At 40.2% G+C, this 144,179-nt stretch overlaps 5 protein-coding genes and 2 long non-coding RNA genes across 8 annotated transcripts; 1 reads left to right on the top strand and 6 right to left on the bottom strand.

The window, feature by feature from the left end:
• Window positions 1-8,036: 8,036 nt before the first annotated feature.
• Window positions 8,037-9,979, bottom strand: LOC122995126 (NLR family CARD domain-containing protein 3-like; the record flags this gene model as incomplete). The annotated part of the gene is made up of 2 exons (XM_044370152.1): window positions 9,943-9,979; window positions 8,037-9,772 (listed from the first exon to the last, which is right to left on the bottom strand). Coding segments are annotated over exons 1-2 (1,773 nt in total), but the record flags the coding sequence as incomplete, so codon positions are not given.
• A 399-nt stretch (window positions 9,980-10,378) lies between these two features.
• On the bottom strand, window positions 10,379-12,793 carry LOC122995155. Its single transcript, XR_006406737.1, has 3 exons — window positions 12,716-12,793; window positions 12,513-12,632; window positions 10,379-10,408 (listed from the first exon to the last, which is right to left on the bottom strand). It is a non-coding gene; the product is annotated as an uncharacterized LOC122995155 (long non-coding RNA).
• Window positions 12,794-25,187: 12,394 nt separating this feature from the next.
• On the bottom strand, window positions 25,188-57,052 carry LOC122995881 (NLR family CARD domain-containing protein 3-like). Its single transcript, XM_044371265.1, has 13 exons — window positions 56,850-57,052; window positions 56,483-56,576; window positions 56,219-56,364; window positions 56,016-56,135; window positions 53,821-53,899; window positions 53,434-53,659; window positions 51,470-53,270; window positions 51,174-51,347; window positions 31,106-31,279; window positions 29,982-30,155; window positions 26,268-26,320; window positions 25,562-26,141; window positions 25,188-25,254 (listed from the first exon to the last, which is right to left on the bottom strand). Exons 2-13 carry the CDS (start codon window positions 56,561-56,563, stop codon window positions 25,188-25,190), a joined length of 3,675 nt encoding a protein of 1,224 aa, XP_044227200.1. The 5' UTR covers window positions 56,564-56,576; window positions 56,850-57,052.
• Window positions 57,053-67,282: 10,230 nt separating this feature from the next.
• LOC122995156 lies at window positions 67,283-75,237 on the bottom strand. Its single transcript, XR_006406738.1, has 2 exons — window positions 75,168-75,237; window positions 67,283-67,376 (listed from the first exon to the last, which is right to left on the bottom strand). It is a non-coding gene; the product is annotated as an uncharacterized LOC122995156 (long non-coding RNA).
• Window positions 75,238-77,559: 2,322 nt separating this feature from the next.
• On the bottom strand, window positions 77,560-90,865 carry LOC122995116 (NLR family CARD domain-containing protein 3-like). Its single transcript, XM_044370135.1, has 9 exons — window positions 90,768-90,865; window positions 90,565-90,684; window positions 88,370-88,448; window positions 88,042-88,258; window positions 86,063-87,872; window positions 85,755-85,928; window positions 84,796-84,969; window positions 78,303-78,349; window positions 77,560-78,170 (listed from the first exon to the last, which is right to left on the bottom strand). Exons 1-9 carry the CDS (start codon window positions 90,830-90,832, stop codon window positions 77,608-77,610), a joined length of 3,249 nt encoding a protein of 1,082 aa, XP_044226070.1. The 5' UTR covers window positions 90,833-90,865; the 3' UTR covers window positions 77,560-77,607.
• A 10,184-nt stretch (window positions 90,866-101,049) lies between these two features.
• On the bottom strand, window positions 101,050-104,308 carry rps14 (ribosomal protein S14). Of its 2 annotated transcripts, none has more exons than XM_044370174.1 (5): window positions 104,205-104,308; window positions 102,744-102,895; window positions 102,493-102,654; window positions 101,785-101,861; window positions 101,050-101,158 (listed from the first exon to the last, which is right to left on the bottom strand). In XM_044370174.1, the coding sequence occupies exons 2-5, from the start codon at window positions 102,890-102,892 to the stop codon at window positions 101,091-101,093; spliced, it is 456 nt and encodes a 151-aa protein (XP_044226109.1). In that variant the 5' UTR covers window positions 102,893-102,895; window positions 104,205-104,308; the 3' UTR covers window positions 101,050-101,090. The 2 variants fall into 2 exon arrangements, with proteins under 2 accessions (XP_044226109.1, XP_044226110.1); XM_044370175.1 differs by lacking the exon at window positions 104,205-104,308 and adding an exon at window positions 104,159-104,197.
• A 4,973-nt stretch (window positions 104,309-109,281) lies between these two features.
• Window positions 109,282-141,408, top strand: camk2a (calcium/calmodulin-dependent protein kinase II alpha). Its single transcript, XM_044370146.1, has 18 exons — window positions 109,282-109,463; window positions 110,923-111,017; window positions 120,391-120,450; window positions 124,943-124,997; window positions 125,661-125,726; window positions 129,157-129,229; window positions 129,339-129,441; window positions 129,851-129,934; window positions 130,234-130,328; window positions 130,447-130,569; window positions 130,658-130,741; window positions 131,274-131,316; window positions 134,088-134,128; window positions 134,286-134,334; window positions 134,487-134,562; window positions 134,644-134,738; window positions 134,851-135,079; window positions 137,164-141,408. Exons 1-18 carry the CDS (start codon window positions 109,402-109,404, stop codon window positions 137,165-137,167), a joined length of 1,437 nt encoding a protein of 478 aa, XP_044226081.1. The 5' UTR covers window positions 109,282-109,401; the 3' UTR covers window positions 137,168-141,408.
• The last annotated feature ends 2,771 nt before the right edge of the window (window positions 141,409-144,179 follow it).

Here is a 144,179-nt window from a genome sequence, read left to right as displayed (position 1 = left end):
CCGGCCCGGGTCCATTTTACAGATCTGGCCCAGAACTTATGGAAGCTCTGGGCCGGATCCAGTACAGAACTGAACCGGATCTGGCCTACCTTCGGACAAATTACTACAAAATAATCTCATCCGTTCTGGAGCTGGCCCAGTGCCAGCCCAGAAGCGAAAAAACGGATCCGCACCGTTATTGGCCCGTTGTGCCAAAGGACACCGGCCCGGGTCCATTTTACAGATCTGGCCCACAACTTATGGAGGCTCTGGGCCGGATCTGGGCCATATAATTTTTGCTATCTGGGAAACATCTCCCAACACATCCCAGCAGGTTTACAGACTGGAGTTACTGGGATAAACTGGCCACATGTTGGAATCTACATGTTACTTTCTCTCCTGAAAACATTTAAAATTAATAAAGTGACATATTAACATCAACAGCTTTTAGCCTGACTCAAAGTCTCCGCCATCGCTGCCGGTTGGTGTGAAATGCATTCTGGGATACTTGGATGCTTTTCATTACGCTAACGTGTCTCCTGGTTTCTCTCACTCGCGTCTCTTCTCCCAGCGAGGATGAGAGAGAGACGTGAGGACGGAGGAATTTAATTTATCAAACGGGACGTCGTCGCTCACTCCAGCATCATTTTGAGGAGACAAGTTGTCATGACGCACTTCACCCTAAATGTCAAATATGAATAAGTCAGCAATAGAAATGACTAAGTAACAGTTTAAACTCTAAAGTTTGCATTTAAAATTCATGTACAATGAATGAAGACTTTACACTGTTACTTAATCATTTCTACATATTGATAGCTGGAAGGAAAACAGCTGATAACTGCTCCAGTGTTTAATCATTTGATTATAGATCTATAGCAGCGTCTGTCTGTCACAGAATGAGACAAAAACAGACAATTTAAACCTGTTAATTACTGAAAGAACAGAACCCACATAAAGGAACAATAGAAACAGCTGCAGCCTGCAGAATATGTTTAAATAAAATGTTGCTTATTTAGTTTGTGAAAGTCTGACGTGCTTTTCAGGCTCAGGATGGTTTTATAGGAGACGCAGCTGTGTGACGTCATGTTTTCCTGAAGGAGCTGAGACGCTCTGAATCACAGAAGAAGAAAGGAGAAGCCTTTTGCCTCATGAAGAGAAATAGTAGAAAGTTTTAATGATTGATTCATGATTCAGTCATCTTTATTTTATAAATAAATAGGCTATGATCAGCTGCTGTTGTGCTTTCATTCCTTCTCCACAGGTAGTTTCCTGATCTGCTGTATTACAACAACAGCCGACTGTTTACTGTCCCGTCAGATCAGCTGACCAATCAATACACACTTTGGATCAAAGGGGTGTTGCCGTCCGTTAAAACACTTCCACTAGGATACACCTGTGTTTCCTGGCTCTAAGCTCCTCCAGGAGCCTCCTCTCTCCTCGCTCCTCGTCTCCTCCAGGTGCATTTAAGGGATCGGAAGATCCTCCATGATGGCGGAGAGAGATCGATTTCCGGGTCACGGAGGAGAGAGGACGCGAGGAAGCATAGAGTTAGCTTAATGAAAAGCAGCCACATACATCTCAAGTCTCTTATTAGAAAGATTTGTCTTTTCATGATGTTATTTCCTCCATTAAACTGTTTCTTGCTGACAGACAGACTCTCCCTGACTTTAATTTGATCCATAATAACAGTTCAACACATTTATATTTTACATCATTTATCCTCATTTACATTCAGTCACATGTGAGGCTGAAAATTCCTGAGCGTCGGGTTTGATATGAGTTACATCATTTCCATTTTCCCTGAAACATTTAGCCAAATACATATTTTCCAGTGTTCAAAAGGCACTCTGATCATATTCTGGGTTATTAAATAATGAATTCACTATCAGAATATCAAACAATACAGATGCAAATAATCAATAAATAATATAAACGCATTCTGTGAGTAGAAATGGTTCCTGTGCCTCTGAGCAGGACACAGTATAAATGCAGAATGCAGGTTGTTATTTATGTTTGTTAAACAGGTAACAGCTGCAGAGAGGAAACAGCTGCTGCAGTGATAACTGTGAACATTTATTAGTATTAATCAGAAGTTTCTACAGCTGTTAAAACTGACTGACAGCTGATCAGCTGTGATCAGCTGCCGCCGTCATCAGGAACGGACGTCGCTTCATGTGACACTTCAGAGGAAAGGACGTCTCATGTCTCTAAAAACAAATGTTCTCGTTTCCTCTCTCCTCGCTTTGTTTCCTTGGTTGCATCTCAAGTCTCTTAAATTGCATCCACGTTTCCCTCACTTGCTTCTTTTCCTTGCATCTTAGTCCCTGTTTACACCTGGTATTAACATCCGTCTCAGGTGATCCGATCACAAGTGGACAGCTCCAAGTACGTCTGTTTACGCCTGGTATTAACATGCGTCTTGAGTGACCACTTGTTATTCGGATCTCACTTCCTCGCTCTATATGCAAATTAACACAGACATCATTTCTGTTTGCAAAGACTAAATTTGTTCTTTTTTAACTGGCGGGAGGATGTTGTGGAAATGTTTTATCGTTGCTCAAGAACCACACAGAGACATAAAGAAAGCATTAAACATTATTACTTGTTGACGCAGTTGTAGACGCTGTACAATCCATCACACCATCAGTAACAATTATACAAATGTCCAAACACAAACAAAAATACAATCATCTTGTATTTTTGGAGAGAAAGCATGTTGTTCAGCCGGCCCTTTCTCTAAAGATTGTTAACCCAAACCAGACAGCTTTATACCTCTCCAGAATGAAAGCTAAAACAGTCTGGTCCCTAATAGACACTTCCACAAACTGTTACATCTTCTTACAAACAAGTATGGTCGTACGATCTAACAGAGACCTCATGGTCAATCAATAACTTCAAACATGGACATCCTTCAACTTTAGCTTGTCTAGATACCTCATGATCCACACAGTCTCTAAAACAGCAGGCTTAAGACAAAGATATCTCTAGCTAACCCCAGAGGTCAGCAAGCAGCCCTCAGATAGAAACAAGTTCAAGAGTTCAACTAGACTAGGAGCAGGATTTCTTCACCAGCATGTATACCAAAATGACAATGACATTACATCACATTCAGTTGACAACAACCACTGACCTCTTAGTTTAACAACATTTGCAACATATAAACAAAAGATTTATAAAATGATAACCTACTATTCAGTTTTCTTTCACAAGGACCGGGGGTCTGTGTATCCTCCGTCCAAAGCTGTGTTCAACTTGTTTGATAACAGGTTAAACAAATATACAATGCATTGTGCCCCCTCATGAAAATCAAATGCCCGTCCTATTGATTTACTCTAGCGCCGTGTCTGAACATATATAATATATATATAGTTATATCAGTGGCGGCTGGTGACTCAAAATATTGGGGAGGACAGGAGAAAAACCAACATGGAATCTCACAACAAACCACATCAAACTATATCATTGTTCCCCAGCTGATGAAATCAGAGGGGTGGGGGACAGTTTTATATGCCAATAAAACAATTTGCTTTCAAAAACAAAAAGCCCTGAGTGGTGAAAAGGCTGCTTCTTTAAAGACATTTAGCATATACATATTGTTTCTAAACAAAGAAGAGCTCATTTTAGCCGTGCAGTGGTTCACAATGTGTCATTTTCCCAACAAGGTTAAACTCAAATTTATAGTATTGTTCTATTGTGACAACAGATTTATGTTCTCATCAGAAACAGACAACATATCACATGATTTACACGTGTTTCCTGTGTATTTTCTTAGTATACAGAAATATATAAAGTACCACAAAGTTTATAATGTGATACAGGAACAGATCAGTGCTGAATACTAGAAAGACTGAACACTAAAACATTCACAGATCTAAAAGTGTAGGTTCACATCAGAAAGTATTAATGCATGTATCAAATACATGACTTACACACTCTGATCTATATGCATCACATATAAAATATAGTCTACAAAGCTGACATGTTAACACTTGTTATTCTCGTTACTTTAAGCTTATTACTCAATATACGACTCAGCTTAAAAACCAGCTGAAGAAACTGTCACAACAAGCAGCCAGACCTCCTGCACACTCATTCACTAATCACACAACATCAACAGGTGACTGAACAACCACTCAATTAAAAACTGGATCAATTCCACATGAATGAGTGAGTCCAGACAGCCTACTGTAACTTCAACAAGCAAACTACCTACAACACATTATATGATCTCTGCAGCATTCTTGTTGAGGAGATAAATTCACACAACAGCCACACAGAGACATTTAACCATCAGAGATGAAATTAGCAACCAAAGAGACAGAGAGAGAGAAGCTGTATCTGACTCACGTTATCTGATGTCTTCTTCTTTCTATCATGGAGATGAAGTATTCATGTCATAACATCCATTTGTGGCTGTTGGTCATCTTGTTTGTTAGTTAACAGAACTTTGTGGCTGCTGGTTAACCAGTCTGATATCATTAGCAACAATGACAAACAAGCTAACTCTCCTGGTTGTTTCATTTAAATTATGTTGTTAACTTTCTATTGTTGTTGGGAGGAGTTCACTTCAGAGCAGCAGCACATCACCGTAGTCCCGCTGAGGGTAATTTGGTTGTTGAAAGGGCCTAAATGAGATGCAATGTTTTACTGATGCGTTTAAAAATATAGTTTGTAATTTGCAAGTTATAATTTATTTTCTAATATGCTACTCTATCAATTTATCTATATCTTACTGCTCTTCTTCTCTTATCAGTTCATCACACTCATGTACGTTACAGTTGTAGAGAACTGAAGATGAAATCTGGAAACTATCATTGGACCAAAGTGATGTCAATATTGTATTCTGGTTGTTGATTGGTTAGGGAGGACGTCCTCCCTTGGAACGTCATTTTACGTGTCTTGGCCAATCATAGATTAGCATGAAAAAAAATAAGTACTTTAAATTGATGTAAGAGATCCACCCTGAGGGGGACAGCAGGAGCCCGTCCTCCTCTGCCCTCCACCCCCCCCCCCACTGCTCCCCACCACCACCTCACACACACTGCTCTTTCTCCTCCTGCCCTGCAGGTGTCACTGTTGAAGCATTTTAATCAGAATTTCAATAATGGATTTTTTCCAACAAAGAGAGAATAAATATTTTATAAATGATAATTACATTTGGTAATGGTTTATTTCACTTCCATGGCCACAGGTGTATAAAATCAAGCACCAAGGCATGCAGACTGTTTCTACAAACATTTGTGAAAGAATGGGTCGCTCTCAGGAGCTCAGTGAATTCCAGCGGGATACTGTGATAGGATGCCACCTGTGCAACAAGTCCAGTCAGGAAATTTCCCCACTCCTAAATATTCCACAGACAACTGTCAGTGGTATTATAACAAAGTGGAAGCGATTGGGAATGACAGCAACTAAGCCACAGTGGTACGCCACGTAAAATGACGGAGCGGATGCTGAGGCGCATAGTGCTCAGAGGTCGTCAACTTTCAGCAGAGTCAATCGCTACAGACCTCCAAACTTCATGTGGCCTTCAGATTAGCTCAAGAACAGTGCGTAGAGAGCTTCATGGAATGGGTTTCCATGGCCGGGACAGCTACATCCAAGCCATACATCAGTGTCGGATGCAGTGGTGTAAAGCACGCCGCCACTGGACTCTAGAATAGTGGAGATGTGTTCTCTGGAATGACGAATCGCGCTTCACCATCTGGCGATCTGATGGACGAGTCTGGGTTTGGCGGTTGCCAGGAGAACGGTACTTGTCTGACTGCATTGTGCCAAGTGTAAAGTTTGTTTTTGAGGAGCTGGGCTTGGCCCCTCAGTTTCAGTGAAAGGAAATCTGAATGCTTCAGCATACCAAGAGATTTTGGACAATTCCATGCTCCCAACTTTGTGGGAACAGTTTGGGGATGGCCCCTTCCTGTTCCAACATGACTGTGCACCAGTGCACAAAGCAAGGTCCATAAAGACATGGATGAGAGAGTTTGGTGTGGATGAACTTGACTGGCCTGCACAGAGTCCTGACCTCAACCCAATAGAACACCTTTGGGATGAATTAGAGCAGAGACTGAAAGCCAGGCCTTCTCGTCCAACATCAGTGTGTGACCTCACAAATGCACTTCTGGAAGAATGGTCAAAAATTCCCATAAACACACTCCTAAACCTTGTGGAAAGCCTTCTCAGAAGAGTTGAAGCTGTTATAGCTGCAAAGGGTGGACCAACGTCATATTGAACCCTATGGATTAAGAATGGGATGTCACTTAAGTTCATATGCGAGTGATGGTTGAGTGATGAAGCAGTTATAGTTTAAAAATGAATAACATATGAGAAAAAACAATACAGCCTCTGAGCTCCCGAGTCCCAACTGACAGAAAAAAATGTGCTGCAGGAACAAAACCTACTTCCACCTGAAATACATTAGTTTGAAAATCCTGCTGACTGTCACGAAATAAATGGAAAAACGTGTGTCAATGTACACGAATAGATAGATTGAATTACATGACTGTTGCACGAATTGCCATGAGAGTGAGTTTGTCTGTATCTGAGAGTGTGAACCTGTCTGTCCATACCTGAGAGTGTCCAGTCTCCAGTGTGGATCCTCCAGTCCAGCAGACAGCAGCTTCTCTCCCGAGTCTCCTAAATGATTGTAGCTCAGCTCCAGCTCTCTCAGATGGGAGGGGTTGGAGCTCAGAGCTGAGGCCAGAGAATCACAGCCTTCCTCTGTGATCAGACATCCTGACAGGCTGCAGACACACAAAACAACACACGTGTCACATGATCTGAGGTCACTGCAGCACTGGAAAGTAGTGTGTTTATTACTTTCATTATCAATTTGTTTCTCTAATCTTTAAAGTTAAACTTAATACTTTCAGTCACAACTCTAAATTCAAATGGCCAACCACAGTAAGGTTTGTATTGTGAGGCAGTTCCAGCTTCCTGTAACCCTAGTAAACATGATGTTAGCGACTGCTACCTCTTCACTGCTAAAAATAGGTCTAAATAAAAGAATAGTAAAAGAAGAAGCAGCCAGTGAGCTGATAAGATGAAGAGCTGCAGGTGACAGCTCTGACTAAAGTTTGTAAGAAGATCAAACCTCCCACACATCACAGAGGTAAATGACTCCGTCTCAGATGCTCACAGTTGAATACAGAACAGAATCCAAACTAATGTGGCATATAAGGACTGAAGGTTGTGGAAATAAACGTAAAAACAAGCAAACATTTCTGACTCCTTCACTCTCAGTCACTGACTCTACTTCTCACAGTTTCAGTAATCATGAGTTTTAAGGTTGTTTGAAACAAAAGAAGAATTAAATGGTGGTTAACCACATAACAGCTGGGGTGCACTGTCATATCACCATTGTGACTAAAAATCACTATCATCCCAGCACAGATACTGCTCTGAAATTAAAAGAAACTATAACTGTTACCAAAACACTGATCACTGAATTACTGTCTGTATGTGTTTTACTTTGGGCCAATTACACAGTTCTTCATTCAGTTTTTGAATCTAAAACTCCTCTCTGGTATTTCAGGTTCCAACAGCGGAGACAGAACAAAACAAATGGAAATATATTAGTAGAAAGTTATTCACATGGTCTAAACACACAACTGGTCTGAAAATAATTTGAGTAGAGAAAATGTCCAGGTGTTTATCAACTCATATAAATCACAGTTTAAATGGTGATCAGTTGTGCAGGTTGATGAATCCTGACCTGAGAGTTTCCAGTGCACAGTGTGGACTCTCCAGTCCAGCAGACAGCTGCTTCACTCCTGAACTTTGCAGGTTGTTGTTACTCAGTTCTAGCACTTTCAGACGGGAGGACTGGGAGCTGAGAACTGAGGACAGAGCTGCACAGCTTCTCTCTGAGAGGTTACAACCACTTAGTCTGGAGAACAAATATAGAAAAATACTTAAAAACGTATTCTCTCCCATCTTGAATATCTTTTCAATAAATCAATAAATCAATCAATAAATAACTATCTGTGCACTTACAGAGCTTTGTTGGAGGCTTTGACCACTGGCAGCAGCCTCAGAAGAGCCTCCTCTGAAGCAGAGTATTTCTTCAGGTCAAACACGTCCAGATCTTTTTCTGATGAAAGTAAGATGAAGACCAGAGCTGACCACTGAGCAGGAGACAGTTTATCTGTGGAGAGACTTCCTGAACTCAGGGACTGTTGGATCACCTCCACTAAAGAATGATCATTAAGTTCATTCAGACAGTGGAACAGATTGATGCTTCTCTCTGCAGACAGATCCTCACTGATCTTCTTCTTGATGTACTTGACTGTTTCCTTATGGGTCATTGAGCTACTTCCTGTCTGTGTCAGCAGACCACTGAGGAGAATCTGATTGGTCTGCAGTGAAAGACCCAGGAGGAAGCGGAGGAACAAGTCCAGGTGTCCATTTGGACTCTTTAAGGCCTCATCCACAGCACTCTGGTAGAAACATGTTGGTTCAGGTTTTTGTTTAAAGACTTTAGGCCACCAGGATGTTGTTTGTTGTTCTGCCAGCAGATTGTCGCCAGAGTTGATAAATTTCAGATGGACATAAAGAGCAGCCAGAAACTCCTGAACGCTCAGATGGACGAAGCAGAACACCTTGTCCTGGTACAGCCCTCTTTCCTCTTTAAAGACCTGTGTGAACACTCCTGAGTACACTGAGGCTGCTCTGATATCGATGCCACACTCTCTCAGGTCTGATTCATAGAAGATCAGGTTGCCTTTCTGCAGCTGCTGAAAAGCCAGTTTTCCCAGAGACTCAATCATCTTCCTGCTCTTTTTATTCCAGTGTGGATCTGTCTCAGCTCCTCCATCATACTTGACATTCTTCAGCTTGGACTGAACCACCAGGAAATGGATGTACATCTCAGTCAGGGTCTTGGGCACCTCTCCTCTCTCTCTGCTTTTCAACAGATCCTCCAGAACTGTAGCTGTGATCCAGCAGAAGACTGGGATGTGGCACATGATGTGGAGGCTTCGTGATGTCTTGATGTGGGAGATGATGGTGCTGGTCTGCTTCTCATCTCTGAATCTCTTCTTGAAGTATTCCTCCTTCTGTTGGTCAGTGAACCCTCTGACCTCTGTCACCATGCTGACACACTCAGGAGGGATCTGACTGGCTGCTGCAGGTCGTGTGGTTATCCAGAGGCGAGCAGAGGGAAGCAGTTTCCCCCTGATGAGGTTTGTCAGCAGCACATCCACTGAGGTGGACTCTATAACATCAGTCAGGATCTTAGTGTTGTGGAAATCCAGAGGAAGTCGACACTCATCCAGACCGTCAAAGATGAACACAACCTGGAACTCTTCAAACCTGCAGATTCCTGCTTTTTTGGTTTCAGTAAAGAAGTGATGAACAAGTTCCACCAAGCTGTACTTTTTCTCTTTCAGCACATTCAGCTCTCTGAAAGTGAATGGAAATATGAACTGTATGTCCTTGTTGGCTTTGTCTTCAGCCCAGTCCAGAGTGAACTTCTGTGTTAAGACTGTTTTCCCAATGCCAGCCACTCCCTTTGTCATCACTGTTCTGATTGGTTCATCTCTTCCAGGTGAGGCTTTAAAGATGTCTTCTTGTCTGATTGTTGTTTCTGGTCTGGCTGGTTTCCTGGATGCTGTTTCAATCTGTCTGACCTCATGTTCATTATTGACCTCTGCAGTCCCTCCCTCTGTGATGTAGAGCTCTGTGTAGATCTGATTCAGAAGGGTTGAGTTTCCGGCTTTAGCAATCCCCTCAAACACACACTGGAACTTCTTCTTCAGGTTAGACTTGAGTTTACGTTGACACCTGCCAGCACGATTCCCTGAATGAACACACAGGAAATAGGATCAATGAATGAAGTATGAAGCAAATATTTAAACATTTAATTCCGTCAAAGAATGAGTGAATAAAACATATTTTCTTCCATCTGTTGAGACATCAGTAAATGTCTCATTTATCCATCTTGTTAAATCTTTATAGAAATCCTCTTACTGCTCTGCAGACGGTCAGCCAGCTCCTCCTGCTTCATTCTCCTCAGGAAGTGCAGTGTGATCTTCAGAAATGCCTCTTTGCTCCTCCTCTGCTCTTCCTCCTCACCGTCCAACACCTCCTCATCCTCCCTCTGACTCCCTAAGCATTCTGGGTAATCTGGACTCAGAACCTTCTGCATCTTCTTCAGCTCATTCTTCACAAAGGTGATGATGTTCTCCTCCAGCAGCTGGAACAGAATACTATATGAATCACACAATCAAACTAACATCATCAAGCAAACATCAGATCCATGTTGGACAGACTGACAATCCACTGGTCTACAAAGTGCAGCATGGAGATGATTGTGAACACAATAGATGTAAAAGTAGTTGTTGTACATTTACAGACCATAAATATGGAGTCCAGGTGTGTTTGATGCTGCTGGGCAGACTGACCACTGGGAACCTCTGAGCTCTCCTGGTCTACTCTGTGGGGGAATCATGAAGAATGAGCTCACATTATGTCTGTCCACACAGAGACAAACACAAGCTAAAGGTCCATCAAGTGATATTTGGATGTGAACAGAGAATCAGGTGACTCCCTGTAGTGGTAAAGCTTTACTAGTCCTGCTGATCCCACTGAGAATCAACAGCTCAGTCTGTTTGTAGCTTTCAGCTCAGTGTTTTGCTTCATCAGTCAGTTTGGTTTAGTCCCAACAGCTCTGATCAACCCTCCATACAGCTCTCCCTCCCTCACTGTACACTGCTGAAGTGCCCTGGCGCAAGGCAGCTACAACCTCCAGCTGCTCCAGTGGAGCTGCTCAGTGTCTGCTTGTATCAGACTGGTTGAACTGGGCAGCTCCCAGTATGAAAATTACATTTAGGTGAGAAAGTGAGAAAGTAGGCAGGTGTCATGTCTGAGGTTTTTGAACGTCTTGTGTTTGAACAGGTTGAGGAGTATTTAGTCAGATACAATATGTTGTATGAGCTTCAGTCTGGCTTTACAGCAGCAGACTCTACTGACACCTGTCTTATTCATTTGTTTGATTTTATTAGACAAAACCTTGATGGAGGAAATTATGCTGACTTGCAGAAAGCTTTTGACACAGTGAATCATTCTGTACTGTTGTCAAAGTTACAGTGCATGGTGTTTGGACATACTGCTGTAAAATGGTTTATTTCTTACATTACAGGAAGAACTCAAGTCTGTGATGTTGAAGTGGTTCTATCAGAACCTCAGGATATTACATGTGTGGTGCTGCACGGTTCTATTTTAGGGCCTCTTTTATTTCTTATGTATATAAATGATACGACAGCTGCTGTGACATGCAAGCTGCTGCTGTATGCTGATGATTCTGCATTACTGCTATCTGGGAATGATGTCAGTGAAATTCACAACTCTTAGTAATGAATCAGAAAGTGTGAGAGAGTGGCTCATAGATAACAAACTTTCAATACATTTGGATAAAACCCAGTCAATCCTGTTTGGAACAAAGACGTCAAGAACAAATACACTGAAAATCTTTTGTAATGGAGCTGAAATTTTATAATATTTTGTCTCATATTTAGGAATAATATTGGACCAGTCACTGTCCTGTGAATCTGTTGTTTATAAAATATTATGTAAGAGTGGCAGCAAATTTCACAGACTAAGACTCTTTTTGACTTTTCTGTTGAGAAACTTCTCATGTCCTCATTGGTAGAGCGTCAGTTTGATTCTGCCTGTTCTGATTGGTTCAGTGGTTTGACATCTAAATTTGGGAACAAACTGCAGGTGATGCCAAATAATATTATTCAGTATTTATTAAATGTATCTTCTCTAACTCATGTTGGTGATGAATTCAGAAGTGTAGGACTGCTGCCAGTACAGCTCAGAGTAGAACAACAGAGGCTGCATCATATGTTCAACATTATCAGTGGGTTTGCTCCTCAATACTTCACAGATAACAATGGAACATACTCAGCATGGCTATAACACCAGGGCCAGTGTGTGTTCATATAAAGTCCCTCCAGTGAATAATGTAGCCATAAGTTCCTTTTTTTAAGCTGCTGCCGTGTTGTGGAACAGCCTCCTGTTACACATCCAGCTGTTAAAAATGAGAGGAGCTTATAGAAGTCAGGTCAGGACTTATTTATGGAACATGTTCACAGGTTTATAATGAAATCTGCAATTCCATTTTTACTTCAGCCATCAAATTGTCTTTGTTGTACTTTGTGTTTTGATGTGGGCATTTATTATTTTATTTAATTTGTGGTGATTTAGTTTCATGTTGTATGTCTTGTGTTTTGTCTTTTAACATCTTGGGTCCATGTTGGAAATAAGTGTTTTCACTTTAACATGTTTTTTATGTCTGTAATGTATAAATAAATCATATCATGTCACTTTACATATGAACAAGCGAGTGCAACACCATGAATGTCTTCCAGGAGAGACTGTCTGAACATGTGATCTGTTATCTCCATATTTAAATGATTATCACGTCTCCTCCCTCTCTATGACGGCCGGCTTTTCACTGACGTGGTCGGACAACACGTCATACAAACCAGTTCTTTTCTAGCATAACCTGATGTTTACTGTCAATTACAGCTTACATCTGATCAGCAGATGGATGTCCTTCTTTAAAAGTAATGAAAGCCTCCTTCGACCAGTCGCTCTTAAAGGACAGACAGCTGGGTTCAGGTCCAGGAGAGTCTGGTCTCTGCTGCTGGATCCTGAAACAACAACAGCTCTGATAAATGTGCATGTTGGATAGAAATGAAAAGTCTGTTCAGTCTTTGCAGCTTTACATTCTGACCTTCCATCAGCAGGTTGTCCAGGTTTAAAATTTACAGGTTTCCCAATGGACCAGTCACTCTTCATGGACACACAGCTGGATCCAGGTCCAGGTCCAGGTCCAGGTCCAGGTCTAGGTCCAGGTCCAGGTCCAGCAGAGTCTGGTCTGTGCTGCTTCTTTGTTCTTCAACACAACACACACAGAGCTTTGAGTGTGAATAATGATGGTGGAGTGATGTGAGTGGAGAACAGTGATGGACAGTTAGAGATCCTCATCTCACCTCTGAGCTTTGGTCTGGCTGTCATGTTCCCCACACAGAGAGCTTTTAGAGGGAGGGACTCCCTCCTCTCTGTCCTCACACTGATCCATAGCAGAGAAACACCTTCACACAAACACAACAACAAGCTCATTCATTACAACAAGCTGCACATCACACCAGCACTGCAGTTACAACAGCGTCATTCTTGATTCAACCACCAGATGGCATCAAAGTAAGACATTATTCTTCATTTCCACTGAGGTTTAATGTTTAATGTTTTACTTTCAGAAGCTTCCAGTTCTCTGTTGGCTTTTCATTTACCACTATAGAGCACATTTAATGGAGATGAGCTGCTGGTGGAGTCAGCTGTGTGGCAGAAGAAATAAAAATACTCACCAGGTGAATTCAGATCCACATCCAGTCACAGAGTCTTTGTAGCTTCACCTGCAGAGGAAACACAGAGAGAGAAACTGCTGCTGATTCTCCTTCATCAGTCCTTCATCATCGGTCTGAGGATTCTGGTTTTCTATGGAGTCATTTGTACTTCTTGCTGTTTTAATTAGAGTCAATGACACTTTATTGATTAATAACAGTTAAGCAGCATATCACACTCAGAGGCCTGACATGTATTTCAACTGATGATTTAGTGAATATACATAAAGATACTGATGCAACAATTTTCACAAATATCAGTGGAGACAAAACTTGTGAAGTTTGTCAGACACTAAACGTGTTCTCTCTCTTTTATCCCCGAGGAGATTAGAAGGAGCCACAAGATCACATGAATGTTTGTATTTCAGAGCACCAATGCATCATATTTTTATTTACATTCATCTTTATTTATGGTTCTGTTATAGTTGCTACAGCTGTGTTATATTCTATTTGATCTTGTGGGAATGTTGTCTGTCAATCAGTGTTAGATTATAAGGATCAAAGTACAGACGTTTCCATGATTTATGGTTGAATTAATGGAGCATTATCATCATCATCATCATCATCATCATGTACAGTACAGATTAAAACAGACAGAAGAACTGCTTCTGTCTGTTTTAAGCTGTGGCTGTGTGACAGCCACAGCTGTTCATTAAAGTCAGAGGAAAGGAGCTACATTACACATCTATCAGCGTCACACAGAGTCTGAAAGCTCCGGCCAGATTTAACCCCTTCCTCCACCACTGCCACACACGCTCTGTATGTTGTAGATTAAGATATTTTTACCTGTTTTTACTTCTATGTTTGTACTTTTTTATCTTTATTAATGTAAACTTATACATGATGACTGGTAATGCACTGAAGAGAAATTTTGTGGGGCAGGCAGCACGAGCTGTCGAATGACTGCAGTCAAGTCAGCCGCCACGTACTTTCCTACTGCGCGCACACTTTGTTATTACGGTAATGAGTTTTTTCTGCTTGGAAGACACGGATGGTCCGTTGACTAAATGTGGTTTAACATCGCTTTCATTTCCTGTACAGTCGACCGATAATATAACAGTTTGATTGAAACAGCAACAACACAACAACTTCCAGAACATTTCACTGGTGAATTTCACAATAAAGGACCATTGAAAATATACAACAAAATATATTCAAAAAATGATTGAAAAAAAGGAAATGGCACATGAGATGAAAAAACTGGCTCTTCAAATACTGAAGGCATCAGGAACATTATATTATGCATATAATGAATATGCATAATATGTAGATTTTATAGCACCTTTTGCAGTATATGTTTTAAATGTGGTATTTTCAATGAGCTTTTATTGTGAAATTCATCAGTGAAATGTTCTGGAAGTTGTTGTGCAGCTAGCTGGGGTCCTGTAGGATGTAGAGAAGTGGAATCATTGATTGGAAACAGACAGTTTCCTTTTCATAATATGCTGAATATGAGAAATTGTTAATCTGTATAAGTGAAGTCAAGACTCTGTAGATTCTAATTCCACAGTGAATTCTCCCGAGTCATAACCTCCTTGGTAAACAAGTGAAATAAATAGTGCATTTTTTCAATTCACTGTTTCAATCAAACTGTAATATTATTGGTCGAATGTAAAGTAAATGCAAACCACGTTTAGTTGACGGATCACTCGTGTCCTCCCAGCAGAAAAGCCTCATTACCGTAATAACGGAAGCGTACGCGCAGTAGGAAAGTACGTGGCGGCTAGTTTGACTGTAATATCCGGAGTGGCGGCTGACTTGACTGCAGTTGTCGAATGTGTCTGTACTATAAATGAGTGTCACAGAGAAACTGACGGCACATTTTGCAAAAAGTATCAAAACTCCAAAGGTTCGATATATTTACATGTATCAACTCGAAGGAACCGATACTGTGAAAAGAATCGGTCCGCCCATCACTACTTTGAACAGTGAACCTAAATTGGAGGAAAACTTCCAGCATGTTGATTTGTGTTGACTGTTAGTAGAGTTCTGAACTACAGATTTCTGCGGTTTCTACTGGAACTATCCTAACAAGATGAACAAAGAGTCATTCAAGAGTCAAACAGTGAAAACTGTCACAATATAAACACAATAAAGTCACAATAAATACCTTTAGAAGAAGAAAAGAAGCTGCAACACGTGGAGCACAGAAAGAAAAACTAAACTTCAACAGGAAATAACAGAGAGAGAGAGAGAGAGAGAGAGAGAGAGACATAGAGAGACATAGAGAGAGAGAGACATAGAGAGAGAGAGAGAGAGAGAGAGAGAGACAGAGAGAGAGACATAGAGAGAGACATAGAGATTTTGATTTTTAAACTCAACATTTATTATCCACTATATACACTGTGAAAAAACATAAAACACTACATTAACACATACATAATATAATTACATATCAGGTATCAAAGTTACATCAGCACATGTCCAAAACTCAACTGTCCATCTATTACAGAGCAGAGCACCCCCCCATAACCCCAAATCAGCTGGAAAGTCTCCAGGTCATGAGCAGCTCTGTAAAAACTAAACTCTACCAGCAGTCTGGACTTCACCATTCTGACAAAAACAGGAACCACATCAACATTCAGCTCTTCCTCCACCTTCCTCCTGCGGCTCACATACACCGCCATCTTTGCCTGTCCCAAAACAAAGTTCAATATCTGACACTTGTTCTTCTGTTGGCGAGTGTATTTAAAACCACAAATAAAAACCTGCTTCATAAAAATTTCTCCATATCTGCTAAAAATGGTTTCCAACAACACAAACAGAGCCGTCAGACGAGAGCACTCTGAGAAACAGTGAAACACCGTCTCTCTTTGGCTGCAGAAGGGGCATTTCTCCTCCACAGCAGCATTAATAACAGAGATAAAAGAGTTCACTGCTACAATGCCATGTAGGATCCTCCACTGCAGGTCTGCATGTTTCTTTGTTAAAGGAGGTTTATACAAAGACCTCCATGCAGGTTTGACGTCAGGGTCTGAGTCCAGATAAGTCCTCCACGGGGTGTCACTGCCTCCATTCAGTTCACATCTATGTTCTTCAGCTCCATCAGCTTAAAGAACGCAGCTCTTTTACTATCTTCCCTGGCTCCATTCAAGTTTAAAGTGCCTATTTGAATTCACACATGGAGAAACAATTGTTATTACTGATATTATTGTGTCATGCATTTATAAATGTCAAACCCACTTGTGCTTCAAATTTACTATCAACAAAACCAGCAGACGCTGCATCTCATCTGATTGATGATATTAAACTAACAAACCATCCTGGCTTTTTTACAGCTTTACAAACTAAACTTTCCAACTTAAAGACACTAAAATGAAACTAACGTCCATCTTTTCTTCATCAGGACTCAGAAATATTCCTGAATTTCAATCATACATTTCACTCAATAAATTCTCTTAACAGGGACGATACAAAAGAAATGTGATTGATTGTCAACGTCTCCCAGTTCACACAGCTCACATAACCTGGATGTTTGAACAGGAGGGGACCTGTTGGTACCATGTGGTTCAATATAAGGTTCACTACCACAGGAGTGATTCATTTCAATACAAGTCTGTCATTTTGGTTTTAACAGAATATCTTTTGATCATTTTTCTTTAAAGTTAGTGAGTAGCTGCATCCTAGTTGCATTAATGTTGCAGCTTAGATTATTTCTATAGATATATTCCTCCATGATGCTACTGAGCTCTTTCTTTAGTGATCTAGTCTTCAGCTACACTTCTTCTAGCTAACTCTTTCTCACGCAGCCGAGTTAAATACTGATATAAACTCTGACTAACCGTCTCCACCGACTGAAGATCACTAAACTTCCAGATCATTTCTCCTGGATTACTTCTAGCTGAAGCTCTTTCTACCTCACCTTCCCATCTACATATATACAGAATGTATGAATGTGTGTGTGATCACAACTTCTTTAATGCATTTCAAATGTTTTACTTATATTTGTGAATCACTTTGTAACTGTGGAAAAGTGTAATAAAAGTGTATTATTATTTATTTAAAGTCAGGATCACTGTGGAAATAAGTTGATAATAATAATTAGTTGAACTTGTTATAAAAACGTGTTAAATAACTGTGATGAATCATGTTATAACTAAATATAATCTGACAGAGAAGTGAATGTATTTAATGTGATGTATCTTCTGCTGCCACCTGCAGGTCAGACGAGTGGCTGCAGACGGTTCCTCAGGACCAGCTGGTGTTTGATCAATAATCAATAAACTGTCACAGTCATCAATAATAATAATAAACTACAGTCACCAGACTCTGTTATATTTGTGTTTTTAATAAGTTTCTCTCCTCTATATATGAAAATGAGCTCGACTAAATATCAGAAACATCTTTCAAAGTAATTAAGTCCAAAACAACAACCACAGAACCAATGAACCTCAACAAAACTTAACACTTATTGCATCACTGTTGTATTTCATTGTATTATTCAGGTGTTTCTATTTTTCTGGTCACTTAGTGTGTCAACAGGCTGAATTTTGACTAATGAAGCTTTTCCAGAGTTTCCTCTGATGTTTCTGTTGTCTAAACAGCATCTTGTTAGCAAAGCTAATTAGAGTCAAAGAGGATTAACGAGGTTTCAAACCTTCCACCAGTATTCAACAAAGCAACATAATAAATCACTACTAGCACCATCTCTACTGGTGTCACATCATTTTAACCCCCGCTGACACAAACATGATGAAACCTGTTGCTTACGTTACCTTTAGATGCTGAAAATCATTTTCATCAAGCTGATGAGTGAAGGTGAAATTAATCAGCAGCTTCAACCAGGAAACCAAACGTAGGAAGAACAAACATGTAACTCACAGCAGGAAGATTTCAAATGTCAGTTGCTTCACAAACAGTCTCAACTCTGAATTCATCTTTAACCAGAAGTGACTGTAAAGAAATATGATCCAAGCACAGCGCTGACCTTTGGAATAAAGAACCTGGAACAGCTAAAGTCAAACATTGACAGACTGTATAAATCCTCATCAGATGGTGGAAATTTTCCTCATTGGAAAGAGGCACAGAGACATAAAGAAAGCATTAAACATTGTCACTAGTTGAAGCAGTTGTAGACGCTGTACAATCCATCACACCATCAGTAACAATTATACAAATGTTCAAACACAAACAAAAATACAATCATCTTGTATTTTTGGAGAGAAAGCATGTTGTTCAGCCGGCCCTTTCCCTAAAGATTGTTAACCTAAACTAGACAGCTTTATACCTCTCCAGAAGCAAAGCTAAAAACAGTCTGGTCCCTAAATGGACACTTCCATAAACTGTTACACCTTCTGACAAACAAGTTTAGTGTCACAGGCTGCGACAAACATGGGAGACCAGACGAGTTTTACCAGTTAGGCCGAGTTCAGAGCTGCTTGAAAGTTTGTGAACACTTTAGAATTTTCTGTATTTCTGCATAAATATGACCTAAAACATGATCAGATATTTACACAAGTCCTAAAACTAGATAAAGTGAACCCAATTAAACAAATAGGACAAAAAAAAACATTTTTTTCATCCTTTTCATTTATTTATTGAGGAAAATTATCCAATCTAACATATGTGTGGGAGGCAAAAGTATGTGAAGCCTTGCTTTCAGTAACTGGTGTGACCCCCTTTTGCAGCAATAACTTCAACCAAACGTTTCCAGTAACTGTTTATCAGCTCTGCACATCAGCTTGGAGGAATTTTAGCTCGTTCCTCCTCACAGAACAGTCTCAACTCAGGGATGTTGGTGGGCTTCTCACCATGAACTGCCTGCTTCAGGTCCTTCCACAGCCTTTCTTTAGGATTAAGGTCAGGACTTTGACTCAGCTGTTCCAAAACATTATCTTTCTTCCGCTTTAACTATTCTTTGGTAGAACAACTTGTGTGTTTAGGGTTGTTGTCTTACTGCATGACTCACTTTCTGTTGAGTTTCAGTTCACAGATGGATATCTTGACATTTTCCTGCAGAATTTGCTGGTACGACTCAGAACTCACAGCTCCATCAATGATTGCAAGCTGTCCTGGTTCAGAGGCAGCAAAGCAGCCCAAACCATGATACTACAACCACCATGTTTCACAGATGGGTTCAGGTTCTTACGCTGGAATGCAGTGTTTGCTCATCGCCAAACATAACGCTTCTCATTCAAGTTTGATTTTGGTCTCATCCATCCACAGAACATTGTTCCAATCACCTTCTGGCTCCACGTGGTCTTGAGTGAACCGCAGACGGCAGCAATGTTCTGTTTGGAGAGTAGTGGGTTTCTCCTTGCAACTCCATGAACACCATTGATGTTCAATGTTCTCCTGATGATGGACTCATTAACATCGACTGTAGCCACTGCAAGAGAGACCTTTAGTTTCCTAGACGTTACCCTGGGGTCCCTTATGGCCTCCTGGACTATTACACACCTGCTCTTGGTGTGATCTTTGTTGGTTTACCACTCCTGGGGAGGGAAACAGTGGTGTTGGATGTCTTCAATTTATACACGATCTGCCTGACAGTCGACTGGTGGAGTCCAAACTCTTTAGAAATGGTTTTGTAACCCTTTCCAGCCTGGTGAGCATCAACAACTCTTCTTCTAAGGTCCTCAGAAATCTCCTTTGTTTGAGCCATGACACACTTCCACAAACCTGTGTTGTGACGCTCAGAGTTTGACAGTGAAGACCCAGATTTCTCTTCTTTAAATAAGGCAGGGCCTCCCAGACTCACACTGGATTGTCATCCCATTGATTGAAACACCCGACTCTAATTTCCCCTTCAAATACAATGATAATCCTTGAGGTTCACTTACCTTAAAGCTAGGGTATCTAATGTATTTTAGAAGCATTTTTGTTATAGTTGTTGAAATTCTCTGTACATCCCGACAGCCATCAATAAATCAAATGAAAATCCAGTATGTGTGTCGGTTGCAGGCCTGTAATAATCCCGTCCAATCATTTCATTCAGCCTGAATGAAAAGTCATTTTATAGCAGGTTTCAATCTTGTTCTTTGACTTCTGTTAGTGGGATGTCTCTACATTCGAATAACAGATTGTGCCTTTAAAATATTTACCAGAACAGTAATTCATCTAGATACAGCTGTAATTTCCTCACCAGTTTTCCTGCTTTGAATGTGTTGGTGTCTATCAGATGACGCCTGCGTGGCCTCTGTGTTTCTCTTTCATCCTTAAACTTTTTCTTTCAATCTTTTTGAAAGTTCTTTACTTTCTGCTTGTTTTCCTTTCAACATTATTACATCCTGCAACTCTTCCTCACTTCTGTCTCCTCTCTCCTGATTCCTTCACTCACTCTGAAAATATAAAAAGCCTTCCTTTCAAAATCTGAGTGAGCATGAAGCAGAACTTTAACTTGTATGATGTTAATTACAGACATTGTGGACAAAACACACAGCGGGGATGCATCATCAGCCCATCTATCTAAACTATCAAGCTAACGTTACATTAACATTAACGTTACTGTAAAGTAATAGTAAGGCTAAAGCAGCAACAGATAGATAAACTGGACGCTTAAATCACTGATGTCAATTTAAAAGAACTTTAGCTCCACTTTTTGCTGAAGAGTTTTTCTAGCTTCTTACTTTGTGCTGCTTTTTCTGACATTATTATTTGATGCTGCGCGTCAGTTAATGTCATATATGATCCTCTGAACTCTGATTCATTCGTCTGCCTGCTGGCTTCAGCACGGAGGGTTTGTTTGATTAAAAGACCCGCGCAGCAGGAGCGGGCGGTGGATTGTTGGTCACCCCTCGTTAACAGTAACAGCTGTCTCCGTGTCTCATACAAGGATACAAAGTTCAAACGGAAAACAAAACGAGCGCTCCCAGAAGATACAACAGAAGCTGCGGTAGAAAGCCGCTCTGAGCCTTTAACAGCTTTCTGTGTAAACGCTGTTTCAGAGTTTAGGAGGTGGTTAAACGGCGTTTATGTGCGTTTAGTCTCCGTTACAGCCCTGTGTATAACTGTACAAAAATAATCCGCGTAGTTTAAGCATCACTCTTTAGCAAAAAGACTGTGACTGTTCATCTCTGTTGCTGTGGCGATGTTTTGGTGTGAGAATAGTTTGGGCAGCGTGAAGCGTGAGAGTTGGCAACCCTGAACTAGGAGCAGGATCTCTTCACCAACATGTATGCCCAAAATGACAACGACATGACATCACATCCAGTTGATAACAAACACTGACCCCTTAGTTTAAAAACATGTGTCACACATCTACAATAGATTTATATTCACTTTTCTTTCTCAATAGATTTAGTCTTTATTGTCTTTTTGTTTTCACAGCCTGGAGGAGACAAAGTTTGATTTTTTCTGAAATGTTGTCATATACAGTTTATACTGTATTTATACTTTATATATATTATATTATATATATTATATATAAATCACTTTAAACTACAGAGACCTGAAACCTGAAAAACAGTCAAAACTTCTTAGTAGAGTAAAAAGAAATATAAAGTTTTATACTTTTCAATCAAAACTTCATTTGGTTTACTCTTCTAATTATTCCATATTTCACAAACATTTAATCATTTATAACAAATGAAATAAAGCATCTGAAGTTATTTGATCTTGAATTATCTTTATTTAATTATCTTTATGTAAATATTATTATCTTTATTTATATTTATTTAAAAATGAATTGAAGGTTAAAAGAAAAAGTATACAGATTGATATTTTGACATTTTTGAACTAACTGTGTGTTTTATTGATGTAATCGCTTCATTTTTTACTCCTGATAACATTTTGTTGTTGTTTGGAGGCTCCGAACACTCAGACAGTTTGTTATCGACGCCACAGAGAAGAACTTTTACTTATTGTCTCTAAATTAAACCTCAAATCCAAACCTGAACCTGGACTTTTTAAAACTGTGTTTCTGTTTTAATGTCTTCAGAAAACACGTTTCAGCCGTCAGCATCATTTCACTGGTTTCATTTACATTTTACAGCTGATTTTAAAATTGTATTACTTACCTTTAAAGCAGGACTTGGACTGAGGATGTGCTGATATCACACTATGACTATCACAGGTCAAAATATCATGATTAACAGTATTATCATGATAATCATTCAAGTTCCTGAAATCCTGCTATTAGTGCTAAAACACAGATAAATGACACAAAGATCAGCTTGTGTTTTATTGACTGAATATTATTCTGTGTGTTGCAGCTTTGAAAACAGTTGATTAAATACAGTTTAAACAGTAAAGAAAAGCAGCTTGTTGACTGGAAATCACTTTAAATGCAGCTCAGAGTTTCTTATAGAAACACATTCATAGTCTGAAATTCATGAATTTTTCCTGATGAAATGGATGGATTTGAAGGTCGGAGCTTATTTAACTAATTCAAATACTGGAGTGTTGAACTTTGTATGAAGTGTTAACAGTTCAATTCATTTATAAAAGGCACATCAGTAACAAACAGCAGCAGAGAACATTCAGACCTGTAAGCTGCTGCTCTTCAGTGTGTTGGCAGCTCAGGTTAATATAGAAAGTCCTGAGCAGAGATGTTGGATCTGGACTGATCTGACCTGCTTCTCTGGTTATTCTGCCTGTGAGCAGCAGAAAGCTGCTTCGTCGTGTCTGAACAGAATCAAACTGCTGATGAAGACAGAACAGCTGCTCTGTGTTCACAGTGTCTCTGAAAACAACAATAATCACAGTCAGAAACAATGTTTCACCACAGTTTATTGTAAAAAGGTTTCCCGCCACATCTCTAACTGGGACTGACTGACTCCAGAATATATAACAGACCTCTAAAAGCCTGTGAGCCTGAACGTGGTCTCAGACCATCAAACCAGTTTCTGCTCGCTGATCCCAGTTCAGTTCTGTGACCAGAGAAGATCAGACTGTCGACATCTGTTGATTATTAATATTATTATTATTCTTGTTATTTGAGCTGTGATGTTTAAATCACCAGACTGTGATTCAGGTTTCTGCTGCTAGATGGAGACAAACAGACAGAAGCTGCTTTAAGTTGCAGCTTCATTTAATTCTCGTTATATTTACACCAGTAATGACTCAACACTCTTAACATGTCAAGTGAACGAACACTGAAATCAAACTGAATAATCTCATTAAATTCCTCACAACCCAAAAACCATTCAGACACTTCATACAGAAAAACTGCTGAATTATCAGACTGATACTTAACTGTTTGTATTTTCAACATGTTTCACTTTTACAAGATGACGAGCAGCTGATCTCAGGTAAACCTTCCAGAGCTGCTAATGTTAGCCTCAACTCTGATATATCACATCTCATCAGGACCGACTCCCACACAGCCCATGTTCCAGTCCTGAAGGCTTTTTCTAACGTGACCTGTGACCTCACAACCCTCCAGACTCTAAATGTACAATGACTGGAGATCACTTTATTAGGAACACCTGTGCAGTCTGATGCGATCCAACACAACAGCTCTGCCATCAATTCTACATTTACAAAGCTTCTACATTCTCAGTTGTTGTTGATGTTGTCAGAAAGGTGATAATTGTATTTTATATTTATTATTGAGGTGGTAGTGGGGCTGCTGTACTGGACTGTGTTATATTGAAAAGTGTTCCTAATATTTTGCCCTCCTGATGCTTGTTAATGGGCTGGAATAAAACCACACAATGGAAAACATGATGGAAATATGACATTTGTCTCCTCTCTCAGTAGAGTCCCACTAGATACTAGTTTTCTTTCTCTGCCCACAGAATCTGTTCTGAACATCAGCAGACTGTTAAACTCCTGCAGCCGTAAAACTTTCTAACTGAAGTTTCATTTACAATCAAAGCTAAAATCTCAACTTGTTCAACAGACAGGAAAACTTCTGCACACGCTCAGTTTGGGGAAACCTTCCTGAAAATGGCCTCGAGTACAGAAAGAAGAAGCAGCAAACACCTGCTGCCTGGTTTGAAATATGAAAATAAATAATAAATGAAGTTATTTTATCTTGATTTATCTTATTTATTTAAAAACCAACTGAAGGTTAAAAGAAAAAGTCTTTGTTACAACAATAAAGTGCAGAGAAAACAGTTTTCTTTGTTTTGGATGATTTCTCATCTAATTTAAAGTCATTTATAAATGCTGTAACCTTCAACACTCTCACCTGTATATAGAAACATTTGTTGGAGCAAAGTTATGTTTGTGATATGATTTATTTATTTATGGATTACAGACACAAAACAGAAATCCAAGTGATAACATGTTACAGTGAAAACATGTATTTCCAACATGGTCCCAAGATGTTAAAAGACAAAGAAACATAAAGAAACACATTCAACATAAAAAATAATCAATACAATCCTGAAATACAAAAACACACCAGCACAGTTTAAGAAATGAAGAATAATAATAGTTAACAGTTCTTTTTTTATTAGAACTAGTGCAGAGCCCGTTCAAAACGTGTCTGTTCAGAATGGACAGATTGATTATTATTTCTCAAGAACCACATATATATGTATCAACTGACAAACGTATCAATTAAAACCATAAAGATTGAACAAATGAACTGGTTTATATCCAGTAAGAAACTTCACCAGTGAGGCTAAACTGAGGTTGAAGCGTAGAAGCAGTTTTGTTGGTGTCTGCTGGAAGGATTTGTGGCAGCACTTTACCTTCCAGCTGGGTAATAACAAGGTAATAGTGGGTAATATTTGATAATAACCAGCTAGTAATAATGCTAATTAACATGTAAAAGCTTGGTATTAACAATTGCTATAACTAGGTAATATTAGATAATAAGAATCAGAATCTCATAATTAGCATCATTCCAATATGATATGAACGCAGCATAAAAGCAGCCACACTCCAGCTGCTGAGCCTCAGCCTTCACCATTAGAGGTGTTCATTTAACCAGCCAATAGGAGGCCTGTTGTTCTGACCATCATTTGTCATGTGATCTCTAAATAAGTGAAGGAATCAGGTAACACAGTTACTATGAAACTACTAGAAGAACTACAACTAAACATTGTGAAGATCCCATTCCCATTATCCCATTACAGTTCAAGCCTTTCTAATACACTAACAACAGAAAACAACAACAACTGGACTCAGTTTATCATTTGATTCATTTTACAAACAAACTGTCAATCATGTGGAAACCATGTTTACATTTACAAGCAGTGAGAGATCATGTTGGTACTAAATACCATCAGCTGTGTGTGATCCTGTACAGACTGAACTATCTGGTCAGCAGTGAGAAAGTTTCTCTAACAGGAGGAGACTCTTCCTCCTCCAGACCACACAGAGACACTGAGGAACCAACCCCGACCCAAAACCCAGCATACAGAGGCTGAGTGAATGTGGTGTTGAAGGTGTGGAGGTGGATCAGTGTGTCAGAGGAGACTCTGTAGAAGGACAGAGTGCCAGCAGGACAGTCCACATACACTGCTACTCTGTTAGAGACAGAGGAGGAGGAGGAGGAGGAGGAGGAGGAGGAGGAGGAGGAGATGGATGTTGATCTGTTATTGTGACGGACAGAGAAACAGCCATCAGAGCAGAACAGACTCCAGGACTGATCATTCCATCCAAACAAACAGTCATCACTGTTTCCTTTCCTGCTGATTTCTCTGTAACTCACTGATATATCAACTCCTCCTCTCCACTCGACCTCCCAGTAACAGCGATCAGTCAGATCATTTCTACACAGCAGCTGATGCCAGACATCAAATCTGTCTGGATGATCAGGATATGACTGATCCTCCTCCACATGTGTCACCTTCCTGTTGTTGTCAGACAGTTTGAGGTTTCTGTTTACTGTGTTTGGATCCAGTGTGAGTTGACAGAAATCTGATGGAGAGAACAAGACACAACACAGCTGCAATTATTGATCGATCATCTGTTTGATGATGACATCATCTTCATCCTCAGTAGGATGTGAATGAGCTTTGTTTTGATGAATGAAATGAAAAACACACTTACGCCTCCAAAGACCTGGTGTCAACCATCGGACTCCAGCAGGCTGCAGCCTGAAAGGAGGAGGGGGGTCAGAGCAGCACGTTCTCTTTCAGCATGCAAACATGGACATGACATCACTCTAGAAAAAGCAGCTCTGATCCTCATCACACTGAGCTGCTTTGCTGTTGCTAGGCAACACAACCGTCCATCACATCACATCGCACCACGACTATCGACAGCAGCTACATTCAGCCAATCAGAAACAGGCGTCTCAAAGTCAAATCATGTCAACAATGAGACTTTTTCTTGTCAGACTCAGCAGTTTGTATTGTGAACAGATGACAGGACTGTTTAAACTGATTCACACTAACATGAAAATGATAAACCGCCTGTTTCTGTTTGTCTTTCCTCAACAATCTTTGGACGACTGACAAGTTATTTCCTCTCACACAGGTGGAACATTCCTGCATGATGGTTACAGCTGACAATCAGCTGCAGTCTCAAGAGTTTGAGCTGATTTACTGTCCACCTGTCTGTCTGTACTTGAGTGTCCACCTGTCTGTCCTCACCTGAGTGTCCACCTGTCTGTCTGTACTTGAGTGTCCACCTGTCTGTCCACACCTGAGAGTGTCCACCTGTCTGTCCTCACCTGAGAGTGTCCACCTGTCTGTCCACACCTGAGAGCGTCCACCTGTCTGTCCGTACCTGAGAGTGTCCACCTGTCTGTCTGTATTTGAGTGTCCACCTGTCTGTCCTCACCTGAGTGTCCACCTGTCTGTCCTCACCTGAAAGCGTCCACCTGTCTGTCCTCACCTGAGAGTGTCCACCTGTCTGTCTGTACCTGAGAGTGTCCACCTGTCTGTCCTCACCTGAGAGTGTCCACCTGTCTGTCCTCACCTGAGAGCGTCTACCTGTCTGTCTGTCCTCACCTGAGAGTGTCCACCTGTCTGTCCGTACCTGAGTGTGTCCACCTGTCTGTCCTCACCTGAGAGCGTCCACCTGTCTGTCCTTATCTGAGAGTGTCCACCTGTCTGTCTGTACCTGAGAGTGTCTACCTGTCTGTCCTCACCTGAGAGTGTCCACCTGTCTGTCTGTACCTGAGAGTGTCCACCTGTCTGTCCTCACCTGAGTGTTCACCTGTCTGTCCTCACCTGAGTGTCCACCTGTCTGTCTATACTTGAGTGTCCACCTGTCTGTCCACACCTGAGAGTGTCCACCTGTCTGTCCTCACCTGAGAGTGTCCACCTGTCTGTCCACACCTGAGAGCGTCCACCTGTCTGTCCTCACCTGAGAGTGTCCACCTGTCTGTCCACACCTGAGAGCGTCCACCTGTCTGTCCGTACCTGAGAGTGTCCACCTGTCTGTCTGTATTTGAGTGTCCACCTGTCTGTCCTCACCTGAGTGTCCACCTGTCTGTCCTCACCTGAAAGCGTCCACCTGTCTGTCCTCACCTGAGAGTGTCCACCTGTCTGTCTGTACCTGAGAGTGTCCACCTGTCTGTCCTCACCTGAGAGTGTCCACCTGTCTGTCCTCACCTGAGAGCGTCTACCTGTCTGTCTGTCCTCACCTGAGAGTGTCCACCTGTCTGTCCGTACCTGAGTGTGTCCACCTGTCTGTCCTCACCTGAGAGCGTCCACCTGTCTGTCCTTATCTGAGAGTGTCCACCTGTCTGTCTGTACCTGAGAGTGTCTACCTGTCTGTCTGTCCTCACCTGAGAGTGTCCACCTGTCTGTCCTCAACTGAGTGTGTCCACCTGTCTGTCTGTACCTGAGAGTGTCCACCTGTCTGTCTCAGTCTCACAGTAATCAGTGAAATATTCACTAAATTTAATCTCTTCGTGTTCATTGACACGATTTTTCCTTTTTTTTGGTGACAGTCAGCAGGATTTTCAAACTAATGTATTTCAGGTGGAAGCAGGTTTCGTTCCTGCAGCAGGTTTTTTTCTGTCAGTTGGGACTCGGGAGCTCAGAGGCTGGATTGTTTTTTCTCATTTGTTCTTCATTTTTAAACTATAACCGCTACATCACTCAACATTTAATCAAGAGATTTGATCCTTGTTTTCATGTTTTTATTCTAATATTAGCAGTCTGGTGGGACCGGAGAGGACGCGCCGCGTATGAGTATTTTCCTCACTGTTGATTTTAATATCTTTAACATTTCTCAACATAAAACATGAAGGTGTCCTTGATAACTCAACAGTATGAAAGGTTGTGACCAAGTTTTCTTGTCAGCTTTAGACGATAGCGGAAGCGGCTACATTAGCCTACCCATGATCCTTTTCACTCTAATATTACCAGTCTGGTGGGACCGGGGTATTTTCCTCACTGTCGATTTTAATATCTTTAACATTTCTCAACACTAAACAAGAAGGTGTCCTTGATAACTCAACAATATGAAAGGTTATGGACTGTTTCACCCTGACGGTCCCGGTGTTTCCTCCGCAGGCTGCACTTCACTCAGCTGCCCGACAGACCCGCTGCTTCTTCCCGCTTTAACCTGAATAACAAACCGGGGCTCGGTGCTCCGGTTGGATCCACATGGAGAGCCGAGGCTAACGTTAGCTGAGAGGCTAGCGGAGCGTTAGCCGCAGCATCTTAGGAAGCACAGCCAGCTAGCACAGCCAGCTAGCACAGCCAGCTAGCACAGCCAGCTAGCACAGCCAGCTAGCCTCAGAGAAACAGAGAAACAGAGAGAGTAGTTGGCAGTTACACGTTTCTTTTGGCATTAAGTGCATTTAGAGGCTAAATGATTTAGCAGCAAGATGGACGGTGGATAAAGAGGAAGGGTGGAGCAGAGAGAGAGAAAGAAAGGTAAATAAACGTGCTAGCTAGCTAACGTAGCTAATGTTACTGATGCGTCATCATTGTCTCGTCAATGCTAAAGCTAATTAGCATATGTAGTCTAGTTAATGTGGTCAATATTATTATAAAATTCATGTGTTTTGGTGAAAGTTTCAGTGAGTGAGTTCATACTTTGAGCTGATAATTTAAAATGATTGAGACAACACAACGTCTTCTGTCACTATTCAGGCTGCTGTCATTTGTTGGAACTTAAAGATGTGTGTTATTTAATGTTTGTGTTGGTTAAAGGACTATTTGAACCTTTGATGGGTAACTGTTAGTGTATATCAGTAAACTGAGGAGGGTGTTGTGCTCTTGCTTGTTTCTTTTTGAAGGTGTAGAGAGCAGCGTTGGTGCCACAGTAGTAGTAGTGTCGTCTCCCTCCTTAATGATATGTACCTTTGGTTTTATTTCAGCTTCATAACACTACATTGTACTAAGCAGCTGTTGGCTCATTAGTTTGTTATTCACATGCACTAAAATTCAGCAGAATGCAGGAAATCAAGTCTTTGTAAGTAAAGTTTTCCTAGTGGGGACCCACAGACCCCCTGCTGATAAACTGGTCTGACTGGAGCTATATTTCCCAGCCTGAATGATTTTCCCAGTCCGGCCCTGCTGTATAATGTTATACTGAATATAGTTTATGTCACAGCTTTAGCGTCTTCACCATAGTAACGGTCGCTGAGGATCATGGGTAGGCTAATGTAACTGCTTCCACTATCGTCCAAAACTGACAAGAAAACTTGATTTCTCAGAATCAAAGCTGAAATAATTAAAACGGATGGTCATAACCTTTCATATTGTTGAGTTATCAAGGACACCTTCTTGTTTCATGAATTTCTGTGAGACTAAGTTGGTCCATACCTGAGAGAGTCCACCTGTCTATCCATACCTGAGAGTGCCCAGTCTCCAGTGTGGATCCTCCAGTCCAGCAGTCAGCAGCTTCTCTCCCGAGACTCCTGGATGATTGTAGCTCAAGTCCAGCTCTCTCAAATGGGAGGGGTTGGAGCTCAGAGCTGAGGTCAGAGAAGCACAGCCTTCTTCTGTGATCAGACATCCTGACAGGCTGCAGACACACAAAACAACATATATGTCACATGATCTGAGATCACTGCAGGACTGGAAGGTAGTGTCTTTATTACTTTCATCACTAGTATGTTTCTGTAATCTTTAAAGTTAAACTTAATACTTCCAGTAACTACTTCTAAATTCAAATGGCAAACCACAGTAAGGTTTGTATTGTGAGGCAGTTCCAGCTTTCTGTAACCTTAGTCAACATGATGTTAGTGTCTGCTAACTCTTCACTGTTAAAAATAGGTCTAAATAAAGAATAGTAAAAGAAGAAGCAGCCACAATGAGCTGATAAGATGAAGAGCTGCAGGTGACAAACTCTGACTACAGCTTGTAATAATATCAAACCTCCAACATGTCACAGAGGTAAGTGACTCCGTCTCAGATGTTCACAGTCAAATACAGAACAGGAATCCCAACTAATGTGGCATATGCACAAATTATATATATATATGTATATGTAATGTGAACATTGTGGAAAAAAATGTATAAACTAACAATAAGGAAACATTTCTGACTCCTTCACTCATACTCACTGACTATACTTCACACAGTTTCAGGAATCATCCAGAGTTTAAAGGTTGTATGAAACAAAAGAAGAATCAAATGGTAGTTAACCACATAACAGCTGGGGTGCACTGTCATATCACCATTGTGCCTTAAAATCACTATCATCCCAGCACAGATACTGCTCTGAAATTAAAAGAAATTATAACTGTTACCAAAACACTGTTAACTGAATTACTGTCTGTATGTGTGTTACTTTAGGCCAATTACACAGTTCTTCATTCAGTTTTTGAATCTAAAACTCCTCTCTGGTATTTCAGGAGACAGAAAAAAACTAATGAAAATATATAAATAGAAAGTTATTCACAGGGTCTAAATATAAGTCATATAAATCACAGTTGAAATGGTGATCAGTTGTGCAGGTTGATGAATTCTGACCTGAGAGTTTCCAGTGCACAGTGTGGACTCTCCAATCCAGCAGACAGCAGCTTCACTCCTGAACTCTGCAGGTTGTTGTTACTCATGTCTAGCCCTTTCAGACTGGAGGACTGGGAGCTGAGAACTGAGGACAGAGCTGTACAGCTTCTCTCTGAGAGGTTACAACCACTTAGTCTGGAGAACAAATGTGGAAACATACTTAAAAACGTATTTTTCTCCCATCTGGAATATATTTCTTTGAATATCTTTTCAATAAATCAATAAATCAATCAATAAATAACTATCTGTGCACTTACAAAGCTTTGTTGGAGGCTTTGACCACTGGCAGCAGCCTCAGAAGAGCCTCCTCTGAAGCAGAGTATTTCTTCAGGTCAAACACGTCCAGATCTTTTTCTGATGACAGTAAGATGAAGACCAGAGCTGACCACTGAGCAGGAGACAGTTCATCTGTGGAGAGACTTCCTGATCTCAGGGACTGTTGGATCTCCTCCACTAAAGAATGATCATTAAGTTCATTCAGACAGTGGAACAGATTGATGCTTCTCTCTGCAGACAGATTCTCACTGATCTTCTTCTTGATGTACTTGACTATTTCCTGACTGGTCAGTGAGCTACTTCCTGTCTGTGTCAGCAGACCTCGTAGGAGAGTCTGATTGGTCTGCAGTGAAAGACCCAGGAGGAAGCGGAGGAACAAGTCCAGGTGCCCATTTGGACTCTTTAAGGCCTCGTCCACAGCACTCTGGTAGAAATGTGGCTTGGTGTATTTTTGTTTAGTTTCAGACTTCTGGGATGTTGTTTGTTCTTCTGCCAGTAGACTGACTCCAGAGTTGATGAACGTCAGATGGACATGAAGAGCAGCCAGAAACTCCTGAACACTCAGATGGACGAAGCAGAACACCTTGTCCTGGTACAGCCCTCTCTCCTCTTTAAAGACCTGTGTGAACACTCCTGAGTACACTGAGGCTGCTCTGATATTGATGCCACACTCTCTCAGGTCTGATTCATAGAAGATCAGGTTGCCTTTCTGCAGCTGCTCAAAAGCCAGTTTTCCCAGAGACTCAATCATCTTCCTGCTGTCTGGACTCCAGTGTGGATCTTTCTCAGCTCCTCCATCATACTTGACATTCTTCAGCTTGGACTGAACCACCAGGAAGTGGATGTACATCTCAGTCAGGGTCTTGGGCAGCTCTCCTCCCTCTCTGCTTTTCAACACATCCTCCAGAACTGTAGCAGTGATCCAGCAGAAGACTGGCATGTGGCACATGATGTGGAGGCTTCGTGATGTTTTGATATGGGAGATGATGGTGCTGGCCTGCTTCTCATCTCTGAATCTCTTCCTAAAGTACTCCTCCTTCTGTGGATCAGTGAACCCTCTGACCTCTGTCACCATGTCAACACACCAAGGAGGGATCTGATTGGCTGCTGCAGGTCGTGAGGTTATCCAAAGGCGAGCAGAGGGAAGCAGTTTCCCCCTGATGAGGTTTGTCAGCAGCACATCCACTGAGGTGGACTTTGTAACATCAGTCAGGATCTTAGTGTTGTGGAAATCCAGAGGAAGTCGACACTCATCCAGACCGTCAAAGATGAACACAACCTGGAACTCTTCAAACCTGCAGATTCCTGCTTCTTTGGTTTCAGTAAAGAAGTGATGAACAAGTTCCACCAAGCTGTACTTTTTCTCTTTCAGCACATTCAGCTCTCTGAAAGTGAATGGAAATGTGAACTGTATGTCCTGGTTGGCTTTGTCTTCAGCCCAGTCCAGAGTGAACTTCTGTGTTAAGACTGTTTTCCCAATGCCAGCCACTCCCTTTGTTATCACTGTTCTGATTGGTTCATCTCTTCCAGGTGAGGCTTTAAAGATGTTTTCTTGTCTGATGGTTGTTTCTGGTCTGTCTGTTTTCCTGGATGCTGTTTCAATCTGTCTGACCTCATGTTCATCATTGACCTCTGCAGTCCCTCCCTCTGTAATGTAGAGCTCTGTGTAGATCTGATTCAGAAGGGTTGGGTTTCCTGCTTTAGCAATCCCTTCAAACACACACTGGAACTTCTTCTGCAGGTTAGACTTTAATTCACGTTGACCAACTGGAGCAGGAGTTTCTGAATGAACACACAAGAAATAGGATCAATGAATGAAGCAAATATTTCAACATTTAATTCCCATCAAAGAATGAGTATATAAAACATATTTCCTTCCATCTCTTGAGACATCAGTAAATGTCTCATCTATCCATCATGTTAAATCTTTATAGAAATCCTCTTACTGCTCTGCAGACGGTCAGCCAGCTCCTCCTGCTTCATTCTCCTCAGGAAGTGCAGTGTGATCTTCAGAAATGCCTCTCTGCTGCTCCTCCTCCGCTCTTCCTCCTCACCGTCCAACACCTCCTCATCCTCCCTCTGATCTTCTAGGCATTCTGGGTAATCTGGACTCAGAACCTTCTGCATCTTCTTCAGCTCGTTCTTCACAAAGGTTAAGATGTTCTCCTTCAGCAGCTGGAACAGAATACTATATGAATGACACAATCAAACTAACATCATGAAGCAAACATCAGATCCATGTTGGACAGACTGACAATCCACTGGTCTACAAAGTGCAGCATGGAGATGACTGTGAACAGAACAGATATAAAAGTAGTTGTTGTACATGTACAGACCATAAATATGGAGTCCAGGTGTGTTTGATGCTGCTGGGCAGACTGACCACTGGGAACCTCTGAGCTCTCCTGGTCCACTCTGTCGAGGAATCATGAAGAATGAGCTCACATTATGTCTGTCCACACAGAGACAAACACAAGCTAAAGGTCCATCAAGTGATATTTGGATGTGAACAGAGAATCAGATGACTCCTTGTAGTGGTAAAGCTTTACTAGTCCTGCTGATCCCACTGAGAATCAACAGCTCAGTCTGGTTGTAGCTTTCAGCTCAGTGTTTTGCTTCATCAGTCAGTTTGGTTTAGTCCCAACAGCTCTGATCAACCCTCCATACAGCTCCTCCTCCCTCACTGTACACTGCTGGAGTGCCCTGGAGCAAGGCAGCTACAACCTCCAGCTGATCCAGTGGAGCTGCTCAGTGTCTGCTTGTATCAGACTGGTTGAACTGGGCAGTTTCCAGTATGAAAATGACATCTTGTGTTCGAGCAGCTTAAGGAGTATTTAGTCAGATTCAATATGTTGTATGAGCTTCAGTCTGGTTTTACAGCAGCAGACTCTACTGACACCTATCTTATTCATTTGTTTGATTTTATTAGACAAAACCTTGATGGAGGAAGTTATGCTGACTTGCAGAAAGCTTTTGACACAGTGAATCATTCTGTACTGTTGTCAAAGTTACAGTGCATGGTGTTTGGACATACTGCTGTAAAATGGTTTATTTCTTACATTACAGGAAGAACTCAAGTCTGTGATGCTGAAGTGGTTCTATCAGAACCTCAGGATATTACATATGTGGTGCTGCAAGGTTCTATTTTAGGGGCTCTTTTATTTCTTATGTATATAAATGATACGACAGCTGCTGTGACATGCAAGCTGCTGCTGTATGCTGATGATTCTGCATTACTGCTATCTGGAAATGATGTCAGTGAAATTCACAACTCTTAGTAATGAATCAGAAAGTGTGAGAGAGTGGCTCATAGATAACAAGCTTTCAGTACATTTGGGTGAAACCCAGTCAATCCTGTTTGGAACAAAGACGTCAAGAACAAATACACTGAAAATCTTTTGTAGTGGAACTGAAATTTTATAATATTTTGTCTCATATTTAGGAATAATATTGGACCAGTCACTGTCCTGTGAATCTGTTGTTGATAAAGTATTATCTAAGAGTGGCAGCAAACTTCAGTTCCTGTTTCACAGACTAAGACTCTTTTTGACTTTTCTGTTGAGAAACTTCTCATGTCCTCATTGGTACAGCGTCAGTTTGATTCTGTCTGTTCTGATTGGTTCAGTGGTTTGACATCTAAATTTAGGAACAAACTGCAGGTGATGCAAAATAATATTATTCAGTATTTATTAAATGTATCCTCTTTAACTCATGTTGATGATGAATTCAGAAGTGTAGGACTGCTGCCAGTACAGCTCAGAGTAGAACAACAGAAGCTGCATCATATGTTCAACATTATCAATGGGTTTGCTCCTCAATACTTCACAGATAACAATGGAACATACTCAGCATGGCTATAACACCAGGGCCAGTGTGTGTTCATATAAAGTCCCTCCAGTGAATAATGTAGCCAGAAGTTCCTTTTTTCAAGCTGCTGCCGTGTTGTGGAACAGCCTCCTGTTACACATCCAGCTGTTAAAAATGAGAGGAGCTTATAGAAGTCAGGTCAGGACTTATTTATGGAACATGGTCACAGGTTTATAATGAAATCTGCAATTCCATTTTTACTTCAGCCATCAAATTGTCTTTGTTGTACTTTGTGTTTTGATGTGGGCGTTTATTATTTTATTTAATTTGTGGTGATTCAGTTTTATGTTGTCTGTCTTGTGTTTTGTCTTTTAACATCTTGGGTCCATGTTGGAAATAAGTGTTTTCACTTTAATATGTTTTTTATGTCTGTAATGTATAAATAAATCATATCATGTCACTTTTTATGAACAAAGGAGCGCAACACCATGAATGTCCTCCAGGAGAGACTGTCTGAACATGTGATCTGTTATCTCCATATTTAAATGATTATCACGTCTCCTCCCTCTCCATGACGGCCGGCTTTTCACTGACGTGGTCAGACAACACGTCGTACAAACCAGTTCTTTTCTAGCATAACCCGACGTTTACTGTCAGTTACAGCTTACATCTGATCAGCAGATGGACGTCCTCCTTTAAAATGAATGAAAAAGTCCTTCGACCGGTCGCTCTTAAAGGACAGACAGCTGGGTTCAGGTCCAGGAGAGTCTGGTCTCTGCTGCTGGATCCTGAAACAACAACAGCTCTGATAAATGTGCATGTTGGATAGAAATGAAAAGTCTGTTCAGTCTTTGCAGCTTTACATTCTGACCTTCCATCAGCAGGTTGTCCAGGTTTAAAATACATAGGTTCCTCCATGGACCAGTCACTCTTCATGGACACACAGCTGGGTACAGGTCCAGGTCCAGGTCCAGATCCAGGTCCAGGTCCAGGTCCAGCAGAGTCTGGTCTGTGCTGCTTCTTTGTTCTTCAACACAACACACACAGAGCTCTGAGTGTGAATAATGATGGTGGAGTGATGTGAGTGGAGAACAGTGATGGACAGTTAGAGATCCTCATCTCACCTCTGAGCTTTGGTCTGGCTGTCATGTTCCCCATACAGAGAGCTTATAGAGGGAGGGACTCCCTCCTCTCTGTCCTCACACTGATCCATAGCAGAGAAACACCTTCACACAAACACAACAACAAGCTCATTCATTACAACAAGCTGCACATCACACCAGCACTGCAGTTACAACAGCGTCATTCTTGATTCAACCACCAGATGGCATCAAAGTAAGACATTATTCTTCATTTCCACTGAGGTTTAATGTTTAATGTTTTACTTTCAGAAGCTTCCAGTTCTCTGTTGGCTTTTCATTTACCACTATAGAGCACATTTAATATAGATGAGCTGCTGGTGGAGTCAGCTGTGTGGCAGAGGAAATAAAAATACTCACCAGGTGAATTCAGATCCACATCCAGTCACAGAGTCTTTGTAGCTTCACCTGCAGACGAAACACAGAGAGAGAAGCTGCTACTGATTCCCCTTCATCAGTCCTTCATCATCAGTCTGAGGACTCTGGTTTTCTATGGAGTCATTTGTACTTCTCGCTGTTTTAATTAGAGATTGTACTGAATGACACTTTATTGATTAATAACAGTTAAGCAGCATATCACACTCAGAGGCCTGACATGTATTTCAACTGATGATTTAGTGAATATACATAAAGATACTGATGCAACAATTTTCACAAATATCAGTGGAGACAAAACTTGTGAAGTTTGTCAGACACTAAACGTGTTCTCTCTCTTTTATCCCCGAGGAGATTAGAAGGAGCCACAAGATCACATGAATGTTTGTATTTCAGAGCATCAATGCATCATATTTTTATTTACATTCATCTTTATTTATGGTTCTGTTATAGTTGCTACAGCTGTGTTATATTCTATTTGATCTTGTGGGAATGTTGTCTGTCAATCAGTGTTAGATTATAAGGATCAAAGTACAGACGTTTCCATGATTTATGGTTGAATTAATGGAGCATCATCATCATCATCATCATCATCATGTACAGTAAAGATTAAAACAGGCAGAATAAGAGAGAACAATCTGTCTAACTCAACACTAAATGCAGTTCTGTACAGCAGAACAAAGATCTTCCTGTGATGAGGCATCACATTGTAGTTTAAACTCCGTCATTATTCCACAAACAGAGTTTACTGTGTTTTGATGACAGTGATTCACTTTGTAGTTTATATAATGTGACATTGATTTTATATTGATATAGTATAAAGATACTGAATGAAGGTTTGGCAGCAACATAAACTTTAGTTTCTATTGCTGCAGCTCTTAGCTTGGTTAAAATACTGAATATCATCAATGAAAAGATGTTTTCAACAGTTTGTCTGTGATATAGTTTAGAAAGATTCCAGAGAATATTATTTAATGACTTTTATTAGCTGTTAATCACTAACCATACCACCTGTGAAACAAAGTCTTCTTCACTACCAGCATGATACTGGTTATTAAAACATGCACCAGTTTAAAGGTGACTGAATGGGGCGACCCTTCATAGTGACACTAAAGTTCTCTGACAATAACATTCATAGACTATAATATATTGTAGTCTGGTCTTTTCTCTTATTTATATGACATCAGAACACTGACAGGAAATCTGGAACTTTATTTTAGTTGCTACGTTTTATTGTGAAAGGATTCACCAGGAATTGAGGTATTCTCGTGTGTTGACGGTTTTGCACAGTAAAGGTCCAAACTCTGTATGATGACACTTGACAGCATGTATTGATTGATTGATTGATTGAGTGGTGTTGATTGATTGGTGTATTGATGGAGGGCAGTGATCAGTCACGTTCACACTCTCACGTTGTTCTAATGACTGCTGACGTCACTCACACTAGCACCATAGACTGTACTAAATAACTGACAAACTGATTCAGCTGCTCTGATTGGACGAGGACGTCTCTCAGTGAGACGAAAGGTTTCGGATGAACCCGTCCGACCCGTCTGACCAGATGGTTTTAGCGCCTCGTTCCTGATCTCATCCCTGTCGTTCCAACAATGACGGTAAACCACAGACTCTCATGTAATATTGCTTAAATATCAAACATATAACAGCCTGGTCGCCGGAATAAAACGCTGACATTGTACGTTTCTGCAAACCACAGATACGTTGATACGTGTAATCCGTAACATTTCAACAATACGTATCCTATCAACATTTCTAAAGTGACGTAGTTCAGATCTATATGAGGAGGTTGAGGGGTCGGTGGATGGTTGGGAAGTTTGTTGGAAGAAAGTTGTAAATCAGCATCGAACATGGTTCGAGACCACCTCGAAACCGACGTCCACTTCCCGTTTCAACAGACAAAACTGGCTTTTTTAGCGATCCGTCGGAACATTTGCGGCACACATAGTTAAATATACATATATAAATTGTATATATGTATGTTATGGAGGCTCTGAGGGGCAAAACACAATAACAATAATAAAACCACTGCAGCATTTCAGAAAACACAACAATGAACTTGAAAACAACACATTTTTATTGTTTTCTGAAATGTTGTTATATAATTTATACTGTATTTATACTTTATATATATTTAATTTACACAAATCACTTTAAAACTACAGAGACCTGAAACCTGAAAAAGCAGTAAAAACTTCCCAGACGAGTAAAAAATGAGAAAAACACATGAATAAATAATACATTTAAATACTTCAAATGGAGAATAAAAACAAATATAAAGCTTGATAGTTTTACTCTTCTAATTATTCCATATTTCACAAACATTTAATCATTTATAAAAAAAAATGACATAAAGCATCTGAAAAATGAAAATAAATAATAAATGAAGCTATTTTATCTTGATTTATCTTATTTATTTAAAAACCAACTGAAGGTTAAAAGAAAAAGTCTTTGTTACAACAATAAAGTGCAGAGAAAACAGTTTTCTTTGTTTTGGATGATTTGTCGTTGTTCAGGTCGACGCCAACAGTCACAACTTGGCAAGACGGTTAAAGACAGCAGATAATGAAATCTAAATATATTTTAATATCATCCTTCATAGAATAATCTACAACATATAGATACTGAATATACACACACCATCATCAAACCAGTCTGCCCACTGTTAGATTCATACTGGGACCAGTTAGACTGTGTTATGGGAGGACTAGTGGACACACCTTCTACTTTTCCTCCACATGTCAGAGAGAAACACTCAACTGTTTCATGATTCACTACATTTTATTTCTCAGAGCTTCAATATATTGTTGAATGCAGGACTTTTACTTGTAAAGGAGTATTTGATGGTAGTTTTACTACTTTTACTAAAGTAAAGGATGCGTTTTATTTCTTCCACCTCTGAACATATAAACTGTGTGAAACTCAAGTGTTGGAGGAACAGAAACATGAGCGTCTGCTGCCACCTGCTGTTCACTCACAGCATCACATCCTGTCAGAGGAGGAGCTGTTTGCTTCACTCACACTTTAAAACATGAAAACAGGAACATTTAGGCTTTAAAAAGAAATGAAGATGTTTGAAATAATCACATCCAGTGGATCAATAAACTCCACCAGTGTTCAAATACATACTTATTAAACATATTTATATGAAGTCTTTTCATTCACCATCAGAAATCAAACTGTCTCTTTACAGCGTGTCACCATTAAAACCATTAAAACCAGTTTGTTCTTCCACTCTCACATCAGCAGTTTGACTGAACCACATCATCTATCTTATGTGATGCACATTTACAAAGTTTACACAGTATATCAGATATGTTGTAAAGTTCCTTTGATGTATTTTTAGACTTTGATTATGTATCTCACAGTGAGTCTGTAGAACATGAATCCAATCCATCAATCTGATCAATAAACACCATCAGAACTCATCGTTTTTGAGTCGCTCTGACCAAAAAAAGCCAAAAAAGTTTGACATTGGATGTAAAAAATCAAAACAGACTTTAACTGACGTCAGTTGTGTCGTCACAGACTGTCTGAACTTTAAAGATCCTCCGCACATGTTTTAAGAATATAAAAATACTCTGCTTGGAATAATAATGTGTGTCTGATGTTGAACAACAGCTGTCAGACTGAATGTGAGCTAAACACATTAAACTGACACTTTAAACAGTCCTGAAACTGTCAAATACCTTCAATCTACTATATGAAATTAGATATGAATTAACATGCACACACACAAAAATAAATGGAGAAAACTAACATCAGCTACTGATCATCATGAACTTTATTCTCTACACAGGAACTAAATAAACACTCCAGAGAAAAACTAAATACTTCCTGTATGTCAGAAACACACAACAGCTCCTGGACTTCTCATCTCTAATGCTGTGTTCACATCATATGGGATGGATGGTAGAGGCGGGAAAGATTCCCATGTTTACAACTCGCCAGCGTTCATGTCACACAACAAATCAAGACGGCTGCATGATTACAAAGTTGGTGGAATGAGGCTCAAAAATACTGTTATTGACAATAATCCAGCATATCCAGTAAATATCAGAGCTTTCAGCTTTTCCACTTCATAATTACCACTTGAATGTTGACCTGAATTCTATTTACAAGTCAGAATCTCATAATTAGCATCATTCCAATATGATATGAACGCAGCATAAAAGCAGCCACACTCCAGCTGCTGAGCCTCAGCCTTCACCATTAGAGGTGTTCATTTAACCAGCCAATAGGAGGCCTGTTGTTCTGACCATCATTTGTCATGTGATCTCTAAATAAGTGAAGGAATCAGGTAACACAGTTACTATGAAACTACTAGAAGAACTACAACTAAACATTGTGAAGATCCCATTCCCATTATCCCATTACAGTTCAAGCCTTTCTAATACACTAACAACAGAAAACAACAACAACTGGACTCAGTTTATCATTTGATTCATTTTACAAACAAACTGTCAATCATGTGGAAACCATGTTTACATTTACAAGCAGTGAGAGATCATGTTGGTACTAAATACCATCAGCTGTGTGTGATCCTGTACAGACTGAACTATCTGGTCAGCAGTGAGAAAGTTTCTCTAACAGGAGGAGACTCTTCCTCCTCCAGACCACACAGAGACACTGAGGAACCAGACCTATAGAACCTAAACCCAGCATACAGAGTCTGAGTGAATGTGGTGTTGAAGGTGTGGAGGTGGATCAGTGTGTCAGAGGAGACTCTGTAGAAGGACAGAGTGCCAGCAGGACAGTCCACATACACTGCTACTCTGTTAGAGACAGAGGAGGAGGAGGAGGAGGAGGAGATGAATGTTTTTCTGTTATTGTGACGGACAGAGTAACCAACATCAGAGCAGAACAGACTCCAGGACTGATCATTAAATCCAAACAAACAGTCAACACTGTTTCCTTTCCTGCTGATTCCTCTGTAACTCACTGATATATTAACTCTTCCTCTCCACTCGACCTCCCAGTAACAGCGACCAGTCAGATCATTTCTACACAGCAGCTGATGCCAGTAATCAAATCTGTCTGGATGATCAGGATATGACTGATCCTCCTTCACATGTGTCACCTTCCTGTTGTTGTCAGACAGTTTGAGGTTTCTGTTTACTGTGTTTGGATCCAGTGTGAGTCGACAGAAATCTGATGGAGAGAACGAGACACAATACAGCTGCAGTTATTGATCTATCATCTGTTTGATGATGACATCATCTTCATCCTCAGTAGGATGTGAATGAGCTTTGTTTTGATGAATGAAATGAAAAACACACTTACACTTCCTCAGACCTGGTGTCAACCATCGGACTCCAGCAGGCTGCAGCCTGAAAGGAGGAGGGGGGTCAGAGCAGCACGTTCTCTTTCAGCATGCAAACATGGACATGATATCACTCTAGAAAAAGCAGCTCTGATCCTCATCACACTGAGCTGCTTTGCTGTTGCTAGGCAACACAACCGTCCATCACATGGCACGACGACTATCGACAGCAGCTACATTCAGCCAATCAGAAACAGGCGTCTCAAAGTCAAATCATGTCAACAATGAGACTTTTTCTTGTCAGACTCAGCAGTTTGTATTGTGAACAGATGACAGGACTGTTTAAACTGATTCACACTAACATGAAAATGATAAACCGCCTGTTTCTGTTTGTCTTTCCTCAACAATCTTTGGACGACTGACAAGTTATTTCCTCACACAGGTGGAACATTCCTGCATGATGGTTACAGCTGACAATCAGCTGCAGTCTCAAGAGTTTGAGCTGATTTACTGTCCACCTGTCTGTCCTCACCTGAGAGTGTCCACCTGTCTGTCCTCACCTGAGAGCGTCCACCTGTCTGTCCTTACCTGAGAGTGTCTACCTGTCTGTCCTCACATGAGAGCGTCCACCTGTCTGTCCTCACCTGAGAGTGTCCACCTGTCTGTCCTCACCTGAGAGTGTCCACCTGTCTGTCTCAGTCTCACAGTAATCAGTGAAATATTCACTAAATTTAATCTCTTCGTGTTCATTGACACGATTTTTCCTTTTTTTTGGTGACAGTCAGCAGGATTTTCAAACTAATGTATTTCAGGTGGAAGCAGGTTTCGTTCCTGCAGCAGGTTTTTTTCTGTCAGTTGGGACTCGGGAGCTCAGAGGCTGGATTGTTTTTTCTCATTTGTTCTTCATTTTTAAACTATAACCGCTACATCACTCAACATTTAATCAAGAGATTTGATCCTTGTTTTCATGTTTTTATTCTAATATTAGCAATCTGGTGGGACCGGAGAGGACGCGCTGCGTTTGAGTATTTTCCTCACTGTTGATTTTAATATTTTTAACATTTCTCAACATAAAACATGAAGGCGTCCTTGATAACTCAACAATATGAAAGGTTGTGGACTGTTTCACCCTGACGGTCCCGGTGTTTCCTCCGCAGGCTGCACTTCACTCAGCTGCCCGACAGACCCGCTGCTTCTTCCCGCTTTAACCTGAATAACAAACCGGGGCTCGGTGCTCCGGTTGGATCCACATGGAGAGCCGAGGCTAACGTTAGCTGAGAGGCTAGTTTTCTTGTCAGTTTTGGATGATAGCGGAAGCGGCTACATTAGCCTACCCATGATCCTCAGCCACCGTTACTATGGTGAAGACGCTAAAGCTGTGACATAAACTATATTCAGTATAACATTATACAGCAGGGCCGGACTGGGAAAATCATTCAGGCTGGGAAATATAGCTCCAGTCAGACCAGTTTATCAGCGGGGGGTCTGGGGGTCCCCACTAGGAAAACTTTACTTACAAAGACTTGATTTCCTGCATTCTGCTGAATTTTAGTGCATGTGAATAACAAACTAATGAGCCAACAGCTGCTTAGTACAATGTAGTGTTATGAAGCTGAAATAAAACCAAAGGTACATATCATTAAGGAGGGAGACGACACTACTACTACTGTGGCACCAACGCTGCTCTCTACACCTTCAAAAAGAAACAAGCAAGAGCACAACACCCTCCTCAGTTTACTGATATACACTAACAGTTAACCATCAAAGGTTCAAATAGTCCTTTAACCAACACAAACATTAAATAACACACATCTTTAAGTTCCAACAAATGACAGCAGCCTGAATAGTGACAGAAGACGTTGTGTTGTCTCAGTCATTTTAAATTATCAGCTCAAAGTATGAACTCACTCACTGAAACTTTCACCAAAACACATGAATTTTATAATAGTATTGACCACATTAACTAGACTACATATGCTAATTAGCTTTAGCATTGACGAGACGATGATGACGCATCAGTAACATAAGCTACGTTAGCTAGCTAGCACGTTAGTTTACCCGTCTTTCTCTCTCTCTGCTCCACCCTTCCTCTTTATCCACCGTCCATCTTGCTGCTAAATCATTTAGCCTTTAAATGCACTTAATGCCAAAAGAAACGTGTAACTGCCAACTACTCTCTCTGTTTCTCTGAGGCTAGCTGGCTGTGCTAGCTGGCTGTGCTAGCTGGCTGTGCTAGCTGGCTGTGCTAGCTGGCTGTGCTAGCTGGCTGTGCTTCATAACATGCTGCGGCTAACGCTCCGCTAGCCTCTCAGCTAACGTTAGCCTCGGCTCTCCATGTGGATCCAACCGGAGCACCGAGCCCCGATTTGTTATTCAGGTTAAAGCGGGAAGAAGCAGCGGGTCTGTCGGGCAGCTGAGTGAAGTGCAGCCTGCGGAGGAAACACCGGGACCGTCAGGGTGAAACAGTTCGCGGAGGAGCTGCTGTGTTCGGCTGCACAGATAGGAAACCCCTCGGCTGACAGGAGGTATCACTCTGTTTGGAAAAAAAAATCTTCTTGTTTCTAGTTTATAACGGCGGTTGTCAACCAGCGTATTAGGTGCATTACCGCCACCTTCTGCTCCGGGGTGTGGACCAGAGATTAAATCCTACACATTAATCCTGTCTGTCTAATAAACTCAAAGAAAACTACTGCTGCACCCACTTGGCAGGTTCATTAAAGTTTTAACACTGAGCTCCTGAAGTCCAGTCTTCCTGAGTTCTTCCTTCATATATTGTCTTTATTGATCATATTTAGTACAATCTATGCTTGCATGCATAATAGTCTCCTCAGCCAGCTGGAAAAAATATGTGCATATATCTTATATATGACGTACTTGATATATCCTCAATACCAAATACACCAAGTTGGGACTTGTGTACTTGCTAGTTCAGACGTGGCAAGTTGGACTCAGTAGTACAAACTTGTGAGGACGAGAGGACGCAGTAGATCATTCTGCAGCTGGAACAGCAGCAGCTCAGCTTCAACACACCTACCTGACTGTACTGTGACAAAATAATCTCAACTCAAAGCTCCACTAACTCTTTTTATCTCACAAAACAAAAACCTCACTGACAGAGAGATGCAGTAAATGATGTTATTCAGTCTGTAATGTAGCTATACTAAAAAAATCTAAACTGTTATGTAGCTTAATAAAATAAATGAAATGAATCTGTTCATTTTAATCCATGTACAGTACAGACCAAAAGTTTGGACACACCTTCTCATTCAATGAGTTTCCTTTCTTTTCATGACTATTGACATTGTAGATTCACACTGAAGGCATCAAAACTATGAATTAACACATGTGGAAATATGTACTTAACAAAAAAGTGTAAAACAACTGAGAATACGCCTTATATTCTAGTTTCTTCAAAGTAGCCACCTTTTGCTCTGATTACTGCTTTGCACACACTCTGCATTCTCTTGATGAGCTTCAAGAGGTAGTCACCTGAAATGGTTTTCACTTCACAGGTGTGCCCTGTCAGGTTTAATAAGAGGGATTTCTTGCCTTATAAATGGGGTTGGGACCATCAGTTGTGTTGTGCAGAAGTCAGGTGGATACACAGCTGATAGTCCTACTGAATAGACTGTTAGAATTTGTATTATGGCAAGAAAAAAGCAGCTAAGTAAAGAAAAACGAGTGGCCATCATTACTTTAAGAACTGAAGGTCAGTCAGTCCGAAAAATTGGGAAAACTTTGAAAGTGTCCCCAAGTGCAGTCGCAAAAACCATCAAGCGCTACAAAGAAACTGGCTCACATGAGGACCGCCCCAGGAAGGGAAGACCAAGAGTCACCTCTGCTGCGGAGGATAAGTTCATCCGAGTCACCAGCCTCAGACATCGCAGGTTAACAGCAGCTCAGATTAGAGACCAGGTCAATGCCACACAGAGTTCTAGTAGCAGACACATCTCTAGAACAACTGTTAAGAGGAGACTGTATGAATCAGGCCTTCATGGTACAATAGCTGCTAGGAAACCACTGCTAAGGACAGGCAACAAGCAGAAGAGACTTGTTTGGGCTAAAGAACACAAGGAATGGACATTAAACCAGTGGAAATCTGTGCTTTGGTCTGATGAGTCCAAATTTGAGATCTTTGGTTCCAACCACCGTGTCTTTGTGCGACGCAGAAAAGGTGAACGGATGGACTCTACATGCCTGGTTCCCACCGTGAAGCATGGAGGAGGAGGTGTGATGGTGTGGGGGTGCTTTGCTGGTGACACTGTTGGGGATTTATTCCAAATTGAAGGCATACTGAACCAGCATGGCTACCACAGCATCTTGCAGCGGCATGCTATTCCATCCGGTTTGCGTTTAGTTGGACCATCATTTATTTTTCAACAGGACAATGACCCCAAACACACCTCCAGGCTGTGTAAGGGCTATTTGACCAAGAAGGAGAGTGATGGGGTGCTGCGCCAGATGACCTGGCCTCCACAGTCACCGAACCTGAACCCAATCGAGATGGTTTGGGGTGAGCTGGACCGCAGAGTGAAGGCAAAAGGGCCAACAAGAGCTAAGCATCTCTGGGAACTCCTTCAAGACTGTTGGAAGACCATTTCAGGTGACTACCTCTTGAAGCTCATCAAGAGAATGCCAAGAGTGTGCGAAGCAGTAATCAAAGCAAAAGGTGGCTACTTTGAAGAAACTAGAATATAAGACATATTTTCAGTTGTTTCACACTTTTTTGTTAAGTATATAATTCCACATGTGTTAATTCATAGTTTTGATGCCTTCAGTGTGAATCTACAATTTTCATAGTCATGAAAATAAAGAAAACTCTTTGAATGAGAAGGTGTGTCCAAACTTTAAATTGATGTAAGAGATCCGCCCTGAGGAGGACAGCAGGAGCCCGTCCTCCTCTGCCCCCCCACTCCCCTCCCACTGCTCCCCAACACCACCTCACACACACTGCTCTTTCTCCTCCTGTTCACTGTTGAAGCATTTTAATCAGAATTTCAATAATGGATTTCTTCCAACAAAGAGAGAATAAATATTTTTTAAATGATAATGAAATTTGGTAATGGTTTATTTCAACCAAGTATTCTTTTTATATTTTGATCTCCCTGTTGCCTCTCAAAAATAGAAGATGGGCAACCTCCTCTGCCTCTACGGACCAGCTTCCTCTCTCTCTCTCTCTCTCTCTCTCTCTCTCTCTCTCTCTCTCTATATATATATATATATATATATATATATATATATATATATATGTATATTATCAGAGGAGGATATCAGCATACCAAGAGATTTTGGACAATTCCATGCTCCCAACTTTGTGGAACAGTTTGGGGATGGCCCCTTCCTGTTCCAACATGACTGAGTTTGGTGTGGATGAACTTGACTGGCCTGCACAGAGTCCTGACCTCAACCCGATAGAACACCTTGGGGATGAATTAGAGCGGAGACTGAGAGCCAGGCCTTCTCATCCAACATCAGTGTGTGACCTCACAAATGCGCTTCTGGAAGAATGGTCAAAAATTCCCATAAACACACTCCTAAACCTTGTGGAAAGCTTTCTCAGAAGAGTTGAAGCTGTTATACCTGCAAAGGGTGGACCAACGTCGTATTAAACCCTATGGATTAAGAATGGGATGTCACTTAAGTTCATATGCGAGTCCAGGCAGGTGAGCCAATACTTTTGGCAACATAGTGTATATAAATATATATATATATATATATATATATCTGTGTGTGTGTGTGTGTGTGTGTGTGTGTGTGTGTATGTGTATGAATTTTTTTATCAAGAATATATATATATATTAATCATCACAAAATTCACACCTTCCTATAGATAGCCCATTGGCTCACAAATAATAATAATAATAATAATAACTTGAAAAGTAGGCTTACAAATAAATTCAGTATGCAAAGTTGGAGGAGTTACTCTGGGCCACTGGGAAGTAATCTCATTCTTTTCTTAAAAAAGCTTTTTTTTTTATCAACAAAGAGCTGTGATAACAATCGTCACACAAAAACAGTGAAAGTAGAAAAAGTAGAAAAAGTAATCTCATTTATTTTCCTAGATGAACTGTTTCATGACGTCCTGTTTAAACATTTCCAACAGTTAATGGGCCTGAAACTCTCCCGGCTGATCAGTTCATCGGTACAAACAAATAACAGCTGGGTTGAAATAAAAACTCTAGAGGACTGTGTACCTACATGATAAAGCTTTACTCAACAACGAGTCCCAAACTGCATTGCCTCATGAAATCAGCCAATCACAAAGCTTCAAATTCAAATATATTCTTTACATTTCAATGTACAGTACAGTATGTTGTTCCTGATTGTAACCACCAATCTTCAGTACTCTATAATGCTATACTGAATATAATTTATGTCATGGCTTTAGCTGGCATCTTCACCATAGTAACAGTCGCTGAGGATCATGGGTAGGCTACCGTAACTGCTTCCACTATCGTCCAAAACTGACAAGAAAACTTGATTTCTCAGAATCAAAGCTGAAATAATTAAAACGGATGGTCATAACCTTTCGTATTGTTGAGTTATCAAGGACACCTTCTTGTTTAGTGTTGAGAAATGTTAAAGATATTAAAATTGACAGTGAGGAAAATACCCCAGTCCCACCAGACTGGTAATATTAGAGTAAAAAAATAAAAACAAGGATAAAATCTTTTGATTAAATGTTGAGTGATGTAGCGGTTATAATTTAAAAATGAAGAACAAATGAGAAACAAACAATACAGCCTCTGAGCTCCCGAGTCCCAACTGACAGAAAAAAACCTGCTGCAGGAACAAAACCTACTTCCAATTGAAATACATTAGTTTGAAAGTTGTGCTGACTGTCAAGAAATAAATGGAAAAATCGTGTCAATGTACACAAATAGATAGATTAAATTACATGACTATTTCACGAATTGCTGTGAGACTGAGTTGGTCCATACCTGAGAGAGTCCATCCGTCTGTCCATACCTGAGAGTGTCCAGTCTCCAGTGTGGATCCTCCAGTCCAGCAGACAGCTTCTCTCCCGAGACTCCTGGATGATTGTAGCTCAGATTCAGCTCTCTCAAATGGGAGGGGTTGAAGCTCAGAGCTGAGGCCAGAGAAGCACAGCCTTCCTCTGTGATCAGACATCCTGACAGACTGAACACACAGAAAACAACATATATGTCACATGATCTGAGATCACTGCAGGACATGAAGGTAGTGTCTTTATTACTTTCATCACTAGTATGTTTCTGTAATCTTTAAAGTTAAACTTAATACTTCCAGTCACTACTTCTAAATTCAAATGGCAAACCACAGTAAGGTTTGTATTGTGAGGCAGTTCCAGCTTTCTGTAACCTTAGTCAACATGATGTTAGTGTCTGCTAACTCTTCACTGCTAAAAATAGGTCTAAATAAAGAATAGTAAAAGAAGAAGCAGCCACAATGAGCTGATAAGATGAAGAGCTGCAGGTGACAAACTCTGACTACAGTTTGTAAAAACTTCAAACCTCCAACACGTCACAGAGGTAAATGACTCCGTCTCAGATGCTCACAGTTGAATACAGAACAGGAATCCTAACTAATGTGGCATATAAGGACTGAAGGTTGTGGAAATAAATATAAAAACTAATAGCAAGGAAGCATTTCTGACTCCTTCACTCACACTCACTGACTCTACTTCATACATTTTCAGTAATCATGAGTTTTAAGGTTGTTTGAAACAAAAGAAGAATTAAATGGTGGTTAACCACATAACAGCTGGGGTGCTCTGTCATATCACCATTGTGACTAAAAATCACTGTCATCCCAGCACAGATACTGCTCTGAAATTAAAAGAAACTACAACTGTTACCAAAACACTGGTCACTGAATAACTGTCTGTATGTGTTTTACTCTGGGCCAATTACACAGTTCTTCATTCAGTTTTTGAATCTAAAACTCCTCTCTCGTATTTCAGGTTCCAACAGCGGAGACAGAACAAAACAAATGGAAATATATTAGTAGAAAGTTATTCACAGGGTCTAAACACACAACTGGTCTGAAAATAATTTGAGTAGAGAAAATGTCCAGGTGTTTATCAACTCATATAAATCACAGTTTAAATAGTGATCAGTTCAGCAGGTTGATGAATTCTGACCTGAGAGTTTCCAGTGCACAGTGTGGACTCTCCAGTCCAGCAGACAGCAGCTTCACTCCTGAACTTTGCAAGTTGTTGTTACTCAGATCTAGCTCTTTCAGATGGGAGGGGTTGGAGCTCAGGGCTGAGGCCAGAGAAGCACAGCCTTCCTCTGTGATCAGACATCCTGACAGCCTGCAGACGCACAAAACAACATACATGTCACATGATCTAAGATCACTGCAGGACTGGAAGGTAGTGTGTTTATTACTATTATCACCAATATGTTTCTGTAATCTTTAAAGTTAAACTTAATACTTCCAGTCACTACTTCTAAATTCAAATGGCCAACCACAGTAAGGTTTGTATTGTGAGGCAGTTCCAGCTTTTTGTAACCTTAGTCAACATGATGTTAGCATCTGCTAACTCTTCACTGCTAAAAATAGGTCTAAATAAAGAATAGTAAAAGAAGAAGCAGCCACAATGAGCTGATAAGATGAAGAGCTGCAGGTGACAAACTCTGACTACAGTTTGTAAGAAGATCAAACCTCCAACATGTCACAGAGGTAAATGACTCCATCTCAGATGCTCGCAGTTGAATACAGATCAGGAATCCCAACTAATGTGGCATATAAGGACTGAAGGTTGTGGAACAGTAAGAAAACATTTCTGACTCCTTCACTCATACTCACTGACTATACTTCACACAGTTTCAGGAATCATCCAGAGTTTAAAGGTTGTATGAAACAAAAGAAGAATCAAATGGTAGTTAACCACATAACAGCTAGCGTGCACTGTCATATCACCATTGTGCCTAAAAATCACTATCATCCCAGCACAGATACTGCTCTGAAATTAAAAGAAACTATAACTGTTACCAAAACACTGTTAACTGAATTACTGTCTGCATGTGTGTTACTTTGGGCCAATAACACAATTCTTCATTCAGTTTTTGAATCTAAAACTCCTCTCTTGTATTTCAGGAGACAGAAAAAAACTAACGAAAATATATCAATAGATGGTGATCAGTTGTGCAGGTTGATGAATTCTGACCTGAGAGTTTCCAGTGAACAGTGTGGACTCTCCAGTTCAGCAGACAGCAGCTTCACTCCTGAACTCTGCAGGTTGTTGTTACTCATGTCTAGCTCTCTCAGACTGGAGGACTGGGAGCTGAGAACTGAGGACAGAGCTGCACAGCTTCTCTCTGAGAGGTTACAACCACTTAGTCTGGAGAACAAATGTGGAAACATACTTAAATACGTATTTTTCTCCCATCTTGAATATATTTCTTTGAATATCTTTTCAATAAATCGATAAATCAATCAATAAATAACTATCTTTGCACTTACAGAGCTTTGTTGGAGGCTTTGATCACTGGCAGCAGCCTCAGAAGAGCCTCCTCTGAAGCAGAGTATTTCTTCAGGTCAAACATGTCCAGATCGTTTTCTGATGACAGTAAGATGAAGACCAGAGCTGACCACTGAGCAGGAGACAGTTTATCTGTGGAGAGACTTCCTGATCTCAGGGACTGTTGGATCTCCTCCACTAAAGAATGATCATTAAGTTCATTCAGACAGTGGAACAGATTGATGCTTCTCTCTGCAGACAGATTCTCACTGATCTTCTTCTTGATGTACTCGACTGTTTCCTGACTGGTCAGTGAGCTACTTCCTGTCTGTGTCAGCAGACCTCGTAGGAGAGTCTGATTGGTCTGCAGTGAAAGACCCAGGAGAAAGCGGAGGAACAAGTCCAGGTGCCCATTTGGACTCTTTAAGGTCTTGTCCACAGCGCTCTGGTAGAAACGTGGCTCTGTATATTTTTGTTTAGTTTCAGACTTCTGTGATGTTGTTCGTTGTTCTGCCAGCAGATTGACTCCAGACATGATGAATGTCAGATGGACATGAAGAGCAGCCAGAAACTCCTGAACACTCAGATGGACGAAGCAGAACACCTTGTCCTGGTACAGCCCTCTCTCCTCTTTAAAGACCTGTGTGAACACTCCTGAGTACACTAACGCTGCTCTGATATCAATGCCACACTCTGTCAGGTCTGATTCATAGAAGATCAGGTTGCCTTTCTGCAGCTGCTCAAAAGCCAGTTTTCCCAGAGACTCAATCATCTTCCTGCTGTCTGGACTCCAGTGTGGCTCTGTCTCAGCTCCTCCATCATACTTGACATTCTTCAGTTTGGACTGAACCACCAGGAAGTGGATGTACATCTCAGTCAGGGTCTTGGGCAGCTCTCCTCCCTCTCTGCTTTTCAACAGATCCTCCAGAACTGTAGCAGTGATCCAGCAGAAGACTGGGATGTGGCACATGATGTGGAGGCTTCGTGATGTCTTGATGTGGGAGATGATGGTGCTGGCCTGCTTCTCATCTCTGAATCTCTTCCTGAAGTACTCCTCCTTCTGTGGATCAGTGAACCCTCTGACCTCTGTCACCATGTCAACACACCAAGGAGGGATCTGATTGGCTGCTGCAGGTCGTGTGGTTATCCAGAGGCGAGCAGAGGGAAGCAGTTTCCCCCTGATGAGGTTTGTCAGCAGCACATCCACTGAGGTGGACTTTGTAACATCAGTCAGGATCTTAGTGTTGTGGAAATCCAGAGGAAGTCGACACTCATCCAGACCATCAAAGATGAACACAACCTGGAACTCTTCAAACCTGCAGATTCCTGCGTCTTTGGTTTCAGTAAAGAAGTGATGAACAAGTTCCACCAAACTGTACTTTTTCTCTTTCAGCACATTTAGCTCTCTGAACGTGATCGGAAATGTGAAGTGTATGTCCTGGTTGGCTTTGTCTTCAGCCCAGTCCAGAGTGAACTTCTGTGTTAAGACTGTTTTCCCAATGCCAGCCACTCCCTTTGTCATCACTGTTCTGATTGGTTCATCTCTTCCAGGTGAGGCTTTAAAGATGTCTTCTTGTCTGATGGTTGTTTCTGGTCTGGCTGGTTTCCTGGATGCTGTTTCAATCTGTCTGACCTCATGTTCATCATTGACCTCTGCAGTCCCTCCCTCTGTGATGTAGAGCTCTGTGTAGATCTGATTCAGAAGGGTTGGGTTTCCTGCTTTAGCAATCCCTTCAAACACACACTGGAACTTCTTCTGCAGGTTAGACTTTAATTCACGTTGACCAACTGGAGCAGGAGTTTCTGAATGAACACACAAGAAATAGGATCAATGAATGAAGCAAATATTTAAACATTTAATTCCCTCAAAGAATGAGTATATAAAACATATTTCCCTCCATCTGTTGAGACATCAGTAAATGTCTCATTTATCCATCATGTTAAATCTTTATAGAAATCCTCTTACTGCTCTGCAGACAGTCAGCCAGCTCCTCCTGCTTCATTCTCCTCAGGAAGTGCAGTGTGATCTTCAAAAATGCCTCTCTGCTGCTGCTCCTCTGCTCCTCCTCACCGTCCAACACCTCCTCATCCTCCCTCTGACCCTCGAGGCATTCTGAGTAATCTGGACTCAGAACCTTCTGCATCTTCTTCAGCTCGTTCTTCACAAAGGTGAAGATGTTCTCCTCCAGCAGCTGGAACAGAATACTATATGAATGACACAATCAAACTAAAATCTTGAAGCAAACATCAGATCCATGTTGGACAGACTGACAATCCACTGGTCTACAAAGTGCAGCATGGAGATGATTGTGAACAGAATAGATGTAAAAGTACTTGTTGTACATGTACAGACCATAAATATGGAGTCCAGGTGTGTTTGATGCTGCTGGGCAGACTGACCACTGGGAACCTCTGAGCTCTCCTGGTCCACTCTGTCGAGGAATCATGAAGAATGAGTTCACATTATGTCTGTCCACACAGAGACAAACACAAGCTAAAGGTCCATCAAGTGATATTTGGATGTGAACAGAGAATCAGATGACTCCCTGTAGTGGTAAAGCTTTACTAGTCCTGCTGATCCCACTGAGAATCAACAGCTCAGTCTGTTTGTAGCTTTCAGCTCAGTGTTTTGCTTCATCAGTCAGTTTGGTTTAGTCCCAAAAGCTCTGAACAACCCTCCATACAGCTCTCCCTCCCTCACTGTACTCTGCTGAAGTGCCCTGGAGCAAGGCAGCTACAACCTCCAGCTGCTCCAGTGGAGCTGCTCAGTGTCTGCCTGTATCAGACTGGTTGAACTGGGCTGCTCCCAGTATGAAAATTACATTTAGGTGAAAAAGTGAGAAAGTAGGCAGGTGTCATGTCTGAGGTTTTTGGACGTCTTGTGTTTGAGCAGGTTGAGGAGTATTTAGTCAGATACAATATGTTGTATGAGCTTCAGTCTGGCTTTACAGCAGCAGACTCTACTGACACCTGTCTTATTCATTTGTTTGATTTTATTAGACAAAACCTTGATGGAGGAAATTATGCTGACTTGCAGAAAGCTTTTGACACAGTGAATCATTCTGTACTGTTGTCAAAGTTACAGTGCATGGTGTTTGGACATACTGCTGTAAAATGGTTTATTTCTTACATTACATGAAGAACTCAAGTCTGTGATGTTGAAGTGGTTCTATCAGAACCTCAGGATATTACATGTGTGGTGCTGCACGGTTCTATTTTAGGGGCTCTTTTATTTCTTATGTATATAAATGATACGGCAGCTGCTGTGACATGCAAGCTGCTGCTGTATGCTGATGATTCTGCATTACTGCTATCTGGGAATGATGTCAGTGAAATTCACAACTCTTAGTAATGAATCAGAAAGAGTGAGAGAGTGGCTCATGGATAACAAGCTTTCAATACATTTGGGTAAAACCCAGTCAATCCTGTTTGGAACAAAGACGTCAAGAACAAATACACTGAAAATCTTTTGTAATGGAACTGAAATTTTATAATATTTTGTCTCATATTTAGGAATAATATTGGACCAGTCACTGTCCTGTGAATCTGTTGTTGATAAAATATTATCTAAGAGTGGCAGCAAACTTCAGTTCCTGTTTTACAGACTAAGACTCTTTTTGACTTTTCTGTTGAGAAACTTCTCATGTCCTCATTGGTACAGTGTCAGTTTGATTCTGCCTGTTCTGATTGGTTCAGTGGTTTGACATCTAAATTTAGGAACAAACTGCAGGTGATGCAAAATAATATTATTCAGTATTTATTAAATGTATCCTGTTTAACTCATGTTGGTGATGAATTCAGAAGTGTAGGACTGCTGCCAGTACAGCTCAGAGTAGAACAAGAGAAGCTGCATCATATGTTCAACATTATCAATGGGTTTGCTCCTCAATACTTTACAGATAACAATGGAACATACTCAGCATGGCTATAACACCAGGGCCAGTGTGTGTTCATATAAAGTCCCTCCAGTGAATAATGTAGCCAGAAGTTCCTTTTTTTAAGCTGCTGCCGTGTTGTGGAACAGCCTCCTGTTACACATCCAGCTGTTAAAAATGAGAGGAGCTTATACAAGTCAGGTCAGGACTTATTTATGGAACATGGTCACAGGTTTATAATGAAATCTGCAATTCCATTTTTACTTCAGCCATCAAATTGTCTTTGTTGTACTTTGTGTTTTGATGTGGGCGTTTATTATTTTATTTAATTTGTGGTGATTCAGTTTTATGTTGTATGTCTTGTGTTTTGTCTTTTAACATCTTGGGTCCATGTTGGAAATAAGTATTTTCACTTTAACATATTTTTTATGTCTGTAATGTATAAATAAATCATATCATGTCACTTTTCATGTGAACAAGCGAGTGCAACACCATGAATGTCTTCCAGGAGAGACTGTCTGAACATGTGATCTGTTATCCCCATATTTAAATGATTATCACGTCTCCTCCCTCTCTATGACGGCCGGCTTTTCACTGACGTGGTCGGACAACATGTCGTACAAACCAGTTCTTTTCTAGCATAACCCAACGTTTACTGTCAGTTACAGCTTACATCTGATCAGCAGATGGACGTCCTCCTTTAAAATTAAGGAAATCCTCCTTCGACCGGTCGCTCTTAAAGGACAGACAGCTGGGTTCAGGTCCAGGAGAGTCTGGTCTCTGCTGCTGGATCCTGAAACAACAACAGCTCTGATAAATGTGCATGTTGGATAGAAATGAAAAGTCTGTTCAGTCTTTGCAGCTTTACATTCTGACCTTCCATCAGCAGGTTGTCCAGGTTTAAAATTTACAGGTTTCCCCATGGACAAGTCACTCTTCATGGACACACAGCTGGGTCCAGGTCCAGGTCCAGGTCCAGGTCCAGGTCCAGGTCCAGCAGAGTCTGGTCTGTGCTTCTTGTACTTCTTCGTTGTTCTTCAACACAACACACACAGAGCTCTGAGTGTGAATAATGATGGTGGAGTGATGTGAGTGGAGAACAGTGATGGACAGTTAGAGATCCTCATCTCACCTCTGAGCTTTGGTCTGGGTGTCATGTTCCCCACACAGAGAGCTTTTAGAGGGAGGGACTCCCTCCTCTCTGCTCTGACTTTGACCCATAGCAGAGAAGCACCTTCACACAAACACAACAACAAGCTCATTCATTACAACAAGCTGCACATCACACCAGCACTGCAGTTACAACGGCGTCATTCTTGATTCAACCACCAGGTGGCAGCAAAGTAAGACATTATTCTTCATTTCCACTGAGGTTTAATGTTTAATGTTTTACTTTCAGAAGCTTCCAGTTCTCTGTTGGCTTTTCATTTACCACTATAGAGCACATTTAATGGAGATGAGCTGCTGGTGGAGTCAGCTGTGTGGCAGAAGAAATAAAAATACCCACCAGGTGAATTCAGATCCACAACCAGTCACAGAGTCTTTGTAGCTTCACCTGCAGAGGAAACACAGAGAGAGAAACTGCTGCTGATTCTCCTTCATCAGTCCTTCATCATCAGTCTGAGGACTCTGGTTTTCTATGGAGTCATTTGTACTTCTTGCTGTTTTAATTAGAGATTGTACTGAATGACACTTTATTGATTAATAACAGTTAAGCAGCATTCACACTCAGAGGCCTGACATGTATTTCAACTGATGATTTAGTGAATATACATAAAGATACTGATGCAACAATTTTCACAAATATCAGTGGAAACAAAACTTGTGAAGTTTGTCAGACACTAAACGTGTTCTCTCTCTTTTATCCCCGAGGAGATTAGAAGGAGCCACGAGATCACATGAATGTTTGTATTTCAGAGCATCAATGCATCATATTTTTATCTTTATTTATGGTTCTGTTATAGTTGCTACAGCTGTATTATATTCTATTTGATCTTGTGGGAATGTTGTCTGTCAATCAGTGTTAGATTATAAGGATCAAAGCACAGACGTTTCCATGATTTATGGTTGAATTAATGGAGCATCATCATCATCATGTACAGTAAAGATTAAAACAGGCAGAATAAGAGAGAACAATCTGTCTGACTCAACACTAAATGCAGTTCTGTACAGCAGAACAAAGATCTTCCTGTGATGAGGCATCACATTGTAGTTTAAACTCCGTCATTATTCCACAAACAGAGTTTACTGTGTTTTGATGACAGTGATTCACTTTGTAGTTTATATAATGTGACATTGATTTTATATTGATATAGTATAAAGATACTGAATGAAGGTTTGGCAGCAACATAAACTTTAGTTTCTATTGCTGCAGCTCTTAGCTTGGTTAAAATACTGAATATCATCAATGAAAAGATGTTTTCAACAGTTTGTCTGTGATATAGATTAGAAAGATTCCAGAGAATATTATTTAATGACTTTTATTAGCTGTTAATCACTAACCATACCACCTGTGAAACAAAGTCTCCCTCACTACCAGCATGATACTGGTTATTAAAACATGCACCAGTTTAAAGGTGACTGAATGAGGCGACCCTTCATACTGACACTAAACTTCTCTGACAATGAATAAAATGTTTTACACAAACAAACTCAAGACTGTTTGAAACCGTTTGAGTTCATTTGATGTCAAACTGTCAGAACATAATCACATGACTGTGTTTAAGTGCAGTTAGTGACGTGTTGAAAGCTGATAAAATGTGTATCTGTCAGGTTGGTGAGCTGTTGTTGACTTGCTAGCTAGTGACAGTGTTCCTAATATAACTGCAGCACATTTTACTGTTTGATGAACAATAAATTCACTGCAGAACATCTATTAAAACATGGTTTACTTTTACTGCTCAACATTAAACACAACTAAACAGCATATTATTAATAATCTATTTCATTCATTTATGAAAAGCAGCAGCATCATACATTGAGCCTTTAACACTCAGTGTCAGCTGTGTATTTATTTGAGTCTCATTTATTATTATTGATGCACATATTACATGTTATATGCAGGTAATTTTTCAGAGTAACAACAGACAGTGAAAGGTTGACTGTTGGAATTAGTGTTAAAATAGTGCAGACGTGGAACAATGTATGGCACAGGGGTAACATTCATTAAGACCTGCATTATTGTCTCTGATGCTGTGAAATACACGCAGTGATGGAGGAAACTCAACTGCAGTCAAATACAACAGTTGTTGAAACAAGCTGATTGAAGGTAATTTGTGAGGTTTGTGATGTCACTATTCTTCAGCCAGCACATGGTCTCAGTTGGGTGTTGTGTGTTAGCAGCGACCCACACTGACACCGTTCTATAGCAGCTAGTTTAACTGACATGCTAACATCCAGCATTTTATTCAAACTGAGCAGAGCAAACACTGACAGGCATCTTTTATTCTCCCTCTAAATGTTCTTGTTGCTGCATCATCTGTAGATTCTCTTTACATCATAGATGCTTTCCAAGCTAGCAGCATACGAGCTGTCTGAGGCTAATGAGCTGCTAATTAAACCCTCTGAGTCATTTTTTACTGTTGGGTTAACTGTTATGTATTTTGCTCTTTTTAATTTTAATCTTGTATCTGTCTACTATATTAACTACTGACAAACACCTTTGTTATCACTCTTGTTTATTGTATCTCATCTTTTTCTGATTTATACTATTATTGGATTTGTTTAATATTGATTTCACATTTTTCCTCCATTAAAGCTCCAAAGGCAAACTGCTGTCTTCAACCTTTACTGGAAGTGTGTTGTGTAACTTAACACTTAGTGAGGACAGAAGAACAGTTAAAAGAAAGAGAACAGCAGCTTCTCTCACACACTTGGCTTCCTGGAAATCACAGACCACCTCTGACGTGACTGATCAGATCATAAATAGTCCAAAAGTTCCAGTTGATAAAACTTTATAACGTTAAAGGTGAATCAACAGGTTGTATAATACAGGTGTGTCTGTGTGTCCTTACATGACTGTTAAACCTGCTCATTATATCAGGTTAATGATTAACAGATATTCACATTAACTGGTGGAAACTACTAGTCTGATTCTTGATTAAATGTAAACTCAACAATACAACAAGATTTCCACTGAGAAATGATGGAAAAATGCAGGATGAATGCAGTAATATTTAGTAAAGGCTCAGCACAGGAAGCTGCAGACACTCATTTGATCTGATTGATCCTAATTAACACGACCAGCAGTAGCAGCCAACAAAACAATTATAATATAATTATAATTAATTACAATAGTCCAAGTGCTGCTGGTCTGTTTAACAACTGTACTGGATTGTCTTATATTGTCCAGGTGTTTGTAATAAGTTTCTCTCCTCTATATATGAAAATGAGCTTGACTAAATATCGGAAACATCTTTCAAAGTAATTAAGTCCAAAACAACAACCACAGAACCAATGAACCTCAACAAAACTTAACACTTATTGCATCACTGTTGTATTTCATTGTATTATTCAGGTGTTTCTATTTTTATGGCCACTTAGTGTGTCAACAGGCTGAATTTTGACTAATGAAGCTTTTCCAGAGTTTCCTCTGATGTTTCTGTTGTCTAAACAGCATCTTGTTAGCAAAGCTAATTAGAGTCAAAGAAGATTAACGAGGTTTCAAACCTTCCACCAGTATTCAACAAAGCAACATAATAAATCACTACTAGCACCATCTCTACTGGTGTCACATCATTTTAACCCCCGCTGACACAAACATGATGAAACCTGTTGCTTACGTTACCTTTAGATGCTGAAAATCATTTTCATCAAGCTGATGAGTGAAGGTGAAATTAATCAGCAGCTTCAACCAGGAAACCAAACGTAGGAAGAACAAACATGTAACTCACAGCAGGAAGACTTCAAATGTCAGTTGCTTCACAAACAGTCTCAACTCTGAATTCATCTTTAACCAGAAGTGACGGTAAAGAAATATGATCCCAACACAGCGCTGACCTTTGGAATAAAGAACCTGGAACAGCTAAAGTCAAACATTGACAGACTGTATAAATCCTCATCAGATGGTGGAAATTTTCCTCATTGGAAAGAGGCACAGAGACATAAAGAAAGCATTAAACATTGTCACTAGTTGAAGCAGTTGTAGATGCTGTACAATCCATCACACCATCAGTAACAATTATACAAATGTTCAAACACAAACAAAAATACAATCATCTTGTATTTTTGTAGAGAAAGCATGTTGTTCAGCCAGCCCTTTCCCTAAAGATTGTTAACCTAAACTAGACAGCTGTATACCTCTCCAGAAGCAAAGCTAAAAACAGTCTGGTCCCTAAATGGACACTTCCACAAACTGTTACACCTTCTGACAAACAAGTTTAGTGTCACAGGCTGCGACAAACATGGGAGACCAGACGAGTTTTACCAGTTAGGCCGAGTACAGAGCTGCTTGAACGTTTGTGAACGCTTTAGAATTTTCTGTATTTCTGCATAAATATGACCTAAAACATGATCAGATATTTACACAAGTCCTAAAACTAGATAAAGTGAACCCAATTAAACAAATAGGACAACATTTTTTTCATCTTTTTCATTAATTTATTGAGGAAAATTATCCAATCTAACATATGTGTGGGAGGCAAAAGTATGTGAACCCTTGCTTTCAGTAACTGGTGTGACCCCCTTTTACAGCCATAACTTCAACCAAACGTTTCCAGTAACTGTTTATCAGCTCTGCACATCAGCTTGGAGGAATTTGAGCTCGTTCCTCCTCACAGAACAGTCTCAACTCAGGGATGTTGGTGGGCTTCTCACCATGAACTGCCTGCTTCAGGTCCTGGTGCCATGGGCTTAATCAGGACTACATGCACACACTTAATCATGTGCACGTATTTGGACTCAGTTGACCATCAGGGTGTAAAACAGTATGCAGTTTGCTCATGTGGTGGCAGTGGGAGGTCTCAGATTTAAGGATACAGCCTGACTACACCACAGTAGTAGACAAACACTAATCCAATAAAGGGCACACAGGTTCATTCACTAATGAAAGTCAAAGATGTGTTGTTCCCGATATCAAAACTACAACGTTTATTTGAATGTTCACAAGTTAAAAGGCAATAACAAGGGTTTACACACACACACAGTCACTCAGCCAAATATGTACATCAGTGTTCTTCACTATTTTTTTCATGGCAGGACACTTAGATGAAGTAAATCTGCCAACTAATTTGTCATATCACGACATACAATATGTAACGCAGCCAATACAATCTGAATTATAGGCTTACCTTAAAGCTAGGGTATCTAATGCATTTTAGAAGCATTTTTGTTATAGTTGTTGAAATTCTCTGTACATCCCGACAGCCATCAATAAATCAAATGAAAATCCAGTATGTGTGACGGTTGCAGGCCTGTAATAATCCCGTCCAATCATTTCATTCAGCCTGAATGAAAAGTCATTTTATAGCAGGTTTCAATCTTGTTCTTTGACTTGTGTTAGTGGGATGTCTCTACATTCCAATAACAGATTGTGCCTTTAAAATATTTACCAGAACAGTAATTCATCTAGATACAGCTGTAATTTCCTCACCAGTTTTTCTGCTTTGAATGTGTTGGTGTCTATCAGATGACGCCTGCGTGGCCTCTGTGTTTCTCTTTCATCATTAAACTTTTTCTTTCAATCTTTTTGAAAGTTCTTTACTTTCTGCTTGTTTTCCTTTCAACATTATTACATCCTGCAACTCTTCCTCACTTCTGTCTCCTCTCTCCTGATTCCTTCACTCACTCTGAAAATATAAAAAGCCTTCCTTTAAAAATCTGAGTGAGCATGAAGCAGAACTTTAACTTGTATGATGTTAATTACAGACATTGTGGACAAAACACACAGCGGGGATGCATCATCAGCCCATCTATCTAAACTATCAAGCTAACGTTACATTAACATTAACGTTACTGTAAAGTAACAGTCAGGCTAAAGCAGCAACAGATAGATAAACTGGACGGTTAAATCACTGATGTCAATTTAAAAGAACTTTAGCTCCACTTTTTGCTGAAGAGTTTTTCTAGCTTCTTACTTTGTGCTGCTTTTTCTGACATTATTATTTGATGCTGCGCGTCAGTTAATGTCATATATGATCCTCTGAACTCTGATTCATTCGTCTGCCTGCTGGCTTCAGCACGGAGGGTTTGTTTGATTAAAAGACCCGCGCAGCAGGAGCGGGCGGTGGATTGTTGGTCACCCCTCGTTAACAGTAACAGCTGTCTCCGTGTCTCATACAAGGATACAAAGTTCAAACCCGAAAACAAAACGAGCGCTCCCAGAAGATACAACAGAAGCTGCGGTAGAAAGCCGCTCTGAGCCTTTAACAGCTTTCTGTGTAAACGCTGTTTCAGAGTTTAGGAGGTGGTTAAACGGCGTTTATGTGCGTTTAGTCTCCGTTACAGCCCTGTGTATAACTGAACAAAAATAATCCGCGTAGTTTAAGCATCACTCTTTAGCAAAAAGACTGTGACTGTTCATCTCTGTTGCTGTGGCGATGTTTTGGTGTGAGAATAGTTTGGGCAGCGTGAAGCGTGAGAGTTGGCAACCCTGAACTAGGAGCAGGATCTCTTCACCAACATGTATGCCCAAAATGACAACGACATGACATCACATCCAGTTGATAACAAACACTGACCCCTTAGTTTAAAAACATGTGTCACACATCTACAATAGATTTATATTCACTTTTCTTTCTCAATAGATTTAGTCTTTATTGTCTTTTTGTTTTCACAGCCTGGAGGAGACAAAGTTTGTTTTTTTCTGAAATGTTGTCATATACAGTTTATACTGTATTTATACTTTATATATATTATATTATATATATTATATATAAATCACTTTAAACTACAGAGACCTGAAACCTGAAAAACAGTCAAAACTTCTTAGTAGAGTAAGAAGAAATATAAAGTTTTATACTTTTCAATTAAAACTTCATTTGGTTTACTCTTCTAATTATTCCATATTTCACAAACATTTAATCATTTATAACAAATGAAATAAAGCATCTGAAGTTATTTGATCTTGAATTATCTTTATTTAAATATTATTATCTTTATTTATATTTATTTAAAAATGAATTGAAGGTTAAAAGAAAAAGTATACAGATTGATATTTTTACATTTTTGAACTAACTGTGTGTTTTATTGATGTAATCGGTTCATTTTTTACTCCTGATAACATTTTGTTGTTGTTTGGAGGCTCCGAACACTCAGACAGTTTGTTATCGACGCCACAGAGAAGAACTTTTACTTATTGTCTCTAAATTAAACCTCAAATCCAAACCTGAACCTGGACTTTTTAAAACTGTGTTTCTGTTTTAATGTCTTCAGAAAACACGTTTCAGCCGTCAGCATCATTTCACTGGTTTCATTTACATTTTACAGCTGATTTTAAAATTGTATTACTTACCTTTAAAGCAGGACTTGGACTGAGGATGTGCTGATATCACACTATGACTATCACAGGTCAAAATATCATGATTAACAGTATTATCATGATAATCATTCAAGTTCCTGAAATCCTGCTATTAGTGCTAAAACACAGATAAATGACACAAAGATCAGCTTGTGTTTTATTGACTGAATATTATTCTGTGTGTTGCAGCTTTGAAAACAGTTGATTAAATACAGTTTAAACAGTAAAGAAAAGCAGCTTGTTGACTGGAAATCACTTTAAATGCAGCTCAGAGTTTCTTATAGAAACACATTCATAGTCTGAAATTCATGAATTTTTCCTGATGAAATGGATGGATTTGAAGGTCGGAGCTTATTTAACTAATTCAAATACTGGAGTGTTGAACTTTGTATGAAGTGTTAACAGTTCAATTCATTTATAAAAGGCACATCAGTAACAAACAGCAGCAGAGAACATTCAGACCTGTAAGCTGCTGCTCTTCAGTGTGTTGGCAGCTCAGGTTAATATAGAAAGTCCTGAGCAGAGATGTTGGATCTGGACTGATCTGACCTGCTTCTCTGGTTATTCTGCCTGTGAGCAGCAGAAAGCTGCTTCGTCGTGTCTGAACAGAATCAAACTGCTGATGAAGACAGAACAGCTGCTCTGTGTTCAAAGTGTCTCTGAAAACAACAATAATCACAGTCAGAAACAATGTTTCACCACAGTTTATTGTAAAAAGGTTTCCCGCCACATCTCTAACTGGGACTGACTGACTCCAGAATATATAACAGACCTCTAACAGCCTGTGAGCCTGAACGTGGTCTCAGACCATCAAACCAGTTTCTGCTCGCTGATCCCAGTTCAGTTCTGTGACCAGAGAAGATCAGACTGTCGACATCTGTTGATCATTATTATTATTATTATTATTATTATTGTTGTTGTTATTTGAGCTGATGTTTAAATCACCAGACTGTGATTCAGGTTTCTGCTGCTACATGGAGACAAACAGACAGAAGCTGCTTTAAGTTGCAGCTTCATTTAATTCTCGTTATATTTACACCAGTAATGACTCGACACTCTTAACATGTCAAGCGAACGAACACTGAAATCTAACTGAATAATCTCATTAAATCCTCACAATCCAAAAACCATTCAGACACTTCATACAGAAAAACTGCTGAATTATCAGACTGATACTTAACTGTTTGTATTTTCAACATGTTTCACTTTTTCAAGATGACGAGCAGCTGATCTCAGGTAAACCTTCCAGAACTGCTAATGTTAGCCTCAACTCTGATATATCACATCTCATCAGGACCGACTCCCACACAGCCCATGTTCCAGTCCTGAAGGCTTTTTCTAACGTGACCTGTGACCTCACAACCCTCCAGACTCTAAATGTACAATGACTGGAGATCACTTTATTAGGAACACCTGTGCAGTCTGATGCGATCCAACACAACAGCTCTGCCATCAATTCTACATTTACAAAGCTTCTACATTCTCAGTTGTTGTTGACGTTGTCAGAAAGGTGATAATTGTATTTTATATTTATTATTGAGGTGGTAGTGGGGCTGCTGTACTGGACTGTGTTATATTGAAGTGTTCCTAATATTTTGCCCTCCTGATGCTTGTTAATGGGCTGGAATAAAACCACACAATGGAAAACATGATGGAAATATGACATTTGTCTCCTCTCTCAGTAGAGTCCCACTAGATACTAGTCTTCTTTCTCTGCCCACAGAATCTGTTCTGAACATCAGCAGACTGTTAAACTCCTGCAGCTGTAAAACTTTCTGACTGAAGTTTCATTTACAATCAAAGCTAAAAGCTCAACTTGTTCAACAGACAGGAAAACTTCTGCACACGCTCAGTTTGGGGAAACCTTCCTGAAAATGGCCTCGAGTACAGAAAGAAGAAGCAGCAAACACCTGCTGCCTGGTTTGAAATATGAAAATAAATAATAAATGAAGTTATTTTATCTTGATTTATCTTATTTATTTAAAAACCAACTGAAGGTTAAAAGAAAAAGTCTTTGTTACAACAATAAAGTGCAGAGAAAACAGTTTTCTTTGTTTCGGATGATTTCTCATCTAATTTAAAGTCATTTATAAATGCTGTAACCTTCAACACTCTCACCTGTATATAGAAACATTTGTTGGAGCAAAGTTATGTTTGTGATATGATTTATTTATTTATGGATTACAGACACAAAACAGAAATCCAAGTGATAACATGTTACAGTGAAAACACGTATTTCCAACATGGTCCCAAGATGTTAAAAGACAAAGAAACATAAAGAAACACATTCAACATAAAAACTAATCAATACAATCCTGAAATACAAAAACACACCAGCACAGTTTAAGAAATGGAGAATAATAATAGTTAACAGTTCTTTTTTTTATTAGAACTAGTGCAGAGCCCGTTCAAAACGTGTCTGTTCAGAACGGACAGATTGATTATTATTTCTCAAGAACCACATATATATGTATCAACTGACAAACATATCAATTAAAACCATAAAGATTGAACAAATGAACTGGTTTAAATCCAGTAAGAAACTTCACCAGTGAGACTAAACTGAGGTTGAACCGTAGAAGCAGTTTTGTTGGTGTCTGCTGGAAGGATTTGTGGCAGCACTTTACCTTCCAGCTGGGTAATAACAAGGTAATAGTGGGTAATATTTGATAATAACCAGCTAGTAATAATGCTAATTAACATGTAAAAGCTTGGTATTAACAATGGCTATAACTAGGTAATATTAGATAATAACGGGCCAAAAATAAAGAGATAATAATGTGAAACACATCTAAAGATGCAAAATGCAAAACTACCAGTTGCTACTTCATTTGACTGTGATGTTTGGTGATTGTGATGAGATGAAACCAACACCAAGAGACATATTGATTACCTGGAAACACACCTGGTAGTTTCTGTGTAACAGCCATGAATCAGCTGCTAAATGCTTCCTTTCATGTTACCTAAGATAAAAAAATGATGTATTTTCTTTAACTTCAAAATACCATAATAATAAAAAACATGTTTTTAAAAGGCTTGTTTGAAGCTGAAGTTTGATGAGTGAAATATGTCCATAGGCAGCATATATTTCTGGAACTTTTCATCAACAGTAGCACATGTTGTGTTGAGTTAACAGTGGAAGGGTTAGGCCTACCAGTTGTGTTTCCAGGTGATCACTGTACCTCTTGGTTTGGGTTGTTGCTGTTGGTTTAATCTAATATCACCGTGAAATGAAGTAGAAATATGTAGTTATGCACTTTGCAGCACTGATTCATGGCTATTACACAGAAACTAGCAGACGTGTTTCCAGGTAACAAATCACAGCATTAAAAGAAGAATTTTTACACTTTTACCTCAAAACAAAAGTTCATGTTTGGAACATGAGAGACGAAGAATTTCAGCAGGTTAATCTGATAATCACTGATTTAGACGTCCAAGAACTGTGATGTCATTTGAAGGTATGACGCTGATAGTAGCCCATAATATTTAGAAAATATGAACCATATTACATCATTATTATCAGGCTATTACCCCATTAATGTCACCATATTACTGTTTTAAATAAAAACATGATATAACCTTATTATTAGCAGGTTACTGTATAGTTACTGAAATGTTACTGTGATGTTTGTAATTAGTTCTGCCTCATTGTTCTTTAGGTTTATTTCCACTAAATATCCCCTTTCTTCTTGGCCCTTTTTAAAGTTACAACAGCTTTTAGCCTGACTCAAAGTCTCGGCCATCGCTGCCGGTTGGTGTGAAATGCATTTTGGGATACTTTTTATTACACTAACGTGTCTCCTCATTTCTCTCACTCGCGTCTCTTCTCCCAGCGAGGATGAGAGAGAGACGTGAGGATGGAGTCAGTGAAAGGAACTCTGAATGCTTCAGCATACCAAGAAATTTTGGACAATTCCATGCTCCCAACTTTGTGGGAACAGTTTGGGGATGGCCCCTTCCTGTTCCAACATGACTGTGCACCAGTGCACAAAGCAAGGTCCATAAAGACATGGATGAGAGAGTTTGGTGTGGATGAACTTGACTGGCCTGCACAGAGTCCTGACCTCAACCCAATAGAACACCTTTGGGATGAATTAGAGCAGAGACTGAAAGCCAGGCCTTCTCGTCACATCAATCAATCAATCAATCAATCTTTATTTATATAGCGCCATATCACAACAGAAGTCATCTCAATGCACTTTTCACATAGAGCAGGTCAAGACCGTACTTTTTAATTTACAGAGACCCAACAATTCCCCCATGAGCAGCACTTGGCGACAGCAGTAGGGGGACAGAAGAAAAACAATCACAACAACAACAACAACAACAACAACAACAACAACAACAACAACAAGCACAAGCAGCAACAGCCAGGGAAGGATGCCATCAGGACTGTGAAGAACCGCGAAGGTTCGGCCCGGGAGTCAGGTTTTCCTGTGAGATGAGAAAGCACAAAAAACTCCGGGGAAGAAGCAAAGTTAGTGACATGCATTGATGTTACATGAATGCATACAGATGGAGAGGAGGAGGAGGAGAGAGGAGCTCAGTGCATCATGGGAAGTCCCCCAGCAGTCTAGGCCTATAGCAGCATAACTAAGGGCTGATCCAAGGCGCGCCTGGTCGGCCCTAACTATAAGCTTTATCAAAAAGGAAAGTTTTAAGCCTACTCTTAAACATAGAGAGGGTGTCTGCACCCCGGACTGAATCTGGTAGATGGTTCCATAGAAGAGGAGCCTGATAGCTGAAGGCTCTGCCTCCCATTCTACTTTTAAAGACTGTAGGAACCACCAGTAAGCCTGCATACTGGGAGCGCAGTGTTCTAGTGGGATAATACTGTATTATGAGCTCTTCAAGATATGATGGTGCCTGACCATTAAGGGTTTTGTAAGTTAGGAGAAGGATTTTAAATTTTATTCTAGATTTTACAGGAAGCCACTGTAGTGAAGCTAAAATGGGAGAAATGTGGTCTCTTTTTCTAGTTTTAGTCAATACATGTGCAGCTGCATTCTGGACCAGCTGGAGAGTCTTTAGAGACTTGTTAGGGCAGCCTGATACTAAGGAATTGCAATAATCCAGCCTGGAAGTAACAAATGCGTGAACTAGTTTTTCTGCATCTTTTAGGGACAGGATGTGCCTGATTTTTGCAATATTACGTAAGTGAAAAAAGGCAGTCCTTGAAATTTGATTTATGTGGGAGTTAAAGGACATATCCTGATCAAAGATAACTCCCAGATTCCTTACGGTGGTGCTGGAGGCCAGGGTAATGCCATCCAGAGTAGCTTTATCATTAGATAATGTGTTTCTAAGGTGTTTAGGGCCAAGCACAATAACTTCAGTTTTATCTGAATTTAGTAGTAGAAAATTGCAGGTCATCCAGGTCTTTATGTCGTTAAGGCATGTTTGGAGTTTAGTTAACTGATTGGGTTCATCTGGCTTCACTGATAAATATAATTGGGTGTCATCTGCGTAACAATGAAAATTTATGGAGTGTTTCCTAATAATATTACCTAAAGGAAGCATATATAAGGTGAATAGAATTGGTCCAAGTACAGAACCTTGTGGAACTCCATGTCTAACTCTTGCCTTCATGGAGGATTCATCATTAACATGTACAAACTGAAATCGGTCTGATAAATAGGACTTAAACCAGCTTAATGCAGTTCCTTTAATGCCAATTAAATGTTCCAGTCTCTGCAAAAGGATTTGATGGTCAATTGTGTCGAATGCAGCACTAAGATCTAACAGGACAAGTATAGAGACAAATCCTTTGTCCGATGCAGTTAGGAGGTCATTAGTGACTTTCACCAGTGCTGTCTCTGTGCTATGATGCGCTCTAAATCCTGACTGAAAATCCTCAAATAAACTATTGTTATGTAGAAAGTCACATAACTGATTAGAGACTGCTTTCTCAAGGATCTTGGACAGAAATGGAAGGTTAGATATAGGTCTATAATTGGCTAAAACACCTGAATCAAGAGTAGGCTTCTTAAGAAGAGGTTTAATTACAGCTACTTTAAAGAACTGTGGTACATAGCCTGTTACTAAAGACAGATTGATCATATCTAGTAAAGAAGTGCTCACTAAGGGTAAGGCTTCCTTAAGCAGCCTAGTTGGGATGGGATCTAAGAGACAGGTTGATGGTTTAGCTGAACAAATCATTGAAGTTAGTTCAGACAAGTCTACTGGAGAAAAACAGTCCAAATATATGTCAGGATTTACTGCCGTTACCAAGGTTCCTGTGTTTGGGGAGAGAACGGTGCCTGTTGAGGGCAGGAGGTGGTTAATTTTGTCTCTAATAGTTAGAATTTTATCATTAAAGAAGCTCATAAAGTCGTTACTACTGAGAGCTATAGGAATACATGGATCAGTAGAGTTATGACTCTTTGTCAGCCTGGCCAAAGTGCTGAAAAGGAACCTAGGGCAGTTTTTATTCTCTTCTATTAATGCTGAGTAATAGGCGGCTCTGGCATTACAGAGGGCCTTCCTATATGTTTTAAGACTATCTTGCCAGACTAAGCGAGAATCTTCTACTTTGGTGGAACGCTAAATCCTTTCCAATTTTCGCAATGTTTGCTTTAATTTGCGGGTTTGGGAGTTATACCATGGAGCTAACCTCTTACGTTTTATTATCTTCTTTTTTAAGGGGGCGAAGGAGTCGAGTGTTTGTCTTAGTGAGCCTGCAGCACTATCAATAAGATTATCAATTTGGGAGGGACTAAAGTTAACATAAGAGTCCTCTGTAGTATTGAGACATGGCAGTGAATTCAGTATTGACGGAATTGCTTCCTTAAATTTATCTACAACACTATCAGATAGACATCTAGTGAAGACATTTTTGTCTAATGGTGTGTAATCCAGTAATAGGAATTCAAAAGTTATTAAAAAATGATCTGATAAAATAGGATTTTGTGGAAAAATTATTAAATGTTCAATTTCAATCCCATAAGCCAGAACAAGGTCTAGGGTGTGGTTAAGACGGTGAGTGGGATTATTTACACACTGAGAGAAGCCAATTGAGTCTAATAATGAGAGAAATGCAGTGCTGAGACTGTCACTATCAACGTCCACATGAATATTAAAATCACCTACTATAATTACTTTATCTGTACTAAGGACTAAATACGACAAAAACTCTGAGAATTCAGATAGGAATTCAGAGTACGGGCCAGGAGGACGATACACTATAACAAATAGAACTGGCTGTAAAGTTTTCCAGGTTGGCTGAGAGAGACTAAGAGCAAGGCTTTCGAATGAGTTATAATTAAATTTAGGTCTAGGGTTGATGATTAGGCTTGAGTTGAAAATGGCTGCAACTCCTCCTCCTCGGCCAGTGTCTCGAGGAATATGAGTATTAATATGACTGGGGGGAGTGGATTCATTAAGGCTGACATATTCTTCATGACACAGCCAGGTTTCAGTGAGACAAAATAAATCAATACGATGATCTGAAATTAAATCGTTTACTAAAACTGCTTTAGATGAAAGAGATCTAATGTTCAAGAGTCCACATTTAATTATCTTATTTTGTTGTACTATTGCAGTAGTGGTTTTAATTTTTACTAGATTTTCATGAATGACTCCTCTTTTGTTTACTTTGGATTTAATTGATTTATGTGGTTGGGGGACAGACACAGTCTCTATGTGGTTTTGGGTGGGTAACTGCTCTAATGGAAGCGCAGAGAAGCGTGTAGGACTGCAGCTCTGCCTCCTGGTCTCAACTCTGGGTTGTCATGGTTTTGGTTTACTAATAAACTTGGCCATATTTCTGGATATGAGAGCAGCTCCATCCAAAGTGGGATGTATGCCGTCTCCCCTAATCAGACCAGGTCTTCCCCAGAAAGTCTGCCAATTATCTATGAAGCCCACATCGTTTGCTGGACACCACCTCGACAACCAGCGGTTGAATTGTGACATGCGGCTATACATGTCATCACTGGTCAGATTAGGCAGCGGTCCAGAGAAAATTACGGAGTCCGACATAGTTTTTGCAAATGTACACACCGACTCAACATTAATTTTGGTGATCTCCGATTGGCGTAATCGGGAGTCATTGCCGCCGACATGGATGACAATCGTACCAAAATTATGTTTGTTCTTAGCCAGCAGTGTTAAATTTGACTCAATGTCGCCCGCTCTGGCCCCAGGAATACATTTAACTATAGCTGCTGGTGTCGCTAACTTCACGTTTCTGACTATGGAGCTGCCAATAATCAGAGTTTGTTTCTCAGCAGGTGTGTCGCTGAGTGGGGAGAACCTGTTAGAAACATGAACTGGTTGGTGGTGAACCGTGGGCTTCTGCTTAGGGCTATGCTTCCTTCGGACAGTCACCCAGCCGCCCTGGCTTCCCGGCTGCTCGGGAGCTACTGGGGGAGTGGGAGCTACGCTAGGTCGGCCCGCACCGGATACTAGGGGCTGGCTAACTATATTAGCAGCTGATTGTTTTTCCATGGTGCGGAGCCGTGCTTCCAATTCACTAAGCCTTACCTCCAGTGCTGCAAATAGACTACACTTATTACATTTATCACTATCACTAAAGGAGGCAGAGGAATAACTAAACATTTGGCACACCGAGCAAGAGAGAGCAGGAGAACGAGAGGGAGAGAGAGAAGCCATCGCTAACTGCTTAGTTTAAGTTAGCTGCTAGTGCTAGCTGCAGAGCTAAAGTGACTAACAACTTGTGCGATTAGCGAGAAAAGTCGCTAAGAGAAAGGCGCTGAGAGTGCTTGTGTAAAACTAGCGAAAGTTTAAATATACAGCAGATATTAATCCACAGTAATGTGATATATATAGGAAAATCAACTGAGATGAGAGCAGCAACAACGCTATCAGTATACACAGTCGGCAACCGGAAATGATACAATACGCTTACCGTAGCACGTCAGCACGTCAGCACCAAAGGCGTGTAAAACACTAATGAGAGGTAAATGACTCTGTCTCAGATGCTCACAGTTGAATACAGAACAGGAATCCCAACTAATGTGGCATATAAGGACTGAACGTTGTGGAAATAAATGTAAAAACAAACATTTCTGACTCCTTCACTCTCAGTCACAGACTGTACTTCACACAGTTTCAGTAATCATGAGTTTTAAGGTTGTTTGAAACAAAAGATGAATTAAATGGTGGTTAACCACATAACAGCTGGGGTGCACTGTCATATCATCATTGTGCCTAAAAATCACTATCATCCCAGCACAGATACTGCTCTGAAATTAAAAGAAACTATAACTGTTACCAAAACACTGTTCACTCAATAACTTATCTGTATGTGTTTTACTTTGGGCCAATTACACAGTTCTTCATTCAGTTTTTGAATCTAAAACTCCTCTCTGGTATTTCAGGTTCCAACAGCGGACAAAGAACAAAACTAATGAAAATATGTTAGTAGAAAGTTATTCACAGGGTCTAAACACACAACTGGTCTGAAAATAATTTGATTAGAGAAAATGTCCAGGTGTTTATCAATTCATATAAATCACAGTTTAAATGATGATCAGTTGAGCAGGTTGATGAATCCTGACCTGAGAGTTTCCAATGTACAGTGTGGACTCTCCAGTCCAGCAGACAGCAGCTTCACTCCTGAACTTTGCAGGTTGTTGTTACTCACCTCCAACCCTCTCAGACTAGAGGACTGGGAGCTGAGAACTGAGGACAGAGCTGCACAGCCTTCCTCTGTGATCAGACATCCTGACAGGCTGCAGATACACAAAGCAACACCTGCTGCCTGGTTTGAAATATGAAAATAAATAATAAATGAAGTTATTTTATCTTGATTTATCTTATTTATTTAAAAACCAACTGAAGGTTAAAAGAAAAAGTCTTTGTTACAACAATAAAGTGCAGAGAAAACAGTTTTCTTTGTTTCGGATGATTTCTCATCTAATTTAAAGTCATTTATAAATGCTGTAACCTTCAACACTCTCACCTGTATATAGAAACATTTGTTGGAGCAAAGTTATGTTTGTGATATGATTTATTTATTTATGGATTACAGACACAAAACAGAAATCCAAGTGATAACATGTTACAGTGAAAACACGTATTTCCAACATGGTCCCAAGATGTTAAAAGACAAAGAAACATAAAGAAACACATTCAACATAAAAACTAATCAATACAATCCTGAAATACAAAAACACACCAGCACAGTTTAAGAAATGGAGAATAATAATAGTTAACAGTTCTTTTTTTATTAGAACTAGTGCAGAGCCCGTTCAAAACGTGTCTGTTCAGAACGGACAGATTGATTATTATTTCTCAAGAACCACATACATATGTATCAACTGACAAACGTATCAATTAAAACCATAAAGATTTAACAAATGAACTGGTAATCCAGTAAGAAACTTCACCAGTGAGACTAAACTGAGGTTGAACCGTAGAAGCAGTTTTGTTGGTGTCTGCTGGAAGGATTTGTGGCAGCACTTTACCTTCCAGCTGGGTAATAACAAGGTAATAGTGGGTAATATTTGATAATAACCAGCTAATAATAATGCTAATTAACATGTAAAAGCTTGGTATTAACAATGGCTAAAACTAGGTAATATTAGATAATAAGGGGCCAAAAATAAAGAGATAATAATGTGAAACACATCTAAAGATGCAAAATGCAAAACTACCAGTTTCTACTTCATTTGACGGTGATGTTTGGTGATTGTGATGAGATGAAACCAACACCAAGAGACATATTGATTACCTGGAAACACACCTGGTAGTTTCTGTGTAACAGCCATGAATCAGCTGCTAAATGCTTCCTTTCATGTTACCTAAGATAAAAAATGATGTATTTTCTTTAACTTCAAAATACCATAATAATAAAAAACATGTTTTTAAAAGGCTTGTTTGAAGCTGAAGTTTGATGAGTGAAATATGTCCATAGGCAGCATATATTTCTGGAACTTTTCATCAACAGTAGCACATGTTGTGTTGAGTTAACAGTGGAAGGGTTAGGCCTACCAGGTGTGTTTCCAGGTGATTACTGTGCCTCTTGGTTTGGGTTGTTGCTGTTGGTTTAATCTAATATCACCGTGAAATGAAGTAGAAATATGCAGTTATGCATTTTACAGCACTGATTCATGGCTATTACACAGAAACTAGCAGACGTGTTTCCAGGTAACAAATCACAGCATTAAAAGAAGAATTTTTATACTTTTACCTCAAAACAAAAGTTAATGTTTGGAACATGAGAGACGAAGAATTTCAGCAGGTTAATCTGATAATCACTGATTTAGACGTCCAAGAACTGTGATGTCATTTGAAGGTATGACGCTGATAGTAGCCCATAATATTTAGAAAATATGAACCATATTACATCATTATTATCAGGCTATTACCCCATTAATGTCACCATATTACTGTTTTAAATATAACCTTATTATTAGCAGGTTACTGTATAGTTACTGAAATGTTACTGTGATGTTTGTAATTAGTTCTGCCTCATGGTTCTTTAGGTTTATTTCCACTAAATATCCCCTTTCTTCTTGACCCTTTGTTACCGTGGTTACACCCACTGTTAATACCAAGCTATTACTTATTAACTACCATTATATGACATTATTATTACCTCTTTATTATCTAAATATTAGCCCACTTTTACATTGTTATAACCAAGCTCGATAGCCAAAGACTCTTTGAAACATCTGGATGAAAATATATTCTGCTGGTTCCACCATTAAAAAGGTTTTGAACATTTTTCCAGGTTGTGACTGTTTCCTGTTCAGGTCGACGCCAACAGTCACAACTTGGCAAGACGGTTAAAAACAGCAGATAATGAAATCTAAATATATTTTAATATCATCCTTCATAGAATAATCTACAACATATAGATACTAAATATACACACACCATCATCAAACCAGTCTGCCCACTGTTAGATTCATACTGGGACCAGTTAGACTGTGTTATGGGAGGACTGGTGGACACACCTACTTTTCCTCCACATGTCAGAGAGAAACACTCAACTGTTTCATGATTCACTACATTTTATTTCTCAGAGTTTCAATATATTGTTGAATGCAGGACTTTTACTTGTAAAGGAGTATTTGATGGTAGTTTTACTACTTTTACTAAAGTAAAGGATGCGTTTTATTTCTTCCACCTCTGAACATATAAACTGTGTGAAACTCAAGTGTTGGAGGAACAGAAACATGAGCGTCTGCTGCCACCTGCTGTTCACTCAGAGCATCACATCCTGTCAGAGGAGGAGCTGTTTGCTTCACTCACACTTTAAAACATGAAAAAAGGAACATTTAGGCTTTAAAAAGAAATGAAGATGTTTGAAATAATCATATCCAGTGGATCAATAAACTCCACCAGCGTTCAAATACATACTTATTAAACATATTTATATGAAGTCTTTTCATTCACCATCAGAAATCAAACTGTCTCTTTACAGCGTGTCACCATTAAAACCATTAAAACCACTTTGTTCTTCCACTCTCACATCAGCAGTTTGACTGAACCAAATCATCTATCTTATGTGATGCACATTTACAAAGTTTACACAGTATATCAGATATGTTGTAAAGTTCCTTTGATGTATTTTTAGACTTTGATTATGTATCTCACCGTGTGTCTGTACAACATGAATCCAATCCATCAATCTGATCAATAAACACCATCAGAACTCATCGTTTTTGAGTCGCTCTGACCAAAAAAAGCCAAAAAAGTTTGACAGTGGATGTAAAAAATCAAAACAGACTTTAACTGACGTCAGTTGTGTCGTCACAGACTGTCTGAACTTTAAAGATCCTCCGCACATGTTTTAAGAATATAAAAATACTCTGCTTGGAATAATAATGTGTGTCTGATGTTGAACAACAGCTGTCAGACTGAATGTGAGCTAAACACATTAAACTGACACTTTAAACAGTCCTGAAACTGTCAAATACCTTCAATCTACTACATGAAATTAGATATGAATTAACATGCACACACACAAAAATAAATGGAGAAAACTAACATCAGCTACTGATCATCATGAACTTTATTCTCTACACAGGAACTAAATAAACACTCCAGAGAAAAACTAAATACTTCCTGTATGTCAGAAACACACAACAGCTCCTGGACTTCTCATCTCTAATGCTGTGTTCACATCATATGGGATGGATGGTAGAGGCGGGAAAGATTCCCATGTTTACAACTCGCCAGCGTTCATGTCACACAACAAATCAAGACGGCTGCATGATTACAAAGTTGGTGGAATGAGGCTCAAAAATACTGTTATTGACAATAATCCACCATATCCAGTAAATATCAGAGCTTTCAGCTTTTCCACTTCATAATTACCACTTGAATGTTGACCTGAATTCTATTTACAAGTCAGAATCTCATAATTAGCATCATTCCAATATGATATGAACGCAGCATAAAAGCAGCCACACTCCAGCTGCTGAGCCTCAGCCTTCACCATTAGAGGTGTTCATTTAACCAGCCAATAGGAGGCCTGTTGTTCTGACCATCATTTGTCATGTGATCTCTAAATAAGTGAAGGAATCAGGTAACACAGTTACTATGAAACTACTAGAAGAACTACAACTAAACATTGTGAAGATCCCATTCCCATTATCCCATTACAGTTCAAGCCTTTCTGATACACTAACAACAGAAAACAACAACAACTGGACTCAGTTTATCATTTGATTCATTTTACAAACAAACTGTCAATCATGTGGAAACCATGTTTACATTTACAAGCAGTGAGAGATCATGTTGGTACTAAATACCATCAGCTGTGTGTGATCCTGTACAGACTGAACTATCTGGTCAGCAGTGAGAAAGTTTCTCTAACAGGAGGAGACTCTTCCTCCTACAGACCACACAGAGACACTGAGGAACCAGGCCAGTTAGACCAGACCCCAAACCCAGCACACAGAGGCTGAGTGAATGTGGTGTTGAAGGTGTGGAGGTGGATCAGTGTGTCAGAGGAGACTCTGTAGAAGGACAGAGTGCCAGCAGGACAGTCCACATACACTGCTACTCTGTTAGAGACAGAGGAGGAGGAGGAGGAGGAGGAGGAGGAGGAGGAGATGGATGTTGATCTGTTATTGTGACGGACAAAGTAACCATGATCATCAGAGCAGTACAGACTCCAGGACTGATCATTAAATCCAAACCCACAGTCATCACTGTATCCTTTCCTGCTGATTCCTCTGTAACTCACTGATATATTAACGTCTCCTCTCCACTCGACCTCCCAGTAACAGCGACCAGTCAGATCATTTCTACACAGCAGCTGATAACAGACATCAAATCTGTCTGGATGATCAGGATATGACTGATCCTCCTCCACACGTGTCACCTTCCTGTTGTTGTCAGACAGTTTGAGTTTTCTGTTTACTGTGTTTGGATCCAGTGTGAGTCGACAGAAATCTGATGGAGAGAACGAGACACAATACAGCTGCAGTTATTGATCTATCATCTGTTTGATGATGACATCATCTTCATCCTCAGTAGGATGTGAATGAGCTTTGTTTTGATGAATGAAATGAAAAACACACTTACACTTCCTCAGACCTGGTGTCAAGCATCGGACTCCAGCAGGCTGCAGCCTGAAAGGAGGAGGGGGGTCAGAGCAGCACGTTCTCTTTCAGCATGCAAACATGGACATGACATCACTCTAGAAAAAGCAGCTCTGATCCTCATCACACTGAGCTGCTTTGCTGTTGCTAGGCAACACAACCGTCCATCACATCATGTCGCACCACGACTATCGACAGCAGCTACATTCAGCCAATCAGAAACAGGCGTCTCAAAGTCAAATCATGTCAACAATGAGACTTTTTCTTGTCAGACTCAGCAGTTTGTATTGTGAACAGATGACAGGACTGTTTAAACTGATTCACACTAACATGAAATGATAAACCGCCTGTTTCTGTTTGTCTTTTCTCAGGTGGAAGCAGGTTTCGTTCCTGCAGCAGGTTTTTTTCTGTCAGTTGGGACTCGGGAGCTCAGAGGCTGGATTGTTTTTTCTCATTTGTTCTTCATTTTTAAACTATAACCGCTACATCACTCAACATTTCATCAAGAGATTTGATCCTTGTTTTCATGTTTTTATTCTAATATTAGCAGTCTGGTGGGACCGGAGAGGACGCGCTGCGTATGAGTATTTTCCTCACTGTTGATTTTAATATCTTTAACATTTCTCAACATAAAACATGAAGGCGTCCTTGATAACTCAACAATATGAAAGGTTGTGACCAAGTTTTCTTGTCAGTTTTGGACGATAGCGGAAGCGGCTACATTAGCCTACCCATGATCCTCAGCCACCGTTACTATGGTGAAGACGCTAAAGCTGTGACATAAACTATATTCAGTATAACATTATACAGCAGGGCCGGACTGGGAAAATCATTCAGGCTGGGAAATATAGCTCCAGTCAGACCAGTTTATCAGCGGGGGGTCTGGGGGTCCCCACTAGGAAAACTTTACTTACAAAGACTTGATTTCCTGCATTCTGCTGAATTTTAGTGCATGTGAATAACAAACTAATGAGCCAACAGCTGCTTAGTACAATGTAGTGTTATGAAGCTGAAATAAAACCAAAGGTACATATCATTAAGGAGGGAGACGACACTACTACTACTGTGGCACCAACGCTGCTCTCTACACCTTCAAAAACAAACAAGCAAGAGCACAACACCCTCCTCAGTTTACTGATATACACTAACAGTTACCCATCAAAGGTTCAAATAGTCCTTTAACCAACACAAACATTAAATAACACACATCTTTAAGTTCCAACAAATGACAGCAGCCTGAATAGTGACAGAAGACGTTGTGTTGTCTCAATCATTTTAAATTATCAGCTCAAAGTATGAACTCACTCACTGAATCTTTCACCAAAACACATGAATTTTGTAATAATATTGACCACATTAACTAGACTACATATGCTAATTAGCTTTAGCATTGACGAGACGATGATGACGCATCAGTAACATTAGCTACGTTAGCTAGCTAGCACGTTTATTTACCTTTCTTTCTGTCTCTCTCTGTCTAATAAACTCAAAGAAAACTACTGCTGCACCCACTTGGCAGGTTCATTAAAGTTTTAACACTGAGCTCCTGAAGTCCAGTCTTCCTGAGTTCTTCCTTCATATATTGTCTTTATTGATCATATTTAGTACAATCTATGCTTGCATGCATAATAGTCTCCTCAGCCAGCTGGAAAAAATATGTGCATATATCTTATATATGACGTACTTGATATATTCTCAATGCCAAATACACCAAGTTGGGACTTGTGTACTTGCTAGTTCAGACTTGGCAAGTTGGACTCAGTAGTACAAACTTGTGAGGACGAGAGGACGCAGTAGATCATTCTGCAGCTGGAACAGCAGCAGCTCAGCTTCAACACACCTACCTGACTGTACTGTGACAAAATAATCTCAACTCAAAGCTCCACTAACACTTTTTATCTCACAAAACAAAAACCTCACTGACAGAGAGATGCAGTAAATGATGTTATTCAGTCTGTAATGTAGCTATAATAAAAATCTAAACTGTTATGTAGCTTAATAAAATAAATGAAATGAATCTGTTCATTTGAATCCATGTATATGTGTGTAAATGTGGTGATATGTGTACATGTGGAGCTCCAGAGGCAGCGCTGCTGTTCTGTCCAGTAAAAACATGAAGCTTCACTTTACATTCAGACAAACTAATGTTGCAGCTACAATTGTTAGATTTCATCTGTGAGACCAACATTTATCTTCCAGAAGGAATTATATCATATATCTAAATGCTGCGGAGACATTAGAGCCAGCGGTGAATCAGCAAAGAGCTGCAGATCAGTTCATGGATCATGTTCTCCCCGGGATGACCACATGTTGACCGGCCAATCATCTCAGGAGTCGGGCTGCTAGCAGCTGAGATGAGCGGCTGGTCCAAACATCTCCCAACACATTCCAGCAGGTTTACAGACTGGAGTTACTGGGATAAACTGGCCACATGTTGGAATCTACATGTTACTTTCTCTCCTGAAAACATTAAAAATTAATAAAGTCACATATTAATAATCCTACAATTCAAGTTACAACAGCTTTTAGCCTGACTCAAAGTCTCGGCCATCGCTGCCGGTTGGTGTGAAATGCATTCTGGGATACTTGGATGCTTTCCATTACGCTAACGTGTCTCCTGGTTTCTCTCACTTGCGTCTCTTCTCCCAGCGAGGATGAGAGAGAGATGTGTGGACGGAGGAATTTAATTTATCAAACGGGACGTTGTCGCTCACTCCAGCATCATTTTGAGGAGACAAGTTGTCATGACGCACTTCACCCTAAATGTCAAATATGAATAAGTCAGCAATAGAAATGACTAAGTAACAGTTTAAACTCTAAAGTTTGCATTTAAAATTCATGTACAATGAATGAAGACTTTACACTGTTACTTAATCATTTCTACATATTGATAGCTGGAAGGAAAACAGCTGATAACTGCTCCAGTGTTTAATCATTTGATTATAGATCTATGGCAGCGTCTGTCTGTCACAGAATGACACACAAACAGACAATTTAAACCTGTTAATTACTGAAAGAACAGAACCCACATAAAGGAACAATAGAAACAGCTGCAGCCTGCAGAATATGTTTAAATAAAATGTTGCTTATTTAGTTTGTGAAAGTCTGATGTGCTTTTCAGGCTCAGGATGGTTTTATAGGAGACGCAGCTGTGTGACGTCATGTTTTCCTGAAGGAGCTGAGACGCTCTGAAACACAGAAGAAGAAAGGAGAAGCCTTTTGCCTCATGAAGAGAAATAGTAGAAAGTTTTAATGATTGATTCATGATTCAGTCATCTTTATTTTATAAATAAATAGGCTATGATCAGCTGCTGTTGTGCTTTCATTCCTTCCCCACAGGTAGTTTCCTGATCTGCTGTATTACAACAACAGCCGACTGTTTACTGTCCCGTCAGATCAGCTGACCAATCAATACACACTTTGGATCAAAGGGGTGTTGCCGTCCGTTAAAACACTTCCACTAGGATACACCTGTGTTTCCTGGCTCTAAGCTCCTCCAGGAGCCTCCTCTCTCCTCGCCCCTCGTCTCCTCCAGGTGCATTTAAGGGATCGGAAGATCCTCCATGATGGCGGAGAGAGATCGATTTCCGGGTCACGGAGGAGAGAGGACGCGAGGAAGCATAGAGTTAGCTTAATGAAAAGCACCCACATACATCTCAAGTCTCTTATTAGAAAGATTTGTCTTTTCATGATGTTATTTCCTCCATTAAACTGTTTCTTGCTGATAGACAGACTCTCCCTGACTTTAATTTGATCCATAATAACAGTTCAACACATTTATATTTTACATCATCTATCCTCATTTACATTCAGTCACACGTGAGGCTGAAAATTCCTGAGCGTCGGGTTTGATATGAGTTACATCATTTCCATTTTCCCTGAAACATTTAGCCAAATACATATTTTCCAGTGTTCAAAAAACACTCTGATCATATTCTGGGTTATTAAATAATGAATTCACTATCAGAATATCAAACAATACAGATGCAAATAATCAATAAATAATATAAACGCATTCTGTGAGTAGAAATGGTTCCTGGTTCCAACTTTTCTATGTGTATGAATTTTTTGATCACGAATATATATGTATATGTATATACTGATTGTCACAAAATTCACACCTTCCTATAGATAGTCCATTGGCTCACAAATAATAATAATAATGATAATAATAATAATAATAATAATAATAATAATAATAATAATAATAATAACTTAAAAAGTAGGCCTACAAATAAACTCAATATGCGAGGTTGAAGGAGTTACTCTGGGCCACTGGGAAGTAATCTCATTCCTTTCCTAAAAAAGCTTTTTTTATCAACAAAGAGCTGTGATAACAATCGTCACACTAAAAGAGTAAAAGTAGAAAAAGTAGAAAAAGTAATCTCATTTATTTTCCTAGATGAACTGTTTCCTGACATCCTGTTTAAACATTTCCAACAGTTAATGGGCCTGAAACTCTCCCGGCTGATCAGTTCATCGGTACAAACAAATAACAACTGCGTTGAAAAAAAAACTCTGGGACTGTGTAGCTACATGATAAAGCTTTAGTCAACAACGAGTCCCAAACTGTATTGCCTCATGAAATCAGCCAATCACAAAGCTTCAAATTCAAATACATTCTTTACATTTCAATGTACAGTACAGTATGTTGTTCCTGATTGTAACCACCAATCTTCAGTACTGTATAATGTTATACTGAATATAATTTATGTCATGGCTTTAGCTGGCGTCTTCACCATAGTAATGGTCGCTGAGGATCATGGGTAGGCTAACGTAACTGCTTCCACTATCGTCCAAAACTGACAAGAAAACTTGATTTCTCACAATCAAAGCTGAAATAATTAAAACGGATGGTCATAACCTTTCATATTGTTGAGTTATCAAGGACACCTTCTTGTTTAGTGTTGAGAAATGTTAAAGATATTAAAATCAACAGTGAGGAAAATACTCATATGCAGTGCGTCCTCTCCGGTCCCACCAGACTGGTAATATTAGAGTAAAAAAAATGAAAAGAAGGATAAAAGCTTGTGATTAAATGTTGAGTGATGAAGTTGAGTTATAGTTTAAAATTGAATAACAAATGAGAAACAAACAATACAGCCTCTGAGCTCCCAAGTCCCAACTGACAGAAAAAAACCTGCTGCAGGAACAAAACCTACTTCCAATTGAAATACATTAGTTTGAAAGTTGTGTTGACTGTCACGAAATAAATGGAAAAATCGTGTCAATGTACACAAATAGATAGATTAAATTACATGACTATTTCACGAATTGCTGTGAGACTGAGTTGGTCCATACCTGAGAGAGTCCACCTGTCTGTCTTTACCTGAGAGTATCCAGTCTCCAGCGTGGATTCTCCAGTCCAGCAGAGAGCAGCTTCTCTCCTGAGTCTCCTGGATGATTGTAGCTCAAATCCAGCTCTCTCAGATTGGAGGGGTTGGAGCTCAGAGCTGAGGCCAGAGAAGCACAGCCTTCCTCTGTGATCAGACACCCTGACAGACTGAACACACAGAAAACAACATATATGTCACATGATCTGAGATCACTGCAGGACCGGAAGGTAGTGCGTTTATTACTTTCATCATCAATGTGTTTCTGCAATCTTTAAAGTTAAACTTAATATTTCCAGTCACAACTTCCAAATTCAAATGGCCAACCACAGTAATTGTGTATTGTGAGGCACTTTCAGCTTCCTGTGACCTTAGTCAACATGATGTGAGCGACTGCTACCTCTTCACTGCTAAAAAATAGGTCTAAATAAAAGAATAGTAAAAGAAGAAGCAGGCAGTGAGCTGATAAGATGAAGAGCTGCAGGTGACAGACTCTGACTACAGTTTGTAAGAACATCAAACCTCCAACACGTCACAGAGTATATGACTCCGTCTCAAATGCTCACAGTTGAATACAGAACAGGAATCCTAACTAATGTGGCATATAAGGCCTGAAGGTTGTGGAAATAAATGTAAAAACAAGCAAACATTTCTGATTCCTTCACTCACACTCACTCACTCTACTTCACACAGTTTCAGTAATCATCCAGAGTTTTAAGGTTGTTTGAAACAAAAGAAGAATTAAATTGTGGTTAACCACATAACATCTGGGGTGCATTGCGATATCACCATGGTGATGAAAAATCACTATCATCCCAGCATAGATGCTGCTCTGAAATTAAAAGAAAATATAACTGTTATAAAAACACTGTTCACTGAATAACTGTCTGCATGTGTGTTACTTTGGGCCAGTTACACAGTTCTTCATTCAGTTTTTGAATCTAAAGCTCCTCTCTGGTATTTCAGGTTCCAACAGTGGAGACAGAACAAAACAAATGAAAATATATTAGTAGAAAGTTATTCACATGGTCTAAACACACAACTGGTCTGAAAAAGATAGTAGAGAAAATGTCCAGGTGTTTATCAACTCATGTACATCACAGTTTAAATGGTGATCAGTTGAGCAGGTTGATGAATCTTGACCTGAGAGTTTCCAGTGCACAGTGTGGACTCTTCAGTCCAGCAGACAGCAGCTTCACTCCTGAACTTTGCAGGTTGTTGTTACTCATATCAAGCTCTCTCAGATGGGAGGGGTTGGAGCTCAGACCTGACGCCAGAGAAGCACAGCCTTCTTCTGTGATCAGACATCCTGACAGACTGAACACACAGAAAACAAAATACATTTCACATGATCTGAGATCACTGCAGGACTGGAAGGTAGTGTGTTTATTACTTTCATCACCAATATGTTTCTGTAATCTTTAAACTTAATGCTTCCAGTCACTAATTCTCAAATCAAATGGCCAACCACTGTAAGGCTTATATTGTGAGGCAGTTCCAGCTTCCTGTAACCTTAGTCAACATGATGTTAGTGACTGCTAACTCTTCACTGCTAAAAATAAGTCTAAATAAAAGAATAGTAAAAGAAGAAACAGCCACAATGAGCTGATTAGATGAACAGCTGCAGGTGAGAGCTCTGACTGCAACTTGTAGTAATATCAAACCTCCAACATGTCACAGAGGTAAATGACTCTGTCTCAGATGCTCACAGTTGAATACAGAACAGGAATCCCAACTAATATGGCATATAAGGACTGAAGGTTGTGGAAATACATACAATCCCAGCATAGATGCTGTTCTGAAATTAAAATAAACTAAAACGATATCTGTTACCAAAACACTGTTCACTGAATAACTGTCTGTATGTGTTTTATTTTGGGCCAGTTACACAGTTCTTCATTCAGTTTTTGAATCCAAAACTCCTCTCTGGTATTTCAGGAGACAGAACAAAACAAATGAAAATATATTAGTAGAAACTTATTCACAGGGTCTAAACACACAACTGGTCTAAAAAAATAGTAGAGAAAATGTCCAGGTGTTTATCAACTCATATACATCACAGTTTAAATGGTGATCAGTTGAGCAGGTTGATGAATCCTGACCTGAGAGTTTCCAGTCTGCAGTGTGGACTCTCCAGTCCAGTAGACAGCTGCTTCACGCCTGATCTCTGTAGGTTGTTGTTACTAAGATTCAGCTCTCTCAGACTGGAGGACTGGGAGCTGAGAACTGAGGACAGAGCTGCACAGCTTCTCTCTGAGAGGTTACAACCACTTAGTCTGGAGAACAAATGTGGAAACATACTTAAAAACGTATTTTTCTCCCATCTTGAATATATTTCTTTATAATATCTTCTTTATATCTTTTCAATAAATCAATAAATCAATCAATAAACAACTATCTGTGCACTTACACAGCTTTGTTGGAGGCTTTGACCACTGGCAGCAGCCTCAGAAGAGCCTTCTCTGAAGCAGAGTATTTCTTCAGGTCAAACACGTCCAGATCTTTTTCTGATGACAGTAAGATGAAGACCAGAGCTGACCACTGAGCAGGAGACAGTTCATCTGTGGAGAGACTTCCTGATCTCAGGTACTGTTGGATCTCCTTCACTAAGGAATGATCATTAAGTTCATTCAGACAGTGGAACAGATTGATGCTTCTCTCTGCAGACAGATCCTCACTGATCTTCTTCTTGATGTACTCGACTGTTTCCTGACTGGTCAGTGAGCTACTTCCTGTCTGTGTCAGCAGACCACTGAGGAGAGTCTGATTGGTCTGCAGTGAAAGACCCAGGAGGAAGCGGAGGAACAAGTCCAGGTGTCCATTTGGACTCTTTAAGGCCTCATCCACAGCGCTCTGGTAGAAATGTGGCTTGGTGTATTTTTGTTTTTCTTTAAAGACTTTAGGCCACCAGGATGTTGTTTGTTGTTCTGCCAGCAGATTGACTCCAGAGTTGATGAATGTCAGATGGACATGAAGAGCAGCCAGAAACTCCTGAACGCTCAGATGGACGAAGCAGAACACCTTGTCCTGGTACAGCCCTCTCTCCTCTTTAAAGACCTGTGTGAACACTCCTGAGTACACTGAGGCTGCTCTGATATCGATGCCACACTCTCTCAGGTCTGATTCATAGAAGATCAGGTTGCTTTTCTGCAGCTGCTCAAAAGCCAGTTTTCCCAGAGACTCAATCATCTTCCTGCTCTTTTTATTCCAGTGTGGATCTGTCTCAGCTCCTCTATCATACTTGACATTCTTCAGTTTGGACTGAACCACCAGGAAATGGATGTACATCTCAGTCAGGGTCTTGGGCAGCTCTCCTCCCTCTCTGCTTTTCAACAGATCCTCCAGAACTGTAGCAGTGATCCAGCAGAAGACTGGGATGTGGCACATGATGTGGAGGCTTCGTGATGTTTTGATGTGGGAGATGATGGTGCTGGCCTGCTTCTCATCTCTGAATCTCTTCTTGAAGTATTCCTCCTTCTGTGGGTCAGTGAACCCTCTGACCTCTGTCACCATGCTGACACACTCAGGAGGGATCTGATTGGCTGCTGCAGGTCGTGTGGTTATCCAGAGGTGAGCAGAGGGAAGCAGTTTCCCCCTGATGAGGTTTGTTAGCAGCACATCCACTGAGGTGGACTTTGTAACATCAGTCAGGATCTTAGTGTTGTGGAAGTCCAGAGCAAGTCGACACTCATCCAGACCATCAAAGATGAACACAACCTGGAACTCGTCAAACCTGCAGATTCCTGCTTCTTTGGTTTCAGTAAAGAAGTGATGAACAAGTTCCACCAAACTGTACTTTTTCTCTTTCAGCACATTCAGCTCTCTGAAAGTGAATGGAAATGTGAACTGTATGTCCTTGTTGGCTTTGTCTTCAGCCCAGTCCAGAGTGAACTTCTGTGTTAAGACTGTTTTCCCAATTCCAGCCACTCCCTTTGTCAGCACTGTTCTGATTGCTTCATCTCTTCCAGGGGAGGCTTTAAAGATGTCTTCTTGTCTGATGGTTGTTTCTGGTCTGTCTGTTTTCCTGGATTCTGTTTCAATCTGTCTGACCTCATGTTCATCATTGACCTCTGCAGTCCCTCCCTCTGTGATGTAGAGCTCTGTGTAGATCTGATTCAGAAGGGTTGGGTTTCCTGCTTTAGCAATCCCCTCAAACACACACTGGAACTTCTTCTTCAGGTTAGACTTGAGTTTACGTTGACACCTGCCAGCAGGAGTTTCTGAATGAACACACAGGAAATAGGATCAATGAATGAAGTATGAAGCAAAGATTTAAAATTTAATTCCCTCAAAGAATGAGTGAATAAAACGTATTTTCCTCCATCTGTTGAGACATCAGTAAATGTCTCATTTATCCATCGTGTCAAATCTTTATAGACATCCTCTTACTGCTCTGCAGACGGTCAGCCAGCTCCTCCTGCTTCATTCTCCTCAGGAAGTGCAGTGTGATCTTCAGAAATGCCTCTCTGCTGCTCCTCCTCTGCTCTTCCTCCTCACCGTCCAACACCTCCTCATCCTCTAAGCATTCTGGGTAATCTGGACTCAGAACCTTCTGCATCTTCTTCAGCTCGTTCTTCACAAAGGTGATGATGTTCTCCTCCAGCAGCTGGAACAGAATACAATATGAATGACACAATCAAACTAACATCATGAAGCAAACATCAGATCCATGTTGGACAGACTGACAATCCACTGGTCTTGTTGTACATGTACAGACCATAAATATGGAGTCCAGGTGTGTTTGATGCTGCTGGGCAGACTGACCACTGGGAACCTCTGAGCTCTCCTGGTCCATTCTGTAGAGGAATCATAAAGAATGAGCTCACATTATGTCTGTCCACACAGAGACAAACACAAGCTAAAGGTCCATCAAGTGATATTTGGATGTGAACAGAGAATCAGATGACTCCCTGTAGTGGTAAAGCTTTACTAGTTCTGCTGATCCCACTGAGAATCAACAGCTCAGTCTGTTTGTAGCTTTCAGCTCAGTGTTTTGCTTCATCAGTCAGTTTGGTTTAGTCCCAACAGCTCTGAACAACCCTCCATACAGCTCTCCCTCCCTCACTGTACACTGCTGAAGTGCCCTGGAGCAAGGCAGCTACAACCTCCAGCTGCTCCAGTGGAGCTGCTCAGTGTCTGCTTGTATCAGACTGGTTGAACTGGGCAGCTCCCAGTATGAAAATGACATTTAGGTGAGAAAGTGAGAAAGTCGGCAGGTGTCATGTCTGAGGTTTTTGGACGTCTTGTGTTTGAGCAGGTTGAGAAGTATTTAGTCAGATACAATATGTTGTATGAGCTTCAGTCTGGCTTTACAGCAGCAGACTCTACTGACACCTGTCTTATTCATTTGTTTGATTTTATTAGACAAAACCTTGATGGAGGAAATTATGCTGACTTGCAGAAAGCTTTTGACACAGTGAATCATTCTGTACTGTTGTCAAAGTTACAGTGCATGGTGTTTGGACATACTGCTGTAAAATGGTTTATTTCTTACATTACAGGAAGAACTCAAGTCTGTGATGTTGAAGTGGTTCTATCAGAACCTCAGGATATTACATGTGTGGTGCTGCATGGTTCTATTTTAGGGCCTCTTTTATTTCTTATGATTATAAATGATACGACAGCTGCTGTGACATGCAAGCTGCTGCTGTATGCTGATGATTCTGCATTACTGCTATCTGGGAATGATGTCAGTGAAATTCACAACTCTTAGTAATGAATCAGAAAGTGTGAGAGAGTGGCTCATAGATAACAAGCTTTCAATACATTTGGGTAAAACCCAGTCAATCCTGTTTGGAACAAAGACGTCAAGAACAAATACACTGAAAATCTTTTGTAATGGAACTGAAATTTTATTATATTTTGTCTCATATTTAGGAATAATATTGGACCAGTCACTGTCCTGTGAATCTGTTGTTGATAAAATATTATCTAAGAGTGGCAGCAAACTTCAGTTCCTGTTTCACAGACTAAGACTCTTTTTGACTTTTCTGTTGAGAAACTTCTCATGTCCTCATTGGTACAGCATCAGTTTGATTCTGCCTGTTCTGATTGGTTCAGTGGTTTGACATCTCAATTTAGGAACAAACTGCAGGTGATGCAAAATAATATTATTCAGTATTTATTAAATGTATCCTCATTAACTCATGTTGGTGATGAATTCAGAAGTGTAGGACTGCTGCCAGTACAGCTCAGAGTAGAACAACAGAAGCTGCATCATATGTTCAACATTATCAATGGGTTTGCTCCTCAATACTTCACAGATAACAATGGAACATACTCAGCATGGCTATAACACCAGGGCCAGTGTGTGTTCATATAAAGTCCCTCCAGTGAATAATGTAGCCAGAAGTTCCTTTTTTTAAGCTGCTGCCGTGTTGTGGAACAGCCTCCTGTTACACATCCAGCTGTTAAAAATGAGACGAGCTTATAGAAGTCAGGTCAGGACTTATTTATGGAACATGGTCACAGGTTTATAATGAAATCTGCAATTCCATTTTTACTTCAGCCATCAAATTGTCTTTGTTGTACTTTGTGTTTTGATGTTGGCGTTTATTATTTTATTTAATTTGTGGTGATTCAGTTTTATGTTGTATGTCTTGTGTTTTGTCTTTTAATATCTTGGGTCCATGTTGGAAATAAGTGTTTTCACTTTAACATGTTTTTCATGTCTGTAATGTATAAATAAATCATATCATGTCACTTTTCATATGAACCAGCGATTGCAACATCATGAATGTCTTCCAGGAGAGACTGTCTGAACATGTGATCTGTTATCTCCATATTTAAATGATTATCACGTCTCCTCCCTCTCTATGAAGGCCGGCTTTTCACTGATGTGGTCGGACAACACGTCGTACAAACCAGTGCTTTTCTAGCATAACCCGACGTTTACTGTCAGTTACAGCTTACATCTGATCAGCAGATGGACGTCCTCCTTTAAAATCAATGAGACCATCCTTCGACCAGTCGCTCTTAAAGGACAGACAGCTGGGTTCAGGTCCAGGAGAGTCTGGTCTCTGCTGCTGGATCCTGAAACAACAACAGCTCTGATAAATGTGCATGTTGGATAAAAATGAAAAGTCTGTTCAGTCTTTGTAGCTTTACATTCTGACCTTCCATCAGCAGGTTGTCCAGGTTTAAAATATATATCTTTATCCATGGACCAGTCACTTTTCATGGACACACAGCTGGGTTCAGGTCCAGGTCCAGGCCCAGGTCCAGGTCCAGGTCCAGGTCCAGCAGAGTCTGGTCTGTGCTGCTTCTTTGTTCTTCAACACAACACACACAGAGCTTTGAGTGTGAATAATGATGGTGGAGTGATGTGAGTGGAGAACAGTGATGGACAGTTAGAGATCCTCATCTCACCTCTGAGCTTTGGTCTGGCTGTCATGTTCCCCACACAGAGAGCTTTTAGAGGGAGGGACTCCCTCCTCTCTGTCCTCACACTGATCCATAGCAGAGAAACACCTTCACACAAACACAACAACAGGCTCGTTCATTACAACAAGCTGCACATCACACCAGCACTGCAGTTACAACGGCGTCATTCTTGATTCAACCACCAGATGGCAGCAAAGTAAGACATTATTCTTCATTTCCACTGAGGTTTAATGTTCAATGTTTTACTTTCAGAAGCTTCCAGTTCTCTGTTGGCTTTTCATTTACCACTATAGAGCACATTTAATGGAGATGAGCTGCTGGTGGAGTCAGCTGTGTGGCAGAAGAAATAAAAATACTCACCAGGTGAATTCAGATCCACATCCAGTCACAGAGTCTTTGTATCTTCACCTGCAGAGGAAACACAGAGAGAGAAACTGCTGCTGATTCTCCTTCATCAGTCCTTCATCATCAGTCTGAGGACTCTGGTTTTCTATGGAGTCATTTGTACTTCTTGCTGTTTTAATTAGAGATTGTACTGAATGACACTTTATTGATTAATAACAGTTAAGCAGCATATCACACTCAGAGGCCTGACATGTATTTCAACTGATGATTTAGTGAATATACATAAAGATACTGATGCAACAATTTTCACAAATATCAGTGGAGACAAAACTTGTGAAGTTTGTCAGACACTAAACGTGTTCTCTCTCTTTTATCCCCGAAGAGATTAGAAGGAGCCATGAGATCACATGAATATTTGTATTTCAGAGCATCAATGCATCATATTTTTATTTACATTCATCTTTATTTATGGTTCTGTTATAGTTGCTACAGCTGTGTTATATTCTATTTGATCTTGTGGGAATGTTGTCTGTCAATCAGTGTTAGATTATAAGGATCAAAGTACAGACGTTTCCATGATTTATGGTTGAATTAATGGAGCATCATCATCATCATCATCATCATGTACAGTAAAGATTAAAACAGGCAGAATAAGAGAGAACAATCTGTCTGACTCAACACTAAATGCAGTTCTGTACAGCAGAACAAAGATCTTCCTGTGATGAGGCATCACATTGTAGTTTAAACTCCGTCATTATTCCACAAACAGAGTTTACTGTGTTTTGATGACAGTGATTCAATTTGTAGTTTATATAATGTGACATTGATTTTATATTGATATAAAGATACTGAATGAAGGTTTGGCAGCAACATAAACTTTAGTTTCTATTGCTGCAGCTCTTAGCTTGGTTAAAATACTGAATATCATCAATGAAAAGATGTTTTCAACAGTTTGTCTGTGATATAGTTTAGAAAGATTCCAGAGAATATTATTTAATGACTTTTATTAGCTGTTAATCACTAACCATACCACCTGTGAAACAAAGTCTCCCTCACTACCAGCATGATACTGGTTATTAAAACATGCACCAGTTTAAAGGTGACTGAATGGGGCGACCCTTCATACTGACACTAAACTTCTCTGACAATGAATAAAATGTTTTACACAAACAAACTCAAGACTGTTTGAAACCGTTTGAGTTCATTTGATGTCAAACTGTCAGAACATAATCACATGACTGTGTTTAAGTGCAGTTAGTGACGTGTTGAAAGCTGATAAAATGTGTATCTGTCAGGTTGGTGAGCTGTTGTTGACTTGCTAGCGAGTGACAGTGTTCCTAATATAACTGCAGCACATTTTACTGTTTGATGAACAATAAATTCACTGCAGAACATCTATTAAAACATGGTTTACTTTTACTGCTCAACATTAAACACAACTAAACAGCATATTATTAATAATCTATTTCATTCATTTATGAAAAGCAGCAGCATCATACATTGAGCCTTTAACACTCAGTGTCAGCTGTGTATTTATTTGAGTCTCATTTATTATTATTGATGCACATATTACATGTTATATGCAGGTAATTTTTCAGAGTAACAACAGACAGTGAAAGGTTGACTGTTGGAATTAGTGTTAAAATAGTGCAGACGTGGATCAATGTGTGGCACAGGGGTAACATTCATTAAGACCTGCATTATTGTCTCTGATGCTGTGAAATACACGCAGGGCAACAGGGCAGTGCGTAATGTTTGTGCAGCGACTGAGTGAAGCTTCATTACTCCTGAGACACACACTGCTGCTGCTGCTCTATCTTTCTACATAGAGTTGGCTTTGAAAATTGCCATTAATAATAGCATTTTCATATCATTTAAGTATAAATTTCATTCATATTTAGTTTAGTCAGAAAAAGATTAAGAAGCATGCGCTCAATCTTTAAAACTAAATAAATAAATAATATGTGAGGTGAAAGTGGTTTTCTTTCTGACGGGGATGGTGTTGTCAGTCACATACACTCCTCACAAAGGACGGGGTTTTATTGATTATATTAATCATTCTGCCAGTTAAACCCTGCTGTCACCGCTCCAAGTGAATAAAATCCCTCCAGACGACACCAAGTTCCCCAAACGAGCCAAACACACCAAAACCTCCAAACTGTCAGGAGGGAAACTGACGACAAATAAGGAAAATAACACCAAATCTCTGCCTGGAAGCAAGAGAAACAGCAGGCAGGAACTCTGGTTGGAACTGATGTGACTGAAAGTGAGCAGGAGTCGAGAGAAGAAGCTCCGTGTGTTACCGACTCTTTTTACTGGAGTTCCCCGCCAGAGAGGCTTCCTGCCCCGGCTGCACCGCGCAGGCTGACCCGCAGTGGTGACATATTCTACAGATATAGACATTGAATGAGTGAGAGGTGTGATGTTGCTGGTATGATGTTATTATGACTATCAACTGATCATTTCTCTGTCTATTTTTGCTGAGAACCGCGCCTTACGCGGAAAAAACAGGCGCGACCCCGAATCTCTAGATGACGCGCCGCAGCAGCCGAGACGCGCTGTTTCTTCTGCTTGTAAATAACAAATAAAGTTATGTACAAATGTTGTAAGTTATTGATCTGTGAACACTAACTCAGTACTGTCAGCTGTTATTGGACACTTTGAACAGTGAACCTAAAATGGAGGAAAACTTCCAGCATGTTGATTTGTGTTGACTGTTAGTAGAGTTCTGAACTACAGATTTCTGCTGTTTCTACTGGAACTAAACTAACAAGATGAACAAAGAGTCATTCAAGAGTCAAACAGTGAAAACTGTCACAATATAAACACAATAAAGTCACAATAAATACCTTTAGAAGAAGAAAAGAAGCTGCGACACGATGAGAACAGAAAGAGAAACTAAACTTCAACAGGAAATAACAGAGAGAGAGAGAGAGAGAGAGAGAGACATAGAGAGAGACAGAGAGAGAGAGACATAGAAAGACATAGAGAGAGAGACATAGAGAGAGAGACAGAGAGAGACATAGAGAGAGACATAGAGAGACATAGAGAGAGAGACAGAGAGAGACATAGAGAGAGAGACATAGAGAGACATAGAGAGAGACATAGAGAGACATAGAGAGAGAGAGAGACATAGAGAGAGAGACATAGAAAGACATAGAGAGAGAGACATAGAGAGAGACATAGAGAGACATAGAGAGAGAGACAGAGAGAGACATAGAGACAGACATAGAGAGACATAGAGAGAGAGACAGAGAGAGACATAGAGAGAGAGACAGAGAGAGACATAGAGAGAGACATAGAGAGACATAGAGAGAGAGACATAGAGAGAGAGACATAGAGAGAGACATAGAGAGAGAGACATAGAGAGAGACATAGAGAGACATAGAGAGAGAGACAGAGAGAGACATAGAGAGAGAGACATAGAGAGACATAGAGAGAGACATAGAGAGACATAGAGAGAGAGACAGAGAGAGACATAGAGAGAGAGACATAGAGAGAGAGACAGAGAGAGACATAGAGAGAGAGACATAGAGAGACATAGAGAGAGAGACATAGAGAGACATAGAGAGAGACATAGAGAGAGAGAGAGAGAGAGAGAGAGAGGCATAGAGAGAGAGAGAGAGACATAGAGAGACATAGAGAGAGAGAGAGAGAGATTTTGATTGTATTATACACAAAAATATATTCAAAATTTCAAAAAAAAGGAAACTTCCAGTTTCCAATCAATGATTCCACTTCTCTACATCCTACAGGACCCCAGCTAGCTGCACAACAACTTCCAGAACATTTCACTGGTGAATTTCACAATAAAGGACCATTGAAAATATACAACAAAATATATTCAAAAAATGATTGAAAAAAAGGAAATGGCACATGAGATGAAAAAGCTGGCTCTTCAAATACTGAAGGCATCAGGTACATTATATTATGCATATAATGCATATGCATAATATGTAGATTTTACAGCACCTTTTGCAGAACATGTTTTAAATGTGGTATTTTCCTTTCCAGTGTTTGAAGCAGAAAATAACTGTGCCTGAATGTGCCAGAATTTTTTGAATTATTACATTATACACCAAAATATGTGTATAATGTTTTCAATGAGAAAAGACCTGCTGAATAAAATAGATGAGATGATCAGAGCTAGTGCAACAGGGCCCTACACCACTGACAGGTTCTACAAGGTTCAGACGTTTCCAGTGAAAGTTTCCATAAAATGGGATGAATTCCTGGAATGGTTCAAACAGAAGCTCCAGGAAATGGATACAAATCGCAGTAGAACCAGGTATACCAGACTAAGTGAAGAACATGAGGGCAGTGATGGAGAGGCTGCAGAGCTCCAGGTTCAATGAATTATGTATCATAATCTGGACTCAACTCTTGGACTCGACCCATCTCTAACCTCCCTTCCTGTCAGAAACACTGTTCATAAATTCACACCTTTGACTGAAATACAATGATTTATTACATCAGTCCTCACTGATCTTTACTTAAACATGTAAATTCCTCTCAGATCACATCGACTTTCTCTCATTTTAAACAACTTTTGGATACTTTCAGGTAATAATTGATATTTTGCAACTATACCATCAGGTTTTAGGGGGACAGAGCTTATTTTGAATGTGAACATTTTAAATGTGAGGTGTAGTGGAGGTCTAGTGGTTTAAGGCGCTGACCATGAAGCACAGCATCTCCGGTTTAAGTCTGGCTGGGGTCCTTTATTGCATATCTTCCTAAATCTCACTGAGAAAGGCTTTAAAGGCCCAGAAATAATAAGAAATAATATTAACAGGTCCATATCCAGGTATGTGTATCATCTACATCACTGTAGAAATGAAATTGTTCTTGACACATCATGTACAACAGAGAGGTCAGATTATCGTCAGGCAGGCTCCTTTACTCACCACAGGCTGGACTCTGTTGGTTAGTGAGGAACTCTTCTAATGCAATTAAACTTTGGAAAAAGGAAGTAAATTTCATGTGTTGAGTGTTTTTCTGCTCTTCATGTATTCACTAAGCATTAACTTAAGGACCGAATTAAAACTGCATCTCATTCAATAACTCACATATTCTCACTGTCATGGAAACAATTTCAGTGTTGAGCCACAGAAGAGCTGCTGAATCAGCCTTTGTATGTCTGTATCATGGGACGTCCCTCTCTCTGCCTCCAGCTCGTGTGATTGGTTTGGCTTCCTGGCTCAGGAGCCAATAAGCAGAGTCAGAGAGGATGTCAGGAAACTACCTGCATCACACACTGCATTCATTACTGACGAACATTATTACATTATTTTATACGGTAAATTCACATAGAGAGCATCTTTAGAGGCGTTTTTCTCTATAAATGTCCTTTTAGAACCTTTATTCATGTGTGATCCCATCTGTCTCTGAGCCACTTCCTGTCTGTTATATTTTGACTGATAGTGGAGTGACGGTAGCATCTCATCATCATAAGAGCAGGCTGGTTCTTGCTAAATACTGTTAACTGATCGATCTCTGTCACTGCAGGGTTTATTTCCTCATTCATAGCCTCACAGCTTGTAAAGTACCAAGTCACTGTGGTGCACAACTGTACCTGGACCCTGAATGTTGACTGAATAACTGAATAACTGACTGATGACAGACAGAGACTTAAACCAGTTTACACAGTAAGACAAGAAGAGAGTTTCTGACATGTGGCCAGTAGGAGACATATAAAAACTAAAGACAGAGACTCCACAACTCTTTCACTTACTGTCTACATGTGTAACCACAGTTAGACAATGAGTCGATCCTTTTTACCAGAAGAAGAAACTGTTGGAACATTTTCTTTCTCTTCATTTCCTGTTTCTGAAATATTCTTTTCTTTCTGTTTCATTCTTAAGTTCATACTGTTCGTTTCTTTCTTTTCTCTGTATTTTTGTGCTTGTACTGTGTAATATTTGTAACACAGATGATTATTATTTGCTCATAATAATAATAATTTAATTTTCATTCTGTCATCCTTCACTTTCATGTGTGTTGCACCCTGTTTTGTTCTTTTATCCTCTCTTATTTAATTGTTTTATACATTTACTCCATCTTTATTGTTTGATGTTAATATTTATGAATACTTTTTATTTTTTTATGTATGTATATGTGGAATATTTCTATATGTATATACTATATATATATGTTTTTGTATCTTGAGCATTTTGGGAATAAAAGTTCCCTTTGGAATGAAAAAAGTTCTCTTTTATTTCACAAATTCACCTTCATTTATCCAGAATAAAGCGTCACGAAGGTGCTTCAATAACTTTGATGAATCATTTAATCTTTCCAACATTTTTAAATCAGTTTCTGTCAATCAGTAATTAGAAACCCATTGTTTCTTCTCAGTGTTATTTGTTTTATGATGTTTATATTTTCTGTATGGTTGAGTATATTTCATGTTAGTAACTTATTGATTCTTTCAGGCTCCATTTGACAGACGTCAGTGTCTCCATTTTGTTTGTCAGTGAAAGTGAAAGCAACACTTTGCACTTTAAACTCAGTAAACACATACTTGTAAATGTAGCATTTATTTAGTTTTATTGTATTACACTAAAACAGCTTCATCTGTGGAATGTCTGAGTTGATTAGAGGATTTATCTGATGACAGAATGATGTTTGTGCTGAACTTTAATGGCGTCAGTTCAGAGAAGGAACACTTTCACACAATTTTGTGACATTTTTGACCTACAAATAATTTTTCTATGTGAAGAGAGTGTATGACTGGTACACGACGACATTTAGGAAGATGGCTTGATTCATCTTACAGTTAAATCTCTGGACTGTTTGGATAAAACAATCTTCTCATAACTAAGAGACATTCAGTAAATAAGAAATGAACCGCTCTGATTTCTCCACTGAAATAATCTCTGGTCCATCAGATGGAGCAAACACAGCATCAGGTGGCAAATGGAAAACAAGAGGAAGAACATGGAGAAGAGCATGCTCTCTTTTTGCTGGATGTCTGAGTCACCTGACAGTAGCAGTGTGTTACTGAGCTCAGGCTCAGTCCTTTCACTGGATTCACTGGATTCACTGGATTCACTGGATTCACTGGATTCAGTTCACATCTATGTTCTTCAGCTCCATCAGCTTAAAGAACGCAGTTCTTTTACTATCTTCCCAGCTCCATTCAAGTTTAAAGTGCCTATTTGAATTCACACATGGAGAAACAATTGTTATTACTGATATTATTGTGTCATGCATTTATAAATGTCAAACCCACTTGTGCTTCAAAGTTACTATCAACAAAACCAGCAGACGCTGCATCTCATCTGATTGATGATATTAAACTAACAAACCATCCTGGCTTTTTTACAGCTTTACAAACTAAACTTTCCAACTTAAAGACACTAAAATGAAACTAACGTCCATCTTTTCTTCATCAGGGCTCAGAAATATTCCTGAATTTCAATCATACATTTCACTCAATAAATTCTCTTAACAGGGACGATACAAAAGAAATGTGATTGATTGTCAACGTCTCCCAGTTCACACAGCTCACATAACCTGGATGTTTGAACAGGAGGGGACCTGTTGGTACCATGTGGTTCAATATAAGGTTCACTACCACAGGAGTGATTCATTTCAATACAAGTCTGTCATTTTGGTTTTAACAGAATATCTTTTGATCATTTTTCTTTAAAGTTAGTGAGTAGCCGCATCCTAGTTGCATTAATGTTGCAGCTTAGATTATTTCTATAGATATATTCCTCCATGATGCTACTGAGCTCTTTCTTTAGTGATCTAGTCTTCAGCTATACTTCCTCTAGCTAACTCTTTCTCACGCAGCCGAGTTAAATACTGATATAAACTCTGACTAACCGTCTCCACCGACTGAAGATCACTAAACTTCCAGATCATTTCTCCTGGATTACTTCTAGCTGAAGCTCTTTCTACCTCGCCTTCCCATCTACATATATACAGAATGTATGAATGTGTGTGTGATCACGACTTCTTTAATGCATTTCAAATGTTTTACTTATATTTGTGAATCACTTTGTAACTGTGGAAAAGTGTAATAAAAGTGTATTATTATTTATTTAAAGTCAGGATCACTGTGGAAATAAGTTGATAATAATAATTAGTTGAACTTGTTGTAAAAACGTGTTAAATAACTGTGATGAATCATGTTATAACTAAATATAATCTGACAGAGAAGTGAATGTATTTAATGTGATGTATCTTCTGATTAAATGCAGGTTTTCAGGCTGATGAAGCTGCAGTTCTGCTGCCACCTGCAGGTCAGACGAGTGGCTGCAGACGGTTCCTCAGGACCAGCTGGTGTTTGATCAATAATCAATAAACTGTCACAGTCATCAATAATAATAAACTACAGTCACCAGACTCTGTTATATTTGTGTTTTTAATAAGTTTGTTTGGAATCATTTAAATAACATAAAGCAGCAGAAACAGAAGGACATTAATAATATTCATGTTTATTCATATCAACACATTTACAGACAGGTGAGTCGATGCTGGACTGAGCCATTCAGCGGGGGGGGGGGGGGGGGGGGGGGGGTCCTGATGGACTTGTATAATATATTATAATAAATTGTTTGCAGCTGACCCTGTGTAAACTATTCATCATATTTGGGTTCATGCTCAGTTATTCATTCATTTCCAGGAAATTGGTATAAAATCGAAGGAGCTGTAAAATAAAGTGTTGCCGTCAAATCCAGTAGATATCTTTCAACGTTACAGTCTTTTCAGTGCCAAAGTCCCTCTTTACACTATACTTCCACCACAAGAGGGAATTTGATGCTAAAAAGACTGTAAATGTGTCAGATATCCACTTGATATGACTAACTCAGACTTTTAGATGACTGTGTGACACACTGTGGATTTTACATGAAAGCACATTTGAAGGATGTTTTAATATCCAGTATGAAGAGGAGGAATGATCACAGCGAGGAAAAACCTCTTTCACTGTTACTATGGACTCCTGACTGCTGGTTTAATCAGACTTAATGAACTGTGACTTTGTCCTTTAAAGTCTTTCTTCAGTAATAATCTCAGATGTGAACTGATGAAGCTAATGTAGCAGCTAAGGCTAACTGTTAGCAGCAGCTAGCTGTTAGCTTCGGTCTGAATAACTTCCTAATAAATAAATGAAGCAGAGGCTCTTCCCGCCTCCTGAGGCCGCCTCCCGGCTCACCTGGCCCCCTTGCTGGCTGCGGAGGTTTTTCTCCTCGTTCAATGAGAGGAACACCCGCAGGAGGAACTCCTTCAAACATCAAATATTCCAATAAGTCCTGAAATAAACTGATTAACTTTATTAACAGACTGATGACAAATTACCTGCTGAGTCTGTTGAACACTTTCTGCTCCTTAATTCAATTTAAAACTACATTGATTATTTATTAGAATGAACAGAATGTTTTTCTTTTGGCGTTTTATTTCAATTTGCACCTTTTAACAGGAAGTGACGTCACCAGCGGCTGAAGCTTAAAGTTACACTGCTGCTAAACTTTATGTAAACAAAATCCGTTACAAACATTAAATCTGATGTTCAGTTTGAACATTATAAGAAAAACATTTCAGACTTTAACTGTTAGTTTATTGAATATTCAGTTGTGAAATATCGATGAACTTGTGGTCATGTGACTGAACATGGAAACGCCGTGATGTCACGGCGAACAGAGACGCTGCACACAGACGGATGTTTCATGGTTTTTATTGTCAGAAAATGGTGCTGCCGTTTACAGACGGCGACCGCGGCGGCCGCCCTTCCTCCTGGTCGAGTCTGACGGGATCGGGGTGACGTCCTCTGTACACAACAAACAAACAAACAAACAACAAAACAGTTTGTTAATAAAGTTTCATTCAATCAGCTCCAAACTGAAGCTTCGGTCTGTTTCAACGTTTCACACAAATCTTTCACGTCAGGTTCACTTTTACTGAGAAAATGGTCATCTGTTGTCACGGCAACAAAATGTTTGTTTTTTTCTTCCTCTGAATGTCGTCAACATGTTGCAGGTGAATAATAATAACGACAAACAGAACATTAAAGCAGCTTCATTAACTTTATTATCTCATCGTTTGATCGTTTATTGTCCTGTGAAACTTTTTGTGTCTTTAATTAATCAATAATGTGATCAATAACATGATCGTTGTATAAAATCTAATATGTTTCAACTTCCTGCTGAAATTAAATCAGTTTATAAAATGTTAGAAAATTAAAAACGTTCGACGTCTTCAAATCTTTGTTGATTGATCAGATACGAGCCGGTTTATTGATCAGATATCAGGATTCAACTAATCAACGTTCTGTATAATTGAACCACATTTACATTTAGTCGACTGATCGATCGTTTCAGTATCAGACAGACTGGAGGATGCTGATGCAAGCGTTGCCGTGGAGACGTGATGACTGACAGCATGCGTTGTACTCACCGATGCGTCCGATCTTCATGCCGGAGCGAGCCAGAGCTCTGAGAGCAGACTGAGCTCCGGGACCAGGAGTCTTTGTCCTGGAACACAAGAAACACAAATCAAGTTTTATTTGATGTCTGATCAATATTCAGCTCGTTCATTTATTTATTTATTATTATTACACACATTCAGGTGAGAAACTCATATTTAAGGTGACTCTGACACGAACATGAACGCAGCGTCGTGTTCTGTATCTGAGCTCCTGAACTAAACATCGTTTTAACGGAACCACTACGGATCAATTCACCTCCAAATACTCCGATAAATGTTTTAATCATTGACTGTGAATGAAGCAGAGCTGCAACGATCAATACATTAATCAACTATCTGGATGATCAATCAGTCCTTTTGACTCTTTAGTTAAAAAAAGCTCGTTACATGTGAATATTTTCTGTCTCTGACGGTAAACAAACATCTTTGATTAGAGATCAATATTTAATGAACCAAACAACTAATCAATAATCTAAAAATAATGATCAACAGATGAATTATTGATCAGTTGCAGCTCTGAAGGTTGTTAAACATTTAAACTTCTGTTGGATAAAAACTTGCAGCCGTTTGACTTTCAGGAACCTTTGAGAATGATTGATTGGTTCATGTTTGTATTGATGGGGCAGTGATCAGGTGTATTGATCGGGCAGTGATCAGGTGTATTGATCGGGCTCTTACCTGTTTCCTCCGGTGGCTCTCAGCTTGATGTGCAGCGCTGTGATTCCCAGCTCTTTGCAGCGCTGAGCGACGTCCTGAGCGGCCAACATGGCGGCGTACGGAGACGACTCGTCTCTGTCGGCCTTCACCTTCATCCCGCCGGTCACGCGGCAGATCGTCTCCCTGGAAACACACACAAACACACAGCGTTAGACCCATCAGGGAGCAGACTGAGTAGCAGGCGGTGGCCGGCGGCGGCGGGTCGGACTTACTTCCCGGAGAGGTCGGTGACGTGGACGAAGGTGTCGTTGAAGGAGGCGAAGATGTGACAGACGCCGAACACGTTTTCTCCTTCGGCCACCTGAGGACCCAGACTGATCACCTGCTCCTCCTTCTTCTCCTTCCCTTTACGAGGAGCCATCGTCTGACCGGGAGGAAGAGGAGGAGAGAGGAAGAGTTAAAACACCGTTATGTATTGATCAGCTCACATCACACTTTAACTGCTTCTTAATGTCACATTATCACATTTTTATCAATACTTTGATATTAAGATTGATTTATCGATCGCGCTCCTGCCGTTAAATCAACTGATCTATCCGTCCACCGGGTCACAGCAGCAACCTGCTCCAGCTCCTCCTGGTGGATCCCAGACCAGGAGGATCCAGACCAGGTCACCGAACCACCTCAGCTGACTCCTTTCAATGAAGGAGCAGCGACTCTTCTGATCTCAAAACACCCTCCGCAGCCGCTCGGATCTGACCTCCAATCAGACGTCAGAATCAGAAACACCATCATCGACCACGACTGTTAAAACTACACTATAAACACGTCTGAATGTCTTCAGACACTCAGCGAGATAATCTCAACAATCCTCCAACATCAGATCAAACTACGAGTCTCATCATCAACTGACAGGTTCACTAAACTAAACTCAGACTAACATCAGCTCTCACACTGAAAAAACCACCGCAGAAATATAAATATACAACTTATAACAACGTGCAAAACTTTAACATCCGCAGACCAGTTGAATAATACTTATGGCGTGAGTTATTTGATTAGCTGCATCTATTTAATGAAAACTTTAATGTTGAAACATTTAGACGGTTAGTTTGACAGAAAGGCGGACTTCAAGCTGTGTCCGATAATGGAACCGACGGGTTTAGCCGGTCACATGGTGGCTTCAGCACCGGTTCTTCAACACTGAAGCTAAACACAGCTGCTAACAGACTGCTGAGAAAGTTTTCTGATTACAACACGAGCAATAACCGGCAGCTTCACACCGACTTAAAGCTCTTAACTTCATATCGATCTGATAAACTGATCGACACAGACGAAGCTCCGGCGACAGACTGCAGACATGCTAACGTTAGCTCATTAGCTTCTGGCAGCACACAGTCTCACCTGAACCGTTTTCACCTGCTGCGTCACTTCTAAGGACAGAAAACCTTTTAACGTAACGTTTTAAGTTAATAATAAAGTTAAGAATAAATCAGTAAAGTTCGTTTTCCGGCTCTAAACTCTCCGCTCGGAGCTAAAATGGCGACGTGTTGCCACTGCTCGCAGAGAAACTCAAAAACGTCTAAAATCAAAGTTTTAGTTTCACACAGAGAAACAATTTAAACGCCAACAGACATGAAGAACATCACAGTTTCAACAGAAAGACGTTAAATCATCGGATGATCACCTAAAAAGCAGATTAATGTCGGATTAAATCTCCGGGAAGAACTCACCTCAGTGTCTCTTTGCGAAGCAGAAACAAGAAAGGAAAGAACTTCCGCTTCCGGGGGTAAAGTTGAGGGGGGCCAGCGCGGGAACGAGCTGCTGCTGCCGCCACGTGGTTCCACACGAAATACACATTTGAGTTTTTATTATTAATTCAAAGCACAACAAAACTTCCAAAATACTGCAGTAAAAGTACCAATAAATACATGTAAAAATACTCCATTACAAGTAAAAGTACATAAGTATTGTGGACTTAATGTAGTTAAAGTATTGCAGTAAAAGTACATAAGTATTATGAGCTTGATGTAGTTAAAGTATTGCAGTAAAAGTACATAAGTATTATGAGCTTGATGTAGTTAAAGTATTGCAGTAAAAGTAGTGGTTTGGTCCCTCTGACTGATATATTATTATATATGACATCATTAGATTATTAATAGTGAAGCATCAGTGTTAGAGCAGCATGTTACTGTTGTAGCTGCTGGACGTGGAGCTAGTTTACACTACTTTATATACAGTTAGCTAGTTTAGTCCAGTGGTTCCCAACCTAGGGGTCGGGCCCCTCCAAAGGGTCAGCAGATAAATCTGAGGGGTGGTGAGATGATTAATGGGAGAGGAAAGAAGAAAAAACAAAGTTCTGATACACAAATCTGTTTTCAGTTTTTGGACTTTTTCTCTAATCTTTGATTTTTGCTGAAATATTGGATCATTTGAACATTTATTGAAATGAAAGCATGTGAGAAGTTTAGAGGGAAAAATCACTATTTGGTGGAGCTGTTAACAACTCATAGACATGTGAAATGTGACCCCGACTACACACTGCTTTTTGTAAGACGTCAAAAGACAAAAAGGTTGGAAACCACTGGTTTCATCTTTAACAATGTGTTGTATTTTAAAAGCTTGTTATATTATCCATTGTGTCAAATCTTCATCTGAAAAGTAACTAAAGCTGTCAAATAAATGTAGTGGAGTAGAAAGTACAATATTTCCCTCTGAAATGTAGAAAGTAGCATCACATGGAAATACTCCAGTAAAGTACAAGTACCTCAAAACTGTACTTCAGTACAGTACTTGAGTGAATGTTGAGTGAACTTAGTTTTCCACCACTGAGTTGAGTACCTGAGCAGCAGGTGGATTCAATCATCATCGACCAATATAATGCTGCCCAACATCAGTACTGCTGGTACTAGTGGAAGTAAAGTACCACTGGTAGAATCAGTGGACGCAGTGCTAGTAGGTACTACTACTACCTGCAACAACAGTAGTAGCAGTAGTGGTATTTGCAGCAGTACACACTGTAGTTCCTTTAAAAGTGGCAATAGTAGTAATATTTGCATCAGTCATAGCAGTAGCAGTAATTGTAGTTGCAGTAGTAGTAATACTTGCAGTAGAAGTAATAGCAATAGTATTAGCATTGACAGCAGCAGTAGTACTAATAAAACAACAGCAATCCTAGAATACTGTTCTCTACCATCGACAGACTGTTAAACCCCGCCCCTGACCTTCTTACCCAAGCTTCCTCCCCCAAATGTGAGGAATTTGCTAAACATTTTAGCAATAAAATCACAACCATCAGAGGTACAATTGTTAGAATCCTGGTGAACTTGTGAACAGCAGGCAAAAATGAGAAAATTCTCCAACATCACAAACTCAGAACTTTGCAGGATTGTAGCTACGAGTAACTCTTCCACCTGTTACCTTGACCCAGTTCCATCTGCACTCATCAAGAAGGTCTTCAATAGTATTTCAAGCACAGTCATAACTGTCATTGATACATCCCTTGAAACAGGAGTTTTCCCTGATAATTTCAAAACTGCTGTTGTGACTCCTCTACAGAAGAAACTTAAGATTGTGGAGTTTTAAGCAATTATGGACTCATATCAAACCTCCCCTTTCTAAGCAAGATACTTGGAAAAGTTGTCTTCAACCAACTTAACAACTTTGTAAATGAGAATAATTTCCTGGAGAAATTTCAATCTGGTTTCAGAGCCAATCACAGTACAGAAACTGCTCTCTTTAGGATAGTTAGTGATCTGAGCATTAGCACTGATGCTAATAAAGTATCTATTCTGGTTCTTCTTGATTCAAGCGCAGCATTTGATACTATCGACCACTAAAATCCTCATAAATCGCCTCGAGAGCTCGGTCGGCCTCTCAGACTGTGTTTTAAACTGGTTCCAGACAAACATTACAGGAAGGAAACTTTTCATTAGTCTTGGAGAACATGTGTCAGGAAAACATGAAATAACTTCTGGTGTTGCACAACGGAGCTGCCTCGGGCCTCTGCTATTCTCAATATATATGCTTCTGCTAGGTGATGTCATCAGAGAACATGATGTTAGCGTCCGCAGCTATGCTGACGATACACAATTATATATATCTGTTGAACCAAGCGACCCACTTGCTCCAAACTCCCTGACTGCCCGTCTGTCCGCAATCAATAAATGGATGAGTGACAACTTTTTAAAATCAAATGAGGAAAAAACAGAAATCTTATTAATTAGATCCTTAAAAGACTCGGCAACCTGACTCCCTTAATCACACCAGAGGTAACGAACCTCGGAGTCATTTTAGATTCTGACTTGAGCTTTAAATCCTGTATACACAAAATTACTAAAACAGCATCTTTCATCTCAGAAATATTGCCGAGGTTCGATCATTCCTAACTCAGCAAGATGCTGAACTTGCCGCACTTTTTATGGATCTTCCTAAAAGGTCGATTGAAAGATTACAGCTGATTCAAAACTCTGCAGCTCGACTGTTAACAAAAACAAAAAAGAGAGAACACAGTCAGTCCAGTCTTGGCAGGCCTACACTGGCTCCCTGTGTCTTCCAGAATCAAATTCAAAGTCCTCTTACTTGTTTATAAAGCTCTCAATGGATCAGGGCCGAGCTACATCACAGAGTCCCTGATACCTTATGTTCCCTGACGAGCCCTCAGATCTTCCTCTGAGATCCATAAACCTACACAAAAGAAAATTTCCTCAATTATGCTCCCAAACTATGGAACACCTTACCTAAACAACACTTAAAACAACACTTTAACCTAGCCTTTCTATAGTAATAGTGACTTTTGCTCCATATCATATATTAAAACATTTTAATACATTTTAAGGCATTTTTATTATTTTTCATGAATGATGAAATCATGATGAATGATTTCTTGTTTGCCTCCTTTTAATCTACACAAATATTCCTGTTTAATGTTCTCAATCGTTTTTATCTTTTTAATGTGAAGCTGCATTTTGTATGAAAGGTGTTATACAAATAAAGTTTATTATTATTATTATTAACAACAACAACAACAACAACAACAACAATAATAATAATAATAATATTTGCAGTAGCTGCACTAGTAGTATCAACCATGGTACTAACGGTAGTAGTAGCAGTAGTAGTGTATGCAGTAGCATTAGCATTTATAACAGCAGTTGTAGTAACAATAGTAGTAATATTTTGCAGTATTATCAGTAGTAGTAATAGTTGCAGTACTATCAGTAGTAGTAGTAGTTGCAGTATTGTTATTAGTAGTATATTTGCAGTACTATCAGTAGTAGCAGTAGTTGCAGTACTATCAGTAGTAGTAGTTGCAGTATTATCAGTAGTAGTAATATTTTGCAGTATTATCAGTAGTAGTAGTAGTTGCAGTATTGTTATTAGTAGTAATATTTGCAGTACTATCAGTAGTAGTAGTAGTTGCAGCACTATCAGTAGTAGCAGTAGTTGCAGTACTATCAGTAGTAGCAGTAGTTGCAGTATTATCAGTAGTAGTAGTAGTAGTTGCAGTATTGTTATTAGAAGTAATATTTGCAGTACTATCAGTAGTAGTAGTAGTTGCAGTATTATCAGTAGTAGTAGTAGTTGCAGTATTATCAGTAGTAGTAGTAGTCGCAGTATTATCAGTAGTAGTAGTAGTAGTTGCAGTATTGTTATTAGAAGTAATATTTGCAGTACTATCAGTAGTAGTAGTAGTTGCAGTACTATCAGTAGTAGTAGTAGTTGCAGTATTGTTATTAGAAGTAATATTTGCAGTATTATCAGTAGTAGTAGTAGTTGCAGTATTGTTATTAGAAGTAATATTTGCAGTACTATCAGTAGTAGTAGTAGTTGCATTACTATCAGTAGTAGTAATATTTGCAGTACTATCAGTAGTAGTAATATTTGCAGTACTATCAGTAGTAGTAGTAGTTGCAGTATTGTTATTAGAAGTAATATTTGCAGTACTATCAGTACTAGTAGTAGTTGCAGTACTATCAGTAGTAGTAGTAGTAGTTGCAGCATTATCAGTAGTAATAACATTTCGCAGTACTATCAGTACTAGTAGTAGTTGCAGTATTGTTCTTAGTAGTAATATTTGCAGTATTACTGCAGTTTTCGCTCTTCTCTCACAAAGCTGGCCTCTTTGCAGACTTATATTTTCCAGCAGTTACCATGGCAACCCTGTGTGTGTGTGTGTGTGTGTGTGTGTGTGTGTGTGTGTAGGTTCAGGGACATATTTCAGGCCTCAGATCAGTTAATTGGGGACAAAAGTGTCTTTAATTGGTAAAAAGCTTTTTTTCGGGTCAGTGTTAATGTAGAGGAAGTCTCCTTAAAACTGACCTGGGACAACGCTGTGTGTGTGTGTGTGTGTGTGTGCGTGCGCGCGCGCGCGCGTGCGTGCGTCCGTGTGTGTGTGCGTGCGTGCGTGCGTGTGTGTGTGTGTGTGTGTGTGTGTGTGTGTGTGTCTGTGCTGGCCTGTGATTGGCTGACGGGGGAGTGGGCGGGCTGCTGCGTGTGTGTGCTGGCCTGTGATTGGCTGGCGGGAGAGTGGGCGGGCAGGTTGAGCAGCTTTCTCCCACAGATCAGGACAGAGAGTCGGAGAGTCGCAGCTCTGCTCACTGCTCTCCATCATCCCTCCATCTTCTTCTTCCTCCTCCTCCTCCTCCTCCTCTTCCTCCTCTTCCTCCTCCAGAGTCTCTTCATCTCTTTGCTTCTTCTTCCTCCTCCTCTTCCTACTCTTCCTCCTCCAGAGCCTCTTCATCTCTCTGCTTCTTCTTCTTCTTCTTCTTCTCTTCTTCCTCTCTGCTCCATCCTTCACACTGACAGACAGACGGCTCTAACTCTTGGCCTTCATCATCATCATCATCATCATCACCTTCACCACCACCATCATCATCCTCAGAGGAAGACGGACAGGGAGCCCCCTGACCCTCGCCCCGCCGGGTCGCCATGGCAACGGTCATCTGCACTCGTTTCACCGAAGAGTATCAGCTGTATGAGGAGCTGGGCAAGTAGGTCCCCCTTCATCATCCTCCTCATCATCAGCATCATTTAACTTTTCATTTGGTTTCAGTTGTTTCAATTTATGCTTCAGTATGTTCGACTGGAATAATTATATTAATGATCATTATGAATGTTACCATAAATATGATCTGATCTGATATGTGTATCATTTTATTTTAATGTTGAACTTGTTGTTTGGTCCCACTTGATATTAATTAATTAATATATATATATATATATATATATATATATATATATATATATATATATATATATATATATATATAAAGAGAGAGAGAGAGAGAGAGTTATATAATTTTTATTTGTTTTCATAATAATTATAATTATTTAAAATGATATAATATTATTTTTATTATTGTTACATTTTTAAATAATACAGTTTACAATTTCATTATGTTTTCTGTATCATTATGTGTTATTTTGTATCATTATTTTTAGTTGTTTGTAATATCTGTGATTTAATTATTTTACTTAGTACAAGTACAATAGTACATCTAATACTGAATGTGTATTTTTATTGAATTTGGATTTTATTTCTGCATTAATTTGTATGTTTTTATTTAATTTATCCTCTTTTTGTCATAACTATTAATAATATATCAATAGTAATGATTACAGATGTATTATGTATATATAGGCCATAATAATTATAATTAATAATAAGACATATTAGTGACAGATAGATGGATGGAGGAGATGGAGAAGGAGTGTAAACCTTTTTGACCCCATCCCACGCACCGCCCACACACACACATATACACACACACACACATACACACACACACACACACACACACATATACACACACACACATATACACACACACACACACAATGCCAGGTCTCTTACATAATGTGATGGTGGGTGGCAGAATTCAGCTTTCATAAGAAACAGACTCACAGAGACGTTTCTGTGAAACTGTTTGACTGTGAAAAACAGCAGAAGGAAATCATTATTAATCAATATCAATATCCTTCTTATTGATCAGGCTGCAGCTCCTCTGTGTGTTTGAGAGACAGAGATTAAAACAGAAAAGTAATAAAAAGATAACTTGACTCTTACACAAACACTGGAGCCTACATTTCCCATGATGCAGCCTGGTCGGTGTCTTTCATTAGAGCTTCTTTCTGGTCTTTAAACTCCACACCTCTAATGACATCACTATGACATCATCAGGCCACAGATGACATCATACCACAGTCTCTTTAAAAAGGAGTATTTCGCTCGTATGCAGAAAGTTATTTACAAACTTAAATGTTGTCAATAAAATCATAAATCGAGTATCATTTTAACAACATATTTTACATAACTGTTATAAATAAGTTGGTAAAAACATGCAAATTATTTTCACAAAATACATCAATTTCAGGGAAATATAACAAAAAAAAAGTGATAATTATTGTTAGAAAGGCATCCAGCTGATTGGTTCCTCCTGTTGTTTCCAGGGGAGCGTTTTCTGTGGTGCGGCGCTGTGTGAAGGTGCTGTCAGGTCAGGAGTACGCCGCCAAGATCATCAACACCAAGAAACTGTCAGCCAGAGGTGAGAACGCTACACGCATGTTATATCTGACACGTTAACATGCAGATCATAGAACACGTCATTCACTCACGTCGGCCCTTTAGTCGGCCCCCTTAGTCAGTCCCCTAGTCGGCCCTTTAGTCAGCCCCCTTAGTCAGCCCCCTGGTCGGCCCCTGTCGGCCCTTTAGTCAGTCCCCTGTCGGCCCCTGTCGGCCCTTTAGTCAGTCCCCTGGTCGGCCCCTGTCGGCCCTTTAGTCAGTCCCCTGTCGGCCCCTGTCGGCCCTTTAGTCAGTCCCCTGTCGGCCCCTGTCGGCCCTTTAGTCAGTCCCCTGTTGGCCCTTTAGTTGGCCCCCTTAGTCAGTCCCCTGGTCGGCCCCTGTCGGCCCTTTTGTCAGCCCCCTTAGTCAGCCCCCTGGTCAGCCCTTTAGTCAGCCTCTTAGTCGGCCCCCTTAGTCAGTCCCCTGGTCGGCCCCTGTCGGCCCTTTAGTCAGTCCCCTGTCGGCCCTCTGTCGGCCCTTTAGTCAGTCCCCTTAGTCAGCCCCCTGTCGGCCCCTTAGTCAGTCCCCTGTCAGCCCTTTAATCAGTCCCCTGTCGGCCCTCTAGTTGGCCTCCTTAGTCAGTCCCCTTAGTCAGTCCCCTGTCGGCCCTTTAGTCAGCCCTTTAGTCGGCCCCTTAATCAGTCCCCTTAGTCAGCCCCTGGTCGGCCCCTGTCGGCCCTTTAGTCGGCCCCCTTAGTCAGCCCCCTTAGTCAGCCCCTGTTAGCCCCTTGGTCAGCCCCCTGTCAGCCCCTTAGTCAGCCCCTCAGTCGGGCCCTTAGTTAGTCCCCTTAGTCAGTCCCCTGTTGGCCCTTTAGTCAGTCCCCTGTTGGTCCTCTGTCGGCCCTTTACTTGGCCCCTTAGTCAGTCCCCTTAGTCAGTCCCCTGTCAGCCCTTTAGTCAGCCCCTTAGTCGGCCCCTTAGTCAGCCCCTGTTGGCCCCTTAGTCAGCCCCCTGTCAGCCCCTTGGTCACTCCTCTGTCAGCCCTATGTTGGCCCTTTAGTTGGCCCCTTCAGTCAGTCCCCTTATTCAGCCCCTCAGTCGGCCCCTTAGTCAATTCCCTTAGTCAGTCACTGGTCGGCCCCTGTCGGCCCTTCAGTCGGCCCCCTTAGTTGGCCCCTGTCGGCCCTTTAGTCAGCCCCCTTAGTCGGCCCCCTTAGTTAGCCCCCTGTTGGCCCTTCAGTCAGCCTCCTTTTGGGCCCCTTAGTCAGTCTCCCTGTCAGCCCCCTGTCGGCCCTTGGTTGGCCCTTTGTTGGCTCCTACGGCTAGACTCTGTGAATGTGGGGTTTCACCATGGTTACGTTACCTAACCATCGTTGTCGCCATGGTAGCGACTTTCCTGTGACGGCACTCACCTGTCACTCAAAGCAGCCTCGTCCTTAATTATTCAGAACTTTAAGCCTTGATAAAATAAAGTAAACAGGTGAGTTATATAAACATTCACATGTACAGTTAAAATAAAGAGGAACTAAACTAGAGACCAGAAGTATTTGTTGTATCAAACTGTAAACATGTTTATTTCTGCTGTAAAATTGGACATTTTAACATGGGGGTCTATGGGGGTCTATGGGGTCCATGGGGTCTATGGAGGTTTATGGGGTCTATGGGGTCTATGGGGTCTATGGGATCTATGGAGTCTACGGGGTGTATGGGGGCTATGGGGGCCTATGGAGGTTTATGGGGGCTATGGGGTCTATGGAGGTCTATGGGGTCTATTGGGTCTATGGGATATATGGAGGTTTATGGGGGCTATGGGGTCTATGGAGGTTTATTGGGGGCTATGGGGGTCTATGGGCATCTATGAGGGTCTATGGGGGTCTGTGGGGGTATATGGGTGTCTATGAGGCCTATGGGGGTCTTTGGGGTCTGTGGGGGTCTATGGGGGTCTATGGGAGTCTGTTGTGGTCTGTGGGGGTCTATGGGGTCTATGGGGTCTATGGAGGTCTATGGGCATCTATGAGGTCTATGGGGGTCTTTGGGGTCAATGGGGGTCTATGGGGGTCTATGGGGGCTAGAGGGATCTCTGGGGGTCTATGGGGGCTATAGGGATCTCTGGGGGTCTATGGGGGTCTGTAGGAGTCTAAGGGGGTCTATGGGGACTGACTTGCTGTTGGAGTCTCTAGTGGCCATTCGAGGAACTGCAGGTTCTGGCTTCATGTTTCAGCCCTGGAGGGTCTGCAGCCTGGTGTTTATATATTTATCTGATGCTTTTAGACTTTTCTCACAGTGGAAAGAGAGAAACAAAGATCTGCAGCTGGAGCTGAACCACAGACGTTGACCTGAGTACATTTGTGATATTTGTGATATTTATTGGTTCTGATTAGTGGTGAAATGTAACTGAGTATATTTACTCAGGTGCTGCACTTAAGTACATTTAAGAGGCACTTGTACTTGTATTTCCATTTTATGCTACTTATATCCATACTTATATATGATAAATATAACACTCACTTTAAATGCATCTTGCAGCCAATACTAAGTAATATTCTGAATGCAGAGACTTTTACTTGTAATTAAGTATTTTTTTACTGTGTTTTTCTACTTTTCTTCAGTAAAACATCTCAGGACTTTTTCTACAACTCGCTATGAGTCTAAAGTTTCACCAAAAGTCTGAGCTGTCATGTCTGACGCCTTCAAAGTTCAACCTGAACCTAAAGTTTACCTTCAAACGATCCATCGTAAATCTTGAATGCAATTATTTACCTCAAAGATTTGACATTTGTTGCAGGTAGCTGTTGAATTTCTCTCAGTATTGTTTTAAAGTCAGAGCTGTGAGCTGCAGTCGAGGTGTTTTCTACCTGTAGAGGAGACGCAGACGGTGTTTCACAGAAATCATTAGTGAGAAGAATGAACGATGAGAGAAACCCCGCCTACTTTCACACCTGACCAATCACAGCGTGAAGTGGGCGTGATGTCAGATTGTCTGTTTCACAAAGTCTCTTTTTTTAATGTTTCTTGTCTCATTTGTTAATTTTTTCTGCATCTTTGATGTTTGGTTGTGTCACAGACTGAAATATTATCAGTTATCTGCAGAGAACAACCAGCAGAAGAATGAAAGCTGATGTTTGTTCAGTTGAGTTTGTCTTCTTGACCCTTGACCTCTACGGGTCTCTGTCACATTCAAACACAACGACCAAACAGAGAGAAACGCCGACGCCGTGGATCTCTGCATTTCTGTTGATTTCTTTTTTTCAGATCACTATTCTGGTTTTCAGATTTCCTTCGGTTGCTTAGCAACACCCTGCAAAGTTGACAAAGAAGTGTGTGTGTGTGTGTGTGTGTGTGTGTGTGTGTGTGTGTGTGTGTGTCAGTTTTATTCTGCAGTGATGGGAGGAAGACCTGCTGCTGTAACAGCTCTGCACCAATCCAACTCATCTTATCATCAATATTACATAATAATCATCATCATAACCTGAAGGTGTGTTGGTGACAGTGGACGTTTCTGCCAAACTCCACATTCTATCACAGCGTTTCTGTCATCAGACAGTAACTGACTAATAAATACTGTGTGTTAGAGCTGCAGCTCATCATAATTTTCATTATCAATGACTTTGATTATTTTTAAATCAATTAATTTGTCTAAAAGACAACAAAAAATGTCCATCACAGTTTCTCAGATTCCATCATGACGTCTTCAGATGTCTCGTGTTGCTCGACCAAAAGTCCAAAACGCCAAAATATTCAGTTTATGATGATAGAAAAACAGAAAATCTGAAACATGCGAGAAACTGACATCAGCAAATATTTGAAAAGACGTCACATTTGAGCTGAAGGTGAAACTTCAACCAACAGTTCAAAACACAAAGATGTTCAGTTTGTAACGAGATAAAACCGAAAAGCAGGAAGTAACTCAACTGTTGGTGACGGTGACGTCTGTGCACGCACATTGATTGACTGATCAATGACTTTATTAATTGATTCAGCTCTAATAATGATGATAATGATCTGAACGTGTGCTGGTGACGCTGCTGTTAGTTTTCAGTCTTTGTCGCGACACTGCCGACATTAGACGATGATGAGACGGAATATAAACGCTGCTTATGAACAGATCCAAACATAATCAGAGGAAATGAAGACTTTCTGTGGAGATGAACACTTCTTCACACCCTCATTAAACAGAGTAAAGATGCCAAATAGCCTCCTCCACATTTTCAGCTTTAACAAGCAACAAATTGCACATCACATCATTCATGATATTATTTCCTGACCGCTGCAGCCTCGAGCTGAGTTACTGTTTGAAGTAGCCACAGACGAGATATTTCAAACAGTGTTTATATCACTGACCAGGCAGAGCTCTCACATCACATGATGTTTGATGTCATTTTCTTACAACCAGTTGCTCCTTCAGTAAAAGTTCATTCATCGGTTTAGGAACAGACTGAAACCTGAAGTCTGAAACATACAGACGTTTTTCCATATTTACAGCTTTTAAAGCTGATTTTGAACTCATTGTGTTTAAATTTGACCTTCTTTAGTTGCACATAAGGAGAAACTTCAGAGACTTTCTGCTCTCTAATCTCAACTATGCACAAAGACACAATCTGAAAATAACAGCACGTCACACACTGCAGTTTATTATGAAGATTATTGAGCCAAAGGGAGCAAAGCAGCGCGTCACGTGACCTCATGGGGTAGAGCTCTTCTCTGAGTCTCGGCAGACGTGTTCTATAGGTCTCATGTTGACTCGGCTGTCCGACACACGCAAACAACAGCTTGTTGTTTCTTCACCATTTCAAACATCCTTTCATTCACCTCCATCTCCTTCTGACTCGTCTCTCTCTCATTGGCTATCGTGGTCCCGCTTGGAAAGCAGTGACGTAATCATTCGAGGCGGCCTGATGAGTCTGCGAGCGGTTCTGGAGGTTTAAGCCTGGATCTGTAAAACCTCTCGTATTACCAGATAATCTGGGCCGAACATCAGTACCGAACAAGGTCCCAGACCAGATGAGTCGGGGATGAATTGGCCCAAAACTCCTGTAACATAAGCCCGACTTAAGCTAGTGGAACGGAGGCTAGACAGGAAGTGATGTCATGACTTTCTGTTGTGACCAAATTACCAAAGATTTAGTGTGTCCTAATACAGTGTATGTCAGAAGCAGTATGAAGTACCAGGATGTCCTAAGATCCGTCACATCGACCAACGACAGAAGAAGTTTTATTAACCAGTTATATGCAGACTGTAGGCAACAGCAGGTACTTTCAGAACGCAGCAAATGTCTGAGTTTGTGTTGGTGGAGGTTCAGTCTCTGCCTCCATCTGTGCTTTATTTAGTTTTGATCTCTGGATGTGTGTTTGGGTTCGATGCCAATGTGACATTTGTTTTGTGTGTTTATATCTGAGAATATCTCCGCAGCTCTGAGCTTCTATCAGCTTTTGTTTTCTCTGATTTTTGGGGGGATTCCTGTGATGAAATGTTTGATATTTCGCTGCACAGATCTGTGTTCGGCTCTGATGTATAAAAGGCCTTTTGGTTGCCAGTCATTGTTTGGTGTGACGAGCTGTTGGACAGCAGCTTCTCTGCTGGCTGCCGGACACTCGTCATCACACCGAGTCTCTTCTGTTCGCTCAGCTGAAACTCGCTGTCGGATCAGACGCCTCGATGCTCTGATGCTGCTTCAGAGGGTGTTTGTGGCTTTGGACGGTTGTGGTTCAGTGTCAGAACATAATGAACAACAACAGAAGCTGACCACAGGTTTTAACCCTCTGTTCAGCTTATTTACAGACTGTTTACATGTCATTATTTTCAGAAATACCATCAATATACATGTGAGTTGTTTCGTTTTTATGAAAAAAATAGTTTTGTTTGAGTTTTTTGCTTTATATGTTGACATAAAATAAATATTAGTATCTGAATGAATAGAGGAGCGCGTCGGTGTTGACAGGACAGTCGGAGCCTTATGTCAGAAAAGATCATATTCATGGATTTTGTTGAAGCTGCAACAATTAATCGAAGCTCTTCTTATCATCAATATTACATAATAATCATTATAATAACCTGAAGGTGTGTTGGTATATATATATATATATATATATATATATATATATATATATATATATATATATATATATAGATACAGTTGTGCTCATAGGTTTACATTCCTGTCAGTATCTGTATGATGTGAACCGTTCATAGTGTTTGTAGTTGTGACCATAAAGTTCAGTTTTGGTGTAAATAACTTTGTTCCAGGAGTTTTCAGGTTGTTCTCGGTGTTGTTTGGCAGATTGTTAGTGGGCAGTTTTGAGGCGTTGGTGCAGTAACGACTTTTTTCTGGCAGCTCGACTGTGCGGCCCGTTTTTGTTGAAGTCCCTCCTTATTGTGCATCTTGAAACAGCCACTTTCAGCTGAAGCTGCATGTGGGTTCTTCTTTGCAACCTGAACAGTTTTCCAGGTGGTTGTAACTGAAATCTCTGTCGGTCCATCTGACGGTGGCTTGATATCAACACAACCTCTAATTTTCCACTTCTTTATCAGAGCTTGATCACTACTGATTGGCATTTTCAAATCTATGGATATCTGACTTATAAAGTTCATCTACCTTTTCCCCAAAACTCAGTATCCAGTAAAGTCAGAGCAGCGCTGATGAAACGTCTCATTGACTATTTATACACAAACACTAATTACAGTCAAACAAGTCACAGGTGTGGAAACTTGTGTCTATATTATCAGGTCATCTATAGATATATATTGAAACAATTTTTAAAGCAGTGGTTCCAGCTCCCCAAGTTTGACTATTTTCTGCTTTTCCTTCTCTATAAATAAACTGGTTCTTTTTGGACTGTTGGTTGGACAAATTAAGACCTTTACAAAAGTCTCCATGAACTCTGAGAAGTTGTGATGGCAACAAACTCTCTGAATTAAATGACATTGTGTCAATGTGTTTTATGATGTGGTTAAAGAAGGGTTAAGTTTAGAGAAATGTGGTTTGGGTTAAAATAAATTCTTAGTTGAGGTTAGAAGGCGATGGTAGTTTTTTAAACAGAGTGGACTGTTGGTTGTAAACAGGAGAACAGTGATCTCTGGAGTTAAAGTCTGATGTTGACCTCCTCCCTTTGTGGACTTTGTCTCTGTAATAACGTCACCTGACTTCCTCCTTTGCCCCGTCACTGAAGGGCACTGTCGCTGCAACGTAAACATGTTAATTACAGGCTGAGACGACTGATTCTGTTGTTTCTGAAGTTTGATAAAAAAGCAACGAGTGGACCCAAACGCAGCACACTGAGACAGGGAAAAATGATTTATTGCAAAACTTAGATCCATCAGTGTGAGTGACGGTTAAGTGGTGGGTTGGAGAGGCAGGAGAGCACTGAAGGCGGGCTGAGCAGAGCGGAGCAGCAGGGAGCGATGAACCTGTGGCTGAGCAGGCAGGAGTGGAGCTTCACGTGGCGGTGGAGAGTAGGCAGGTAGACGGAGGGCCGGGGTGAGCGTGACTGTAGAGGAGTCTTGGCAGGCAGGCAGGCAGATGACTGTTGAACGGACCAAGCCGGCAGGCACACGAGGAGGAGTTCTGGAGCACCGGGAGACATAAAATACTTAAAGAGCAAAAAACACAGAGGAAAGTTGGGCATCTAACTACCACCACAGGTAACAGAACAAAGACTGGCAGGTGTGCCAGTCGCAGGTTGAGCAGGAGCAGGAGGAGGAGGAGGAGGAGGAGGAGGAGGAGGAGGAGGAGGAGGAGGAGGGAGTAGCCACATCCATGGACACACAGGAACACAGAGAGACAGATGGAAGAACCAGAAACACAGGGAGAAAACACTGCAATCATAGCGAGAGCCATGACAGTAGGCCCCCTCCCTCCCTTCCCCCCGCAACGGGAGCCTGCAGGCGACCCACCAGACTTGTCCTGATGGCGCCGATGGAACTCTCTAATGAGAGTGGAGTCCACGATAAAGCAGCGAGGGACCCGAGAACGATCATCTGTACCGCAAACCCTCCCAGTTCACCAAATATTGGAGACCCAATAATGGCGCAAATCCAACATCCTTCAGACATCGTAGGCAGGGTAGTTATTGATGATCCAGGCAGGTGGAGGGGGATTGGCAAGAGGGCACAATCTACTGGAAGACACTGGTTTTAACTGGGAAACATGGAGAGATAGGTGTACCTCATGGTTTTCGGAAGTCTCCGACAATTGAAGGATTAATAGCGTATCAAGGTGAGAGTTTCTTAGATTCTCTCTTTTAAGGGATGTCTTTGGAACACCAACCAAACCTTCTGACCTGGGACGTAGTTGGAGGCCGGGCTTCGGTGACGGGTCTCTCTCCAAACCTTGCGGCCGCGTCGAAGTGAAGAAAAGGACACAGCAGTCTCCCCTTCCTGTGCAGGAAACAGTGGTGGTCGGTAGCCGAGGGAACACTCAAAAGGTGAAATACCAGTGGCAGCGGAAGAACAGGGACTGTGAGTGTACTTGATCTAAACTAGCTGGGTGCTCCAGGAGGACGGGTTGGAGGCTGTGACGCAGTGGAGAGCCGCTTCCAGGCCTCGGTTGGTCCTTTCAGTCTGACCGCTGGTTTGAGGAGGCGGAGGAGAGGAAGTTTGAGAAAGGGGTCAGCTGATTTGCAATTGTCTCAACAACTCTGCCAGTGTGTGTTACCTGAACACCCACGGATTGTTGAGTCTCCATAAGGCCCCGGAGACCCCGGTGATGTCCCTGAGGAGGTTGCCGTGGGAGGAGAAGCCATTTGAAGGGAGTCGGCGGCTGCTGGGTCCATGTTTAGGCCAAATTATTCTGTCAGGAAAACAGCAACCAGTGGACTCAAGAGACAGACGGGGAGAAACACTGGATCATTGTGAGAGCCATGAAAGGAGAAGCCTTCAGTTAGTGTTTACTCTGGTTTCTCCGGTTTATAAACGACATGTTTCTATCAGTGATTTATACATTTTGCTGTAGACAATGAACATTTGATTTTGGGACTTTTTCTCTGTTTGGAAACGTATCTCTGCTCCTGACTGCTATGAATTCATGGAGTCTTGTGGCTCATGCAGGCCGAGTATATTTAATAAAAATGTCACTATTTCATTCATTCATTGGAAAATCCACGTCTGAAGAGTAACTATAACTGTGAAATAAAGTGGAATAAAAAGTGAACTCCCAAGATGCAATTCATTAACAAACATCCAATCACAGAGCTTCATGTTCTGGCAAATGAGGAGTCTTCTTCTCCGTAACAGCTGCAGCCGAGGATCATGGGTATTGTAGTGTTTAAAGGCAGATGAGAGTTTCTGTGTTCAGTAGTATTGATTGACAGCTGAGATATCCAATCAGGAGGCAGAACTCAGACCATGTGGGCTCTCTGTGTGCATCAATACCTGATCAATAACTCTGATCAGTAATATCTGTGTTTCTGTCTGCTGTCAGATCATCAGAAGCTGGACCGCGAAGCTCGAATCTGTCGTTTACTGAAACACCCCAACATCGGTGAGTACTACTGCAAATACTACTACTGTTATTACTGCAAATACTACTACTGTTATTACTGCTAATACTACTACTGTTATTACTGCTAATACTACTACTGTTATTACTGCTAATACTACTACTAATACTGCTACTGCAAGTACTACTACTGTTATTACTGCTAATACTACTACTAATACTGCTACTGCAAGTACTACTACTGTTATTACTGCTAATATTACTACTACTGCAAGTACAACTACAAGCACTACTGTTATTACTGCTAATACTACTACTGTTATTACTGCTAATACTACTACTGTTATTACTGCAAATAATACTACTGTTATTACTGCTAATACTACTGTTATTACTGCTAATAGTACTACTGATTCTCTACTCGTATATATTCTTGACTACTACTTCTGTACTACTGCTACTACTACTGATACTACTAGCACTGTTTGTACTACTACTGCTACCACAATACTACTACCTCTACCACTAGTACTCTAACTCTACTGCTACTATATGAGCAGCTGCTGCTGTTACTACTAGAACTGTGTACTAATACTGCTGCAGCTACTATGACCACTACATCCCTGCGTGTACTGTTACTGCGTTGTATACTGTGTACTCCGTCAGTACTACAGTCTGTCTCAGGCGTTATTTGGCTCTCGATGACTTTGGATTAAAAATGGATGACAAGGATGATGATGATGATGATGATGATGATAAATTATGGAGCTGTTGGCGTTACCAACGGCAACCAGAGCATAATCACTAATTCATGAGGAGATATAATTACCACGGAGACGAGAGACAAAGAGGACGGAGAGGTTTTCCTCCGACTCTCTGATCTCAACACGTCAACAACTCACAGCCTCGACTGCAGTAAAAATACTCCGATACAAGAAAAGTACTCAGGATTCAGTAAAAAAGTACTGCAGACTGTCCTCTCATCAGCTCTCAGAACGATCAGAGCTGTTTGAAAATGGGAACCGTGAGCAGCTGCAGTCGATATTTATGACAGATTCTATAAAAATATAGAATTTAGTTTGTGTAAAAAGACACACGTGATGTGAAGATATGACTCATAACTAATAAACTAAACGGTCTAAAAATCAATAAAATACAACAACAAACATTCACTCAGAGTAACTTTACTGCATCAGAGAGGTCAGAGGTCAACATCAAAACCAACAAATAACCAGCTCAGATACTTTACGTCAGTAAAAACTCCTTCATTCAAAATTTAAACATGGAAATATCTCAAATCTGCACTTAAAATCTGTTCAGTAGCTGAATAAATGTACTTCGATCTGTAAAGTACTGCTGAGGAAGTATTCAGATCCTTTACCGCAGTAAAAGTACATAAGTATTATGAGCTTGATGTAGTTAAAGTATTGCAGTAAAAGTACATAAGTATTATGAGCTTGATGTAGTTAAAGTATTGCAGTAAAAGTACATAAGTATTATGAGCTTGATGTAGTTAAAGTATTGCAGTAAAAGTACATAAGTATTATGAGCTTGATGTAGTTAAAGTATTGCAGTAAAAGTAGTGGTTTGGTCCCTCTGACTGATATATTATTATATATGACATCATTAGATTATTAATAGTGAAGCATCAGTGTTAGAGCAGCATGTTACTGTTGTAGCTGCTGGAGGTGGAGCTAGTTTACACTACTTTATATACAGTTAGCTAGTTTAGTCCAGTGGTTCCCAACCTAGGGGTCGGGCCCCTCCAAAGGGTCAGCAGATAAATCTGAGGGGTGGTGAGATGATTAATGGGAGAGGAAAGAAGAAAAAACAAAGTTCTTTGTCTCTAATCTTTGATTTTTGCTGAAATATTGGATCATTTGAACATTTATTGAAATGAAAGCATGTGAGAAGTTTAGAGGGAAAAATCACTATTTGGTGGAGCTGTTAACAACTCATAGACATGTGAAATGTGACCCCGACTACACACTGCTTTTTGTAAGACGTCAAAAGCCAAAAAGGTTGGAAACCACTGGTTTCATCTTTAACAATGTGTTGTATTTTAAAAGCTTGTTATATTATCCATTGTGTCAAATCTTCATCTGAAAAGTAACTAAAGCTGTCAAATAAATGTAGTGGAGTAGAAAGTACAATATTTCCCTCTGAAATGTAGAAAGTAGCATCACATGGAAATACTCAAGTGAAGTACAAGTACCTCTAAACTGTACTTGAGTAAATGTTATTTTCCACTGCTGACAGCTGATGTCTGTAAGTGTCGGAGGTGAACAGGTGGGTGTAGAATATAAAACGCTGCAGATTTTTCACAATTAGAAGACAAGATTACTGAATCTTGTCCGGACTGAATGCTACCACAGAAGAAGAAGATGCTAAAGTCGATGCAAAAACAATAAAAAAACAATGAAAACGTGTCCATCAAACCAAATGTATCTCAGCTCTCAGTCAGGACGATTCTCTCTAGAAAAAGATGCAGTGACAGTGAACTGGAGGCAGAATCTACTGAGAGATCATTTCCTGTCTTGAAACGTGTGTTTAGTGTTTAAAACTCTTCTACAGTGAGATGAAACACTCTCAGCTGTGAGGGAAAATCTGATCTAATCCACCAAAAAAAAAAAAAACTCTGTCTTTATTAAAGAGGAAACAAACTGAACCAGAGTCAGTCAGGTGTTCAAACATGACCTCATGAGGACCCAACCGGCCAATCAGGGGGCTGCAGCCGAACTGAGCATCCAATCAGAGCTCTGTGTGGGCAGGTGATGCTCTACAGATACTGAGGAGTGTTACGTAACTCTGTGTGTGTGTGTGTGTGTGTGTGTGTGTGTGTGTATGTGTGTGTGTGTGTTGCTAAGCAACAATGTCCTTAGGTGAAGGCATCAAAACCCTCTCTCCTCCTACACACACACACACACACACACACACACACACACACACACACACACACCTGTGTGAAAGCACTCAAAAAGAACTAATCAGGTTTTTCTCTCGAAACTCCTACACAGTACAGCAGAGGGATTTGATGTGTGTGTGTGTGTGTGTGTGTGTGTGTGTGTGTGGGCAGCTTCTTCTTCTCTTTCCTCTGTTATATATCCTGTTATACAATATACGCAGGAACAGACAGACACAGCTTCAGTAAGTTATCATCACAGTCCAACATGGAGGCGGCGTTCAGGAAATCATCCGTCAGCCAGCGTGTGAAGCTTCTCTTCAGTTCTCAGACTGACTCGACTTATTAAATGTTTCATCAGCTGTTTTAAACATATAAAGCTCAGTCAGACAGGATGACGTCACAGAGGAGGACTGAAACTAACGAGCATCAGTCGATACTGAAGTCTGATCACCAACACGCAGCCAAACCACCCAAAACACTTCATAATGTCTCAAAATAAACAGACAACAGGAAGCGTTGCATAAATGATGAACTCTTATCTTGGAAGTTTGAATGATTTGTCACATAAATCAGTATTTTATTATAGAACAACACATTTTTACTGTACTGACTGTACTCGAGTAACAAGAATGACTCAGAAATGCAGCAGTTTGCTTCAATATTCTTTGCATTTAGTGGTTTAATTGTGGAAAAATAAAAAGTTGAAACAAAAAAAAAGACAAATTCTTGAAATTCCAGGCTGCAATAATGATTAATAACGACAAAAACCCATCAACAACATGTCGTATAATCACTGCTGTGCAGTACTGTGAAGGTTCTAGTTCTCATCAACATCACGTCTTCAGGAGAAATGTCTCCTCAGCCACATGCATGACGTCTGGTCATGTGGATGAAGGTCATAAACCTTCACGCGGAGGAAGACTCCTCTATGGGGTTTAGGAAGAGGAGCATGAAGGCAGGAGTAGTACTGAGCACATGATGGAGAACCACATCATCCCACACAACTCTGTCTTCCACCGGCACAGATCCGTGATCCAGATCATCCATCTCCTCTCCCATTAATCATCTCACCACCCCTCAGATTTATCTGCTGACCCTTTGGAGGGGCCCCGACCCCTAGGTTGGGAACCACTGGACTAAACTAGCTAACTGTATATAAAGTAGTGTAAACTAGCTCCACCTCCAGCAGCTACAACAGTAACATGCTGCTCTAACACTGATGCTTCACTATTAATAATCTAATGATGTCATATATAATAATATATCAGTCAGAGGGACCAAACCACTACTTTTACTGCAATACTTTAACTACATCAAGCTCATAATACTTATGTACTTTTACTGCAATACTTTAACTACATCAAGCTCATAATACTTATGTACTTTTACTGCAATACTTTAACTACATCAAGCTCATAATACTTATGTACTTTTACTGCAATACTTTAACTACATCAAGCTCATAATACTTATGTACTTTTACTGTAGGAGGGTTTTTCATGCAGGATTTTTACTTGTAATGGAGTATTTTTACACTGCTGTTCTGGTACTTTTACTGCAGTAAAGTATCTGAGTACTTCTTCCGTCACTAGTCGCCTGTTTGATAAACAAAACGTTTCTTTCTTGCAGTTCGGCTACATGACAGCATCTCAGAGGAGGCGCATCATTACCTCATCTTTGACCTGTGAGTTCTGTCTGTTACATATATGTGATATTATGTCATGTTACATCATGTCGTCGTGTTTCGTCACATTATGTCACACTTTTTGATGTTTTGCTTTATCGTGATGTGTTACTTTGTATCATATTGTTACATTTCATTATGATGTATCATGTTATATTATTTATTACTTTTTTTATTTTATATGATATATTTAACTGGAGTAATAGTAGTAAATAATATAACATAACACAATAAAACATACAGTACGACACATTACAGTTTATTATTTTAATGATATATTACATAACATTAAAATAACACTATATGTTTGTCACACTATATTTTGTTTTGTTATATTATAATACATTAATAATAATAATAATAATAATAATAATAATACATTTAATTTGTACCACACTTCTCATTCATAATGCTGCAGTATTAATAACATAAAACACAGTTATGTTGTTCTGCTTCATGTTGTTATTTTATATTATGATGTTATGATGTTATGTTGTTGTAGAATAAATATTGCTTTGTACATAGTTATAATTTAACGTTATTGTTGTTTTTACATCACGATATTTTTGTTGTGTTGTAACTTTACACTTTATATGTTGTTATTATTATCCACGTTATGTTTTGTTATGTACATGTTAAATTAGCTGTAATGTTCTCTCTCAGGGTGACGGGCGGAGAGTTGTTTGAAGATATTGTAGCCAGAGAATATTACAGTGAAGCTGACGCCAGGTAAGAAAAACACAAACATTCATCAATCAATCATTTCATCCACTCGTCTAACTTGTGTTTCAGCCTGAACACCAGGTGACAGCAGACACACGCAGAGAGGCAGCGAGGTGTAAATCTCTAAACATTAATGGATTTTTTATTTTTAATCCAAGTGTGACGGAGCAGGTTCTCCTCCAGGTCACACGACACCTGGTCCACAATCAGCTGTTTAAAACGTAAACAAACGAGCCGAGAGACACTGTTTTATTCAGACTGAGTAACAACGAAGGTGTGAACGGCTGAGTGACAGGTGAGCTCAAATCAGCTGTCTGTTGTCATGGAAACATGAACTTGAATCACTTCTTCCTGCTCATTAGATTAGATTCAACTTTATTGTCAATGTCAAACGACTATCAAAGAAACAGTCAGCGTCTAACCAGAAATGCAAGAGAAAAGTATAATTTACAGATGAATGCAGGACAGTAAAGCAGTGGAGACAATATACAAATATTATTTATGTTAATATTTTAAATACGGAAACACAGAGAGGAGGTTGAACAGTGACATTGTTTGAACAGTGAAGGGGTTCTGGCTCCTGTAACGCTGCCGGATGGGAGGAGGGTGGAGGTCCACGGTTGGGATGAGACGCATCCTTGATGATGTTTCTGCCCAGCCGGTGCTCGGGGTAAATGTTCTTGATGGTGGGTAACTGGGTGCTGGTGATGCGGCACCCAGTTACCCAGGAGCTCAGGGACCAGGTGAGATCATCGGAGATGTGGATGCAGAGGAACTTGAAGCTTGACACACAGTCCATTACAACTCCGTAGACGTAGATGATGTAGACGTAGATGATGTAGATGACGTAGATGTAGATGATGTAGATGATGTAGATGATGTAGATGTAGATGATGTAGATGTAGATGATGTAGATGATGTAGATGATGTAGATGTAGATGATGTAGATGTAGATGACGTAGATGTAGATGATGTAGATGATGTAGATGATGTAGATGATGTAGATGTAGATGATGTAGATGTAGATGTAGATGTAGATGACGTAGATGTAGATGTAGATGTAGATGATGTAGATGTAGATGTAGATGATGTAGATGTAGATGTAGATGTAGATGACGTAGATGTAGATGTAGATGTAGATGATGTAGATGTAGATGTAGATGATGTAGATGTAGATGTAGATGTAGATGTAGATGTAGATGATGTAGATGTAGATGACGTAGATGTAGATGATGTAGATGTAGATGTAGATGTAGATGATATAGATGTAGATGTAGATGTAGATGTAGATGATGTAGATGTAGATGTAGATGATGTAGATGTAGATGATGTAGACGTAGATGTTGATGATGTAGATGTAGATGATGTAGATGTAGATGATGTAGATGTAGATGTAGATGATATAGATGTAGATGTTGATGTAGATGTAGATGATGTAGATGTAGATGTAGATGATGTAGATGTAGATGATGTAGACGTAGATGTTGATGATGTAGATGAAGATGATGTAGATGTAGATGATGTAGATGTAGATGATGTAGATGTAGATGTAGATGATGTAGATGTAGATGTAGATGATGTAGATGTAGATGATGTAGATGTAGATGTAGATGTAGATGATGTAGACGTAGATGTAGATGATGTAGATGTAGATGAAGATGTAGATGATGAAGATGTAGATGATTTAGATGTAGATGATGTAGATGTAGATGATGTAGACGTAGATGTAGATGATGTAGATGTAGATGTTGATGATGTAGATGTAGATGAAGATGATGTAGATGTAGATGATGTAGATGTAGATGTAGATGATGTAGATGTAGATGATGTAGATGTAGATGATGTAGATGATGTAGATGTAGATGTAGATGTAGATGTAGATGATGTAGACGTAGATGATGTAGATGTAGATGTAGATGATGTAGATGTAGATGATGTAGATGTAGATGTAGATGATGTAGATGTAGATGATGTAGATGTAGATGATGTAGATGATGTAGATGTAGATGTAGATGTAGATGAAGATGATGTAGATGTAGATGATGTAGATGTAGATGTAGATGATGTAGATGTAGATGATGTAGATGTAGATGTAGATGATGTAGATGTAGATGTAGATGTAGATGATGTAGACGTAGATGTAGATGATGTAGACGTAGATGTAGATGATGTAGATGTAGATGTAGATGTAGATGATGAAGATGTAGATGTAGATGTAGATGATGTAGATGTAGATGTAGATGTAGATGATGTAGACGTAGATGTAGATGATGTAGACGTAGATGTAGATGATGTAGATGTAGATGTAGATGTAGATGTAGATGATGTAGATGTAGATGTAGATGTAGATGATGTAGACGTAGATGTAGATGATGTAGACGTAGATGTAGATGATGTAGATGTAGACGTAGATGTAGATGATGTAGATGTAGATGTAGATGTAGATGATGTAGATGTAGATGTAGATGTAGATGATGTAGACGTAGATGTAGATGATGTAGACGTAGATGTAGATGATGTAGATGTAGATGAAGATGTAGATGATGAAGATGTAGATGATTTAGATGTAGATGATGTAGACGTAGATGTAGATGATGTAGATGTAGATGTAGATGATGAAGATGTAGATGATGTAGATGTAGATGATTTAGATGTAGATGATGAAGATGTAGATGATGTAGATGTAGATGATGTAGATGTAGATGATTTAGATGTAGATGATGTAGATGTAGATGAAGATGTAGATGATGAAGATGTAGATGATGTAGATGTAGATGATTTAGATGTAGATGATGTAGATGTAGATGTAGATGATGTAGATGTAGATGTAGATGTAGATGATGAAGATGTAGATGATGTAGATGTAGATGATTTAGATGTAGATGATGTAGATGTAGATGTAGATGTAGATGACGTAGATGTAGATGATGTAGATGTAGATGTAGATGAAGATGTAGATGATGTAGACGTAGATGTAGATGATGTAGATGATGTAGATGTAGATGTAGATGTAGATGACGTAGATGTAGATGATGTAGATGTAGATGTAGATGAAGATGTAGATGATGTAGACGTAGATGTAGATGATGTAGATGTAGATGAAGATGTAGATGATGTAGATGTAGATGTAGATGTAGATGATGTAGATGTAGATGTAGATGAAGATGTAGATGATGTAGATGTAGATGTAGATGAAGATGTAGATGATGTAGACACCAGCCAGCAGCAGGTGCTGAACCTCATCCCTGTAGGTCACAGACTCAGCTCCTCATCCTCATACCACAGACACATGACCTCTGACCTCTGTGTCTCTAACCTCTGACCTCTGTGTCTCTGACCTCTGACCTCTGTGTCTCTGACCTCTGACCTCTGTGTCTCTAACCTCTGACCTCTGTGTCTCTGACCTCTGACCTCTGACCTCTGTGTCTCTGTGCAGTCACTGTATCCAGCAGATTTTGGAGGCGGTGCTACACTGTCACCAGATGGGCGTGGTCCACAGAGACCTGAAGGTAACGTTATGACATCACTAGACAGAAACAGTCCTATTAGCATTGTTAGCCTTGCTGATGTAAACCAATGGGCAGAGCTAGCGTGTTAGCATGTGTGCTGTGTCTCCAGCCAGAGAACCTGCTGCTGGCCTCCAAGTCTAAAGGAGCGGCGGTCAAACTGGCCGACTTCGGTCTCGCCATCGAGGTGGAGGGAGACCAGCAGGCCTGGTTCGGTAAGATACTGTAGTATTACTGTAGTACTACTGTAGTATTACTACTGCTAGTACTAGTGTGACTCTGCACTCTACCTGTTGTAACTTGTTAAATTTAAGTTCATTTATTTCATTTGTATTTTATTTTAATTTATTCTTTGTTTCATTTTTATTACATTTTTCTTTATGTTTGTATATTCTACTTTTTATTTTATTTTGGTTTATTTTTAGTTTTTATGAGTTTGATGAATTGATGAAAAAAAAAAAATATAGTATGATTTTCCTTTTTTTAAAAATTTTTTTATTAAAGAACTACAGCATCTTACAGAAAACCACCTGGCAACACCCCGGCAACCATGCAGCAACCTGTTAACGTTTCTCTCGGTGTGTGTGTGTGTGTGTGTGTGTGTGTGTGTGTGTGTGTTTACAGGGTTTGCGGGGACTCCTGGTTATCTGTCTCCAGAGGTTTTGAGGAAGGATCCGTACGGCAAAGCAGTCGACCTCTGGGCCTGTGGTCAGATTCCACTGTCTTCTACTGTCTTCTACTATCTCCTAGTCTCCTCTACTGTCTTCTAGTCTCTTCTACTGTCTTCTAGTCTCTTCTACTGTCTTCTACTGTCTCCTACTCTCTTTTACTGTCTTCTAGTCTCTTCTACTGTCTTCTACTGTCTTCTACTGTCTCCTAGTCTCTTCTACTGTGTTCTACTGTCTCCTACTCTCTTTTACTGTCTTCTAGTCTCTTCTACTGTCTTCTACTGTCTTCTACTGTCTCCTGTACTCGTGCCCTCTCAGGTGTGTTTTTTCTCCCCTCAGGTGTGATTCTCTACATCTTATTGGTCGGTTATCCTCCATTCTGGGATGAAGATCAACATCGTCTCTACCAGCAGATCAAAGCTGGAGCTTATGATGTAGGTCACATGACTGTTTACCTGTAGTGTAATGACGGAGCTCAGTCATTGGTCTGTGTGTGTGTGTTGGGGGCGGGGCTTTGCTTGCTGACCTCATCCTGTCTGCCTCGTGTCCTAGTTCCCGTCTCCGGAGTGGGACACGGTGACCCCTGAAGCCAAAGACCTCATTAACAAGATGTTGACCATCAATCCGGCCAAACGCATCACAGCCGCCGAGGCGCTCAAACACCCCTGGATCTCTGTGAGTCAGCTGACCTCTGACCTCTTACCCTGCTCTGACAGATGATGATGATGATGATGATGATGATGATGATTGTTCTTCCTCTCAGCATCGCTCCACGGTGGCGTCCTGCATGCACAGACAGGAGACGGTCGAGTGTCTGAAGAAGTTCAACGCCAGACGGAAACTGAAGGTAGGCTGAGGTCAGAGGTCAAACAGGGGTTAACCAGAGGTCGTAGTGCATTCTGGGTATTTCTTTCTCTTTAAAACTTGTATAAAGAATTGAATATGAATGAATTAAATGTATTATGGCGTCGTTCACACAACAACAACTGCTGCCTGTAAAAACACATGAATTCAAACAGAGAAGAACATAAAGAAACAGCTGAACCATCTTTTACCTTCAGATCTCACTGACGGACGCTTACTGTGTTTTACAGAAAAATCTAAATAAATACTAATTAAACAATCTATCTCGTCTTATTTTCCAGCTTCTGAGATAAAGTTAGCAAGTTTAAACACATCAAAATTAAACAGCCGTTTCAGTTTCTGCTCATCTGAGCACCAGAACATTTCAAGGTTTTGTGGAAACGATTTCATTTCCACCTCACGGCTCACATAGTTTGTTTTCCTCTGGAGTATTTCTGAGGACGTAAGATTTACTTTACCTTTAAAAGTTTTAAAATAGTTTTAATTATTAATCTTATTTGTCTGTCTTTCTTCAGGGAGCCATTTTGACCACCATGTTGGCCACCAGGAATTTCTCCGGTAAGACCAGCGGCTCGTCTCGTCGCCTGGGGGTCAGAGGTCAGAGGTCGTGTGACGCGTCAGACAGGCTGATGTTTTAAATCAAACAGCTGTTCAGTCTCCTGATTGGTTATCAGGGGTGTCACATGACCCGTAGCAGCTGTGTGTTGTGGACCTTTGACCCGCAGGTTTGTGTTCAGTAGCTGAGAGTTAAGACACACACAGTAACAGAGGAACTGACCAATCAGCTGTCGGCTTACACACAATTAACAGGTTAGCACTGTGTGTGTGTGTGTGTGTGTGTGTGTGTGTGTGCAGCAGCTGTCAGAACATTTCAAACACACACACACACACACAGATCTATAGATAGCAGGAAACACTCAGGCTGCGTCCACACTGCAGCTTCAATCTGAAAACACACACACACACACACACACACACACACACACACACACACACATTATCACAGACGGTGTGTGTTTCTGTCAGACTACTGTACGTCTACATTAAGTCAGAAACGGATCATTCTCTCTTTCTATTGGTCTGCGTCTTTAATGGTGTGTGGAGTTTAATCAGATGTCACAGAGGGGTCATGTAATGTTTCAGCACAGGTGTTGCAGCTATTATATGAGAGTGAGACAAGTCCCAAAGATTCCCCCCCCCCCCCCCCCCACCACCACCACCACCACCATGTCGTCACTGCTTCCTTCACACACACACACACACACGAGCACGCCGCCAACGCTACGTAGGAAGAAGAAAAACATGACAGGAAACAGACAACAAATGAGACTAAAAGAGAAGAAATGGATGAAATGAAGGTAAAGAAGTGAAATAAGCACTAATGAAGGAAACCAGTGAAGGAGGAACTGAGGCAAGGAGGAGCTGTAGATATAAGCTTTACTCTTTATTATTATTATTATTATTATTAAACCTTCTGTTACTGCAGTGACACCGTCACATCAACTGATAAACTGTGTGAGGTTATGAAACATATCAAATAAAAAACAACAAAAAGCATCAACTCCTTCAGTCATTGTCAGTCGTTAAATTGTGTCACATTCATTTCAATATTTTTAACATTTTAAGTTATTTGTAAATATGTATTTTTTTAGTCAAAAAGCATCATGGCAGCTGGCGGATGTTTGCAGCAGCGTCATGTGTGTAAACGTGTGTTAACACTAAGATGAGAGAATCCAGCTGATCCAAGATCCAAACCTTTATTTATAAAACACGATTTTAACAAACACGACGTTTCCAAAGTGCTGCACAGCGAGATAAATAAACACAATAAAATGATGAAGGACACAATAAGATAAAATAAAATAAAATAAAATAAAATAAAATAAAATAAAATAAAATAAAATAAAATAAATAAAGTTCACTGTTCACATAAGATGCAACACGCTACGTTTCTTGCATCGGGACACTTTGACTACAGTCGTTCTGAACTTTACTCATCGATTTGTTAATGTTAAAGAAATTAATTAACAGAAATTACAACTGTACGCAAACATAAAGAGATCCTCAACTTTAAATAAACACTGAGTGTTTATTATTACTGAATTAGTCATTAAATCCATTTCTGCACTTTTAGCTTTTTAATATCTTCAGATATATGATCTGGATGATCATCGTTTATCTCCTGCTAATAAATCCACATTAAACTATCAAACCATCAGGATCCATGTGTGTGAAGTAGAGCCCTACATTTACCCTCCACCGTGTTATTAGTGTCTGAGTGTGTCAAAAGTATGTTCACTACTTCCTGCTAACAATCCCACAATGCAACGCTGCACGTTTTAAAGACACTCAACTCTACAGCTGAGTAGAGTTACGGCGTCGGCGTCGAATGTTTCTGCAAACCACAGAAACGTTGAATATCAACATTCAACCTGTTGAATAATGATGTTTTACGCTGTGGGTTCAGGTCTGGGTAGGTTTCAGCACAAAGACCACTTGGTTTGGGTTAAAATAAAAAAAGTAAAACATAAAAACACACCAGGTTTTGTCGAATGAAACAGGAAGTGGGCCTCGAACCGCGCTAATGCGTACGTCATGTGTTGATATTTCTGTGGTTTTTTTGCAGAAACCTGTGACGTCAACGTTTTATTCTGATTAGTTGGTGTCTGCTCACTACTGAGTGAACTGTTTAGTGTCTGTGATACAAGGAGGGGTTTCAGACGTGTTCCAGTTCAGTTTGCGGACGGAGCTCCGAAATAAAGTTTTCAGATTTATCCGGTCGGTGTGGACGCTCCGTCTGACACACAGGAATGTTTTCTGCTCTCCAACTATCTCAAGTTGTTCCTAAATTTGGCCTCGACTCTCTCTGAGTGACCCACATGTCACGCTGGGAACTCCCTCCATCTGTCTGTCTGTCTGTACTGGAACAGCTGGTCTGTGGCTTCATGCAGACAGTCGGAGGCAGGAAGCAGCGCTGGATTCAAAGTTTTAAGTTCAGGGTGATTTGTTATTTGGGATTTTTCTGAATATTTGGGATTTTTTTCCACCTGAACGTCTGACTTTTGTTTTTCATTCCTCAGTAGTGTTCTTTATTCTTTCCTTTCACATTTCTGCTTGAGTTTGGAATCAGTTTTTTCTCGTCAGATTTTCCTCCTTGTTTTCGGTTGTTTGACCCTCTCGAGGACCGCAGTCGACAGACAGGCCGGTTTTGCCGAAGGGCACGTCGGCAGCGGTCGTCGGTACGATGCCTTCACTCCTCTTCTCTGCCTTTGTTCCTTTCTTTCTGACTCTGCTGCTTCTCCTTCTCTTCATTCTCATCCCTCGTTCAGGAGGAAAGAGTGGAAGCAACAAGAAGGCTGACGGAGTCAAAGTAACAACACTATTATCATTATTATTATTATTATTATTATTACTGTAGTTTATTAAGGTTAAATCTGTGAGTTGGACAAATAAAACAAGATAAATCTGGTTTGTGTGACAGCTGAAAGCTCAGGAACAATTTAAACACACTCTTACTGTTGTTGTAGGAATCATCTGAGAGCACAAACACCACCATAGAGGATGAAGACACCAGAGGTGAGAACTGCTTTCATCCAGAAACTTTCATTATAATTTAACCTCACCGACATGTTTTCGTATGAAACGTGTTGTGTAAATAAAGTTTTATTGTTATTGTGAAGACCGAGCCGTCCTTACAGAGCCTGTCTCTCTGCCTGTCTGTCTCTCAGTGAGGAAACAGGACATCATTAAAGTCACTGAGCAGCTCATCGAGGCGATCAGCAACGGAGACTTCGAGAGCTACACGTATGTAACACACGGCAGATCTTATATCTTCTCCATGAAATCCTTTTCTGTCCTCTCGGTTGATCTTTTCTGTCCTCTCAGTAAAATGTGCGACCCGGCTGTGACGGCGTTCGAGCCCGAGGCGTTGGGGAATCTGGTCGAAGGCCTGGACTTCCATCGCTTTTACTTTGAGAACTGTGAGCTGAACAAAACTTCCTGCATGACTGAGTGTATTTACACACTCATCGCCACTTCGGTAAATGTCGTCCTACCTGTCCAGGTGACCGCTGTCTGTCTCTGTCTCCGCAGTGTGGTCTAAGAACAGTAAACCCGTCCACACCACCATCTTGAATCCTCACATCCACCTGGTTGGGGACGAGGCGGCCTGCATCGCTTACATCAGAGTGACGCAGTACATCGACGCCAACGGGACGCCTCGCACCGCCCAGTCGGAGGAGACCAGGGTGTGGCACCGCCGGGACGGGAAGTGGCAGATCGTCCATTTCCACCGCTCAGGCTCTGCCTCCACGCTCAGCAAGTAAGAGCGAGTTAAAATCCGACTTTAACGACGCGAATATCGTGTCACCATGATCAATAAAGACTGAAGAGAAATCCTCATATCAGGATGTGCTCTGAACAGCAGTGTTGAAATGACATCATCACCATTAGACCCCGCCTCCCACATAGCAAACATCTGTGACATCATCATCATCATTAGACCCCGCCTCCCACATAGCTAACATCTGTGACATCATCATCATTAGACCCCGCCTCCCACATAGCAAACATCTGTGACATCATCATCATCATTAGACCCCGCCTCCCACATAGCAAACATCTGTGACATCATCATCATCATTAGACACCGCCTCCCACATAGCAAACATCTGTGACATCATCATCATTAGACCCCGCCTCCCACATAGCAAACATCTGTGACATCATCATCATTAGACCCCGCCTCCCACATAGCAAACATCTGTGACATCATCATCATCATTAGACCCCGCCTCCCACATAGCTAACATCTGTGACATCATCATCATTAGACCCCGCCTCTCACATAGCAAACATCTGTGACATCATCATCATCATTAGACCCCGCCTCCCACATAGCTAACATCTGTGACATCATCATCATCATTAGACCCCGCCTCCCACATAGCAAACATCTGTGACATCATCATCATCATTAGACCCCGCCTCCCACATAGCAAACATCTGTGACATCATCATCATTAGACCCCGCCTCTCACATAGCAAACATCTGTGACATCATCATCATCATTAGACCCCGCCTCCCACATAGCTAACATCTGTGACATCATCATCATCATTAGACCCCGCCTCTCACATAGCAAACATCTGTGACATCATCATCATTAGACCCCGCCTCTCACATAGCAAACATCTGTGACATCATCATCATCATTAGACCCCGCCTCTCACATAGCAAACATCTGTGACATCATCATCATTAGACCCCGCCTCCCACATAGCAAACATCTGTGACATCATCATCATCATTAGACCCCGCCTCTCACATAGCAAACATCTGTGACATCATCATCATCATTAGACCCCGCCTCTCACATAGCAAACATCTGTGACATCATCATCATCATTAGACCCCGCCTCTCACATAGCAAACATCTGTGACATCATCATCATCATTAGACCCCGCCTCCCACATAGCAAACATCTGTGACATCATCATCATCATTAGACCCCGCCTCCCACATAGCTAACATCTGTGACATCATCATCATCATTAGACCCCGCCTCTCACATAGCAAACATCTGACATCATCATCATCATTAGACCCCGCCTCTCACATAGCAAACATCTGTGACATCATCATCATCATTAGACCCCGCCTCCCACATAGCAAACATCTGTGACATCATCATCATCATTAGACCCCGCCTCCCACATAGCAAACATCTGTGACATCATCATCATTAGACCCCGCCTCTCACATAGCAAACATCTGTGACATCATCATCATCATTAGACCCCGCCTCCCACATAGCTAACATCTGTGACATCATCATCATCATTAGACCCCGCCTCTCACATAGCAAACATCTGTGACATCATCATCATTAGACCCCGCCTCCCACATAGCAAACATCTGTGACATCATCATCATCATTAGACCCCGCCTCCCACATAGCAAACATCTGTGACATCATCATCATCATTAGACCCCGCCTCCCACATAGCAAACATCTGTGACATCATCATCATCATTAGACCCCGCCTCCCACATAGCAAACATCTGTGACATCATCATCATCATTAGACCCCGCCTCCCACATAGCTAACATCTGTGACATCATCATCATCATTAGACCCCGCCTCCCACATAGCAAACAAGATGTCGGGGGAGTAAACAGATGTGTTTGTCAATATTTGGTGAACTTTATTATTCTGTCAAACTTATCATTGTGTGGTGACTGTTTCCTAAAAACTAATTTTGTTGACTTGTATTTGAGATTCGGTTTAATAAATTCAGATGTTTTTAAATTAAAATTCTTACTTTCATCTCAGCTTTTATATAACTCAGAACAGTATTTTTTAATTGATTACTTTGCGATGTTTGTCATTTGTCTGTCCAGTTAACTTCCAGAGTGGGCGGTTCTTTGAGTGGGCCACCATCGCCATGACAACTGATTGATTGACAGCAGGCCAGGCGTCTTGATACTGACCATCTGGGATTTGTTTGAGAAGCTGGAGAAAAACAAAATGGAGGAGACGAGGGTGGGGACACAAAGCATCACTCCAACTTAGTCCAGTAGTGAACTGCATAATCAATCAACCAATCAACCAGTCAGCTTCCTTTTTCAGCTTCTTTGGACTTTGCTTCAACCACGCCCCCTTGTGATTAGCCAATCAGGTCTCTTGGTGCAGTACAGCTGCACAGCACAGGTTGTATTCATGTGTGGAAACCTCATAACTCATGTTTTTAGTTTTCTGTGTATTCGGGATGATTGACAGGTCTGATGCCTCCTTCACAACTGATTTTAGTGTTCAAACTGCCCTAAACCTCCATTCATGACACCACAGCGCCCCCTTGTGGACAAAATGAAAGTTTTATAGTTTTTTTAATTCTGTTAACTTCGAGAAATTATCTTATTTTTTTCTTTTCATTTCTGTCCAGCATCGAAACAGGTCCAAGATGTGTTCAGCCTAGCTTAGCACAAAGACTGGAAGCAGGGGGAAGCTGCTAGCTTAGCTCCATCAAGAGAGAAAACTGTCTTATTTACATGTTGTCTCTTGTTAAATAAACAGGTGCAGAAATAGATTTTTTATTTTATTTTAGCAAGTTTAAGAAGAGCAATAAAGCTCTCCCATTAGTTACTGGAGCTACTGAAATAGTTTAACTAGTGTTAGCTTGTTAGCTAGTCAGCTGGCTAGTGTTAGTTAGCTTGAGAACATTAGTTAGCCAGTGAGCTCATCAGCTAGCTAAAGAGTGACTGAACGATATATGATCTGATGCTGTGAGATGAATCTGATGACTTGATAAAGACAAAAAAAAGACTTCCAACAACGATGATGTGTGATCATGAAATCAAACTTTTGACTTGAAAACAATGACTTGGTCCCTGGTTTGGTTTGATCACAGAGCCCTGCAGCCAGCGGGGGGGGGGGGGGGGGGGGGGGGGGCAACACTGCGGTAGAGGGCAGCAGATTCAGTTGTGAACGAGGCGTCAGTGGTTCCATCCAGACAAGATTTCCACCTAGCAGTGAAAATAAGTTTATAGAGTAACATATTATAGTAACATGATATATTATTATATACAGAAGCCAAGAGTCGCCATTGTTATTAACTAATTATTAGACCTGTTATCTCAGGATCACAATCACGGCTGTAGCCAACCAAAATATACACACACACATATATATATGTATATATATGTGTGTGTTGTCCCTAAAGGAGGTGAAATCAGACCTCAGTGGTAGCTACAGTCCTGGTCACAACTTAATTATCTTAGAAAATAGTGCTCATAGTTTATTTTTATAGATTTGATTATTGAGTTTCCTTGTTAGATATTGTCAAATAAATGAAAAAAATGATTATGAGCACCACAGAAACTGAATCTGAACTTCTCTCAAGATAACAAAGTCAGGATCTAGATTTAATTTGGTCTAAAGGTTATCAGAAACAACAGCGTCTCTCAGCCTCTGTAGCAATATGATTGAACAGAGTGTAACATTTAATATTGTAACAGCGGCGCAGGAAACGCTGAAAACATAACGATGACGGGGTTGGCTGTACGACGCTCATCTCTCTGCTTCCATCGGGCTCGGAGAGCTCCAGAAACCTTCCACCGCTCTCCGACCCGCGATCTTCCATGAACAGCCACACCTCCGCTCAGATTAGCCGCCCACCTCTACCCCTGACCCCTGCCAGGTGTCCTAACGAGGGCCTTAATGAGGTACCCTTAATAAGCTGTCTGCCTGCTGCCTGCGCTCCACTCCGGGCTTCATTAGCAGAAGAAACTTTATCAGTTAGGCGAGTTTACAAAATGTTTTAGCAGCAGAAGAAGCCAGCTTCTTGTGAGAGGAAGAAGAAAGTAGGGAAGGGACAAAAAAGTATGAAACAGAAAAAGGAAGGTTCAGCAAAAAAAAATGAGTCGCAGTGACGCTCAGTCAGCCAATCAGAATCACTATCACCTGTCATCTATCGCTGCCCTCGTCAATCAGAGCGGAGTCATCGGTACGGAGGCCCAGAGGTGACAAACATCACCGATGAGTCAAAAGTACAAATGAATGCATATAGAGGATGAATAAATAGAGCAATCATTTAAATTGGTCCCGATCAATACTGACATTTGCATATTAAGGCATTTGGAAACAGAAATATAGGATCTAATGTTTCTGGAGTTTAACCTTCAAATTAAAAAATAATAAATGTTTGTTATAAATTAAAAACAGATACAAGAAAAATGTATCAAACTTAATTAAAATGGGGCATAAATCTACATAAAAATGCAACATATACAACAACTATATGCTGTTGTTTAATTTTGCACATGTACGTCAACATGTACACTATGCCCACATAGCACTATCCTGTTATAGTTAATATCAGTATTATCGTTCCGCTAACGTGTCTGTGAGATAAAAACCTTTATGTTTTAGCCAGTCTCATTATCATAAAAGCGACGAGGGGAAAAAGTCACTAAAAATGTGAGATTGGTGGAGGATTAAACGCACCAATGAGAGACAGGAATGCGAGAGGTTGAAATTTAAAGAGACAGTAAACCAATTTAAATGGTTTTAATGTATTCAGTTTTACTTTTTGAGACATTTGAGATTGCGTTAGGACGATCTGGGTTGTTCCCGCTGTGTTGGTCTGTCGGGGGGGGTGTGGTCGCTGTGTGAAACCTCATATCTCCGTTTTGGTTTTTTTTTAGAAGCCTTAATAAGTAATAATGAGTTTTAATATTATAATTAAGATTAAAATTGCATTTTGGATTTAGAAGTGAAACATTAACCCGCCCGCTCAGAGTTGCTGTATTAAATTGTTTTGTTGCTAAATTCTTTTTTTCGGGAGATGTGAGGTTTTGTGGTAACGGCAGCGTTGTAGAAACGTTAGATTTGTGAGTGTGGAGAGCTCGTATTTCTTCCTCTTCAGTGCTGGTGTTTACTTTCTTCTGTACAGATTCTGTGGTTTTTCTGCATGCTGGACTTGACTTTTGTGTTTTGTGTTTCGGCTTCGGCGTCTGCTGCGGTTTTTTTGGCGTTCCCGGCTGTCAGGTTGTGTTCCTGCTCTCAGGTGATTTGACTTGGACTTGTTAGCTTTGTTAGCATTCCTCACTAGGAGCGACCGTCTCTGCTAGCCGCGAGCTAACAAAACGCTAGTGGTGTTGACTTTGATATTCTGCGACTTTTGACCTGTTGTGTTTGTCTCAGAGGCTTTAAGCAGCTTTTTACCGTCGGGAGAATGTAGAACTTTGTACAATCAGATTCTTACTATGATGATATTATTATTCTCGATATATCGCATTTGTATATTCAAAAGCTTTTTAATGTTCAGATCAGACTTCCAGTGCCCGCGTCGTGTGAATCACCCTGTAGAGAACACATTGTGTATTATTAGGCTTTATTATTTTTGTTAGTATGATATGCATTATAGACTTTGACACGAGTTCCCACAGCAACCCGCTGGATGTGTTTGCCACAGCACTGCTTATTTTACTGACATCTCGGCGCCATTTGGCGTCCCGACTCGGGACATACTCAAACAACTGGGGATGCAAATTGGAGGCTGAATATCTGAGACTCTGAGAGTTGGATAGAAGAGGGTGGATCCTCTTTGATGATGTCACCAGGGGGGCAGAGTCTGGTACTGGTGCTCACCTGTTTACTGTCAGGAAGTGATGTTGTCAATAGAAATTAGAAAAATTATTATCAGAAAAAAAAAAAAAGACTCAGCTCAAATATTTTTTATACTCACAGGTTTCATGGCAGACACTATAACACGACTCACTAATAGAACCATCATTATGTTATTAATAACAGGTGTAATTAAACACCTGTGCTGCTTTAACAAGTTAAAGTGTCCGCTATGAAAAAGAGTCTATAGAATTTAAAATCAAACCTGTTCGGTGATCTTTTTTATGACTTCCCAGGAATATATATCAGTATCGGCAAATAATGAATGTAAAACACTGTTGGACATTAATTAAACATAAAAAAAAGTGATAAAAACATTAATTCGGCTCCTCAGGAGACTTTGAGTGAACAGATTTAAGCTATTTTGCTAAGCTAGCTACCAGAACCCAACTCTAATGCACACGTATTATAAACAGTTAATTTCCGCAGATATTATTCTCGGAAAAAACAGGAGAAGAAAAGAAAAAATCTGCCCTGCTAAAGTCAAAAAGGTGAATTTATCTGACTGACAGATGAGTTCAGCCTCCTCAGCGACACTTTCACCCCAAAACCAGAATGTGACCCCAGTCAGGACATCAAACGGCCCCTCAGAGTGAATGTCTGTTTTCTACTGTAGACTAGTCTGTGTTTTCTATAAAGCAACTCTTCCACTTTGACCTTCTAAGACACTTGAAAGTATTATTAATCAGTGGTGGAAATATTTGAGCTCCCGGGACGCAGAGACAGTCCCTGGAAATATCTGAGATGTCATTTTTTTAGAACTATTTTGGTGTTTATGCTTGAAACTGAAAGTAGATTTCATGTTATTCCTACTGTATGAACAGATCCTATGATGTTTTTCCTGTTTTTACCAGATGTTCAGCAGGTCTGGCTGCTCCATATTTATCTTCATGAATCCAAAGCAGCGACTTCCAACCTTCAGTTCATCCGAGAGATGATTTATTTTGTCTTTGTGACCCAGATGAGCCGCTGGGATTCAGGATTCCTGCGCTCATCGTTCGGTCTAAAAGATGTTGTCACAGATTACAGATCTGATTCTTTCATGAGGAGTTTTGTCGGATGCTAAAGACTCAGACAGGTTGGAAGTCTGTTTTGAAGCCTCATGTTCACCACAGGAAGCTTTTTGAATCGATGTGATGGGAAACAGCAGGATGAGTTTTATTTGTTTATCTGGCCATATAGACTACAGGTTATCAACAAGACAACATGCTAACTCGCAGCTAACATCCACAAGTTACAGTCAGGAATACAAACAATGCTAACAGTTAACTCGGGTTTAACTGATACACACTTTTAGTTTTCTATAAATTATTATCATGTAATCAACACAGCAGCATTGGTAAGTTTTAATGGTTTTAACATATAAATAATACTGGATTAATACTGGTTGAACTGTTTAATTATACTTTCTGTACATTTCATCCATCTACAGATGTTCTTTGTTCCCCCTGAAATATGACATGACCTTCGAGTTAATTAAACAAAAATTTTAAAGCATTACTTATAAATGTTAAACCCTAAATTACCAGAAATATGATCTACGCACATGATCAAACAAACTCTGTATAATTTTCTCAGTATTTAAACGCACAACATGTAATTTCAGCCGCTAGGCGTCTCAATCAAAACAATAACAACAGACGGAGTGTGATGACGGTGTGAAGTAGCAAGGGATCATGGGAGTTGTTGTCTTCGTTGTTAAATAAGCAGCTTCACCGGGATATGATTACTCCAGTGTTCATCATTCAGGATGTTTTTACCTGCAGAGGTCTCCTCCTCTCCAGAACAAACAGACCCGGAGATTACAGGTAAAAACACTGAATAAAGCTGTTTCACCTAAAAAAATCAATGTTTCTACGACGATGTTTGGCGACCACCGGACGTCCGGTACGGGCTGTTAGCCGAGCTGCTGCTAACGTTTGTTCGGTTTATTTCTCTGATAACTTTAGATCCAGACGTTCAGCCGGTTTCTCCCGGGAGCCGAATTATCCGCAGAGGTCTCCTCCTCTCCAGAAACAAACGTACACACAGATTAAAATCATTAAAATATTAATTAAAGCTGTTTCACCTAAAAAATCAATATTTCTCCGACGATGTTTGGTGACCACCGGACTTCCTGGAGGGGCTGTTAGCCGAGCTGCTGCTAACGTTTGTCCAGTTTATTTCTCTGATAACTTAAGATCCAGACGTCCAATGACTAAAATCCTTCTTCCTGCTAAAAGATATAGTTAAAAACCACCTAAATTTATCATGAAAATGTGTCTTAAAACTGAATAAAAGTCCATTTATAACAGTTTGTGTGGAACAACCACAACACCGATGTATTATCTTGTATGTGTGTAAGTTACTCTTTGGTAGACGCCATTGTAGCGGACAAACACAGCGCCGCCGTATGCATCTGGTGCGTGTTTACTCTTTGGTAGAGGAGGTATGACGCCATCGACAGGCGACCAAATGAAACGGTCCGTTACTTTGATTAAATTACAGATTTCTCTGAGTTTGAAAATACACAACTCAACAACATATATAACATAGGTCTAGTTGTTTTTAGACATTTTAATGTGGAATAATTACATATTATAGCTTTGATCTAAACAACGTTTTAAATGTTAACTGTTCAGTTATATTAAATGTACATTTTCTCTCCCTTCAGTTTGGTCTAGATGTTGTTTGTCTGCACCGTCAGGTACATCAGGGGGGTTTAAAAATGTATTAAAGGACTTTTTTTTATCTATAATTTAAAGAAAGGTTTGAGTCGGTCTGAGCCTGAAGCTCCTCCGCTCGCTGGGTTTATTGATCATTTGTTTGGTCTTTGGGGTTTTTTTTTCTTCCCAGTTAATAAATAAAACATTCAACATTTCTGGATATTTCAAATAAAAAGTCTTTTCTCACACAGTCCTCGCTGTTTCCCATCCACGATGTTCACACGCTCTGCAAAATCAATAACCGGCTCCTTCACAACCACTCAGCTTTTTCTACTATGATGGATATTGTACTGTATTAACGGACTCTAATGCTGCATGCTCAGTTTGTAACTGTGTGTGTGTGTGTGTGTGTGTGTGTGAGCGAGAGTGTGTGTGTGTGTGTGTTTCTAATTCTTCTTCTTCTGCATCGTGTTCAAAGTGTTTCTGTAAATAAACTGAGGTGGTCAAAACGCTGCCTTCTGATTGGTCTGTTTGATTCATACAATTAAAAACGAAGACAGGAAGTGGTTTCACGTGAATCTGCTTTT

This window comes from Thunnus albacares, chromosome 13, assembly GCF_914725855.1.
Source record: "Thunnus albacares chromosome 13, fThuAlb1.1, whole genome shotgun sequence".
NCBI classification, from domain to species: domain Eukaryota; kingdom Metazoa; phylum Chordata; class Actinopteri; order Scombriformes; family Scombridae; genus Thunnus; species Thunnus albacares.
Note: the sequence above shows the minus strand (reverse complement) of the source record. Positions and strands in the feature narration are given on the sequence as shown.

What these genes read in the sequence shown, in the direction of transcription:
- LOC122995116 (XM_044370135.1), bottom strand. Translation starts at nt 90,832, where the DNA reads ATGAAAAGTGACTGGTCCATGGATAAAGATATATATTTTAAACCTGGA. An exon ending in CGTCCATCTGCTGATCAGAT is followed by an intron (nt 88,449 to 90,564) that starts GTAAGCTGTAAC and finishes ATTCCTCTACAG; the next exon opens with AATGGACCAGGAGAGCTCAG. An exon ending in GGCTGACCGTCTGCAGAGCA is followed by an intron (nt 87,873 to 88,041) that starts GTAAGAGGATGT and finishes GTGTTCATTCAG; the next exon opens with AAACTCCTGCTGGCAGGTGT.
- rps14 (XM_044370174.1), bottom strand. Translation starts at nt 102,892, where the DNA reads ATGGCTCCTCGTAAAGGGAAGGAGAAGAAGGAGGAGCAGGTGATCAGT. An exon ending in GTCACCGACCTCTCCGGGAA is followed by an intron (nt 102,655 to 102,743) that starts GTAAGTCCGACC and finishes GTGTGTTTCCAG; the next exon opens with GGAGACGATCTGCCGCGTGA. An exon ending in CATGAAGATCGGACGCATCG is followed by an intron (nt 101,159 to 101,784) that starts GTGAGTACAACG and finishes TGTTGTGTACAG; the next exon opens with AGGACGTCACCCCGATCCCG.
- camk2a (XM_044370146.1), top strand. Translation starts at nt 109,402, where the DNA reads ATGGCAACGGTCATCTGCACTCGTTTCACCGAAGAGTATCAGCTGTAT. An exon ending in TCAAAGCTGGAGCTTATGAT is followed by an intron (nt 130,329 to 130,446) that starts GTAGGTCACATG and finishes CTCGTGTCCTAG; the next exon opens with TTCCCGTCTCCGGAGTGGGA. An exon ending in TCAAACACCCCTGGATCTCT is followed by an intron (nt 130,570 to 130,657) that starts GTGAGTCAGCTG and finishes TCTTCCTCTCAG; the next exon opens with CATCGCTCCACGGTGGCGTC.
- LOC122995881 (XM_044371265.1), bottom strand. Translation starts at nt 56,563, where the DNA reads ATGGGTCAAAGTCAGAGCAGAGAGGAGGGAGTCCCTCCCTCTAAAAGC. An exon ending in AACATGACACCCAGACCAAA is followed by an intron (nt 56,365 to 56,482) that starts GCTCAGAGGTGA and finishes ACAACGAAGAAG; the next exon opens with TACAAGAAGCACAGACCAGA. An exon ending in AGGTCTTTGGAGGCGTAAGT is followed by an intron (nt 26,142 to 26,267) that starts GTGTTTTTCATT and finishes TCTCTCCATCAG; the next exon opens with ATTTCTGTCAACTCACACTG.